At 43.9% G+C, this 125,329-nt stretch overlaps 2 protein-coding genes across 4 annotated transcripts; one reads left to right on the top strand and one right to left on the bottom strand.

Moving 5' to 3' along the window:
* Positions 1-12,434: 12,434 nt before the first annotated feature.
* On the bottom strand, positions 12,435-23,486 carry pih1d1 (PIH1 domain containing 1). Of its 2 annotated transcripts, none has more exons than XM_067974471.1 (12): positions 23,415-23,486; positions 22,654-22,795; positions 21,036-21,194; positions 19,698-19,764; positions 19,073-19,258; positions 18,661-18,722; positions 17,038-17,119; positions 16,282-16,378; positions 15,785-15,835; positions 15,482-15,572; positions 13,800-13,943; positions 12,435-13,335 (listed from the first exon to the last, which is right to left on the bottom strand). In XM_067974471.1, the coding sequence occupies exons 3-12, from the start codon at positions 21,114-21,116 to the stop codon at positions 13,300-13,302; spliced, it is 897 nt and encodes a 298-aa protein (XP_067830572.1). In that variant the 5' UTR covers positions 21,117-21,194; positions 22,654-22,795; positions 23,415-23,486; the 3' UTR covers positions 12,435-13,299. The 2 variants fall into 2 exon arrangements, with proteins under 2 accessions (XP_067830572.1, XP_067830571.1); XM_067974470.1 differs by lacking the exon at positions 23,415-23,486 and adding an exon at positions 23,166-23,224.
* A 7-nt stretch (positions 23,487-23,493) lies between these two features.
* Positions 23,494-65,686, top strand: aldh16a1 (aldehyde dehydrogenase 16 family, member A1). Of its 2 annotated transcripts, XM_067974468.1 has the most exons (17): positions 23,494-23,634; positions 26,107-26,209; positions 28,539-28,665; positions 29,994-30,172; positions 32,186-32,263; positions 43,612-43,796; positions 46,622-46,774; positions 47,871-48,068; positions 48,873-48,971; positions 50,502-50,638; positions 51,070-51,175; positions 51,989-52,149; positions 52,242-52,409; positions 53,530-53,734; positions 57,132-57,317; positions 59,399-59,524; positions 63,937-65,686. In XM_067974468.1, exons 1-17 carry the CDS (start codon positions 23,539-23,541, stop codon positions 64,108-64,110), a joined length of 2,481 nt encoding a protein of 826 aa, XP_067830569.1. In that variant the 5' UTR covers positions 23,494-23,538; the 3' UTR covers positions 64,111-65,686. The 2 variants fall into 2 exon arrangements, with proteins under 2 accessions (XP_067830569.1, XP_067830570.1); XM_067974469.1 differs by lacking the exon at positions 57,132-57,317.
* Positions 65,687-125,329: the final 59,643 nt, after the last annotated feature.

The following is a 125,329-nucleotide window of genomic DNA, read 5'->3' on the forward strand; positions in this document are numbered from 1 at the left end:
GAACAAACTGTCTAACTGTAATTCGTGCATTCATACAATATACCAATTCCAAAAAAGAATTTTCTCCTTCATTAACGACTTTTTTCCTTCTTCCCACCTCCTCCAATTTTCTCCCCTCTTCTCCCAAAGGGAATGACACATGCTGGGGTCCCATTCCACAGGCACTAGCTGAGCCAGCGTCAGAGTATCAGGCCCAAGTGGCTATTCTTCATGCGTGAGTCTGCACCGTCAATGTTGGCAGGCTGCTGGACCACAGAAGACATCACATGTCAAGCTCAATCACTTAGGCCCGCACCTGCACACTATCCAACGGGAGGGGGGCGCAGAGAGCGAGAAGGGGTCACAGGATAGCAAACAGGAACAGAAACGACAGCTGACTTCCCCCCTTCCTCTCCTCCCTACCCCCGGGGCCCTGTGGCCAATGATAGCACCTCTATTGTCCTGGTTGAGATCGGCATGGTGTGGGGATGGAAACTGGAACTTTCTTGGGCTTTATGACTCAGTTCCACGCTAGGCACTGCACTTACACCAACTCAACAGTTGCGGGAGCTTTCTATGCCAACTTTCTTGATGCCGAAGCTAGTCAGGTTCTGAACATTTATGCCATCGTGGTGCATCGCTTTCAGAGTTGCAAACAACAGGTATTGTATGGATCCCGTGCCTTTTAACCAATATTGGGACAATGGTGCTGAACCGTAGACATTGGGCAAATTCTCGTTGAGATTTTCAGTTGCAAATTGTCTTCAAGTCAAAAAACATGGCTAGAAGCTATTACTATGAATGGTGGGATAGCTCTCCTTCCATCAAATCTCTTGGTGTGCAGCATGAAAAACAAAAGAAATTAAGATATTATCAGCATCCTGAGGTAGGATATGGGGAACAAAATATACAACATAAAACCCACCTAATGCAGTGAAATTGTAACATTGTAGACTTGATTAAATGATCCTGAGCAATGTTCTTTCTTATTTTTTCGGGCCATGTGCGGAAAGAATTCGGGTTTGTGCAGCGATATAAAGGCTGTGTGCACCACCGTAAAAAAAATCACAACTTTGAATAGAACATCTATTTAGAAAACATTATTCAGGGTAAATAACAAACAGAACAAATATACAAAATAATGGATAATTGTAACAATTTAATGTTATTTGACTGATAAAATTCATAGAATTTATGAAATGGGTTTCTTAAGTTGCACTAGGATTGAGCAGACCAGTCTTGTTATATTTTATTAAAAATTATCTGATGGGAACGATTCTAATCAGCTTTTTGTTGAATCAGCTTAATGACTCTGATTCAAACAGAAATAAATCATGTGCAATCAGAATTTTTAAATTGAGTCAGAAATACAAAACAGCTGTCAAATCAGTCAGTGTGAATTTGGGGATAGGGAACAGTTTAATTAAAGCTCCCCCCCCCAATTGAATCCTCAGCAGGGATAAAAAAAAATTATTGCATTATAGTTGTACACCTTGCAGGTCTCATTAGTTTTGGCTGCCTCTGTGTAAGGCAGGGAGCAGTTTGGCCATGAAGAACCTGAACTGAGGGAGGCAATGGACAAAGATAAAAAGAGACAATCCTTGGGGCAACTGAGAGCTTTTGATAGCAGTTGTATAAAACAATTTAAATCAGCTTCATTGTTTTGATTACAATGTACCAATGAGATTGGAAAGTATATTTTAGCACAATTGTAGAAGGATCTTTAATAACAGTATTACACGTGATCAGTGTCAGAATAACTTAATTTGTAAATATAAAATATGGAAATTGATAAACGATTATTACACTATGCCACGCAATTTGGGTTCATTTGTTGTTTACTTCAGAAGCTAATGTCGAATAGGATGGTGACAAAAACTGTTAATTGCACTAATCGTAGACTCCCTCCAATGTTATTTGCTACCAATGCCTTAAATATGTTTGTCTTTAGACTAAAATACTGTTCTCCACAATTCGCACTAGAGGTGATAAGCTTTCAGTTAATTGAACGCATCTCCTCACTGAATCCTTGTGTGCTGAGGTTTTCTGATTGGAAACTCAAATCAGTTATATCATGAAGGGATGGAAATGTGTGTATATATATATATATATAAAAACATATTTATACTACTTGTCCAATATATATATATATATCTATAAATGAATATATATAAAATTTTACACTTTTTGTCCAATTAGTATATATTTTCATATATATATATAAACTTTTACACGATTTCTTCAATATATATATATATAAACTTTTACACTGTTTCTTTAATATATTTTATATATATATATACATATACACATTTACACTACTTGTCCAATGAATATATATATATCTATCCATCCGACAGTACACTATATGTGAACACTGGTGTCTGAGCAGCTGTACCACTGACTCGCACAAGACGCCGACATCCGCAGTACAACTCTCCCGTCCAACCTAACTTTAACCCCCGCCTTTGCTGCAAAGTGATTGGTAGCTGACCGTCACCTCTGCAGCGTCTCCGCCAGAGAGCACTGGCTTGGTGCGCGGACAGAATGATGACGTGCGGGGCACACGACAAACTGCTGCGCAGCCAATCACGCACGCAGCTTAGAGGGATGTGGTCCTCAGCAAGGTTTTTTTCTCATTCATGGGATGTGGGCGTCGCCGGCGAGGCCGGCATTTATTGCCCATTCCTAATTGCCCTCGAGAAGGTGGTGGTGAGCCGCCTTCTTGAACCTCTGCAGTCTGTGTGGTGAAGGTTCTCCCACAGTGCTGTTAGGAAGGGAGTTCCAGGATTTTGACCCAGCGACGATGAAGGAACGACGATATATTTCCAAGTCGGGATGGTGTGTGACTTGGAGGGGAACGTGCAGGTGGTGTTGTTCCCATGTGCCTGCTGCCCTTGTCCTTCTAGGTGGTAGAGGTCGTGGGTTTGGGAGGTGCTGTCGAAGAAGACTTATCGAGTTACTGCAGTGCATCCTGTAGATGATATACACTGCAGCCACTGTGCAGTGGTAATGAAACTTTCACTTTAATTGTTTATTCAGCAGCGTACAGATTAATCATAGATACAGCATAGAAAGAGGTCATATGGCCCCTTTTACCTGCACAAGCTCGAGACCCTCAGCTACTAAATTTTTGCCCTAATTTCAAACCAAACGACAGTTTCAAGGCCACCATTAGCCTCCATTACCTCAGCCAAATGGCCATTCTTTCTGTGGAAGTGTAGATAGCGATCATCAGTGAGCTATTTGACAGTATAGGGCATTAAAAGAGTGTACTTGGGAGAAAATTGCCTGCTCCAGCTTCAGACCCGAGGACAGTTCCAAAGAGGATCAGAGAACAAAAATTGATAAAATAGCAATTTTAAAAAGTTTATTTATTTATAACGTGTTTGACTTCCAACACGAGTACCTGCTGAACGTTGTCATTGCCATTCTACGTTCCTGGCGAGAACCGCTACGGTACATGATCTCCGAATTCAGTGACATCCATGGGATCGCCAGCCCCTTGTTCAGTAAATCGGTGAAGATTGCCAAGCAAATGAAACAACTTGCGAAAGGACTTGCATAAGATAAGCGAGCAGGTACAGTCACACCGATGTGAAGGTACAAGGGAAAAAAAAATAGAAAGAACTTGCATTTATATAGCGCTATTCATGACCTCAGGACATCCCAAAGCGTTTCACAGCCAATGAAGTGTAGTCACTGTTGTAATACAGGAAATGTGGCAGCCAATTTGCACCCAGCAAGGTCCCACAACAAGCAATATGATAATGTTCAGTTAATCTGTTTTTTTTTAATGATGTTGGTTGAGGGATAAATATTGACCAGGACACCAGGGAGAACTCCCCATCTCTTCTTTGAAATAGTGCCATGGGATCATTTACGTCCACCGGGGCTTCGGTTTAACGTCTCATTCGAAAGATGGCACCTCTGACAGAGCAGAACTCCCTCAGTACTGCACTGAAGTGTCAGCCTGGATTATGTACACAAGTCTCTGGAGTGGGACTTGAACCCACAACTTTCTGATTCAGACGCGAGAGCGTTACCACTGAGCCACGGCTGCCTAGGGAGGGGGCAGGACAATAGGATTAGTTCTAGATTGATCTAGCAAAGGACTGGTACCAACATGATGGGCTGAGTGACCTCCTTCTATGCTGTGAAATTCTATATTAACTGCCAGCGAGAGCAGCTCAGATCCCAGTAGACTGGAGGGTTTTGTTGTGCCATTTTCTCCCTTCCTGTCTTGAAAGCGCTGACTCTTGTCGGGGTTCCACAGACACCGGACTAGGTAGTGAGCACCGTCAGACTATTCGACTGCAGAGGGCATCGCAGCTCAGCCTGATCCTATCCTGACGCTAGCTCCGAGAATTTCCTCGAGGTTTCAGCAACTTGCATTTATACAGCGCCTTAAATGTAGTAAAAAGTCCCAAGGTGCTTCACAGGAGTGATTATCGAACAAAATTTGACACCGAGCCACTTAAGGGGATATTAGGACAGGTGACCAAAAGCTTTAAGGAGCGTCTTAAAGGAGGGGCGAGATGTTTGGGGAGGGAATTCCAGAGCTTAGAGCCTAGACAGCTGAAGGCACGGCCGCCAATAGTGGAGTGATGTAAGATAAACTAGATAAATCATCAGGCTCAGATGAAATGTATCCCAGGCTGTTAAGAGAAGCAGGGAGGAAACAGTGGAGGCTCTGACCATCATTTTCCAATCCTCTCTGGCTACAGGTGTGGTGCTGGAGGACTGCTAACGTTGTACCGTTGCTTAAAAAGGGAGAAAGGGATAGACCGAGTAATTACAGGCCAGACAGCCGAGCCTTAGTGGTGGGCAAATTATTGGAAAAAATTCTGAGGGACAGTATTAATCATCATTTAGAAAGGCAAGGATTAACCAAGGACAGTCCGTATGGATTTGTTAAGCGAAGGTTGTGTCTGACTTGATTAAATTTTTTGAGGCGGTAACAAGGAGGGTCGATGAGGGTAGCGCATTTGATGTAGTTTACATGGATTTTAGCAAGGCTTTTAACAAGGTCCCATATGGCAGACTGGTCAGAAAAGGGAAAGTGGCAAGTTGGATCCAGAATTGGCTCAGTGGCAGGAAGCAAAGGTTAATGGTTGACGGGTGTTTTTGTGACTGGAAGGCTGTTTCCAATGGGGTTCCACAGGGCTCAGTACTAGGTGCCTTGCTTTTTGTGGTATATATCAATGATTTAGAAGTTTGCTGATGATACAAAAGTTTGGCTGTGTGGTTGATAGTGAGGAAGAAAGCTGTGGACTGCAGGAGGATATCAATGGACTGGTCAGGTGGGCAGAAAAATGGCAAATGGAATTCAATCTGGAGAAGTGTGAGGTAATGCATTTGGGGAGGACAATCAAGGAAAGGGAATGCACAATAGATGGTAGGACAGAGAAGTGTAGATCAACAGAGGGACCTTGGAGTGCATGTCCACAGATCCCTGAAGGTAGCAGGACAGGGAGATAAGGTGGATAAGAAGGCATACGGGGTACTTTCCTTTATTAGCCAAGGCATAGAATATAAGAGCAGGGAGGTTATGCTGGAACTGTATAAAACACTAGTTAGGCCACAGCTACAGTACCACGTACAATTCTGGTCACCACATTACAGGAAAGATGTGATTGCACTAGAGGTGGTACAGAGGAGATTTACGAGGATGTTGCCAGGGCTGGAGAATTTTAGTGATGAGGAAAGAGTGGATAGGCTGAGGTTGTTTTCTTTGGAACAGAGGAGGCTGAGGGGAGAATTAATTAAGGTGTATAAAATTATGAGGGGCCTAGATAGAGTGGATAGGAAGGACCTGTTTCCCTTAGCAGAGAGGTCAATAACCAGGTGGCATAGATTTAAAGTAATTGGTAGAAGGATTGGAGGGGAGTTGAGGAGAATTTTTTTCACTCAGAGTGGTGGGAGTCTGGATCTCACTGCCTGAAAGGATGGTAGAGGCAGAAACCCTCATCACATTTAAAAAGTACTTGGATATGCACTTGAAGTGTCTCAACCTACAATGCTACAGACCAAGTGCTGGACAGTGGGATTAGGCTGGATAGCTCTTTATCAGCTGGCACAGGCACGATGGGCCGAATGGCCTCCTTCTGTGCCATAAATTTCTATGATTCTATGATGAAAATTGGGGATGCGCAAGAGGCCTGAATTGGAGGAGCACGAGATCTCGGAGGGTTGTAAGGCTGGAGGAGGTCACGGAGATAGGGATGGGCGAGGCCACGGAGGGATTTGAACACAAGTATGAGAATTTTTAAAAATCCAGGCGTTGCCGGACAGGAAGCCAATGTAAGTCAGCGAGCACGAGGGTGATTGTTATTATGTATTTACCAGCAAAATGCTTCTTGTTTCTATTTCAGGTCGGACAGCGTGAGAGAGTCATTCAGCAGCTGCTGCAATGGGAACAACCTTTAGCTGCAGAGACGCGATAATGTTTCAACTGTACAGTCTCCTGCACGGTTTCCGTCGTGACACGCACAAAATCGACACCTACCTTAAACTGCTGAAATGCAGATTCTCCCAGCAATCAAACTGCTAAAGAATCACTTCACGTTCAGTGTTAGAATGCCCATTCTTCATTTTTACAGCTCAAAGAGTGTTGCAAGTTCAACAGGCCTTTAGGACCAGTGGAAAATTATAGCAGGCGAGGCCCAGACATTTTCCTCCACAAAAAGAGTTCAAAGGTAACTTCCGACTCTTGATCGAAAAGTTGTGACAGCTTCAAATGCAATTTCCTTTTCTCTCTGTCATTTTGCCCCAGGTTTTCATTCAGGAAGATCTGTGCGTTAGCAACAGGCAAAGTTTTGGTGTTGCATTGGTACTTTGTCATACTAGCCTGACACTTTGACTATTCCATCACTGACTCGAGATCTGGACGTTATTCTGCTTCACAGTTTGCCCTCTTGTTCATCTCTAGCTTCAAACCTCTCCTCTCTCTTTCTTTAATTTAACCCCCCCACCCCCGCTAAAAGATGCAATGATACCATCCTACATACTGCTGTTCCTCCCTGCATCTTCAGAAAGCTGATCTGTGGTCAAAATCCATCAAAACAAATGAAGTCGCCCCTGGATGCTTCCTCCTCAGTGACATCAACGAAACACTCTGGAGGGAAGAGGCTCTACATAGGCCTCCTTTGGGCTTAAAGAGAGTAAAAGAGATGTGGTAAATCAGGGAGTAGTGACCGGTTGATGCCAAAGTTGAGTTTTAATAGCCTGAGGGTTATACTATTAAAATCATCAAATTTTCAGTACAGGAGACCTTTTGGCCGACTGTGCCTATCTACTCTAATCCCATCATCCCTTTTCTCATTTAATCACTCCTGCCCTCCACACTATCAGAGACCTTTCCCTTTTGTTCTTTCCCTGTCCCCGCTTTTCCCTGGCTCACTACCTGCTTAAAAGCTGTTCGTCTCTAACATCTACTGGTGATGAAAGGTCATCGACCTGAAACATTAACTGTTTCTCACTGCAGAGATGCTGTCTGACCTGCTGAGCGTTTCCAGCATTTTCTGTTTTTGAACTCCTTCACTGTGACGTTGCAGCATCCTCTTCTTTCAAGACAGATGAAAAGAACTCATTTAGTACCTCAGCCATGCCATCTGCCTCCACAAGAACATCGCCTTTTTGGTCCCTAATTGACCCCACCCATCCTTTGACTACTCTTTTTCTAGTTATATGTTCATAAAAGATTTTTGGGTTCCCTTTTATGTTGCCCGCTAATTTATTCTCACATATTCTCTTTGCCCCTCTTATTTCCCTTTTCAGTTTTCCCCTGTACTTTTTGTATTCAGCTTGGTTCTCTACTGAATTATGAATCCAACATTTTTCATAAGCCTCCTTTTTCTGTTTCATTTTAATCTCTATATCTTTAGTCATCTAGGGAGCTCTAGCTTTGGATGCCCTTCCTTTCCCCCTCTTGGGAACGTGTCTAGTCTGTAGCCGAACCATCTCCTCTTTGAAGGCCTCCCATTGCTCATTTACTGTTTTACCTGACAATCTTTGATTCCAATCCACCTGGGCCAGATCCCTTTTCAACTCACTGAAATTAGCCCTCCTCCAGTTGAGTATTTTCACATTTGATTTTTCCTTGTCCTTTTCTAACTACACTAAACCTAATGATATTGTGATCATTGTTTCCCAAATGCTCTCCCACTGAAACATGCTCCACTTGCCCCACTTTGTTCCCCAGAACTAGATCCAGCACTGTTTACCCCCTTGTTGGGTTGTAAACATACTGATCAAGAAAGTTCTCCTCGTTCCAGTCCTACTCAGGTCCCCTCCCTCATCTCTTTATCCAGTACATTGATGACTGTATCGGTGCCGTTTCCTGCTCCTGTCCCGAACTAGAAAATTTCATTAACTTTACTTCCAATTTCCACCCTTTCCTCGCCTTCACATGGTCCATCTCCGACTCTTCCCTTCCTCGACTTCTCTATCTCCATTTCTGGGGATAGGCTGTCAACCAATATCTATTATAAGCCCACCGACTCCCACAGCTACCTTGATTATACTTCCTCCCAAGCCGCTTCCTGTAAGGACTCTATTCCCTTCTCCCAGTTTCTCCGTCACATCTGTTCTGATGATGCCAACTTCCACACCAGTGCTTCCGATAGGTCTTCCTTTTTCCTCAACCGAGGATTCCCCTCCACTGTAGTTGACAGGGCCCTCGACCGTGTCCGTCCCATTTCCCGCACTTCTACCCTCACCCCTTTCCCCCCCCTCCCAGAACCATGACAGGGGTCCCCCTTGTCCTCCACCTTTCACTTCACCAGCCTCCATTCAATGCATCCTCCTCCTCCTCTACCTCCAGCACGATGCCACCACCAAACACATCTTCCCCTCCCCTTTCAGTATTCCAAAGGGACTGCTCCCTCCACGACATCCTGGTCCACTCTTCCATCACCCCCAACACCTGCTCTCCTCCCCATGGCACCTTCCCGTGCAAGTGCAGGCGATGCAACACCTGCCCTTTCACCTCCTCCCTTCCCACCGTCCAGGGCCCCAAACACTCCTTCCAGGTGAAACAGCGATTTACTTGAACTTCTTTCAATTTAGTATACTGTATTCGTTGCTCACAATGCAGTCTCCTCTACATTGGAAGACCAAACGTAGATTGGGTGATCAGTTTGTTGAACACCTCCGCTCAGTCCACAAGCATGACCGTGACCTGCCAGTCGCTTGCCATTTTAATTCCCCGTCCCACTCCCCCTCTGACTTCTCTGTCCTCGGCCTCTTACACTGTTCCAATGAAGCTCAATGGAAGCTCGAGGAACAGCACCTCATCTTTCGATTAGGCACTTTACAACCTTCTGGACACAACCTTGATTTCAATGACTTCAGATCATAACCACTGCTCCCATTTTTTCGGACAGCAAGTGCTGGTAATGGTTCTGATGTTGCCATTTACAGCTCTTCTAGACCCATCTTTTGTTTTTTTTTTTAATTGTCCCATTATCACCCTCCTTGCCTTGCATCATCATCCCTTTTGTTATTTAATCACTAGTGCCCTCCACCCTATCAGAGACCTTCCCTCTTGTTCTTTCCTTCTCCCCCTCCCCCCACCCTTTCCCTGGCTCTGTTCTTGCTCAAATACAGTTTAATCTTCAACTTCTTCCAGTTCTGATGAAGGGTCACTGACCTGAAACGTTAACTCTGTTTCTTTCTCCACCAGTATTTTCTGTTTTTATTTCAGATTTCCAGCATCCACAGTATTCTGCTTTTGAAGAAAGTTCTCTTGTACAGATTTCAGGAATACCTCCCACTCTTTGCCCTTTACACTGTTATTTTCCCAGAATATATTAGGATAATTGAAGTCCCCCATTATCACTACTCTAAAGTTCTTGCATCTTTCTGCAATTTTCCTGCAAATTTGCTCCTCCCCACTATTTGGTTACCTATAGTTTATGCCCAGCAGCGTAATAGCACATCTATTGTTCCTTAATTCTAACCAAATAGATTCGGTCTTTGAACCCTCAAGTATATCATCCCTTTCTAGTGCTGTATATTTGATCAATACTGCCACACCCCCTCCTTTTTTCCTTCCCTTTCTTTCCTGAACACATTGTAGCCAGGAATATTAAGTGCCGATTCCTCCCCTTGATTGAACCAGGTCTCCATTACTGCCATTATATCAATCTCCTGCTGCTACTTGTGCCTGCAGCTCACCAACTTTATTTACTACCCTCTATGCATTTACGCACACCTTAATCTGCTTCGCATTCCCCCCCCCCCCGTCTGATCCCTCCTCTTTCTGAACTATTTATTTTAATGCCGTTTGTCTCTCCCGGCACTATGTGCACCTTGTATCTCCTCTCTAATGCTTCATCCTGGTGCCTCTCCCCCTGCCAAATCAATTTAAATCCTCCCCCACAGCATGAGTTAACCTCCCTGCGAAGACATTGGTCCCAGCCCTGTTGAGGTGCAACCGTCCATTTTGAACAGATCCCTTCTGCCCCAGGAATCTGAAGCACTCCCTCCTGCACCATATCTCCAGCCACAGGTTAACCCGCTCCCTGAAGTCATTTTTAATTCAGATGCACCCCGTCTATAATCAAAAATAAAACCTCTCTGTTCATCACACTCTGCCTGAGGTTTTCAAGCTGCCACTGCTTTGCTCTGTGCCAGAGTGAAAGTGGGCCCATCCCAGCATACATCACCTCAGTGACAGCTTTATTGAAACTGCAGGCCAAAATCAATTTCATAGATGGCTTTCACTGTTGCTACGAATGCAGGGATGACGCCGATTCCCTGTCGGTCTCCATCAAAAGAAAATACTTGGAAATCCTACATTCAGGCATATTGGGAACAGTGAGGAAAAAAAAAGAGAAAAAAATAAAAGGCAGGGAAAGAGGACAGGAGGAGAATACATTTGTGTCACTTGGCAGTCAATAACAGCTCAAGTGACAAATGCAATTTCTGCTTTTACCCCTTTCTGCATTTGGTGTGAGGGGGTGTACAGCACGTGACTGAAAAACCTCACACCTCAGAAATGTCCAACGGTGACAGCTGTGTGTTCTTGATCGTGGATAGATGCCTCATTCCAGAAGCAAAGTGGCACCGGCACCCTAGCAACTGTGTGATGCCATAACATGTCCACTGTCAGAGTTTACCCTGGACTTGTACACTTTTACTAACAAGCTGACTGTACTCATCTTTATATTAAATAGTGCTTTTAGTCTTCATTGAACACTGTACCTGTGCTGAAAAACTTGCAAATAAAAAGTTTTAAAGAGCTATATTCTTACTTGGATTACCAAATCCCTTTCTTAACACTCATCTTTCTAACCATTTTCCTGCAGACAATGCTGGTTACACTTTTAAACAGGTACGTATCAAGCTTTGCTCGCCTGCCTTGTAGTCAGAGGTTATGGGTTTAAGGCTCACCACGGACTTCAGCAATAAGTCTAGGCTGACAGTTCAGTGCAATAGTGAGAGCATGCTGCATTGTCGGAAATGCCGTGATTTGGATGAGGTTAACTGATCCACTGCCTGCTTGTGCAGGTGAACGTAAAAGATCCCATGACGCTATTCCAAGAAGAGCAAGGCGTTCTGCTGTCATGGCCAACATTCCTCCCTCAACCACCACCAAATCAAGATTAACCAGTCATTTATTTCATTTGCTGTGTGCAAATTTGCCTAGGTAATAGTACTTCAAAAGTAACTCATTGGCTGTCAAGTTTTACCATGTAAACTATTCCCAACTTTGAAATTCAAGGTGAAAGTTTTTTTTTCTTCTTTTCCCCTCTGAAGGAACTTTTGGCCCATTTTATCCCTCCTTTCAGGTCATGCTGAAACTTTAGTGCGCTGGTTTCCTCTGGTGACAAACCATATCTGCAAATCCCTTCCCATGGCTCAATGGGCAACGTGTTGAAAGGGTAGAATTCAAGACAGCACGCGGGGATTGGAGGCACTGCTTTCTATAAACCTGGCGTATCAGCGGAGGCTGCTGGCTTGGGAATCTCATGAGTAACTCTGCTTTTCTCAGTGGTGCTATTTAGTGTCTGAATCCCTCACTTACAACCATTCCTGACATTTACCTGAGGAAGGAGGAAGCCTCCGAAAGCTTGTAGATTTCAAATAAAATCGTTGGACTATAACTTGGTGTTGTAAAATTGTTTTACAATTGTCAACCCCAGTCCACCACCGGCATCTCCACATCATACAACCAGACATTGGGGAGGTACGAGGTACGCCTAACTGCAAGGAGGTTTGGTTCATTCTCTTTCAGTATTCCATTTGTTCTTCTGTGCTCCAATCCATGAGTATCAGTTCCTCTTCCTCCCCCAACCAACCTCAGGCAAATGATCAAACTTTAGGCCCTTTGCACTGAAGGAATCCAATTGCAAACTGTGGCCAGCTCTTAAAGTACAAAAAGCAAGATGCATCTATTAAAACAGATGCCCATTTAAAAGACAGTGATCCCATGCTTACACACTGCACCATTTAGATAAACAACATTTTTATTTACATCAAACAAGAGTGGTGTAGAAGGAAAGCCTAGTAGAGGGATGGATGGAACCAAGAACTTAGAACTTGCTGCACTCAGACCATGGCAAACTCGCTCACAATTTCACTTCCATCAGAAGGATTTGGTTGCACTGGACTTGATTTCAGAACGGGCCCTGAAATGTTATGTCCAAGCAGTGAAATATTCTTTAATACCTTACTGGTCAATTTCTAAAATAAAAATGTGACTGCTCTAAATTCAAAAAAAAATCAGAAAATGTTGGACACACACACACAGGTCAATCAGCATCTGTAAAGGTAAAGTTTTGGATGTGATCCTTCATCAAAACATAGGGCTCTAATGAAGGGCTCTTCCTGCACCTTTTATTCCTCCATCAAATGCTGGTCAGCCTGTTGTGCGTTTGCAGTAATCAGCCAGCATTCCAATTCCTAATGATTATCTAGTGACTGTTGCTGCAAAGAATACAAGAATGTTTGAGGAGGACAGCAGTGGGCATGGCTGTGATGCCCTCTGCAGTCAAACAGCCTGCCAGCTTTCTCCATTAATGCTTATATGCATGAATAGTGGTAACTTGGGCAAGATACCAGAGGGTTGTCAGCGGCCATGTGGGGGAAAAATAATTAATGGACTTTGACTCTGAAATTAATAAAATAATTTTTAAACATAGTTCCCAAAATTGTGACAGTGAAAAACAAATTCAAAGTGAAAGGCATGTCATCGGAATGGAAAGCGTCACAGTAAATGTGCAGTGTGGACACTGTCCACACTGGCATAGAGTACAAGTCCTTGTTACCCAGTCTTCGTGAGGTCTTCCTACTGGTCCTGGAGGTGTTCCTGGTCTAAGCTGGCTGCACAGGCATCGTTATGGTCAGAACCTGCCAGGAAACGGTAGAGAAATTGAATAAACCCGCATTTTGTTTCAGACAAATATACTCGCTCCCTTCTGAATCCGAGTTTTCTCCTCATATTCTGCCACTTTTTTACAAAACTTTCTTTCACAGTGCCACAGTACACACCAACTAAAGATGCACGGTTCACGCTTGTCTGGTACCATATGACATGTGTGTGTCATTGTCTGCTCTTGTACATGTACAGTACACACTGGATAAAGAGGAACAATTCACTTGTGTGTGTGTGTCTCTGTGCCAGCACCTATACATCACACACCAGGTAAAAGGGAACCATTCCCTCCTATCCAATACTGTATACTTGTTTGTGTCAGTGTCGGCTCCTGTATGCGTCCAGTTTAAAAAAGGCACATTTTGACAACAGTTCTAAAGTTTCTCATGTCTCTCCTGGGATCTTTAACGATCTGCCTGAAAGATCAACTACTCCTTACCCTGGTATTCCTGTTGAACTGAGAGCCACTTTCCTCCTGAACGATGTTATACGGGATGTAAATATCTAGATGATAAAGGTCGGGCCGAGCCCACAACACAATCCGGTCTTCTCCGAGGTCAAGCAGCAACGATCCTGCTGAATCCTGCAGCACATAGAAAGAGGAGAAACTTGAAACGGTGATGCATATACTGGCAGTGTGGGATCAGCAGGGTTCTTTCATTTTCTCTCTTCCTCTCCTAAAGGCACTGACTCTTACTGGGATGAGAACTGGTTACCCTCTGGTATCTAAGTGGGCATTCTTTACGCAGGAGCTAAAACAGTAAGTATTGGTAAGTATCTGACAGCGAAGGGTATCACAGACGAGACAATTCTGTCCTCACCAGACATTCACATTCACCCTCATTAGGAGTCATTGGATGACAAACAGGAGTTGGAAACCTAGATGGGCCCCTTCCTCCCCCATTTTACTGCCTGTGTGGTCAGATTTCACTTTTAATAGTTGTCAAAAAGTATTAACAAGGAGTATATAGAAGTTTAACAATTGGAGTGGAGTTGCCCCCGGTTGCCTATCAGTGAACAACCATTGAAATTTAGGTTTCCTGACCCTGCAAAGACTGAAATTTGACCAAAAATCGCATTAAAGAAGAAAAGCCCCATCAGCATTTAATTGGCTCCTTATGCCAAACTTCTCAAAGTGCTTCACACAAATGATTTTTTTTGATAGAGCAGTGTAGGCAAATGTGCCAGCAACATCCCACAGACAGCAATGAGATGAATCTGTGTTTTTGGTAGTGTTGCTTGAGAGGGGAAAGTTGGCCAGGACACCAGGAGAACTCCTGGGATCTTCAATGTCCACTTGAACCAGTGCAGGCAGATGGAATCTAAAGTTAAAGTTTCATCCAAACCACTGCACCTCTGCCTCAGTACTGTATTGGAATGTCAGCTTAAAAGAACATAGGAACAGGAGTATACCATTCAGCCCCTCGAACCTGTTCCGCCATTCAATTAGATCATGGCTGATCTGTATCTTAACACCAGAACCTTGGTTCCATAACCCTGAAAACTCTTGCTTAACAAAAATCTATCAATCTGAGTTTTGACATTTTCAACTGACCCCCCCAGCCTCAACAGCTTTTTTTTTTTGGGGGGGGGGGGGGGGGGGGGGGGGGGGGGGAGTTCCAGATTTCCATTACCCTTCTACCCTTTGTGTGCGAAGTGCTTCCTGACATCACCCCTGAACGGCCTGGCTCTAATTTTGAGGTTATGCCCCCTTGTTCTGGACTCCCCCACCAGAGGAAATAGTTTCTCTCTATCTACCCTATCAAATCCTTTAATCATCTTAACCACCTCATTTAGATCACCCCTTAATCCATGATACTCAAGGGAATATATCAATTTGAACTTTCTGTCCCAGAGATGTGAATGCTACTAACAAAGACAGGTAAACACACAATAATCAGCTGCAACAAACCAGGGATGAATCAAGTGTTTTTGCTAGCAGACAGAGCACTTCTGTACTGTGCTGAATGGGCATTTCGCAGGCAATCACACGTAGAGCTTGGCAGAAATTGGTTTGAATATTTTATAGCTTTATCCTCAAATCTTAATCGTGGCCCTGCAAGGACAGAAAACTAGCCCCGCCTCCTTCAAAATGCAGCTGTCTGGGAATTTAATACTAACCACTTTCGGTAAGGAAATCTCTGCTACCAGGAAGCTGGGGTGATCGTCTGCAGGTTCAGCCACAATTGTGTATTCCGGCTCCACACAGGTACTGCCAGAATAGAGAAAGAAAAAACGTTAACAATCCTATAACACATGCCTCGTATACAGCCCTAGTGCCCCTTTTGCAAAAATAAACCCATTGCCCAGGTCCCAAGCGTGAATGCAGACTGTGGCTCCGACAATCAGCATCTCGATCGCTCAGCATTCTATCAATTACCATCTATTCTTCTCCCGCTCTGAAGTAAGATGAAGTAATCTTACCTTTCCACTTCTGATATGAGAGGGTTATTGCAGCTTCCTGGTGACGGGGTGCTGTCAAAATAAAATAGGATGGCATGGGTTGAGCGATTACGGCGGAGTTCATGCCACCAGGCTGGTTTTTGACCCTGCGGTTTCCACTAGTTTGAATCTTTTATACAAGAAAAATTTAGAATAGGCAAAGAGCTCAAGCAGCTGTCTACCCACCGTGCAACCAGAAACAACACTCCCATCATAACCCCACTGGTAGCTGTGATTATTCTCCTGTGTGCACTGCAGGGCTATGAGGAAACAGCAGGGGGAGTGGGACTGGGAGTGGGATAGCTCTTTCAAAGAGCCGCCAGAGGCACAATGGGCCGAATGTCCTCCTTCTGTGCTGCATTATTCTGATGCTATCATGCTCTTTATTATACCGTGCCACCAATGTGCAAGGAATCAAATACAACCTGAGGTTGTGAAAGGTGCTATATAAATGTGAGTTCTTTCTTCTATCACTTTACCTGGATTCCAGTTCCTGGATAACAGGTTTTGATTTTGTTCTGATGTTCTGTTCTGCTATGGATCCCAGAAATTTCCTGTTTTTCAGCATTCGCCATTCTGGGAAGGTACAAAAAGAGCTTTTGTTAACAATTTCAGCAACTCAGTGGGAACACTGACCTTTCATCTCTGGAATCTGGGTTCAGATACAGGCAATGAAGGTCTCTCCTGTCTGATGGGCGATCGAGTCGGCACTGCCTTAAACATCTAGGTTCAGGTTCAGCCCATACGTCCTCCTTGTCTTATCTTATCTTTGATTAGCCCATCATCATGTTTAAGAGTCTCCAAACCAAAATAGTGAGATATTCACACAGGTGGAATACACGTTCACCAAATATGGATTGCTGATTCTCTCCCTGTAGTGATGCACCCCACTTACCCAAATCCAGAGACATTAGGTGCAGGTTGGAAAGACCCCAAAGTGGGTTCAAGGGCACTGCTAGAGTTTACAACATAGACCACTGGCAATCTTCCATCTTTCTGGTGGCCGGTAACGATTTCAACAGAAACAAGTCTTTCCGCGCCCCCCTCCCCCCCCAAAATCTGCTCCGCTCTCACAAAAATTGACGTTGAATATAGAAGTGAGCAACTTTCTCTCTCTTTCACCCTCCACCCCACCAAACTGCAACATGTGAAATGTTAATGCTCCAAGGTTAGAAAGGGGTGGGATATTAATTAAAAACGATGGGGTAGGTTTAAAAAAAATACTAGCTACCTACCTCGGGAGAGTTCCAAATTATATTTGTTTTCTAGACCTTCAAAGCCAACAGTCATCAAAAATTCCATGAAGAGTTTGTTGTGCTGTGTTTAAAAAATAAACGAATCGACAATAAAATACAGAGGGAAAGAAAGAAAAAGAAAGGGAAAGACTTCCAATTCTATAGCTCCTTTCACGACTTCAGGACGCCCCAAGCGCTTTACAGCCAATGAAGTACTTTTGAAGTGTAGTCACAGTTGTAATGTAGGAATTACAGCAGCCAATTTGCGCACAGCAAGATCCCACAAACAGCAATGTGATAATGACCAGATAATTTGATTTTGTGATGTTGGTTGAGGGATAAATACTGGCCAGAACATCAGGGAGAACTCCCCTGCTCTTCAAAATAGTGCCATGGGATCTTCTACATCCACGAGAGGACAGACGGGGCCTCGGTTTAATGTCTCTTCTGAAAATAACAGTGATGACACTTCAGAAGTATTTAACTGGCTGTAAAGCACTTTGGGACGTCCTGAGGTAGTGAAAGCCACTGTATAAATATAAGTTCTTTCTTTTACTTTTCACAATACATACGTTATATGATAAAGAACTCCTTAAACCTACCACTTCCCAAAGTATCGCATCGTAAAAAGCAGCAAAGTAAAAGCATGTGAGGATGTAGTGGTGAGGGTTACAGATAGAGTGCATTGCGAAGGTCCTGGGTACCATCTAAAAGAGATGCTGCACTGGTTAAACAGGCCGGTTGGCCATGAAGACCTTTGCCTGAAATCGTTTGAAAACTCACTGACGAACACTATTTTCAAAATTGCTAGCTGATGTCCTGTGGCATTGCTGACAGTAAGTTGGATCATAAGCTGCCTCACAACGACACTGTTTCTCTGCTAAGTTGCATCTGTATTTAAGCAGGCCTGTCTCTTTAAGGCCACAATATCTAATTGCTGCAAGTACACAGAGCCTGAAGTCAATCAGGGTTTAAATACCCTTTGATGAGGGAAGTTTGCATTTGGAAGATGCTTATAAATTTGCAGCTCCAGGTCAGCATGAAATTATTGCCTTATTTCTTTATGTTTTTGTCACTTTGCAGTGTGAATAATGCTCTGAAAACTGTTCTGCAGAAATATTTAGATACATGCACTCACAAATCACTTCATCACCATAAACGTTACTTCACTGTGTCTCAATAAACCCTTTCACAAGTATTTTTATTTATCAGAATGTAGGCAACACAGGGCCACATTTATTGCCCGCCCCTGGTTACCCTGAGATGGTCATGTTGGGACACTTCAGAATGCATTACGTGTCTCCCACACAGTGTGGGACTGGAGTCATGTGTAGGCCAGACTGAGAGACTGTATAGGGGTGGCAGGATCCTTTCTCTGAAGGGCATTAGTGAACCAGTTGGGTTTTCATGACAATCTGGCAGCTTCGTAGCTATGTTTCCTGGTGCCAGTCCAGTCCACAGTGACCAGAGGACCAATAGCCACAACAACAAATTCAAATTCACATATTGTCACGAACTCTGGATTACAGGTTCAGTGGCATAACCACTACACTACCGTACCCATCTACCACATACACTGTGAGCAAGCACGTGAGATCAACATAAACACACATCGAGCCTTACCTGAATTTTGTTATAAAATTTAGAATTGATGACTATGTCATATGCAGTGCATCCATTACCACCTGAAAAAAAAACAATTCCAATTATCCGCAATGCAACTCTGTTCCATAGGCAATGGCTGCCCTCTGGCACCTTGCCCAGGTGTTTACCCTGATGACATGAGCTCAGACAGTGTTTTCCACGGCGGGGGGGGGGGGGGGTTTACATCCCAAGTCCAATCCTGTCCTTCCTTGACATTTACAGCTAACTCAGCACAGACCGAGAATCGACCCTGGGACCTTCGCGATCTATACAGTTCACTGCCACACTGGACGGTGTATTAAATACCCCACCAACCCCCCCACCCCCTAGCCAGCGCAGAGAGGGCACAGTTTAAATAACCTCCTCCCTTCCCCATTACACAAACACGTACTGTTGTCAACTTCTGCATGCGGTTCACCGAGGCTCATGGGAATTCGGTATCCGGAAGGATCTTCCGATTCCAGCAGGGCCACCAAGTCTTCCTCAGAGAGGTCTGGCGGGGGCGGTATCTGATCGGATTTGCAAATGTTGATGAAAACCTTCTCACTGCTGCTCGTTTTTGTCTTAACACAGAAGCCTGTGAAAAGGGTGACATTTTTGCAAGTCGATTAGGTTCACAAGTACAAGGAGCATTCAAAAACAGGAGAGTGCTTTCCCCCCGAATTTCTTCACTCCACTTTTAGCAGCCGTGCCTTCAGCTCTGGAAGTCCCTCCCTAAAGATCTCTGCCTCTAAGTCGCTCCTTAAAACCTACCTCTTTGATCAAGCATTTGGTCACCTGTCCTCACATTTCTTTATGTGGCTTGGTGTCAAATTTTATCTGATACCGTATCCTGTGAAGTGCCTTAGATTAAAAAGAATTTGCAACCCAAACTAGCAACTAGTTCCAAGTTATGGATTGGCCTATTACTTCTGAAAAGGAAAGTACTGTAACATCAAGTAGAAAGTGAAGGGTTAACACTTGTCACTTCTGTGGAAATCTACGCTGGGTGGACTACGGTGGGTATGATCCCATACCTGGCTGTGGTCTGATCTGCTTGGATTCCTGTGTTGTTGGAAGTTGGCTCTGCATCTCCCTTGCAGCCTAAGGAGGAACAGGAAACCAGTGAGAAATGCACGTGGTACACCATATTAACCACAACCTGCAGTGGCTCAAATATACAAACTGTGAGTGGTCTTTAATTAAACAAGGGATACAAGGCATCAATACAAGTGTCGGATAAATATGTCCGTGTTTAAGTCTGCATAAAATGCTATCAACGAAGCTTAACGCATCCTTTCCTCGCCTAGAGCTCCTTTTCCTGTGTGCAAAATCTCCTCTCCCGAAGATGGTCACTCCAGCAGGGGTACAGTTCCACTTGCAGTATCTCGCACAAGTGACCATGCACGTGTGAATCTCGGCAGTGAATACTTGCCCCCTCAGGTGGACATAAAAGATCCAGTGGCACTATTTCCAAGAAAAGCAGAGGAATTTGCTCGGGTGTCCTGACAACATTTGTCCCTCAACCAAACATTACTAAAACACAGATTTATCTACTCATTATCACATTGCAGTTTGTGGGACCTTGCTGTGCGCAAATTTGCTGCCACGTTACCTACAATACAACAGTGACTACACTTCAAAAGTACTTCACTGGCTGTAAAGCGCTTTGGGGCTTCCTGAGGTTGTGAAAGGCGCTATATAAATGTAAATTAGCTCACTGTGTCAACCAGTTGGCAAATAAGATAAAAATGCTATAGACATCTTTAAATGATGATAGCAGCCTCTACACTTTCATGTTTTTTTTAAAAAAGTGATAACTAAATCCAATGTCAGAAAGTAATTTCTCTACTTTAAAAAAAATTAAGAGTTAAAGAGATTCAGCTAAGTGTCGAAGGCACAAGATTTTACATCTGAAATAAAAACAGAAAATGCTGGGAGCACTCAGCAAGTCAGGCAGCATCTGTGGAATCTGGGTGTTTTTAAAAACAATCTAGTTTATAGTGAATCAGCAAGCATAAACCTGATTTAAGGATAACATTACTTGGCAAAGTTCTAGGCTTTTGGTTTTTCTTTATGGTGAGTTATTGTTATAATACTGTGTGGAATAAGTAAAATTCCAGAAATAGAATTTAAAAAAAAAAATCAATAATTGCTTTGGAAGGAGGTATCAAGATTTCAAATAAAATGAAACAGTGGAAATCTGAAACAAAAACAGAAAATACTGGAAAGACACAGCATATTTAACCATTTCCACCCTCTTTCAAATGCCTACTGCAGACTGCAAATTTCCAACATTTTTGGTTGACTCCATTTAATATGTGGCTGAGAGCCAGCACTCCAGGGTGCTGGGTGAAATGGTTCAGTCTGCCTACCTGGAGCAGCAGTTGCTCGTACAGAGCATCCTCCTCGTTCATCTCAGCCGAAAGCAAGCTTCCATCTGTTGTTGTTGCCATGGTCCAACTTGTTGAGTGTGAAAAGCCCGGGTACACCTCTCAATATCGCTAAAGGACTGAGCATGAAGGCAGAGAATGCTGTCGATGTTTTAAAAAAAAACACAATAACAGGACAGTCCGAAAATGCTGTAGTTCTCTAAGCGAATCTGTAAGGAGACACTGGGGCACCAACCAAAAGAATACTAACAAAAGCGTCCCCGTTTTAGAGGTGCCACAAACAATAAACACCCAAATCACACAAAAGGAAAGGCAAACTTATATCAAATTAAATAAGAAAATTATTGTCCCTATCGATCACGCACTCCAGTCCCTGCGGTGCCCACCGGTCACGGAAGGCCTCGAGTCTTTCGGCACGCAATGCATGGTCCTTCTCCAGGGCCACCCGGGTGCGGAGAAAGTCGCAGACGAGATGCAGGCAGCTAGAGCGATCTCCCCCAACGGGCCGCATCCAACCTGGACCTGTGGATGGTCACCTTGGCCAGGCTCAGGAGCAGACCCACAAGGGTCCTCCGATTTGCCCACAGCCCTCCACACCGGGTGGCCAAAGATCAGGATCGTGTGCAGCCACAATTTGAGGAGCAGCCCCTTCAAATAATGGAACAGGGGTTGCAATCTCTCACGCTCTATGTAAAGGTGAAAGATGGAGATAATGCTGTAGTTCACCTTTCTTTTCAAAGTTATGTTTTGCACAACGGAATACAAAACAGTGGGGCGGGGGAGTGCAACTATAACTAGCTGATCTCCTGCTGGTGTTGCTAATGGGTAATCTGTGGTGATGATTAGCTGCTAAGTTGTTACTGTGCTTACTCTGATTTGTTCCTTCAAGGCCTCTGCTCAAGTGCAACCTGCAGGGAAGTGGTCCAAAGAGGCACAATATGAAGTCAATTAGAGGCTAATTGCTATTGCAGAGGCACATGCCTCTTGGTTGGTAGCTGCTTGTAAATCCTCCACTTGGGGAGAAGTCCTTCCCCAAAGGTTAACAGAAGCTACTAGAAAATAACCACCTTTTATTTTACATCTACATAAATATATAATTAAACTTGTTCAGCAGTGATTTGATGCTGTTTTATGAATACTATTACAATTGAGTGGTTTGGACGGTGTACATCTAGAATAATGGGAATGATTTTTGTGCTCTTTTACGGGGAATTGCTCGACCTCCGTTCTTTCTCCCCAGGCAACTGGGACTAGCTTAGTGGTATAAACTGGGCGACATGGACATGTTGGGCCGAAGGGCCTGTTTCCATGTTGTAAACTTCTATGATTCTATAAGACCACAAGGAGGACCACTGGCCCATCTCAGCTTATCTACCAGAAAAACCCCTCAGTCCATCACCACAACTTCCAATTGATTCATAAACAATTCCACGATTTTTGCCTTTACTATTCTACTCAGGACATCCAGTTCATGTGCTGATCAATCTTTGTAGAATGAATTTCCTGACATCAGCTTTAAATGTGCCTTTATTGATTTGAACCCCTTATCCTACTCTCTCCTGTTTTAATATTCCAGATCTACTTTTCCTATATTGTTTACCTCACATACTTCTAGAAGATTACTTCTCAGTCATTCCATTTAAGTCCAAGTTGCTTGTTATTCCAGATAAGTCAGGCCTAACACCAAGGTTCAGCTTCGTGACTCTTATCGATGACTGAGATCAGGAATTCATCAGGGGAATCTGCTGGTACAAACATACATACATCCAACCAATCTTATAGACCACCAACTCATTGCATACTGGTGTTTCTTAATTTTTAGCATGTCATGATAGATTTGTTTTTGAACATTTAAATTAAGCTTTGCCTTTTGAGCTCCCCCTGCCCCTTACAGCACCCAGTGAGCAGGCAGCACCCACTCCTCAGAGCACCCAGTGAGCACCCACTACCCACTCCTCAGAGCACCCAGCGAGCAGGCAGCACCCACTCCTCAGAGCAGGCAGCACCCACTCCTCAGAGCACCCAGCGAGCAGGCAGCACCCACTCCTCAGAGCACCCAGCGAGCAGGCAGCACCCACTCCTCAGAGCACCCAGCGAGCAGGCAGCACCCACCTGCTGCTTCTCTGTCCCGTTGCTATGCGCAACGTCCCAAGCTGCTCCCCGAGAAACGCCGGCCCAAAAGAAACGGGCCGCGGTAAAGCAAATAAAGAGCCAAAAAAAACAGAGGCACAGCGCTTTCTGCCAGCGCCTTTCGCTCTCACTGCGGCCAACGTGTGAAAATGTATCAAAAACAATTCTATAAAAAAATCAACAGTTGCGAAAATGGGATCTTAAATATACGTTATATGGAAAGGAACTCACTCGGCGGACGTTTTGACCTTCATTCGACGGAAGGGTTTCCATTCGGCAGGCAGTCCCATTGACCTTTTTCCGGCGGAAGTGGGTCGGGTGATTGACAGGTGTCCCCCTGGCTGCGGGAGTTGTGATGGCCGACGGTGCTGTGACACAGAAGCTGAGTGTCAGTGACATTTTCAGCAAGATGAGCTATGGACCAGCCCCCGAGTCTCCCAGCACGGCCCAGGTAAGATAAGGGGCCATTTATGGTGTTTACATGGCCGAGGATAGGCTGTGTCTTCCAGAATCTTCCGGGCTAGTGGACTTTGGGCTGGGCCAGAGTCACGTGGGCCCTGTCAACTTGGGGCTGGCTTCAAATAACTTCAAAGCAAAGTAAAGTAACAGGTTACAACCTCTGTTATTTTTATATATAAGGCCATGGAATAGGGACCCCTTTTCCCACTCGTAGCAAACACTGGTGTGGCTCAAATCTGGTGGTAACTGAAATAAAAACAGAAATTACTGGAAAACACTCAGGCAGCATCTATGGAGAGAGAAACAGAGTAAATGTTTCAGGTCGATGACCTTTCATCAGTGGTAGTTGCCGCTCTCCTCATCCCTCAGCCCACCACGCCTACCCACCCAGCTCTTCCCTCTCCCCCTCGCCATGCCTCCCTCACACACTACCATTACTAACAAGCCAGGGGATCAACCCTGGTTCAATGAGGAGTATAGAAGAGCATGCCAGGAGCAGCACCAGGCGTACCTAAAAATGAGGTGCCAACCTGGTGAAGCTCCAACTCAGGACTACATGCATGCTAAACAGCGGAAGCAACATGTTATAAACAGGGCTAAGCGATTCCACAACCAACGGATCAGATCAAAGCTCTGCAGTCCTGCCACATCCAGTCGTGAATGGTGGTGGACAATTAAACAACTAACGGGAGGAGGAGGCTTTGTAAACATCTCCATCCTCAATGATGGCGGAGTCCAGCACGTGAGTGCAAAAGACAAGGCTGAAGAGTTTGCAATCATCTTCAGCCAGAAGTGCCGAGTGGATGATCCATCTCGGCCTCCTCCCGATATCCTCACCATCACAGCAGCCAGTCTTCAGCCAGTTCGATTCACTCCACGTGATATCAAGAAACGGCTGAATGCACTGGATACAGCAAAGGCTATGGGCCCTGACAACATCCCGGCTGTAATGCTGAAGACTTGTGCTCCAGAACTAGCTGCGCCTCTAGCCAAGGTGTTCCAGTACAGCTACAACACTGGCATCTACCCGACAATGTGGAAAATTGCCCAGGTATGTCCTGTCCATAAAAAGCAGGACAAATCCAATCCGACCAATTACCGCCCCATCAGTATACTCTCAATCATCAGCAAAGTGATGGAAGGTGTCGTCGACAGTGCTATCAAGCGGCACTTACTCACCAATAACCTGCTCACCGATGCTCAGTTTGGGTTCCGCCAGGACCACGCACCAAGGAGCCCTAGTAAAATTGAAGTCAATGGGAATCAGGGGGAAAACTCTCCAGTGGCTGGAGTCATAGCTAGCACAAAGGAAGATGGTAGTAGTTGTTGGAGGCCAATCATCTCAGCCCCAGGACACTGCTGCAGGAGTTCCTAAGGGCAGTGTCCTAGGCCCAACCATCTTCAGCTGCTTCATCAATGACCTTCCCTCCATTATAAGGTCAGAAATGGGGATGTTCGCTGATGATTGCACAGTGTTTAGTTCTATTCGCAACTCCTCAGATAATGAAGCAGTCCGTGCCCGCATGCAGCAAGACCTGGACAACATCCAGGCTTGGGCTGATAAGTGGCAAGTAACATTCGCGCCAGACAAGTGCCAGACAATGACCATCTCCAACAAGAGAGAGTCTAACCACCTCCCCTTGGGTGAGGGCAGCTGATGGCCCTAGAACTGTTCTCCAGCACGAGTTGGGGCTCGATTTTACAATGGTGGTGGGTTGGCAGCGGGGAGGTGAAGGTGCGCGTGGCAAACCCGCATGAACAAAACTTATCGTTTCCAACGCGATCGCACGTTGATTGATAGCGATTAACGTCCTCTCCGGGTTTCGCACCTGGCAGCTAGTCTGATTGACAGGCTGGCTGCCATCAGGAGCTGCAACGCGAAGTGGGCGGGTGAGTAAGAGAGAGAGGAAAACGTCATCCGGTGCTGGAACGGAAGACCGGGCTGGGTGGGTGGGGAGAGGGGGGGAGAGGGGAAGATTGGGGTGGGGGGTGGGAGAGGGGGGAAATTGGAGCAGGCTTCAAAGGTAGGTTCATTTAGCGTTTTCCATGGTTTTTTATTTAATTTATTTAGTTTCTTTTTGCCTGATCCGGCCCTTCACGCCCGGATTCACCAGTCATGAATCAGAAACGATGGGCAAGCTGCCCAGGTAAGTTAAAAATCTTTCTAAGTATTTAATCTGTCACAGGTAAAGTGCCTTAAGTACCTCAATGAGGTACATTTGGCTCTTTAACTATAAAGCCGGCGGGACTTCCGTTTTCGGACCACCTGTGCGCACACAGGTGGATCCCTGGGAAACTCGGAAGTCGGCGGGTTGGAGCCGGCTTCCGAACCCAAACGGGATTTCTGCAATTTTCGGAGCCCCAACGCACCCGCAATTGCCTCCTAAAATCACCCCCTCGGTGTCTGAAGCTGAGGAGGGTAGATAATTGCATCTTTTCATTAAATCTAATTTCATTTTGCCAGGCTTGGCTGGATTATCACAAGCGGTTTTTCGGTCACTTCATTGGAGGCAAGTGGGTGAAGCCCGAAAACCGGAAAGTCTACGTGACCAAAAACCCTGCTACTGGTAAGAAGTGCATATCTTTTCAATATAGAAGCTAACACAGCTTCTCACCTGCAGCTCCATATTCTCTGTCACTGAAGTTTATGAAAACATTCAGGATCACATGCTGTCCTCCCTTTAATCAACCAGGTACAGGTCTGCCATGTCTTAGTTCTGCAATGAGATGATGGTACAGTGAGATTCTTTTTTGTACAGGGTGACGGGATATTATGCACAACTATGGGACTCACAGTCAGCTCCTGTACATGCATGGGAATACACTGGGTAAAAGGGAACGATTCATTCCCATCTGGTATTGTATAGCTCAAATATACCTCAGTGCCAGATCCTCTACTTGTATAGTGCACAGTGCGTAAAAGGGAATGATGCACTCCTGTTGGGTACTGTACAGCTAGTTTTTGAGTCTTAGTGTCAGCATCTGGTTGTTCCTTGTGATGTGAGGAATGTAGTAATCTGTTCTACTTTCTGGGAAAGGGAAGAAAATAGCTCATTTCTGAGTCAAAAGATTGTGAGTTCAAGCCCTACTTCAGGACTTGAGCTCACAATCTAGTCTGACCACCTCAGTGTAGTACTGAGGGTGTGCTGCATTGTCAGAGGTGCTGCCTTTTGGACATCATCGATGCTGTACAAATGCAAACTCGTTCATTTGTTCTTGTGCAGCGGGGATGAATCGTTGTGTAATAAAGGACTGTTGGTAATGACCTTCAGTAAGTGGCTTCAGTATCAGTATCACAGAAGTTTAGGGGGCATAACAGATAACTTGGGGAATTTGGTTTAGCTATCTGAGACACGTGAAAATGAGTTTGTGTGCACGAATGTACTACAGAGTCGTCACATGGGTGAAGGCTGCTTTTCACTGTTGTGAACCAGTTGCTTAAATAAGGCAGTGGTGTTCATTAATGTCCTAGAACTCAAACACCATCTACTTGCCTCCTAAAAGATAGTCTCAGTTCCATTTCTGCTGGATATAAACTTAGCTCCCAAAGGTGGAAGGGCAAAATGTAATTCTTCCTCCTCTCCCCTCCCCGAACAATGTTATACTCCGCCTCCACCACCCCTCCCGCTCGCCCGCCATTTTTTTCCCCTCCTCACCTGGAGATGCAGGCTCAAACTCATATGTGAGCTTAGGTGGTGACCATCGTCAGACAGTTTTACCATGGGGTGCATCACAGCCAAGTCTGATGCTGTCCTCACCCACATGCACTTTCAAGCAGGAGTCAGCAGATAACCCCGGGGCACTGAGTTCAACTATAACCTCTGAATTGCAGTGCTGTGTGAAATAACTCTGAGCAACAGCAACTTGCACTTATACAACTCCTTTAACATAGTAAAACGTCCCAAGGCGCTTTACAGGAGCGTAATCAGAATTGACAGCGTGCCAAAGAAGGAGACATTAGGACAGGTGACCAAATGCGTGGTCAAAGAGGTAGGTTTTAAGCAGCCTCTTAAAGAAGGAGAGAGAGGCGGAGAGGTTCAGGGAGGGAATTCCAAAGCTTAGGGCCTAGACGGTTGAAGGAACGGCCACCAACGGTGAGGTGAAGGAAGTGGGGGATGCTCAAGAGGCCAGAGTTGGAGGAATGCAGAGTTCTCGGAGGGATGTAGGGCTGGAGGATTACAGAAATAGGGAGGGGCAAGGTCATGGAGGGATTTGAACCAAAGGATGAGAACTTTAAAATCAAGGTGTTGGTGGACGGGGAGCCCATGCAGGTAAGCGAGTACAGGGGATGATGGATGAATGGGACTGGATGCGAGTTAGGATACGGGCAGCAGAGTTTTGGATGAACTCAAGTTTATTGGTGGTGGAAGATGGGAGGCCAGTCAGGAATGCATTGGAATAATCAAATCTGGAGGGAACAAAAGCATGGATGAAGGTTTCAACAGCAGATGGGCTGAGGTGTGGGAACAGATATTGAATCTGGGACCTTCATGGTCTGTGGGCCTCAGCGCCAGTGATTAAGTATCAATTCCTTTCAAAATCCTTAGAGTAGATAGAGAGAAACTTTTTCTGCTGGTGGGGGAGCCAGCCCATTCAGGAGAGAAATTAGGAAACACTTCTTCACACAAGAGTGGTAGAAATGTGAACTCTTTTACAAAAAGCAGTAGATGCTGGCTCAATTAATAATTTTAAATCTGAGATCGATAGATTTTTGCTAGCCAAAGGGATATGGAGCCAATGCGGGTAAATGGAGTTAAGATACAGATCAGCCATGATCTCATTGAATGATGGAACAGGCTTGAGGGGCTGAATGACCTTTTCCTGTTCTTATGTTCCTTCCCAACTGAGGCGCAGGGGAGTCCTCAGCTTTTATTGAAAATGTTTTATTTCCGCCAGGGGAAACTCTGGCCACCACCATCGAGGGCGAGGAACCGGATGTAGATGTAGCGGTAAGAGCTGCAAAGAGGGCTTTCGAGACTTGGAGCAAGCTGCCATGTCATGTGCGAGCGAGGCACCTGTACAGGTACTGTATGATGCTCTGCGCCTTGTTTCAGTAGATAATTAAATTGCAATGTGGCTTTGAATTTAGTCCAGACTGATGGGCTGCAAAGTCCCCTTTGCTGACAGTAAGGGTCCTATGTGAAATGAGTTTGGGCAGTCTCAAAGTGGGCTTGGGGCCACAGCGCACAATTGGCACTAAATTTTGCAGGAATTGGAAATTGAACCTCTGATGTTCTGGTCGGTACAGCTCAGTCCTACACCAGCAGTGTATGCAATTATTAGTAAAGTGTTTATTCAGCTACTTTTGAAGACGTTAATCAGCATTCTGGGAATCTGTTCTGCTTTCTGGACAAGGAACTTTTCTAACTCCAGCCTTACTTGAGCACTGTCTTAGTCACTCTTTCTTAGCTTAATTAGTGTTTCTTTCTGCAGGATTTTCATGAGCATGCCTTTTACAGTGATTTACTTTTATTGGGTGGGTTGGAAGAGAAGTTGAATTGTTTAAAACATTTCAGTGCTCAGCCACTTTACAAAGTCTCAATCGTACAATTGGTTTTCAATTCTGGATGGATAGTGAGCCTTAATCGAGCTAATCAGTCAAATAACTAGAAATACCTACTGACAGATGAAGATATTGAAGGGTAGATGCTGTAGCCTTGCTAAAATGAGCTGTCGGGGAGCATCCAATTTGGTTGTTGGAGCCAGTGTTCATGCTGAATTACTGACTGAACTTGTGATCCCGTGGCTGGGTACCACCATCGCAGGTGCGGTCAACAGTTACAGTAAGCTTGTACAGTATCGCAAACACATTTGACAGATACTGTACCTGCCATGCTGTGGTTGAGCACAGCGTTCCAGCCACAACACCAACATTCAATCCCAAATACATGCCCCAGCAGTACAAATGCAGGACGTGTATTGAAAATATAATGCCTATAACACTGTTTTCAAATACTTTAGGGGCATAACTTATTTCATCCATTCATTTGCAATATTGGTGCATGGAATGAGGCTGCACTTTCCATAATAATGTTGAAGTAATTGACTTCTACCATTTGAAATTCTTGCTGATAAATGCATAGTTCATAACAGGTACAGCAGCATTTCAATTTTCTGTATGGGCCCTACAGTATTCACACTTTTTAAAAAATAAGTTTGGCTGGCACCAATTCCTGTACTTTCCCATTGTACAGAATTACAAAAGATCCAACGTCTCTCACTGCGTTGGGAATATCAGACTTGCAGACTCTTCATTGCACGGGGCTGTTCAGAATAAATGTTTGGGAAGGATAGAGACGTGCCTGTTGAACTGCATTAGTGAGGTCACGGTGCAGTGTTTTGTTTGTGCAGTATTGCCCGAAACGTTCAGAAGCATCAGAGACTGTTGAGTGTGCTGGAGAGCTTGGACAATGGGAAGCCAATCCGTGAGTCACGAGACTGCGACATCCCATTGGTAGTGCGACACTTCTATCACCATGCAGGCTGGGCACAGCTAATGGATGTCGAAATGAAGGACTGGAAGCCAGTAGGTTAGTATGAGCTCAGCTATGGAGACAGAAACCACTTTGAAAAGAAATCTGTTTCTTTAACAAAACTTTCTGTGGGTAACTCACTCGCCCCTGAGTCAGAAGGTTGTGGGTTCAAGTCCTACACCAGAAACTTGAGCACCTAATCTAAGCTGACACTCCAGTGCAGTACTGAGGGAGCGCTGCACAGTTGGAGGTGCCGTCTTTTGGATGAGACATTAAACTGATGGTCTGCCCTCCTAGATGGACTTAAAAAATTCCACGACACTATTTCGAGGAAGAGCAGGGGAGTTCTCCCTGATGTCCTGGCCAATCACTAAAACAAATTATCTGGTCATTATCGCATTGCTGTTTGTGGGAAATTGGCTGCCACGTTTCCTACATTACAACAGTGACCACAGTTCATAAGTACTTCGTTGGCTGTAAAGCGCTTTCCCGGTTGTGAAAGGTGCGACAGAAATGCAAGTTTTTCTTCTTTCTTTCTTAAATGCACATTCATATCAATTAGATGTTTGATCATCAAGGTGCACTCAACTAGTCAAAAGACCATCTCAGTGAAGAGAGAAGTGTTTTTTTTTATTCGTTCATGGGATGTGGGCGTCGCTGGCAAGGCCAGCATTTATTGCCCATCCGTAATTGCCCTTGAGAAGGTGGTGGTGAGCCGCCTTCTTGAACGGCTGTAGTCCTTGTGGTGAAGGTTCTCCCACAGTGCTGTTAGGAAGGGAGTTCCAGGATTTTGACCCAGCGATGATGAAGGAACGGCGATATATTTCCAAGTCGGGATGGTGTGTGACTTGGAGGGGAACGTGCAGGTGGTGTTGTTCCCATGTGCCTGTTGCCCTTGTCCTTCTAGGTGGTAGAGGTCGCAGGTTTGGGAGGTGCTGTCGAAGAAGCCTTGGCGAGTGCAGGGCTTTATAATACCCAGATGGCTGTGTTCCCAAGGAACCTTTTACAAGTGTTCTAGGATAATTTACGCAAATTGCATGCTGGCACTGGGAGGCAGTTCACCTCTGTTAAGGTAGCTTTTACAAGTTAACATCATTCCTTATTATTCCACTCTACCACCAGGTGGAGACAGCAGACTGAAAGTATATGAATAGAGAGAAACCTGGAAATTTTCACTCAGCGCAGAGTTGAGCTTCAGTGAAACTGTCAGGCAAAATTGGCACAAACTCCCATCCAAAACCCTCTTCTGTTTCTCACCCCACACACAAAATGGGTTAAACCTGTTGTTTTTATTCTTTGCCTACTGCTGTCTGCAGTTAACTGGAGTAGAAAACGAAACTGTGAAAAGCATTGCACATTGGAACACAGATTAAGGACTTGCAAGGGGAAGACAGGGTAATGGTTTCAATCAAATTGTGAGAGCAAAACAGAAACAGAGTTGACATTTGTGATGAGGTTGGATCAGGAGAGGCTGAAGCAGAGTCCCTGAGGCACAGCTTGACTGGCGAGCTACTATCAACAGTGTTTTTATCGGTTTGTTTTGACCAAATTTTCCCCTCCGCCACCAACCTGAAGGCGCTGACTTTTGTTCAGGTGTGGTTCGGGCGCCAGCAGCCCTACACTGTACTTCATCCATTCTTCATGTATGAGCCTAGACAGTCGTTGTCATCAGACTGTTTGATTATGAGGGGAAAGGGGCATCACAGCTGAGCCGGAGTGTGTCTTCCCCCAAATTGTCACTTTCCATGGAGACTCCCAGCATCGGCACCAAACATTCCCAGGTCAGGTACCGCATGGGTTAGATGCAGAGTAAAGCTCCCTCTACACTGTCTCATCTTGTGCTGGATTCTAATCTACTGTGCCAACTGCTGCATAAACTTTGTCATTTTGAATCACTCGCATGTATAATAAAGATCCATAAAACCTGCCCGAAGATGCGAGCTGTATATAAAATTTCACAATTCTGCATAGTACTGTAACCATGAAATGAGGGTTGTTTATTTTTTTATGATATACACTGATTATATTTTTGCCATTAAATAACATACGTTTCCCTTCCTGTCTTTTCAGGCGTTGTCGCGGCAATCGTTCCCTGGAACTTCCCTTTGATGTTGCTGACCTGGAAGATTTGTCCAGCTCTAGCTATGGGTAAGACATTGGCATCAATTCCATGTAAGGAAGACAAAATAAAATCTTCACTCTGCACAGGCCCAACGAGTAACTCTGGCTTACTGTATCGTGGGGTGGCTGAGCACCGTTTCCAGTTTTGGTCATCGACATATAAGAGAGACATTCAAGCCTTGGAGGCAGTGTGGAGAGGAGCTAGAAGATTGATCCCTAATGCCAGAGGGCTGAATTATGAGGAAAGACTTAAGGAACTTGGTATATTTATCCCTGAAAGGCGGTGACCAAGAGGGGACCTCATAGAGGTATTTTAGATCTGGTCATGATTACATTACTGTTTGTGGGACCTTAGGGTGCGCAAATTGGTTGCCGTGTTTCCTACACAACAACATTGACTACACTTCAAAAAGTAATTAATCAGTTGTAAAGCGTTTTGGGACATCCTGAGGTAGTGAAAGGCTCCATATAAACACAAGCTTTTCTTATCTTTAATAAATGGGGTAGAAAAGGTAAATCTGCAGCACTACTTCAAGCTGTGCCAAGGAAAGAGGAACCTCGTATTACTGTCCGTTTGATTCAAGAAAAGCTGCTGATTTAATTCAGACCAGAGCTGTCTTCAGGCATGTGGAGTACAATCTGCAACTGTGCTACCAGATAATGTTGTAAATTCCAGACTGATTGGGTGGTTTCAAGCTTCACGGCCAGCTCTTGTCCTAATAGTTATTTGTAGTTCAAAGGGAGATTGTTACTGAAATCTTTTGTTCCTTGAAGTTCATAAACCTATCAGCAACTTATCTTGATTTTGCTCACCAGTTTATGGTATTTAGAAGAGCAATCAGTGAAGGTGTTTACTTCAGATAATGCTTCTTTAATTGTATGAAAATCTCTCCCTTTTTATAGTGCTAAGGAAGCTGAATTGACCACTAGAAATAGACTCACTCAATGCCAGGGCTGATGTGTTCACAGGGGAGATACAAACCCCTCTCATCTCCTTTGTTAGACAGCAATCCCCAGTTTGTACAAGGCAATGAATGAAGCTCACTGATGCTAAACCATAAAGGAGCCTAAAGCTCGTTGCAGGTTGTATAATATGCACGAGATAGCAAACCACCCTGTATCTCAGAGTAAATCTTGTAGCAATTTCCTTTGAGTTGAGATCATCTACAGCATTTCTGCAGTGCCATCGCTTCATGAGGCTCTCAGGCCACTCTTCAAATTGTTTTAAGCAAACCTTCCATTAATGAAAATACAGACTGCTACAAAGAACAACAACTAGCATTTATATAGTGCCTTTAACATAGTGAAACGTCTCAAAGTGCTTCGCAGGAGCGTTATCAGACAAAATTTGATTCTGAGCTACATGAGATATTAGGACAGGTGACCACAGAGGAAGGTTTTAATTGGCGTCTTAATGGAGAGAGAGAGAGAGAGAGAGCTGGAGAGGTTTAGGGAGGGAATTCCAGAGCTTAGGACCTAGACATTTGTAGGTACGGCCGCCAATGGTGGGCTGATGGAAATTGGGGATGCACAAGAGACCAGAATTGGAGGAAAGCAGAGATCTTGTGGGGTTGTAGAGCTAGAGGAGGTTACAGAGATAGGGAGGGGTGAGGCCATGGAGGGATTTGAACACTAGGATGCGAGTTTTAAATTCAAAGTGTTGCTGGACCGGAAGCCGATGTCGATCAATGAGCACAGGGGTGATGGATGAATGGGATTTGTTGCGAGTTAGGATTTGGGCAGCAGAGATTTGGATGAGCTGAAGTTTACGGAGGATGAAAGATGGGAGGCCGGCCAGGAAAGCATTGAAATAATCGATTGTGGAGGTAACAAAAGCATGGATGATCAGCTGGAGAGATTTAACTCTTAGACTGCCATCTGGTCCAGGCAATTATCAGTGTCCCTGGGCCAGTCATTCATTGCATGTACTATAAAGTTAAAGTAACAAAATATTACAGTACTGAAATCACTTGTGTATCTTTATTAACTTTATTACAGTAACTCATAAATCGCTTATGGCATGGCTTGGTGAGTTGCAAGATGAGCTGTTTTATAACAATAGGGGCGGTATCAACAAAGTGTGATGGGCCAAGTAAGTGGAAGTGCAAGTTATTTGCAACTCTTGGAATAATACACAACTAATGAAGAAATAGGAATTTATAACGGCAATATTGGACACAAAAATGTGACAAAAAGGTAACAACAGGAAGTAAGGTTTAGTTGACGGGAAGTTCTTGCAGATACAAGATTTTTGATGTTTTTTTTAAATATTAACTTGAAACTTCAGAAATAATTGGTGGTGGGGAAACTTTTAGAAACATTAATCCAGGACAAAATTAATAGTCACTTGGACAAGTGTGGATTAATAAAGGAAAGCCAGCAAGGATTTGTTAAAGGCGAATCGTGTTTAACTAACTTGATTGAGTTTTTTGATGAGGTGACAGAGAGGGTTGATGAGGGAGATGTGATTGATGTTGTGTATATGGACTTTCAAAAGGCGTTTGATGAAGTGCTACATAATAGGCTTGTCAGCAAAATTGAAGCCCATGGAATAAAAGGGGTAGAGGCAGCATGGATACAAAATTGGCTAAACGACAGGAAACAGAGAGTAGTGGTGAGCGGTTGTTTCTCGGACTGAAGGGAGGTATATGGTGCTGTTCCCCAGGGGTTAGTACTAGGACCACTACTTTTTTTGATATATGATTTGGACTTGAGTGTACAGGGCACAATTTCCAAATTTGCAGAAGACACAAAACTTGGGAGTGTAATATACAGTGAGGAGGTTAGTGATAGACTTCAAGAGGACATATTCCGGCTGGTGGAATGGGCAGACACGTGGCAGATGAAATTTAATGCAGAGAAGTACGAAGTGATACATTTTGGCAGGAAGAATGGGGAGAGACAATATAAACTAAATGATACAATTCTAAAGTGAGTGCAGGAACAGAGATACCTGGGGGTATATGTGCACCAATCTTTCAAGGTGGCAGGACAGGTTTAGAAAGTAGTTAAAAAAGCATACGGGATCCTGGACTTTATAAATAGAGACAGAGAGTACAAAAGTAAGGAAGTTATGTTGAACCTTTATAAAACACTGGTTTGGCCACAACAGGAGATTGGTGTCCAATTCTGGGCACCGCGCTTTAGGAAGGTTGTGAAGGCCTTAGAGAGGGTGCAGAAAAGATTTACTAGAATGGTTCCAGGGATGAGGGTCTTCAGTTACGTGGATAGACTGGAAAATCTGGGATTGTTCTCCTTAGAGCAGAGAAGGTTGAGAGGAGATTTGATAGAATTGTTCAAAGTCATGAAGGATTTAGATAAAATAAATAAAGAGAAACCATTTCCATTGGCGGAAGGTTTGAGAACCAGAGCATACAGATTTAAGGTGATTATACAATCAAAGAAAATTTATGGCGCAGAAGGAGGCCATTCAGCCCATCGTGTCCGCACCGGCCGAAAATGAGCCATCAGCCTAATCTCACGTTCCAGCCTTGGTCCCTAGCCTTGTAGGTCATGGCATTTCAGGTGCATATCCAGGTACTTTTTAAAATGGTGAGGGTTTCTGCCTCTACCACCGTTTCAGGCAGTGAGTTCCAGACCCCCACCACCCTCTGTGTGAAAATTTTTTTCCTCAGCTCCCCTCTAATCCTTCCACCAATCTCTTTAAATCTGTGCCCCCTGGTTATTGACCTCTCTGCTAAGGGAAATAGGTCCTTCCTATCCACTTTGTCTGGGCCCCTGATAATTTTGTACACCTCAATTAAATCACCCCTTAGCCTCCTCTGTTCCAAAGAAAACAACCCCAGCCTATCCAATCTTTCCTCATAGCTAAAATTCTCCAGTCCTGACAACATCCTCATAAATCTCCTCTGTCCCCTCTCTAGTGCAATTACAACCTTCCTGTAATGTGGTGACCAGAATGTACGCAGCACTCAAGCTGTGGCCTAACTAGTGTTTTATACAGTTCTAGCATAACGTCCCTGCTCTTATATTCTGTGCCTCGGCTAATAAAGGAAAGTATTCCGTATGCCTTCTTAACCACCTTATCTACCTGTCCTGCTACCCTCAGGGATCTGTGGACATTCATTCCAAGGTCCCTCTGTTCGTCTACACCTCTCAGTATCCTCCCATTTATTATGTATTCCCTTGCCTTGTTTGCTCTTCCCAAATGCATTACCTCACACTTCTCCGGATTGAATTCCATTTGCCACTTTTCTGCCCACCTGACCGGTCCATTGATATCTTCCTGCAGTCTACAGCTTTCCTCCTCACTATCAACCACACCGCCAATTTTTGTATCATCTGCAAACTGCTTAATCGTGCCCCCCTACATTTAAGTCTAAATCATTATTATATACCACAAAAAGCAAGGGACCTAGTTTTGAACCCTGCGGAACCCCACTGGAAACAGCCTTCCAGTCACAAAAACATCCGTCGACCATTATCCTTTGCCTCTTGCCACTGAGCCAATTTTGGATCCAACTTACCACTTTCCCATGGATCCTATGAGCTTGTACTTTTTTGACCTTTCTGCCATGTGGGACCTTGTCAAAAGCGTTGCTAAAATCCATGTAGACTACATCAAACGCACTACCCTCATCGGCCCTCCTTGTTACCTCCTCAAAAATTCAATCAAGTTAGTCAGACACGACCCTCAAAAGAACCAAAGGTGATGTGAGGAAAAGCTTTTTTACGCAATGAGTAGTTATGATCTGGAATGCTCTGCATGAAAGGATGATGGAAGCAGATTCAATTGTGGCTTTCAAAAAGGAGTTGGATAAATACATAACAGGAAAAAATTTGCAGGGCTACGGGGAAAGAATGGGGCATTGGAATGAACTGGATTGCTCTTACAAAGAGCCGGCACGGGGTCGATGGGCCGAATGGCCACTTTCTGTGCTGTAACGATTCTATGATTCTATTCTAATTTTAAATATGCTTTTAAATAATTCTGTTTGCCTTGTCTTCTTTCTGCCTTCTCTCCCCCATGTTCTCTGATTTTATTTTAACTTTTATCTTATCTCTCCCTAATATTAACTATTCTCCCCATTTTTAATTAAGGAAAACTGACATTAAATTGCTTTTACTTGCCTGTTCCTCCTTGCTTCCACTGTCTATTTTGGAGGTAATTTTCAAAAAATTTTGATTGGTAAGAAAGGGCTCCAAAGGCACTTTTTTCATTCAATCAGCTCTGGCTCAATGGGTAGCACTGTCTCCTCTGAATCAGTTGATTGCGGGTTCCAGCCCTACTCCAATGACTTGAGCACATAATCTAGGCTGACACTTCAGTGCAGTACTGAGATAGTTAAACCAAAGCCCTTCCTTGACCCCTCAGTGCGTATAAAAGATCCCGTGGCAATATTTGAAGAAAAGCAGGGGTATTCTCTTGGTGTCCTGGCCAACATTTATCCCTCAACGAACAACACTAAAATAAATGATGTGGTCATTATCTTATTGCTGTTTGTTGGACCTTGCTGCATGGAAATTGGATGCTGCGTTTCCTACACTACAACAGTGACTACAATTCAAAAAGTACTTCATTGGCTGTAAAACGTTTTGGGACGTCCTGAGGTAGTGAAAGGCTCTAAATAAATACAAGTCTTTCTTTTGTTTAATAAATGGAGTAGAAAAGGTAAATCTGTGGCACTACTTCAAGCTGAACCAAGATAGTAGGACAAGGAAGCAAATCACTCAGCAGTACCAGAAACAGGAACCTCGTATCACTGTCCATTTAATTCAGAAAAAGCCACTGATTTAATTCAGACCAGAGCTGTCTTCAGGCATGTGGAGTACAATCTGCAACTGTACTACCAGATAATGTTGTAAATTCCATACTGATTGGGTGGTTTCAAGCTTCACGGCCAGCTCTTGTCCTAATAGTTATTTGTAGTTCAAAGGGAGATTGTTACTGAAATCTTTTGTTCCTTGAAGTTCATAAACCTATCAGCAACTTATCTTGATTTTTGCTCACCAGTTTATGGTGTTTAGAAGAGCAATCAGTGAAGGTGTTTGCTTCAGATAATGGTTCTTTAATTGTATGAAAATCTCTTCCTTTTTATAGTGCTAAGGAAGCTGAATTAACCACTAGAAATAGACTCACTCAATGCCAGGGCTGATGTGTTCACAGGGGAGATACCAACCCCTCTCATGTCCTTTGTTGGGCTGCAAATCCCCAGTTTGTACAAGGCTAGAATGAAGCTCACTGATGCTAAACGTTAAAGGAGCCTAAAGCTAGTTGCAGGCTGTATAATAGGCACGAGATAGCAAACCACCCTGTATCTCAGAGTAAATCTTGTAGCAATTTCCTTTGAGTTGAGATCATCTACAGCATTTCTGCAGTGCCATCACTTCATGAGGCTCTCAGGCCACTCTTCAAATTGTTTTAAGCAAACCTTCCATTAATGAAAATACAGACTGCTACAAAGAACAACAACTAGCATTTATATAGTGCCAAAAGTGTAGTTAAACGTCCGAAGGTGCTTCACAGGAGCATTATCAGACAAAATTTGACATCGAGCCACATGAGATATTAGGACGGGTGACCAGTAGCGTCTTAACGGAGAAGAGAGAGGCGAAGAGTTTTAGGGAGGGAATTCCAGAGCTTAGGGCTCGGACAACTGAAGGCACGGCCGCCAATGGTGGGTTGATGGAAATCCAGCATGCACAAGAGACCAGAATTGGAGGCACACAGAAATCTCGGAGGGTTGTAGGGCTAGAAGAGGTTACAGAGATAGGTAAGGTTGAGGCCATGGAGGGATTTGGACACTAGGATGCGAATTTTAAATTCAAAGCGTTGCTGGACTGGGTGCTAATGTAGGTCAGTGAGCACAGGGTGATGGGTGGACGGGACTTGTTGCAAGTTAGGATTCGGGCAGCAGAGCTTTGGATGAGCTGATGTTTACGGAGGATGAAAGATGGAAGGCCGGCCATTAGAATAGTCAAATGTGGAGGTAACAAAAGTATGGATGATCAGCTAGAACGAGTTAACTCTTAGCCGACTGGTCCAGGCAAATATCAGTCTCCCTGGGCCAGTCATTCATTGCATGTACTGTAAAGTTGAAGGAAACAAAATATTACAGTACTGAAACCACTCGGGTATCAGGAGTAACTTTATTACAATAACTCATAAATCGCCTATGGCATGGCTCAGTAAGTTAGAAGATGAGCTGTTTTGTAACAATAGGGGTGGTATCAACAAAGTGTGACGGGCAAAATAAGTGGACCACTTATAGGAAGTATAAGTTATTTGCAAGCCTTGTAATAATACACTACTAATGTAGAAATCAGAATTTATAATAGAAACATTTTTGTAGACGGAAAGTGCTTGCAGATACAAGATTTTTGATGTATGTATAATAACTTGAAACTACAGAAATAATTTAAAGTATGTTTTTAAATAATTCTGCTGGTCTTGTCTTCTTTCTGCCCTCCCTTCTCCAAGTTCTCTGATTTTGTTTTGAGTTTTATTTTATCTCTCCCTAATTTGAACTATTCTATCTGTTTTTAATTATGGAAAACTGACATTAAATTGCTTTGACTTGCCTCTTTCTTCCTTGCTTTCACTGTCCATTTTAGAGGTAATTTTCAAAACATTTTGATTGGTAGGAAAGGGCTCCAAAAGCACTGTTTTCATTCGATTAGCTCTGGTTCAATGGATAGCACTCTCGCCTCTGAGTCAGGTGATTGCGGGTTCAAGCCCTATTCCAATGAATTGAGCACGTAATCTGGGTTGACACATCAGTGCAGTGCTGCCACACTGTCTTTCGGAAGAGACGTTAAATTAAAGCCCTTCCTTGACCCCTCGGTGTGTATAAAAGATCCAATGGCACTGTTTGAAGAAAAGCAGAGGTGTTCTCTTGGTGTCCTGGCCAACATTTAACCCTCAATGAACAACACTAAAATAAATGATGTGGTCATTATCTTATTGCTGTTTGTTGGATCTTGCTGAGTGGAAATTGTTTGCCGTGTTTCCTACACTACAACAGTGACTACAATTCAAAAAGTACTTCATTGGCTGTAAAACGTTTCGGGACGTCCTGAGGTAGTGAAAGGCTCTAAATAAATACAAGTCTTTCTTTTGTTTAATAAATGGAGTAGAAAAGGTAAATCTGTGGCACTACTTCAAGCTGAACCAAGATAGTAGGACAAGGAAGCAAATCTCTCAGCAGTACCAGAAACAGGAACCTCGTATTACTGTCCGTTTGATTTAGAAATAGCTACTGATTTAATTCAGACCAGAGCTGTCTTCAGGCATGTGGAGTACAATCTGCAACTGTGCTACCAGATAATGTTGTAAATTCCATACTGATTGGGTGGTTTCAAGCTTCACGGCCAGCTCTTGTCCTAATAGTTATTTGTAGTTCAAAGGGAGATTGTTACTGAAATCTTTTGTTCCTTGAAGTTCATAAACCTATCAGCAACTTATCTTGATTTTGCTCACCAGTTTATGGTGTTTTAGAAGAGCAATCAGTGAAGGTGTTTACTTCAGATAATGCTTCTTTAATTGTTTGAAAATCTCTCCCTTTTTATAGTGCTAAGGAAGCTGAATTGACCACTAGAAATAGACTCACTCAATGCCAGGGCTGATGTGTTCACAGGGGAGATACAAACCCCTCTCATCTCCTTTGTTAGACTGCAAATCCCCAGTCTGTCCAATGCTAGAATGAAGCTCACTGATGCTAAACGTTAAAGGAGCCTTAAGCTAGTTGCAGGTTATATAATATGCACGAGATAGCAAACCACCCTGTATCTCAGAGTAAATCTTGTAGCAATTTCCTTTGAGTTGAGATCAACTACAGCATTTCTGCAGTGCCATCACTTCATGAGGCTCTCAGGCCACTCTCCAAATTGTTTTAAGCAAACCTTTCACTAATGAAAATACAGACTGCTACAAAGAACAACAACTAGCATTTATATAGTGCCTTTAGTGTAGTAAAACGTCCCAAGGTGCTTCAGACAAAATTTAGGTCACCTCACCTAAGGAAGGTTATACTCGCCTTAGAGGCAGTGCAACCAAGGTTCGCTAGATTGATTCCTGGGATGAGAGGGTTATCCTATGAGGAGAGATTGAGTAAACTCAATCATCTTTCATTCTTCTAAACTCCTATATTCCCTGGAGTTTAGAAGAATGAGAGATGATCTCATTGAAACACGTAAGACTCTGAGAGGGCTTGACAGGGTAGATGCTGAGAGGCTGTTTCCCCTGGCTGGAGAGTCTATAACTAGGGGGCATAGTCTCAGGGTAAGGGGTCATTCATTTAGGACTGAGATGAGGAGGAATTTCTTCACTGAAGGTTGTGAACCTTTGGAATTCTCTACCCCAGAGGGCTGTGGATGCTCAGTCGTTGAGTATATTCTGGAACGAGACCGATAGATTTTTGGACTCTAAGGGAATCGAGGGATATGGGAATCGGGCTGGAAAGTGGAGTTGAGGTCATGATCTTATTGAATGGCGAAGCCCAGGCTCGAGGGGCCGTATGGCCTACTGCTGCTCATATTTCTTATGTTCTTATGACACCGAGCTACATAAGATATTGGGACAGGTGACCAAAGAGGACGGTTTTAAGTAGCGTCTTAACGGTGGAGAGAAAAGTGGAGAGGTTTAGGGAGGGAATTCCAGAGCTTAGGGCCTAGACAGTTGAAGGCATGGCCACCAATGGTGACGATGGGAATCGGTGATGCACAAGAGACCAGATTGGAGGAACACAGAGATCTCGGAGGGTTGTAGGGCTAGAGGAGGTTACAGAGATAGGGAAGGGTGACGTCATGGAGGGATTTGAACGTTAGGAATTTTAAATTGGAAGCGTTGCCGGATCAGGAGCCAATGTAGGTCGGCGAACGGGACTTGTTGTGAGTTAGGATTCGGGCAGCAGAGTTTTGTATGAGCTGAAGTTTATGGAGGATGAAAGATGGGAGGCCGGCCAGGAGAGCTTTGGAATAGTCAAGTGTGGAGGTAACAAAAGCATGGATGATCAGTTGGAGAGCGTTAACTCTTAGACTGCCGGTTGGTCCAGGCAAATATCAGTCTCCCTGGGCCAGTCATTCATTACATGTACTGTAAAGTTGAAGTAAATAAAATATTACAGTACTGAAACCACTCAGGTATAAGGAGTAACTTTATTACTCTAACTCCTAAATCACCTAATGGCATGGCTCGGTGAAATGGAGGATGAGCTGTTTTATAACAATAGGGGTGGTATCAATAAAATGTGATGGGCAAAGTAAGTGAACCACTCATAGGAAGTGTAAGTTATTTGCAATATTGTAATAATACACTACTAATGTAGAAATAGGAATTTGAAGTGGAAAAATTGACACAAAAGTTTGACAAGGTAACAACAGGAAGTAAGGTTTTGTAGATGGGAAGTGTATGCAGAAACAAGACTTTTGTTCTGTGTAAAATATTAACTTGAAACTACAGAAATAATTTAAAATATGTTTTTTCAATAATTCTGCTTGCCTTCTTGTCTTTCTGCCTTCTCTTCCCCATGTTCTCTGATTTAATTTTAACTTTTATTTTACCTCTCCCTAATATTAACTAGTCTACCCGTTTTTAAGGAAAACTTACTTTGAATTGCTTTTACTTGCTTGTTTCCCCCTTGCTTCCACTGTCCATTTTGGAGGTAATTTTCTAAACATTATGATTGGTAGGGAAGGGCTCCAAAGGCACTGTTTTCATTCAATCAGCTCTGGCTCAGTGGGTAGCACTCTCGCCTCTGAGTCGGTTCAAGCCCCACCCCAAAGACTTGAGCACATAATCTAGGCTGTACTTCAATGCAGTACTGAGAGAGCGCTGCACTGTTGGAGGTGCCGTCTTTCGGACGAGACCAAAGCCCTGCCCTGACCCCTCGGTGGGTATAAAAGATCCATTGGCACTATTTGAAGAAAATTAGGGGTGATCCCTTGGTGTCCTGGCCAACATTTATCCCTCAACGAACAAATTGTCCTAAAACAAATTATCTGGTCATTATCTCATTGCTGCATGGAAATTGGCTGCTGTGTTTTCTTACATTACAACAGTGACCACACTTTAAAAGTGCTTCATTGGCTGTAAAGCACTTCGGGACGTCCTGATGTGGTGAAAGGTGCTATACAAATGCATGTTCTTTTTTCTTTCCTTCAATCAAAAGCTACAAAGTCTGAAGACTGACATGGTTGTATCATAAATGTGACCCAGCCCAATCTGTCGGAACAGGAAGAACTGCAACAGATGAATAAATTTGTCAATGGTGCAGTAAAGGTTGAGGGTTGTGATAACTTTGACCCATGAAACGTAGTCTGCAGATGTGTTAGTGAAGTTCACAAAGAAAGTTGGCAATGTTTCTTTAAATGCCCATTTCTCGTCTGAATGGTCTGCTATTCTTATGAACCTCCAGGTAACACGGTGGTGTTGAAGCCAGCCTCGTACACTCGACTCACCGCCCTGCTGTTTGCTGAGATCTGCGCAGAGGCCGGCCTCCCACCCGGAGTGTTCAACGTAGTGACGGGAAATGGAGCATTTGGCAGCAAACTGGCAACACACCAAGATGTGGACAAGGTTGCCTTCACCGGCTCTACCGCGGTACTGCATCAGATGACTTCTCAGAGACATTTGTGTTAAATGTGTTTATATTTTTCCCCATTTTAAGTTCCCGTGCTCTTTAAATCACCCCCATACCTATTGTTGCACTCCCTCTTTTACCCTGGAGGGCAGTCAGTATCGACCTGCTATCTGTGTTACTTTGTGGTTGTCTGATGACATTTACTTCCTGACAGTGCGTCGTGTATCTATCGCCTGACCAAGAATTGCTGATACTCAGGCAAATGGACTTGATGCAATGACAGCTCTGGGAGAATGAGACTGATCCTCTAATTGGAAGCCCAAGCACTCAATTCTTTGAGCTACAGGGGCTTCTGGGATTTTCGGTAGCGTTCTAGTTGATGAGCCTGGTGGGTGAAGGCACGCTGATGTAGCACCAAGTCACACAGACGAGAAGGTCCCAGGTTCGATCTCTGGCTTTACCTGGGGTACCATCACTGGTGATAGAAGTAGCCTTAGCACTCCTTTCGGACAGGGAGTGGGGGGGGGGGTGGGTCCACTCTGCTGATTGACAATAATGGCCTATATCAAAAATGAAATTAATCTTTAAATGTTCTGCTTCCCAGCTCTTTGAAGTGTTTCTTTTTATCTCTGCAGCTATCTCCCTAATGATGGGAGTGAGCCAAGCCCTTTGACCAAGCTGCACCTTCACAAGAAATGCAAGTCCTATATCTTCAGCAGAAAGCCGATTTATTTGCAGTTCCCAGTGTGACGTTTACATAAGTGAAAATAAAATTATCTCGTACAGTGTAAACACTAACTAAAGACTATTCTTCACAAATCTGTATTGTACCTGCCCTGGAAATGCTTGATAAAAAAGATATAGAGGGAGCTTTACTCTTGTATTCAACTCATACTGTACCTGACCTGGGAGTGATTGATGTGAGAATGCAGATTGTGTTTTGCTCTGTATCTAACTTGTGTTGGCCTGGGAATGCTTGATGGGACGGTGCAGAGGAACAGCTGATACCCATTGTCTGAAATAGGAAGCGCTAACATTCCTTGCCTTAAGTAGAAAAAAAAATCAACAGGAAAAAGTAAATGTGACATACAGCTGGGTTTTGGTTATGGGTGTTGTGCTTTTGGCATACTACTATTCCTGTGAATTGATGGCTTTATATTAACCATCTGACCTTATGTTTCAGTGACAGCTGCTTTAACTGTGTAGAACTCTGCTATTGCCATAGCAACTATACGTTGCTTCCAATCGCTGATGCAGACAACAAAATGGGAGGGAAAACTGTAATAAATGGGTGTTTAGCCTGACATAACGTGTCGGGCATAAAATTTCAGCATCTTAACTATTCAGGTTCAGTGACTAAGTGATTTCATGTCAACCATGTGACCCTTTTCTTGTTAGCTCATTGTATCTCAGTGTTGCAGAACACAGAGCCTACAGTTAACCAGGGCCTGAAGTTATGCATCCCCTTTGGGCACTCCAATTGCCCTCAAGCTCCTGGCAAGTACTTACAGAATTCCATTCACTGCCAGTTGTATGGGATCATGTTACCCTCCCTGTCCTCTTACTTCCAACATGATCCCCAGGCAAGAAAAATAATTACATACTAAAAGCTGTACTGCTCATTTCGGGCTGTAGGGAATGTTTTGCAGTTACTCACCAGCTCCCCCTGATGACCAAGTGGGTAAAGGTACTACCCAGCATGGTACTAAGCCATGCAGATTAACCGTAAGAGTTGACCTTTGATCTGTGCTGAATTTTCTGTATTTAGTCGGACAACAATTAGCCTCCATGCCCCTGAGGGGAAAATCAACAAAGGTTCCTGCTCCGGAGTCCTATCCAGTGATTCCTACTGGAAAGTGGACATTGGTTGAGTACAGATTGGCTTGCCTTCCCTGGTTAACTGTCCTGGTGATCTGATTATCTTGTCTCTCGCAGGACAAACAAATATTTGGGGAATGTGGTGGAGGACTGCCAGCACTCACGGGACTTTAGCCCAGCCAAAAATCATCAACGCCTTCAGAAAAGGCTGGGATAAAATTGATGAAGAGAAATTACTCTGAGAGTGAGCCCTCAAAAGGTATAGACTAAAAGCTGGTCAGTGCGAGAGGGGTTGCCACTAGACATGGACACAGCAGAAGATGGATATAGAAGGGCAGAGATGGTTAATCTTGCTGATGTTTGCAAAATTAACCAGTTGCTTTGGCTCTTCCTCCCTGGGGCATTTTTCCAGCTCTATGCTCACACCTTATATGGGACCGTACAACACCAGGTTATAGTCCAACAGCTTTATTTGAAATCACAAGCTTTCGGAGCTTTGCTCCTTCGTCACTCACCTTGTGATTTCAAATAAAGCTGTTGGACTATAACCTGGTGTTGTGCGACTCCTTACATTTGTCCACCCCAGTCCATCACCGGCATCTCCACATCACCTTATATGGGATGTTGGGTTTGTTTCCTTTGGAAACGAGAAGACTTTAAGGAGATCTAATTGGAAGTTTTCAAGATTATGAAGGGAATTGAGAAAGTTAATCCAGACAAACTGTTCCACTATGTGAAGGATTCAAATTCAAGTTAAAAATGAAGAAGTTAGGAGTAGGGAAGTCAAGGGGGATCATTTTGGATTTGGGAAATAAGTTACCAGAAAAGGCTGTGAGACACAGTATAAATGGCTTCAAGAGAGTGCATTTTGAGAGACGTGGTGAGAAGGAGGGTAGGTGGGGTGTTCTCACTAAAGATGAAGGTTTCTGGGCTCAGTGTCCTTTTCCTGATTTAAGAATTCTTGTATAATTAACGTTTTAATAGCTAGACTGGTGATGTAACCCAACACTTCTACTGTGCCACACAGGTCGGACAGCTCCTCCGTCGATCTACAGCTGGCACTGGCAAGAAGCTGTCACTGGAACTAGGTGGGAAGTCTCCTTTCATTGTGTTTGACACAGCTGATCTGGACAGTGTGGTGGAAGGCCTGGTGGATGCAATTTGGTTCAACCAAGGACAGGTGAGGCTGGCAGTGGGAGTTCAGATTGTAGCGGAGCTAATCTCAGAAGTGCAATGACTTGTTTTGTAGGCAAGTGCATCAACTATTTGCAGGGCTACGGGGAAAGAGCAGGGGAATAGCTCTTACAAAGAGCCAGCATAGGCTTGATGGGCCAAATGGCCTCCTTCTGTGCTGTAACGATTCTATGATTCTATGTGCCATCAGTGCCCAGTTCAAACATTTGGTGTTTTTGGGGTGTTTCATTTCATTTGGTAATAATGGACTTCAAAGGGAAGGATTTTCAGCAAGGCTACACCACACTTTGATAATGTTTCCAGGGATCTTAGCCAAGTATTATATTGGTCTCGGTACCTTAGGCTAGGTTGATAGAAAAAACAGCTTCTGACCACCATCCAGTGATCTCTGCTGAAAAGTTCAATTGTGTGGTTATGTTTGATTAGGACAGAATTGGGCTCAGCTTTGATGCCCCCTCCTCAGGGTTGAATAGCCTTCCCACACACACTGCCTTGGTTCACATATAAAGAATGGCCAGTTGGGCAAGGTACGAGATGGTAGCCGTTCCTTTTGAATCAAGTGTCAGCACACAAGATGATGTCTTGGCTGAGAACAGCTAACGCAACACAAACTAGGAATCAAATCAGGAACTTTGTGGTCTGTGTGGCTTTGTACTACACTGGATGGTGGCGTTAGCCTATCAGTGATGGGAGTTACGCTCTATTGTATGAAAGAAAATTTGCATTCTCCATACCTCGTAGACTGGAGTCTGACAGTACAAATTCCCCTTTCTTTGACACAATGATGGCCAGTTTCACAAGGATGGCCGGTGTTCCAAATGGAAGTGTCACACTGGTACAGGAGTGGGTTCCCCTGAGGTTGGAGATAAAGGCACATGGTTGGAGTAGAGTAAAGGGAGCTTTATTCTGCATCTAACAATGCCATACCTGAGCAGGAAATGTCTGGTACTGACACAGTACTCAAAATGGAAAGTGTTCCATCCCTCAGTGTTGGCATCCCTCACCTTGAGCACTAAACGTCACAGCTGGAAAAAAAAAGATATTCTAGGTCTCCCAGGATTGATTGTGTTCCTCTGTTGTAGGTGTGCAGCGCGGGCTCCAGGCTCCTGATGCAGGAGTCCATTGCTAAGGATCTAATTGCCAGGCTGAAGCAGCGGATGCAATGCCTAAGGGTGGGTGACAGCATGGACAAGGGCATTGACATGGGCGCATTGGTGGACGAAACGCAGAAGAAGACAATCACAGAGTATGTAGAGCAGGCCAGAGGTGAAGGAGCAGAGGTAAGAGGTCAAAAGTCATATTCGCCTTAACTGCTGTTCAGTAAGTAAAGCTTCTCTTCATGAAAGCTGGTTTGTGAGCAAATTCCTATATTTGCATGAAGGTGTCGTTTATGCACAAGCCTTGATGCTAACTAGCAACTTAAGGGCGAATATCTATTCAAAATGTATACATTGGGAAATGTTAAAAATGTGGTACTTGCACTGGAACATAGCCCATTGGCTGATGGAGATTTGCTATTTCAGATCTCATTCCGTTCTCCGGCATTCCGGTGACCTCATTTATGGGCAAGGGGTTGTTTATCCCCGAGTACGTCCATTCATTCCGGTGGGGGCTGGCACTTTGAACTGGCCAGTCCAAAACTGGATGGGCAACAACCCTTTATCTCTCATAGAGATTCCCCTTTGAGGACTTCTAGTGACAATTTATGGTTAGTGACAGTTAATCCTAACACTCTTCTTCCTCCCTACATCCACTCTGTGTTGGAATCAAGTCTCATTGCGCCATCACCTGCTTGAACTCATTTTTTCCAAGGACCATAGAACTGGAACCCCTCACCCCCCTCAATCATTCCTTGCTCCTATAAGCTTCAAACTTAAAATCCAAAAAGCTGGAGTCATAGAATGATAACTTCTTGATTTGTCCTGTCCAGCTTGCTGGTCTGAACTGTGGACGTCAGCTTCTGAATTTAAAAATAATTGTGAGTCAGTGACTGGAACTTGACAAGCTGCTTATGTTTTTCACTTTGCTGGGTTCTTGGAGCCTTGAAGTTGAGCGTTTTCACCTCTTTCTCTCTTTTGCTGCAGGTGTATCAGGTGTGTGACGGAATTCCACAGAAAGGTCTCTTCTACCCACCCACCCTCATCACCAACGTGAACACAGTCTCCCGTGTTGTCCGTGAAGAGGTAATTGGAATCCTCCTCAAAGAACGGATTTTGTTTTCACGTACAGCAAATAATTTTATAGTTCTAACCTTGCCCTTTAGTTAGCAGAATTAAAAACGAACACCTGAAAATGCGCTGTATTTGCCATAACGTGGCACCTCCCTTCTCCCAGTGAGCTGGCACATTTACTTCACTGATGGTGATTCATTCGTTCTTTTGAAGATAACTATTGCTTAATTTGTATGGGCAGGTGACATCTGTCATCTGCAAGTTCACAATTGCTTCATCCGCTTATTGCAGGCAGCAGCTGACCAGTGTAATGGGGGATGAATTCCCAGGGATAATTATCCACAAAATTAACCCTCACATCCTGGCCATAAACAGGTTATTAAGTGTGCCTAAAGCAAATTACACTGTATAAACCTGCTTTTCACTTCTGCTGGGACCTGCGGTTTCATGGGTGCCAACCACATACCAGTACCTCCGCAAAGTAGCAAATCCCCGTGTATGGGTCCAGGTAATCAATATTGGCAGGCTGTTTGACCACAGAAGACATCTCAGCCAGTCTTGCCCTTTCCTGACTTGCCCCAGCTGAGATAAGCTAACTTGTCACAAATGAGGAATCTTACTCTGGGATCTTTGTGGTCTGTGGTTGAGTGCCACACAGAGTATAAATATCTTGATAAACCAAGTAAACACTGGGAGTTAATGTTGAATTATGGAGGGTGGGGAGGAGTATGGGTTAACAAGGAGAGGGTGTGAAGAGTCGGCTTATTAGCAGAGAGATGGAAAAGGCATTACAAGTTCGGAATGTAACGGGCTCAAGTAACTTCAAAACACACAGTCTCGCTTGTGCCATTTCTTTGCTTTGAATTGAGAAGTTATTTCTGCTTTTAGCCCTAGACAGGAATAAGCTTTGATTTGGGGCAGCAGTGATTAGGTAGTGTCAGTGTTGGTGGATCTCTGCTGTTGCCGTATTTAATGTACAAAACATTGGTTAGGCCACAGCTTGAGTACTGCGTACGTTCTGGTCACCACATTACAAGAAAGATGTGATTGCACTAGAGAGGGTGCAGAGGAGATTTACGAGGATGTTGCCAGGGCTGGAGAATTTTAGCTATGAGAAAAGATTGGATAGGTTGGGTTAAAGGAGGAGAGATTTAATTGAGGTATATAAAATTATGACGGGACTAGATAGGGGGGACCTATTTTCCTTAACAGAGGGGTCAGTGACCAGGGGGCACAGATTTAAAGTAATTGGTAGAGGGATTAGATGGGAGTTGAGGAGAATTTTTTTCACCCAGAGGATGGTGGGGGTCTGGAACTCACTGCCTGAAAGGGTGGTAGAGGCAGAAACCCTCATCTCATTTAAAAAGTACTTAGATGTGCACTTGAAGTGCTGTAACCTGCAGGGCTACGGACCAAGTGCTGGAAAGTGGGATTGAGCTGGATAGTTCTTTTTCGGATGGCACAGACACGATGGGCCGAATGGCCTCCTTCTGTGCCATAGCTTTCTATGATTCTATGAATGATTGCCTCTTAATTCTTTAGATTTTTGGACCAGTTTTGGTAGCCCTGACATTCCGCACCGCGAAGGAGGCCATTGCTCTCGCAAACAACTCCCCGTATGGACTCGCAGGCAGCGTTTGGACTGAAAACCTGCCGTTGGCACTGGAGGTGGCGATGAGGTGATATAATCTGTGTCTTTGCAGATCGATTGGGGGTGGGGGGGCAGCAGCTTCCCCTGCCTCCTCCCCCTTCCTTTCTCTCTGTCTCTCCCACCTTCCTTTTTGTCTCTCTCCTTTCTTTGTTTCTCTCTTTCCTTTGCCTCCTTCCTTTCTCTCCCCTTCCCTTCCTTTCCTCCTCTTCTCTGCTCTGCTCTTCCTTTCTTTTTCTTCCCCTCCCCCTCTCCTCTAACCCTCTCCCCCTCTCCCATCTCCCATCCCCGCTCTCCCCTCTCCCATTCCCCCCTCCCCCAACCTCCCTCCTCCACCCTTCCCCTTGCTTCTCTCCTCTTCCTTTCCTTCTTTCCCCTCCCCTCTCCACATTCCTTCTTGTGATTTACAGTGGTGCTGCTCAGTGCCGATAGTCCTGATTTATTAATGGGAACTCTCTTTAGTTTGAAGGCTGGTGCAGTCTGGGTGAACGGGCACAACATTTTTGATGCTGCAGCTGGCTTTGGTGGCTACAAAGAAAGCGGCTTCGGACGGGATGGTGGAAAAGAGGTCAGTGCAGGAGCAGCATTGAAAGTGTTGTAGAGGTTAAAAGTCACAGTCCCATACACAATTGAATTGTTCTAAAGGTTATTTTTGTATTTTTATTGACTACATGTAAAGCTAATGTTTAATAGAGGCTCTGTGCATGCAGTCAAATTTTAAATGTTGCGTAGTGTAAATTGAGAATTGGCCTGTGGCTGGTGGTTGTGGGTGTGGGGGGCGTGGTTGGTGGAATGGGGAAAAGAATACCAGAAGGTGAAAAAGTAGCTAGCCAGAGTCAAGAGAAAACAAGAAGGAAGTGAGGAGAAAGAAGTGAAGTGTACCGCCCCTATTCTCTATCGTGCATACTTGGATATCTGTCAGCAGTGTGTTTTACTAGGGTGGGCTAGCTCCATATTGCTCTTGGGGCTGCCTGAAGCCACATCCCCACTGCATTCAATCAAGGAACACCAGAACAGTGACATCGTAAAGCATCACCAAGGAAGAGTCTTGAACTGGTGGGTCTCTGATCAGACAAAAGATTTTTTTTTTAAAAAACGTCAAAAGGTTTGTACGAAGGTACGATTTTGAAAATAGTATGGAGGAATGTTGTGAATGAAAAGGAATCTTTTTAGACTTTCCTTCTTTAATGCACAGAGGCTGGCGTTTGTGCTGGTGTGGGATTGGTACAACTTATAAGGCGAGGCTGTCCTTCAGTCTGGGATCAGCTTTCCAGTTGTCAGGATTCGGTATGTTACCATAGCCTTCGATGAAGCAGAAAAATAGTCTTGACATTCTTCACCTTTGCCCTTCGATCCCCCCGCACCCCACTCTCCTGTTTAGGGCTTGTATGAGTATGTGAGGCCTGCCTGGGAAGAACGACCCCATCCAAGCCCAGGAGAGATCAAGTATAAAACATTTGCAGCCGTACACGGAGCAGATCTTTCAGCAATCCCAGGACAAATGGCACGAGCTGCACTACTCCATACTGATGCCATTCCAAGGTGGGAAAATGTGGAGTTTTTGTCACTAAGTCCTGTACACAAGACTGTCTTCATATTCTCAGTTGACTCTCTGGTGTTTTATTTACCTGCAGTGTTGACCGTACATATAAACTGTACTACGGAGGCGCTCAGAAGAGGCCTTACAGCATGTACTCACGCCCCATTTTTGACCACTGCGGCAGGGCCCTGGCCTATGTCGGTGATTGTAACCGAAAAGATGTTCGAAATGCGGTCGAGGCCGCTCATGCAGCAGCACCAGGGTGAGTATTTGTAAAAGTTCTGCATCAAAATCAACCCACACATTGGCATGAATCTCCGTTTACAGTTTTGCCCATTGGTGGGGTTAAAAAGTGGGAATTGCCCCCCCCCCCCCGATTCTATGGTACTCTTTGGGTAAGGCCACTCTCCAGTATGTGTGGGTACTAGGCAGAGTTACGGGTAGGGTAAGTCCCTAAACCGAGTGCAGGAGGCACTGGGATAAAGGTGTGAGTTCAGAGGCCAGCCTTGCAACTGATGAAAATTCACTGAAGACTTTAACCCCAACGAGGAATGTAAGTTTTTAAAACAAAACCTGGTGTTGGCTTAGAACTTTGTGAACAGTCCACCTAAAACCAGGCCTGACCCATTCAACCCAATGGGGGCAGGAAGAAAGCTTAGCCACCATTAGTCTCCAGGAAGCCCTGTTATAAAAGCAGATGCTGAGGAGACAAGCCTGAGGATTACAGGAGAAAGAAAAGACAGAGCAAGGTAAGGAGTTCCACAGTTTTGAGGTTTGGTGAAGGAATACGTTAGAGTAAGCAACAGTGCGTTGAGACTTGACTTCAACACAGTGAGGGTATACGACGGAGGAATTTGCCAGTTAGGAGGTATATGAGAGGGGGAAAAAAATAGTTTTAACCCTAGTGGCAAAGTTAGAGGAGCCTGAAAGGGAAACAGAAGGAATCAGGAAACCGTATACATACTGTATATGTGAAGACTGAATTTGGATTTGGTGTGGCGGGGGGGTCTTGGTACTCGTCCTTAGACTGTTCAAAGCCCGGAAGGACGGTGGTGGACTTTCTGGTCATTTTCAGGTCAGGATTTGTTTTGGGTGGAACGCTGTGATTCTATTCAGCTTCTCAAACCTGCATTCAGGCAACTTTGGGTGTAATCTATGGTGTTTTACTCAGTTGCAGTAGGAATAGGTGGCCCCCGAAGTCCAGAATAGGCTACCCTGGAGGGAGAGAGGCCCGACTCGTGTTAATTAGGATTAGGCTTTTACGTTGATTCCCCAAAGTTGAAGACTGGCAAAGAGGCAGAGTTGGTGGGTGGGGGGTGGGGGAATAAAATCCCAAAGAAAGGAGAATAGGATAGTGAAAGATCTCTGATTTGTTCCTGCAGCTGGGGAAAAAGAGCTGCCCACAACCGGGCTCAGATTGTCTATTACATGGCCGAGAACTTGGAGGTGCGCCGGGCAGAGATGGCACAGCGGCTGAGCAATCTAACTGGTGTTGATTGCGCGGAGGCCGAAAGAGAAGTGGACTTGTGCATTGAGAGACTTTTCTACTGGGGTGCCTATTGTGACAAGTATGGGGGCACCGTCCAGGTAGGTAAACTGACAGGATGTTGAGGGCTGTGTTGGAAAGGATCAAAACGGTTGCCCCCTCCCTCCCACACTGATGACGTAGTGGGTAAATGTTCAAGCTATACCTGACCTAGAACATCTTGGGCTCCGTCCCTCATTTGTGCTGAGTTAAATGTTCGAAGCAGTCAGAGTGTTGTGATTGCCCTCAATACCCCTGTGCTAACGAGGAGAAAAATCTGGCAGTGTTGCTCCTGTTGAACGCTGTCCAGTGACTCCTGCTGGATGGTACCTGTGTGTGAGGAGAAGAGGGTAGAAAAAGGTGACAGGAGACAGGACTCGCTGAGGTTATATGCCATTTATGAACATATGTTCTGCTAATGAACAGTAAATCAATGGTGTAGCATGGATGAGCTCCAGTGTGCTGTGACACAGAACAGTAGGATGCAGGTTTGCATTAGTCTTTTCTCCACTTGATGGGTTCCTGATCTTCCCTGTTGAGGGCAGGCATTGAATGGAGATCAAGTGTTCCTCCCCCCCCCCCCTTCCCGCAGAGGGCAGGAATCAAGAGTGTCAGCAAGACTTCTCACTCAACTAGTGGCCAGCTCAAGAGCAGCATTGGCGGTGACCTGGGAATGAGTTACCTGCCAGCACTCACCAATGAGCAATGCTGTATAGATTTCATAATTTACTGTATAAATTTCATAAATCAGAAAGAAATAGTTTCAGTTCACAGTGCCTTGTCAAGATCACATTGCCAATTGTATGACAAATACTATGGGGTAGAAATTGGACCTTGCTGTGCCTGTTTTGTTCTCCAAAATTGGGTCGGTCCATTTTTCAGCCATCCCTGGTGGCCGCCTAAAACAAGCATTGGGTCCCTCAAATATGTAAATGAAGGATCCAGCACCTGTTTTAAGTCCCCTCACAGAAATTGGGCAGCGATGAGCAGGGCAGACGACCAGGATTCTTCAGCGGCCGCCAACTAAAAGTAAGTACTTTTATTTTAATGCAGTTTTCCCCAAAGCTTTCCTGTGGAGCCAGGAGAACCAGGAGTCCTTCCCCAACTCCACAGTCGTCGCAAGTGACGCCCCCCCACCCTATTGCCCGCTCCAACCCCCTTCCTGGGACTTACTTTGGGCCACTGCTGGCGAGGCAAGTGGCCTGACATTCGTGCTCTTCAAATGGGCAAGCTTGGAATGTGGAAGTGTGACCGGCACTGGCAGCTCGGGCATAAAAAAGTTAATGAGGCCCAATTTTGGACAGGCCTCATAGCACTCACTTGGGATGCTGCACAGCGCCCAGATTGTCTGCTACTAACGGGCCAGGATGAATTTCTACCCCTAATGTGTTGAACGTAAACCAGGTTGCAGTTGTGATTTGGTACCAGATGCACCCATAAGCCTGGCTGAATTCAGCAAAAGAAAGTTATTATTGAATTTAAGAAGGTCTCCATTGCCTTCATCTTCTCTCTTCCCTTCCCCAGCAAGTGAGTCTCCATCTTTTTAAAGTATCTTCTCCCCTTTGCCATGCTTTATATCATCCACCATGTTAGCTGAAAGGCAGCCAAACCTGTTCACATCTCAACTACTTGCTGGAAATGATGTGTTTTCATAATTGAATGTGCCTTGTGTATATTCAGTACACCCATATTATGTTTGGCAACACATGAAATGCCACAAGAAAATCTTTTGTTTAAAGTGCCAAGTTACCTAACCTTATCTTTATTAGTGCTTCTGTTCTTACTCCATACAGGTCTGGATATGAATTATTTTCTGTTCTGGTAATCATTACTTGGAAAAATATGGATTAATAAATGATAGCCAACACGGATTTGATGAAGACAAATCGTGTTTGACTAATTTGATTGAGTTCTTTGATGAAGTAACGGAGAGGGTTGAAGAGGGTGGTGCAGTTGATAATGTGAATATGGACTTTCAAAAGGCGTTTGATATTGTACCACATAATAGACTTATTAGCAAAATTGGGGCCCATGGGATTAAAGGGGCAGTGGCAGTGTGGATATGAATTTGGCTAAGGGACAGAAAGCAGAGAGTAGTGGTGAATTGTTGTTTTTCGGACTGCAGGGAAGTGTGCAGTGGTGCCCCCCAGGGGTTGTTATTAGGATCACTGCTCTTATAGCGATATATTAATAACCTGGACTTGGGTATACAGGGCATAATTTCAAAGTTTGCAGATGACACGAAACTCGAAAATGTAGTAAACAGTGAGGCGGATAGTAACAGGAGGACATAAATAGACTAATGAAATGGGCAGACACATAGCAAATGCAGTTTAATACAGAGAAGTGTGAAGTGATTAATTTTGGCAGGAAGAATGAGGAGAGGCAACATAAACTAAATGGTATAGTTTTAAAGGGCGTGCAGGAACAGAGAGACCTTGGGGTGTACGTACACAAGTCTTTGAAAGTGGCAGGACAAGTTGAGAAGGCTGTTTTTACAAAAAAAGCATGCAGGATCCTTGGCTTTATAAACAGAGGCATAGAGTACAAAAGCAAAAAAGTTATGCTAAACCTTTATAAACCACTGGTTAGGCCCCAGCTGGAGTATTGTGTCCAATTCAGGGCACCATACTTTAGGAAGGCAATAGAAAGGGTGCAGAGGAGATTTATTAGAATGGTACCAGGGATGAGGGACTTAAGTTAAATGGAGAGACTAGAGCAGCTGGACTTGCTCTCCTTACAGCAGAGAAGGTTAAGGGGAGATTTAATAGAAGTGTTCTAAATCATGAAGGGTTTTGATAGAGTAAATAAGGAGAAACTGTTTCCAGTGGCAGAAGTGTTGGTAACCAGAGGACACAGATTTAAGGTAATTGACGAAAGTACCAGAGGAGAGATGAGGAGAATTTTTTTTACTCAGTAAGTTGTGATCTGGAATGCACTGCTTGAAAGGGTGGTGGAAGCAGATTCAATAATAACTTTCAAAAGGGAATTGAGGGGAAAAATTTGCAAGACTATGGGGAAAGGGCATGGTGGTACAACTAATTAGATAGCTCTTTCAAAGAGCCAGCACAGGCATGATGGACTGAATGGCCTCCTTCCATGCTGTATCATTTTATGATTCTATGATAATAGGGGGTTTATCATTACTTCGCTGTGTAAGGGTTTCTCCTTGTGTCATTATAGAGCTATTGTTTATTCAGAAGATAAAGGCTTCTCTGTGTAAGTATATGAATTTCCTGTTCATTCAGCAGGTTGAGGGTTACCATGTAACTATACAGAGTTCCTTTATTCACTAGGGTTAGTGTTACTGCCTGTTTAATTGTCTGGAGTTACTGTTCATTCTGTAGGGTAAGGGCTGCTCATTGTGAAATTATAGAGTATCTCTTCATTCAGCAGTGTAAGGATTGTGCGGTATTAGCAGTTGAAACACTGACCCATCTGCCCCCCTCTCTCTTGAAGGAAACCCTGCTTTACGGTGCCACGGTAATGGTTCGGGAGCCGATCGGTGTGGTAGCCATTGCGTGCCCAGATGAGAACCCCCTGCTCAGTTTTGTGAGTCTCTTTGCACCAGCCATCGTTCGAGGGAATGTAGTCGTCATTGTCCCCAGTGAGAGGTTTCCTCTGCCAGCCTTGGAACTCTATCAGGTACAGGCGAGAGTTTGAAGATATCTGTGCAGCAATGAGGATATTTTTGATTGTCCTTCCAGAAGGCTCCCTAACTTTCCCCCTTGTTAGTAGGTTGTGCTATAATGATTGTTGCTGGCTGAACAGCAGTACATGAATTTAGAATTTCTGGAAGTCTCAATCCACCTGATGGAATGAGTTATACAAACCAGCAATGGAATAGGTTCCATTCCTTACATGTGCTGAATTAGTTAATCTCAGATGGGCCATTGTGGGCACTACAACCCTTGAATAGGGAGAGTTCCTGCTCCTGACTGCTACCCAGGATCCCGTGTTGAACAGTGCAGGTAGGAATTTCTAGTGAGGACGGATTGACCTCAACTGTGATGCCCTCATGCTCAAATAGCTTACTGTCTAGGTTCACACATGAAGACTGGTTACTTAAGCGAGGTGCCAGCGGTGTCCCGGCACCCATGGAGCGATACGACAAGAGTTAGTGCCTTCAGTAGACGAGAAAAATGATCAGTCCACATGGTTCTTGGGGTTTGGCGACAGATTTAGTCTTTACAGTTAAAAACTTCATGTAAATCTAGCTCTGGCAGGTTTTGGAATCGCTTGCACTATGGCATCAGGGACAGCATACTACAACTGCCTGTTGGTCTGACGGCTCTCTTCTGTAACATTCTCTGTAGCGGTACACTATTCAGTGGTGTAGCACCACTTCCACTCAGGTCACAGGCTCAAGTGGTAGGGCTGCCTGCTGCTCAGCTCTATTCACGACCATTGGACATGAACCCCAGCAGGTTGTCTGCAGCACGGCGACTGTTCCTCCTCAGAGCTGTTGTCAGCAATCGCCTATCTACTGACGTGAATTGACAAGCATCCTAGAGAAGCTCTATCTGACTGAAGGAAGCAAAGTGATGGACAATGCTTTTTTTGCTTTTGCTACAAGTTATTAAGTGCGTGGTTTGGATTCTGCACGTGGCTGGGCTTCACTTCACACACTGTTTGATCTGTGGGGTGCTATGGATCCCAAAACCGTACCCTACAAAATAAGTAGACTTCTTTTCTCTTTTACTCCCTGTGTCGGGAACCATTGGCACCATGGCGGGTGCCTTGCTTCTGAATGTCTGCAGTGACCCACTGAACTAGTTACTAGAATGACCCAAAACTAATTTAATGTGCTCTTTAAGGTGAGGAATGCTAGTGCTGGCGTTTGGAACACTTTTCTATATTTTGAAGCCGGTGTCAGCACCAAGCACTTTCAGTCAGGTATGGTGTGTTAGATACAGAATAAAGCTTCTGCTACCCTGCTCTACAAATTCACCATAATTGTAAACTTTTAAGAGCTGCCTCCACATGCCCGGTTTTATGATCCAGACTTATCCAAATATTTTGTGGTTTTAATGCTGCCCAGCAACAACAGCAACTTGCATTTCTACAGTATCCCTCGTGCAAAAACAAATTCATTACATACTGGGCCGACAGGTTGGCTGCAGTTAATCTGATGAGTCAGAGGTAAAAGGCTGATGTGCTATTGTTCTGTGCTGCCTAGTCCTCAATTGAGAGGTAACTTTAAAAATCCTATCCGTTTCATGCTAGATTCAAACCTACAAATTAACCTATATGTTTTTTGTAATCCTTTTCTAAAATAGCTGTATACCTTTATGGCCATGATGTGGAGATGCCGGTGATGGACTGGGGTTGACAATTGTAAACAATTTTACAACACCAAGTTATAGTCCAGCAATTTTATTTGAAATTCACAAGCTTTCGGAGGCTTCCTCCTTCCTCAGGTCCACCTGAGGAAGGAGGAAGTCTCCGAAAGCTTGTGAATTTCAAATAAAATTGCTGGACTATAACTTGGTGTTGTAAAATTGTTTACAATTACCTTTATGGCATTAGAGAGGTGTAACCATCCTTCCCAATCCAGAACTACTGTGGCGACTTTTTAGTAATTGGAAATAGTCTTAATCATTATAAGAAAATTACCCTGGTTTTAAAATCATCTTGGTAACACGCCTTACTGTGGATTAAAATCAGACTAATTAACATGAGCTTGCCTCATTTCGACTGAAGAACTCCTATCTTTTCTTATGCAGGTCTTTGAAACGTCAGATCTTCCTGCTGGTGTTGTGAATATTCTGACTGGATCTCGTGATCACCTGAGTAAATTCCTGGTTGAACATCAAGATGTCCAAGCCATGTGGTACTTTGGATCCGAAAAGGTGACTGCTACTGTTTCACTGTTTCCCATGGGGGAATGTGTAGCACTCTGCGCTGGGAATGTCTGTTCTACTGGGTCATGGGGTGGGGAGGAAAGGGAACACTGGCAGAGGAGGGGGAAAGCAGATTCAATTGTCAAGAATGGGGACTAGTCCATCTTCACTTGCTCCTGATGCAGTTTTAGTTTTATTGAAAAAAAAGCACCCAAGACAAAGCAAAAAGCTGGAATCTAATCGAAGGTTTCCGCATGGAATAACATTTACCTGGTAGTGAGCTAAAGGCTGGAATCTAATGGGGGGCTTTGGATGATTTCTACGTAAAATAACAGATACCTGGGGCAGGTTTCAGGCTGGAGTCTAATCGAGAGGTGCAGTTTGTATTATAAGCCACTAGCAAAATGTCAATGCTTTTTAGGCATGGCCTACACCATTGAGTTAGATGTGGTGTAGAGTCAGTCCCTGTTGTGTTACATTATGAGTTATACATATCGTTTACTATTTTATATCGGGAGGCTTTAAAATTTTGTGTTGAATAAATTTTAAACAAAATTGAAACTGCAACAGGAACATGCGATGAAGGCAGAGCAGTTCCCCCTCTGTTAACTGTTGAAACTCTGCTGTTCACAATCATGTTAGCCATGGTTTTCAAACTGATGCTTGAGACACAGGTTCTGACACAGGTTCTGAATATACATAGCATGAGCTGCTTTGTGAGGTTGGATGAAGGGACAGTGTGCAGTGTGAATAGTTTCAGTGCAGCAAACCGAAAGGTTCCAGTTCACCTTTATTGTTTGCTGTGGTGTGTTTCTAAATGTTCCTTTTTAAAACTGCTACTACAGGTAGGTAATGGCCTTGTAACTCTTTCAAGGATTATGTGATGGCCACTTCTAGTAGTCATGAGAGGGTTTAACTGTACACAAATGATGTGTGAATTGGGTGGTTTTGGCAGAGGGGTTTGATTTCATGCGTTCTGCAACGGTAACTGATCTTTTAATCCTTACAGGTTGTCTGTGATCTACTTAAGGTTTTTGTCTTTTCACAATTGAAGATGCTTATTTTTAAGGCAAAAGCAAAATACTGTGCTTGCTGGAAATCTGAAATAAAAACAGAAAATGCTGGAGAAGCTCAGCAAGTCAGGCAGCATCTGTGGAGAAAGAAACAGAGTTAACGTTTCAGGTCAACGACCTTTTGTCAGAACTGGAAGATGTTAAAAGAGTTAATGTTTTTGAGCAAGTACAGAGCCAGGGGAAGGGGGGTGGGGGGGGAGGAAAGAACAAAAGGGAAGGACTGTGATAGGGTAGAGGGCACGAGTGATTAAATGACAAAAGGAAGGTGGTAATGGAACAGGTTAAGAAACAAAAGATTGATCAGGAGTAGCTGTAAATGGCAGCTTACAATGAAGCTCAATGTAAGCTCGAGGAACAGCACCTCATCTTTCGTTTAGGCACTTTACAACCTTCTGGACTCAACATTCATTTCAATAACTTCAGGTCATAACCACTGTTCCCATTTTTCCTTCAGCTAGTGCTGGTAATGGTTCTGCTGCTGCCATTTACAGCTATTCCTGATCAATCTTTTGTTTCTTAACCTGTCCCATTACCACCTTCATTGCCTTGCACCATCATCCCTTTTTGTTTTTTAATCACTCGTGCCCTCTACTCTATCACAGACCTTCCCTTTTGTTCTTTCCTCCCCTCCCTCCCCCGTTTTCCCTGGCTCTGTACTCGCTCAAAAACTTTAACTCTTTTAACATCTTCCAGTTCTGATGAAAGGTCTTCGACCTGAAACGGTAACTCTGTTTCATTCTCCACAGATGCTGCCTGACTTCCTGAGCCTCTCCAGCATTTTCTGTTTTTATTGCTTATTTTTAAGGTTTCACTATCAATGGTTTTATCAGGTGTCTTATTTTACAGGTGTCTCTTGTATTGCAATCTGGGCATTTTACAGCTTAGGAAATGGGTTTTTGCAGTTAGTGCTACATGGGGTAGGTACTGGGAACCAGTCGACCTAATATATTGAGGAGCTGGAGTTTGGTGAAGTTGGTTGTCTCAGTTCGGTTCAGTTGAGGTTTGTGTTTGGGTGAGTTGGAAAGAAGCAGGTAAGCCTGTAGATTATACTAGGGCCTTTGGTTATCCATTTTTTTCTTTGACATTTTCTTGGTGTTACCAAAATAAATGCTGACCTCAATTTATTTCAGCCCAGTGGTTGTGTATTGAGATTGATTGATTCGGAATGTTTTCCCACTACAGATAGAGTGCTGACCTGCAGCAACCGTCACTGTTTCCGTACAGGGGAGGTTGTGAGATAGAGTTTATCACTTCCTAAAGCATGTCAAAATCTCTTTTGAACCTTGCTGCTGAGTCCGTAACAGTCTGCAGCCAACGCCCTCTCACTTTCCATATAGGGGAAGATAGTTAGAGGGTAGCACTATATGTCACGACAATGTTTCCGCTTTGGGGAAATCAAAATAGAAGAAATGTATTCACACCCCCTCTTTAGATTCGTAATGTTACTGTTAAATACCACTCCGTCTACTTTGGATCTGAGGAATAGTTAGAGCAGTCGGATCATTGACTGATCTCTACTCACTAACAGTAACTGTTTCCATGGTGGAAAGATTTGTATTGTATATGATTTCAAAGAGGGTGGCTGTTCAAATTGTAACAAGAACCTTATACCTTATATATATATATATATATGAAGAGAGAAGGGAGTCTGTCCATCAGAAACTCTTGAAAATTGTTTAAAAGAATTATCCAATTTATTGTTTGATCACTTTTGTTCCAGCCCTTGTCAGCGATTGAGCTGCGAGGGATCAGAGAGCCTGATTGTGTGGTGAAGCAGGATTAACCTAAAGAACATTTAATTTTATAAAATGTAACTTGCTAGAGATTTGTGTACTGGACTACCCGGTGTGTTCCCTTCTATAACGTGACTAGCCCTGTAGAACATTATTAAGTCATCAATAACTTTAGAATGTGTTAGTAGGAATGAAAGGATACGAGAGGAAGAGATGGAGCAGCTAGATTGGATGACTGTAGATCAAGAAATAGTACTTAAAAAGTTGATGGCACTCAAAGCAGGAAAGACACCAGTCCCTGATGACAAGCATCCTAGAATGCTGAGATAAGTCAGGGAGTAGAGAATTCCAAAGATTCACAACCCTCTGAGTGAAGAAATTCCTCCTCATCTCAGTCCTAAATGCCCGACGCCTTAACCTGAGACTATGCCTCCTAATTCTAGAGCTTAGATCATGTGCTCGAGTCCTGGAAAGGGAGTTGTCTCCAAATTGGGAGTGTTGCCAACTGAACCAAACGGACAGTTAACAATTAATGTAACTTACTCCCCTGCCTAGAAATGTTTATCCATTGCTCACTTTGAGCAGTTAAAGTGTCATCACTTTCCATTTTTAATCCACCACCTGTGACTTGGCAGAGAGAAAACAAGTCCCAATTTCCCTCTCCACTGAAAAGGTTAACCAAAAATGACACACTGCTTTTAAAAACCCAAGCTGAAACATGAGGTGGATGCTTACATTGTAAAGTCCAACTTTTAGCTGTTGCATTCAGTTGAACAATTCACTTCTGAACTTGCTGCTTCTTCAGGTCTTCTGTGGTATTATTTTTATAATTTATTACATAAGGCAACACCTGTTCCTGTGTCCTGTTTGCACATAATTTGTGTAATTCCCCTAATTAAAGTTGGCGCAGGGCCCAAAGTCATTTTCCTGTCACGATGTAGGTCAGTAACTGAGACTTGTAACTGCTAGTATTTAACCTCTGTGTGTGAAGCGACAGAAAGTTGAAAACCAATTCCAATAGCTCCCCGGGAGGCTTTCGTGGGTAAAGGCATCACTGGGCAGACTAGACTCGATTCCTGGAGTGTGCTGAGTTTGTTAATCACAGATGGACAGCCTTTGGGGTGTTATAATTAGCCTCAGTGCCCCGGGCTAAGATAGGACAGACGTTAAACCGAGGTCTCGTCTGTCCTCTTGAGTGGAGATAAAAGATCCCACGACACTATTTGAAGAAGAGCAGGGAGTTCTCCAGGTGTCTTGGGCCATCATTTATCCCTCAACCAACATCACTAAAATAGATTATCTCATTGCTGTTTGTGGCACCTTGCTGTGCACAAAATTGGCTGCCGGGTTTCCTACATTACGACAGTGACTACACTTCAAAAGTACTTCATTAGCTGTAAAGTGTTTCTTGGGTCTTTTTACGGTTCTGAAAAATGCTATATAAATACAAGTTTGTTCGTTCTTTTCTGTTTCGTGTAGGGTGAGTGATCAGTGTCTAATCCACTGCACCAAACAGTCTGCCTTGGTGGCATTCTGCATCATGGGCAATGCCCCATCACTTTGGTTCTTTCACTTCAAAAAAAATAAATTCACATTTTTTTGTCGTGTCCTGTAGGGGTCAAAGTTTGTCGAGTGGTCATCAGCTGAAAATGTGAAGCGGACCTGGGTGAGCTATGGGACCCAGCGTGACTGGTGGAACCCTCGGCAGGGGGCAGGCGAAGAGTTCCTATACCATGCTACGCAGTGCAAGAACATCTGGATCCCTATGGGGGAAATCTTTGCCAATTAGAGCCAGACTGTCTTAAGAACATAAGAAATAAGAGCAGGAGTAGGCCATTCGGCCCCTCGAACCTGCTGCGCCATTCAATCAGATCATGGCTGATCTTCAACCTCAACTTCACTTTCCTGCCCAATCCTCATATCCTTTGATTCCCTTGGAGTCCAAAAATCTATCTATCTATCTTAGCCTTGAATATAATCAATGATTCAGCATCCACTGCCCTCTGGGGTAGAGAATTCCAAAGATTCACAACCCTCTGAGTCTTAATTGGGCGACCTCTTACCCTGTGTCTATGCCCTCTAGTTCTAGACTCTCCAGCCAGGGGAAACAACCTCTCAGCATCTACCCTGTCAAGCCCCCTCAGAATCTTATATGTTTCATTGAGATCACCTCCCATTCTTCTCAACTCCAGAGAGTATAGGCCCATTCCACTCAATCTCTCCTCATTGGACAACCCTCTCATCCCAGGAATTAATCTAGTGAACCTCTGTTGCACCACCTCTAAGGCAAGTATATCCTTTCTTAGATAAGGAGACCAAAACTGTACAAAGGGCTAACAGATTGGAAATCCCCACCTTTCCAGAAGGTAACGTCTTTCAGGAGGGGATCAGTCAATGATTTTCGATATTGGGGGAGGGGGTGCTGTCTAGCTAATTAACATGCCTTTCCCATTGTGATATGAATGGGTTAGGCAACAAACAGCAAGTTTTCCAATCCAATCAGCTACAGATCTGGCCTGTATTTTGATATCTTTTGTGTTCACTGGGAATCTGAAGAGCAGGAAACAGTAATGAGTCCTACCAATAGCTATCAACGATATTAAAGTCAAAATGGCCATAAAATTTGTCCATTTTAGAACTACACAAAATGGGGTTCGAAAATGGGCCACAACACAAATGACAAAAAGCAGGTTTATTTTTTGTAACTTTTTGCAGTTCCCACCATTGAAAATTGCAGTGTGTTGCAGATGTTGTTCCCTTTCATTGAACTGCTCGTTCTATAAAGAGCTGAGCACTAACGCATCTGCTCGTCTTTTTCCTCTTTCTCCCATTCCTCCTCTTTTCCCCCAGGCTGAAGTTAGTTTCCTCACCCATAAAATCACATCCCTACCTATTCACTTGCATAAGAAAAGGTCACACGCAGAATCAGTGTCCCTTTCCATTTCACAATGGTCAGTTAGTTAGTGCTTTTGCTAACTCTAAAGTAGGGAGAGTGAGTGATAATTTCACGCAACAAACTTATTCCACAAGTGTTATCTGTTAATCTCAAGCATTGCTTCTGAGAAAAGCTTCCTGTTAATACATGCACCAATGGTCATTATTGGGTGGAAACGTGCAGTTACTCAACAAAAAAAAATCTTTTGAAGAAATGGAAAATCTCACCAAGATCACTGAACATGAGTGAGTGCTAGGTAAAAATTCCACCAGCCCCCATTGGAGGAGTCACCACATTGTGACCCTGGAATGACCTGGCATCTCCGTCAGGGACCATCATCCATGCTCAGGGCAGATGTTCTCTTTGAGAATCTATAATTGTTTTTATAATGAATTGTATGTTTAACATTTTGATTAAAATTCAGGCAGGAGGGAGTCTTGTGTGAGTGCTTCGAAATTAAGTCCATCATGGTTTTACTGTATTTTTACCTTTTTGAGGCCTAGGTTCAAATCCAGCCCGGATTGATGGGGATCAAACTCTCCTCCCTCTGCTGCCTTTAAGTGTTTAATGTGGTGATTTTGGGGCAATCTGAAATTAATTCTTAGTAGGCAAAATCCTCAGCGCAAATCTGCTCACAAGTTTTTGCACTAAATTTGGCCTTTCTTGGGAAGGTGGGAAGGGTGGCTGAGGTGAGAAATGGAAATGTCATCAGTTGCTTTCAAATTGCAGCTAATGCCTGTCCTTTCCAAGAGTGATATCACTTTTCCCAAATGATTTCTGATGAACAATTGAGTTTAAGTGTTTTTTGTAGTTACCAGGAGATGTGACCAAAGTTCCTATAAAATTAATAACCTTGTTGATAAGATGAGATGCAAAACAAAGGTGATCAAGGTTGTTAAACTTAATGAAATCTTTCTGTATAAATCCTTACGTCTGGTGCATGTTTTGTCTTGACGCACTTCAGGAGTCCGTCTCCTCAGTAGATTTCCGTGCCGCATTTAGGAACATAGGAACAGGAGTAGGCCATTCAACCCCTCGAGCCTGTTCCGCCATTCAGTAAGATCACGTCTGATCTGTATCCTAACTCCATCCACCCGCCTTGGCTCCAGATCCCTTAATACCCTTGGCTAGCAAAAATCCATCGATCTTAGATTTAAAATTATGAATTGAGCTAGCATCTACTGCTTTTTGTGGGAGAGTGTTCCACACTTAGAATAGAATCATAGAAGTTACAACATGGAAACAGGCCCTTCGGCCCAACATGTCCATGTCGCCCAGTTTATACCACTAAGCTAGTCCCAATTGCCTGCACTTGGCCCATATCCCTCGATACCCATCTTCCCCATGTAACTGTCCAAATGCTTTTTAAAAGACAAAATTGTACCCGCCTCTACTACTGCCTCTGGCAGCTCGTTCCAGACACTCACCACCCTTTGAGTGAAAAAATTGCCCCTCTGGATCCTTTTGTATCTCTCCCCTCTCACCTTAAATCTGTGCCCCCTCGTTATAGACTCCCCTACCTTTGGGAAAAGATTTTGACTATCGACCTTATCTATGCCCCTCATTATTTTATAGACTTCTATAAGATCACCCCTTAACCTCCTACTCTCCAGGGAATAAAGTCCCAGTCTGTCTAACCTCTCCCTGTAAGTCAAACCATCAAGTCCCGGTAGCATCCTAGTAAATCTTTTCTGCACTCTTTCTAGTTTAATAATATCCTTTCTATAATAGGGTGACCAGAACTGTACACAGTACTCCAAGTGTGGCCTCACCAATGCCTTGTACAACTTCAACAAGACATCCCAACTCCTGCATTCAATGTTCTGACCAATGAAACCAAGCATGCTGAATGCCTTCTTCACCACCCTATCCACCTGTGACTCCACTTTCAAGGAGCTATGAATCTGTACTCCTAGATCTCTTTGTTCTACAATCCTTTGCATGAAGAAGTGTTTCCTAACTTCTCTCCTGAATGGCCTGGCTCTGATTTCAAGGTTATATCCCCTTGTCCTAAACTCCCCCACCAGCGGAAAAAGTTTCCCTCTATCTACCCTATCAATTCCTTTCAAAATCCTAAAAATCTGGTTAGCTCAGGGAGTTACTTTCTACAGTCCTGTCTGTCCCTGCGATTTTCCAAGACAATTTTTCGAGTTACCCTGTCCACGGCGCTTCCTTGGATATGTGAATATTCACAACTTGTTCCTGGAGCCAGTTATTAGACCATAAGAGATAGGAACAGGAGTAGGCCATTCGGCCCCTCGAGCCTGCTCTGACATTTAGTGAGATCATGGCTGATCTGATTTTTACCTCAACTCCACTTTCCTGCCCTTTCCCCATATCCTTTGACTCCCTTGCTGATCAAAAATTTGTCTAACTCAGTCTTGAATGTATTCAATGACTCAGCCTCCACAGCTTTTTGGGGTAAAGAATTCCAAAGATTCACGACTCTCTGGGAGAAGAAATTCCTCCTCATTTCAGTCTTAAACGGGCAACCCCTTATTCTGAGACTATGCCCCCTCACTTTAGATTCCCCTATGAGGGGTAACATCCTCTCAGCATCTACCCTATCGAGTCCCCTCAGAATCTTGTATGTTTCAATAAGATCTCCTCTCATTCTTCTAAACTCCAATGAGTATAGACCCAACCTGTTCAATCTTTCCTTATAAGACAACCCTTCCATACCCGGAATCAACCTAGTGAACCTTCCCTGAACTGCCTCCAATGCAAGTATGTCCTTCCTTAAATAAGGGCACCAGAACTGTACGCAGTACTCCAGGTGTGGTCTCACCAGCACCCTGTACAGTTGTAGCATGACTTCCCTGCTTTTATACTCCATCCCCCTAGAAATAAAGGCCAATATTCCATTTGCCTTCCGGATTACCTGCTGCACCTATATGTTGACTTTTTGTGTTTCATGTATAAGGACACCCAGATCCCTCTGTACTGCAGCATTTTGTACAATTTCTCCATTCAGATAATATTTTGCTTTTTTATTTTTCCTCCCAAAGTGGATAACTTCACATTTTCCCACATTATATTCCATCTGCCAAATTTTTGCCCATTCGCTTAACCTGTCAATATCCCTTTGCAGACACTTTGTGTCCTCATCGCAACTTGCTTTTCCACCTATCTTTGTATCATCAGCAAATTTGGCCACAAGACACTCTGTTCCTTCATCCAAGTCATTGATGTATATTGTAAATAGTTGAGGCCCCAGCACTGATCCCTGCGGCACCCCACTAGTTACAGATTGCCATTTTGAAAATGGCCTTTTTATCCTGACTCTTTGTTTTCTGTTAGTTAGCCAATCCTCTATCCATGCCAGTATATTATCCCAACACCATGAGCTCTTATCTTGTGCAGTAATCTTTTATGTGGCACCTTTATCGAATGCCGTTTGGAAATCCAAGTATACTGCATCCACTGGTTCCCCTTTATCCCCCTGCCTGTTACTTCCTCAAAGAACTTATTCTGTCTGCCCATTTTATATATTCCATTTTCCAATATTTGGTCTGTAGAATTGCTCGCTTTGGTATCGTATTCACTGTTTTACAGCCAATGCACTAAATCTGGAGCACATTATCAAAGGTTGTACACATCATCTATGATCAATATATAGCTATTTGTATTCAAAATCCCCATGGAAAAGGAGTGATGGACAGGGCTTGGAGCCACTTGTTGAGTAGATACATTAGTGAGCTGTTTATGTTTTATAAAGTGTGGCATCCTCTTTTTCTTTGCTTCAGACTTTTCCTTTGTGCCTTCCCTTCATTGTGATGATTTTTTTTTTTTACTTTTACACTGATTTTCTGTTCAAGGTTATCTGCAGATTTCCTCCCTGATGAGGAGCAGCAGTTTAAGATACAGACTATGGAGCGATGATCATAAATGGCATTTGTCTGCTAAATGCCTGCTTCCACTGCATGTAGATTAATCCATCTTTCGGATGAGATGTTAAACTGAGGCCACCTCTGCTCTCTCAGGCGGTAAAAGATCCCATGGCACTATTCGAAGAAGAGCCGGGGAGTTCTCCCCGGTGTCTTGGCCAATATTTATCCCTCAACCAACATCACTAAAAGCAGATTATCTGGTCATTTATTTCATTGGTGTTTGTGTGACCTTGATGTCCGCTTTTCCCACATTTCAACAGTGACTGCACTTCAAAAGTACTTCATTGGCTGCAAAGCGCTTTGGGACGTCCTGCGGTCATGAAAGGCGCTATATAAATGCAAGTCTTTTTTTTTCTTTAATTAGATTATTATCATGCCAGGGCTGATTAAACTGCCATTGTGAAACGAGTAGTTCCACAATCATGTTCCATGGTTCAGAGGCGAGGCAAATACATCACTTTTGCACGGCCTTGTTTTGGGAGCACAGGGGTGGTTGAATGTGAATCCTGCAGCCATAGGTTTGACTCTTGTCAAATCAGTGTTAATGTTTATTTAATTGACAATTGGAATGTGTCCAGATATGTGGTGTGGCTTTCAGTGTGCACTCATCTCAGATAAAGTGTCATTGTTATCTTTATACTCTGGCATTCTCAAATAGAGTATATACTGGTGCATAGGAGTGTGGCATTAATAGTACTTCTCTCTCGAGGAGAATTTATCAGCACCGATCCAGTTTTAGGTATTATTTCATCCAGAAAGTCTGATCGGGTCAACTGATAATATTCGTGGGCTTGCGGTTGCCATTTTACTTAATTCCAGGTTCTCACAACCATCCTCAGATGAGTTACGTTGGACCGTTCATCTTCAAGTAATCGTAACCCACTGCTCACCCTCTAACTTATCAGCACCTTGGAGGTGCCGGTCTTGTACTATGAGAAAGAACTGAAGACAGTGAGGTCTGTGGAATTCTCTTGTGCTTCCAACTTCTACGCAACTGTCATCAAAATCTGCATCGCCACCCTTGGGAGAGCCAGGCCAGTGCCCAGAACAGCCAACTATAAAATTCCATTGAGAGTCACTAAGGAAGGTGTTACAAATTGCTCCCACCTTCCAGATCTCCCCGTCCAGGGCCTACAAGGATCAGGATGATCCAGCCAGGAGAAGATGAAAGTACATCTACTACATCATACATGTATCAAAGGTAAATACTTTCAGAATCAATCTCAGGACAAACTTTAGTGCAAATGATCTGTAATTGTTCAAAAACCAGTATGCCTCCTGGACTATTAATGCAAAATTGAGGTAGTCTGACAGTAGATTGTGCTTCTGTCAGATTGCCTCAGTTGGTGACACACATCTTTTGTGTCAGTCGATTGTGGGTTCAAGATCTACTACAGGACTTGAGCACATAATCTAGGCTGTCACTCCAGAGCTACATTGTGGGAGGTGCCTGACACAGTTTGGGCTTTCTCCTAACATTTTTATTTTGCGTTCACAGCACAAATGCGGTTTCCAGCAGAAGCCTGAGTTTTCCGTGAATCAACACAAGTACTATTTATACATGCAGTGTCTGAAGTAGCGCGCCAAGGTTGAACAATTACTCTTTTATTGAGATCTTGCCATTGAAGATCACATGGGATGCCCACCAAATTCTCCTTTGTTTGCTGAAATATAATAAATACCATGGTCACCAATAATGACCAACACCTGTTCCTCTACTTCATTTAAAATCTTTCCCTATTCTTACTTCCAAAATGTATTACTTAATGTTGAACTGCATTTTCTACCTAGCTATTGGCCTATATAATCTGCAGGCTTTCATAATCCTCTCCATAGTCTACCATAGCCTCCAATTTGATATTAGCAAATGTTGTTCCCTCAATAAATAAGTAAGAGTGGCCCCAACAAAGACCTCTGTGGAACACGACTCTCCTCATCTCTCCAGTCCGAGAAATTTTTTACCCCTACCTTTGCTTCTGCCATCTTTCTGTCCGGATGTAAGGAATCTTACAACACCAGGTTATAGTCCAACAGTTTTATTTGAAAATCACAAGCTTTCGGAGGCTTTCTCCTTCGTCACCCGATGAAGGAGAAAGCCTCCGAAAGCTTGTGATTTTCAAATAAAACTGTTGGACTATAACCTGGTGTTGTAAGATTCCTTACATTTGTCCACCCCAGTCCATCACCGGCATCTCCACATCATTTTTCTGTCCATGAAGCCACGTTCCCCTAATTCAATGTGCCATTATCTTTGACATAAGTCTCTTATGTGGCATATTATCAAGTGCTTTTTGAAAATCCTTATAAGCCACATCCAATGCATTTCTATTATCCTCACTTATTTCTTCAGGGAATTCTGCCAGGTTAGTGAAATATGACCTGCTTTCTAGAAATCTGCCAACCAGTTCTGATTAACTTCTATTTTTCCAAATGGTTCATGATTTAATCCCTGGCACAATTTTCATTCCCAAAGAATTTTAGAAACTGATAGTCAGAACTTCCATTATTTGTTCCCTATTTTCCCTCAGGTCCCTTTGATGTAAGCCATCAGGTTCCATTAATTTGTCTACCTTAAACTTATGTAACATCTTTGGCACCATCTCTCTTTGAATAATAGCTTCCACTAACTTCTACACCCATCTCTGGTGGTTCTATAATCCCAATATCCACCTCCTCTGTGAGCACAAAGGCAAACTACTTATTTAGTATCTCCACCATTCTCTTACTCTCCACTATGAGCTTGCCTTCTTTGTCTCTTAGCTGCCTTACTATCCTTGACTATCCTCTTACTAAGATGCTCACAGAAAGCCATTTTTTGGCTAACTTTCTCACCTACTCCCTCTTGGCATTTGGAGTTTCGCTTTTTATATCTTTCCTATATATTCTTTATGGCTTTTTATTTTCTACCCTGTAAGTGCTAATTGCTTTTATTGATTTCGAATTTGATCTAATCCGGTTTTCCATGGAACTCCAGCCTTCAATACATTCCCTTTTTTCTTTATTTGAATATACTTGCTTCTACTTTTTCCATCTGCTTTATAAATACTTCCCATTGCTGATCTGCAGTTCTGTTTGCCATTTTTTCCTTTCATTTAATTTGGGTAATGTCTCCTTTTAACGTGTTATAATTAGATTTTTTTTCAATTCAAGTACTCTTGCCCTTGACTTAATTTTTCCTTTTCTCTTCTTACACTGAAGCTGATTATATCAAATGCTTCTTTCTCGTTAGGCTATCTACTTGCTCTAAGTCATTACCCAGAACTAGGTCAAGTGGTGCTTCCTTCCTTGTTGAAGTAGAACTGTATTGATTGAGAAAACACACTGCAAATGATCCTCCCCTTTCTCACCGCAAATATTTTCTCTATCACAGTCTATTTTGGATAATTAAAATCTCCTGCGTTTATGACTACATTGTTAATACACGCCTCTCTAATTTATATACAAATGTCATCTACAATTTACTTTCCACTGTTAGGTGATAACCGACATCACTAAAAACTGATGATCTGGTCATGTATCTCATTGCTTTTTGTGGGACCTTGCTGTGTGAAAATTGGTTATTGTGCTTTTCTGCATTACAGCAGTGACTACACTTCAAAAGTACTTCATTGGCTGTAAAGCACTTTGGGACATCCTGAGGTTGTGAAAGGTGCTATATAAATGCAATTCCTTTCCTTTATGTAATATACTCCCAGTATTGTGACCAATTCCTCAGCCCAATCCAAAGCAATTCTTTTTGGACCATTTCTCCATTGAAGTCCTTAGGCTCTAGTGCAATGATAGTGCCTGTAATTAATAATGATACCTCTCCATCATTTCTTCCTCCTTCATAACTACTGAAAATTTTATAACCTGGAAGTTTAATTGCCAATCTTGACCAGGCTGCTACACATTTCAGTTATGCTTATAATGACATGATTTTCTATTTTAATCAATGACTCTAGTTCCCCAATTTTTTTTCCCTGTCCATACCTCTTAGTTTGCATTCCTTTAGTTTGGCAATGTTTCCTTTTGTTGCCTTCCCATATACTTTTTTTTACTAATTTGTCCTGTTTAACCTCTTTCAACATTTCCTTATTACCTACAAATCTCAAGCTTACTATCCCTTCCAAGCCACCTACTCTGCTCTCGCTTTTCCCCTCCCTGCCGTATTCATTTAAACCCTCTCCCCATTCTCAAGCCAATGACGTAGACATGGACAAAATCCCAGGTTGTGCTTCCCAGAAAGATTGAATTGGGCCCTTACTGAATGATGCTTTTGGAATGGTTCCAAAAAACTGAAAAAATTTGCTATCTCAAAAATGAAATGTGGTCCAGCAGGCATATAAAGAGGTGAGCAACTCTGAGTCAGAAGGTTGTGGGTTCAAGTCCCACTCCAGAGACTTGAGCACATAATCTAGGCAGACACTCCAGTGCAGTAATGAGGGAGCACTGCACTGTTGGAGGTGCCGTTTTTCGGATGAGACGTTAAACCGAGGCCCCATCTATCCTCTCTGGTAGATGTAAAAGATCCTATGATACTATTCGAATGAGAGCAGGGGAGCTTTCCCCAGTGTCTTGGCCAATATTAATCCCTCAACCAGTACCTTAAAAAAAACATTATCTGGTCGTTATCACATTGCTGTTTGTGGGAGCTTGCTGTGCGCAAATTGTCTGCTGCGTTTCCTGCATTTCCAAAAGTGACTATGCTTCAAAAGCACTTCATTGGCTGGAAAGCACTTTGGGACGTCCTGAGGTCATGAAAGGCGCTATATAAATGCAAGTTCTTTCTCATTTAAAGGAGTCCTAATCATGACTTGTAGCAACATTCTCCCTTGTGAGTGTTTATTCCTTTCCCCTGCCAGGCATGATGTCCAGTTAACCATGAGATGAAAATTATAAACCATTTAAAATCTGTTATACCGGCATTTGTAAATTGGGAAAGTGCTGAGAGTTTTACAGCCTTGGGGAATGATGCTGTGTGTTGACCAACTCACTGCTCTTTGTGTATCAATTATGGGCAGTTTGAAATTTGCAAGAGATCACTTGGTTTTTCCTCATTCAACTTTTTCATTAACTTCTAAAAAATGTTTTAACTTTTGACGGTGAGTAATGTGCTGACTCCCGAATATGAAGGTGATTGTGTAATTCTCATCGATGTTTGTGAAAATCAGTACTTAAAGGGCGGCTCTGCGGAGTCGTACTTCCTGACAGTCAAGTGGTTCGGGCCAAACGCCACCAACAAAAGCAGGGGAAGGACTCCCTGCACAGATTGTGTGCTGTACTCAGTTATGTGAATGTAACTGGTTCTGGAATGAAGGAGCACTTCTTTTCAGAGAAATTAATGAATGAACTAAATCGAAAGGCAGCAAGAAAATCTCTGGGGGAGCGTGGTGACCCATGTGCAAGCCTTTTGTTTGCCTGCTAACATGACAACAGCGTGCAGCTGGAGGTAAGTGCATGAGGACCACAGGTGTTTCACTTGACAGTTTACGGGAAATGGTGGCAATTAGATGCTCTTGGGGTACAGGCCAGATTCCCGCAGTCCAAATAAATGCTCTGGTCTCTCTGGTTCATCCAGCGGTGGCTGAGGGATTTGAAGACCGAGATCTTTCGATGCCTGCATTGCTCTCCTCCTCCCACCATCTTTCTCACCGGCTGCCTGTAAAAACAGTCCTACTTGGCAGCTGTAGTTGCGGCCTACTCTTTTTTGATGATCTTTCTGCTCAATATCCTCTCCCAGCAGTTGCATACTTTGTGACAAGGCCTTGAACTTATTTTAGAAATGTGTCAGAACTCACTTTGACATATGTTTTGTGTTATCATCATCTTGTAGTTAATCCGTCTGCCCCCTCAGATGGACGTAAGAGATCCCACAGTACTATTTCAAAGTAGTGCAGGGGTGTTCTCCCCTGTACCCTGGCCAATATTTATCCCTCAAACCAACATCACTAAAAACAGATTATCTGGTCATTGTCTCACTGCTGTTTGCGGGGGCTTGTTGTGCTCAAATTGGCTGCCCCGTTTCCTACATTACAACAGTGACTACACTTCAAAAGTAATTCATTAGCTGTAAAACACTTCGAAATGTGAAGGGCGCTTAATAAATGCAAGTCTTTCTTTCTTAGGTGATTTCAGCAGTTTGGGTGTTATAATTGGCTTTTGCGCTTTGGGCTAGGAAACGGGGAGGAATCGCAGCCAGGGCTCCTAATTCTGATTGCTAACCTGCTGGAAAGTCCGCTTATGTAGGGGTAGCAGGTGAGTAGAGGATCAGGCTGGGCTGAGACAGCCTTCATGTTGAATCGCATGTCAACATTCACTGTCTAGGATCACTCATGAAGACTTGCCACTTCAGCAAGGTAGCAAAGGACAACTGGACCCCATGGAACAACATGCCAGGGTCCCTGAACACCTTCAGGACGAGAGAAGAAAAAGGGGAGAGAACTGGAAGAAAAATGAAGTGAGTACTGACAGTACTGGGAGCTGAAATATTTTAATGCTTCCCAAGTAAAGTAATGGCATTCACCAGATATGGATCAAAGACATTATGTTTTGAAATTCAATTTGGCAGTTTGACAAAGGAAAAGTTAATGTCCAGCTCTTGTGAGGAGCTGATGATAAACCAACTTGCAAGTTACTAAATAACTTCAGTGTGTTTTAAATCCTACTCTCCTGCTGTGTTTGATCCTTTGTGTTCTGTTGTTACTTTTCCCCGCCAGACTGATCAGCTCCTCGTCCGCATCATAGGTGGGCCTTTTTATTTCTTTATAAGAAGTTTTATTCCTCTAGTAAAAATTCAAGTAAAAAAATGAATCAGCATTGTTTTAGTTTTAATCCTGTCTCGCTGTTTAGAATTTTAAGCCCTGGAGTTAACCCAGCCCACCCTGCAGGGGTTTAACGGTTCGGGCGGGGTGTTAAAATGGCGGCCGGGCAGAAGCCACTATTTTCCCGCAGCGCTCTCACCCCCGCCATTTTAACTCCCAGCTTTGCCGGAGCGCGGAGGCAGGTCGGGCCCTCGTTAATATTGAAATGTCGGTGTCCGACGACGTCATTCGGAACACAACCCAATTTTAGCTTGGAGATGTGTGAATCACAGCGAAACCTGCCACCAAGCAGCATAGTGCCAGTCGAGGCCCAGGTAGGTCTTAAATGTTTGAAGTTCAAGGTCATGCACTTTATGATCACGCAGTCCCTGCAGTTTTCAGGGAAAAATAGGCGAAAGAATGAAATTTGATCCCCAACCACAAGGTCAAAACTCTGGAATATCCCACAGAATAAAAATGGAATTGGACTTATTGAGTTACCAGTAAAAGTGGTGCCCCAATGCTTTTTAAACTTATTCTTGGGATGTGGGCATCACTGGCAAGACTGGCATTTATTGCCCATCCCTACTTGCCCTTGAGAAGGTGGTGGTGAGCCGCCTTCTTGAACCGCTGCAGTCCATGTGGTGAAGGTGCTCCCACAGTACTGTTAGGTAGAGTTCCAGGACTTTGATCCAGTGATGATGAAGGGACGGCCGATCTATGTCTAAGTCAGGATGGTGTGTGACTTGGAGGGGAATTTGGAGGTGATGGTCTTCCCAATTACAAATGGGCAGAATTATAGAACGTGATCTCGTGTAATAAAAATGAGTATTTGTCTGAATCAAACCAGAGGCCTTGTAAATGGTCACTTGGCCTTAGCAGCAATAGACTGAAACGGAAGCTTTGCTGTTAGCAGTTTGCAGGATGTTGCTGTGGCATTCAAGCAGCGTATTAGATTTTAATGCTTCCTGTTCTAAGAAATTCTGTTTTCAGAATTCGCAAGTTTGGTCTTGTCACCAGCAGCCACTTAATTACGTCTTGCCTTCAAAACTCCCCACCATGTCAAAACTAGGGCTTACAAGTAAAGAGTAAAATTTTATGCTTTGTAACAGGAGTCAAAATCTTCAATTACTTATGGAGAAGGTGGGCATCATTCTTAAATATGAGTTATGTGACTGGTTTTGTGCTTTGACCTATCTGCTGTGCAGACATCACCCAACCCAAATTAGCTAATTTGCTGTACAATGTGAAAAGCTGTTCCTTGGATTTAAGTCCACAATTATTTTTTATTCCATTCATTCCAGGGTTTTGAAACAGGTGGCTATAAAGATAGTGGATGAATTGGTTGTCAACTTCCAAAATTCTATAGATTCTGGAACGGTTCCTGCAGATTCCCTAACCCAAATGTAACCCTATTATTTAAGAAAAGAGGGAGAGAGAAAACAGGGAACTACAGACCTGTTAGCCTGACATCAGTAGTAGGGAAAATGCTAGAATCTATTATAAAGGATGCGATCACATGACACTTAGAAAATAATAATAGGATTTGGCAGAGACAACATGGATTTAAGAAAGGGAAATCATGCTTGACAAACCTATTGGAGTTCTTTGAGGATGTAACTAGTGGAATGGATAAGGGGGAACCAGTGGATGTGGTGCATTTGGATTTTCAGAAGGCTTTCGATAAGGTCCCACACAGGAGGTTGGTGAACAAACTTAGATCACATGGAATTGGGGGAAATATACCGGCATGGATTGAGAATTGGTTAACAGACAGAAAACAGAGAGTAGGAATAAACGGGTCTTTTTCAGGTTGGCAGACTGTGACTAGTGGGGTATCGCAGGGATCGGTGCTTGGGCCCCAGCTATTCACAATCTATATCAATGATTTGGATGAGGGGACCAAATGTAATATTTCCAAGTTTGCTGATCACACAAAACTAGGTGGGAATGTGAGTTGTGAGGAGGATGCAAAGAGGACGTTATATAAATGCAAGTTCTTTCTTATTGGACAGACGGTGTACTGCTTAAGGTGAGGGATGTCAGTACTGAGAAAAGGAATGGCTTTCCCCTCCTCCTTCCCCCTCTCCACCTGACGCTACCATCGAATCTCAGCATTAAGTACATCAGGTACAACATTGGTTAGATGTAATATAAAGCCAACTCTATACTGTCCAATCAAGCACTCACATGGCAGAAGCAGCACACAAGTAGATGAAAAGTAAAGCCCCCTCCATGTTGCCCCATCAAACACTACCAATTCAGATTAACACAGATAGGATGCAGTACAGCCAAGGGGGAGGGGAGAATGAGGAAGAAAAATATTTCAATGCCTTTGCTCTTGACTGAATTTGAACCCAAGAGGTGAATGGCCAGTGTTCTAACTCACTGTTCCCATAAAAGAGCAACATTTTATATGTGCAAGATGTGCACAAGTCTGGAACGAAGTTGTAAGTTTGCCATAACCAAACAACCATGGAAGAGAGGGAATGGGGAATAACACGCCTTAGCCAAGAGATTCTCAACTTGGATTTTGGTCAATTCTAGCTAAAAATAGCCAGTCTGCAAATCTGTGTGCCACATCCTGTTTGAACATTCATTCAGCAACTCAATCTTTAAAAAAAACTGAACAAATACCAAGTTATATGTGTTTTACACACAATGATTAAACATATAAAATGTTCTGTTATGCACTTACAGTGAATCACTTAGTGTTTTGAGTATTATATAAATGCGTAGTTGCCAAATATCATTATTTCACATTGGAGTTTTGGATTTAATACTTATTACTTTATCAGGAATTGTAACAGTGTGAGTGAATGGGAAGTGTTTTGTCCCAGAGGAGTTATATACAATGGGAGTGAATGGGAAGAGGTTTGATCCAGAGAAATTATACGCAATGGGAGTGAATGGGAAGGAGTTTGGTCCAAAGGAGTTATCAACGATGGGAGTGAATAGGAAAGGGTTTAGTCCAGAGGAATTATATACAATGGCAGTGAATGGGAAGGGGTTTGGCTCATTGTAATTCTTAAACAATGGGAGAGATTGGGAAGGGATTTTGACCCTTAGGATTCTTATACGTTAGGAGGGATTGGGAAGGGATTTTGACCTTTGGAAGTCTTATATATTGGGAGAAATTGGGAAATATTTAGTGTAATCTTTACATAAGAATATTATGGAAACAGTGAAATATTTGCTGAAGATTGTTCAGTAGATCCTTCAGAATTCTGCCTCTTCTATGTGCAGAAGATCTTCATAGAATGTATAAAATTTTTTTTGTTGTGTAGTTTCGTACTGGGGCCATGAGACCATAAGAGATAGGAGCAGGAGTAGGCCATTCGGCCCCGCGAGCCTGCTCCACCATTTAATGAGATCATGGCTGATCTGATTTTTACCTCAACTCCACTTTCCTGCCCTTTCCCCATATCCTTTGACTCCCTTGCTGATCAAAAATTTGTCAAACTCAGCCTCGAATGTATTCAATGACTCAGTCTCCATAAGAGATTTTTGGGGTAAAGAATTCCAAAGATTCACGACCCTCTGGGAGAAGAAATTCCTCCTCATTTCCGTCTTATTCTGAGACTATGCCCCCTAGTTTTAGATTCCCCCATGAGGGGTAACGTCCTTTCAGCATCTACCCTATCGAGTCCCCTCAGAATCTTGTATGTTTCAATAAGACCTCTTCTCATTCTTCTAAATTCCAATGAGTATAGACCCAACCTGTTCAATTTTTCCTCACAAGACAACCCTTACATACCCGGAATCAACCTAGTGAACCTTCTGTGAACTGCCTCCAATGCAAGTATGTCCTTCCTTAAATAAGGGCACCAGAACTGTACGCAGTACTCCAGGTGTGGTCTCACCAGCACCCTGTGCAGTTGTAGCATGACTTCCCTGCTTTTATACTCCATCCCCCTAGAAATAAAGGCCAATATTCCGTTTGCCTTCCGGATTACCTGCTGCACCTGTATGTTGACTTTTTGGGTTTCATGTACGAGGACACCCAGATCCCTCTGTACTGCAGCATTTTGTAGTATTTCTCCATTCAAATAATATTTTGCTTTTTTATTTTTCCTCCCAAAGTGGATGACTTCACATTTTCCCACATTATATTCCATCTGCCAAATTTTTGCCCATTCGCTTAACCTGTCAATATTTTTTTTTATTCGTTCATCGGATGTGGGCGGCGCTGGCGAGGCTGGCATTTATTGCCCATCCCTAATTGCCCTTGAGAAGGTGGTGGTGAGCCGCCTTCTTGAACCGCTGCAGTCCGTGTGGTGACGGTTCTCCCACAGTGCTGTTAGGAAGGGAGTTCCAGGATTTTAACCCAGCGACGATGAAGGAACGGTGATATATTTCCAAGTCGGGATGGTGTGTGACTTGGAGGGGAACGTGCAGGTGGTGTTGTTCCCATGTGCCTGCTGCTCTTGTCCTTCTAGGTGGTAGAGGTCGTGGGTTTGGGAGGTGCTGTCGAAGAAGCCTTGGCGAGTTGCTGCAGTGCATCCTGTGGATGGTACACACTGCAGCCACAGTGCGCCGGTGGTGAAGGGAGTGAATGTTAAGGGTGGTTGATGGGGTGCCAATCAAGCGGGCTGCTTTATCTTGGATGGTGTCGAGCTTCTTGAGTGTTGTTGCAGCTGCACTCATCCAAGCAAGTGGAGAATATTCCATCACACTCCTGACTTGTGCCTTGTAGATGGTGGAAAGGCTTTGGGGAGTCAGGAAGTGAGTCACTCAAATATCCCTTTGCAGACACTTTGTGTCCTCATCGCAACTTGCTTTTCCACCTATCTTTGTATCATCAGCAAATTTGGCCACAAGACACTCTGTTCCTTCATCCAAATCATTGATATATATTGTAAATAGTGAGGCCCCAACACTGATCCCTGCGGCACCCCACTAGTTACAGATTGCCATTTTGAAAATGGCCTTTTTATCCTGACTCTTTGTTTTCTGTTAGTTAGCCAATCCTCTATCCATGCCGGTATATTACCCCCAACACCATGAGCTCTTGTGCAGTAACATTTTATGTGGCACCTTATCAAATGCCTTTTGGAAATCCAAATATACTGCATCCGTTGATTCCCTTTTATCCACCCTGCCTGCTACTTCCTCAAAGAACTCTAATAAATTTGTCAGACATGATTTCCCCTTCATAAAACCATGTTGACTCTCCTTGGTTGTATTATGAGTCTCCAAATGTCCTGCTACTACTTCCTTAATAATGGATTCGAGCATTTTCCCAACGACAGATGTTCGGCTAACTGGTCTATAGTTACCTGCTTTCTGTCTCATTCCCTTCTTGAATAGGGGTGTTATGTTTGCGGTTTTCTTTTAAGACTCTCGGATGCAAGCCATCAGGTCCAGGGGCCTTGTCAGCCTTTAGACCCATTAGTTTACCTAGTACTTTTTCTCTAGTGATAGTGATTGTTTTTAGTTCCTCCCTCCCCTTTGCCCCTTGATTTTCTACTATTATTGATATGTTATTAGTGTGAAGACAGATACAAAATACCTGTTCAATTCCTCTGCCATTTCCTTGTTTTCCATTATTATTTCCCCAGTCTCATCCTCTAAGGGACCAATGTTTACTTTAGCTACCCTCTTCCTTTTTATATACTTGTAGAAGCTTCGATTGTCAGTTTTTATATTTCTTGCTAGTTTACTCTCATAAGTTATTTTCTCCCTCTTTATTATTCTTTTAGTCATCCTTTGCTGGTTTTTAAAGTTTTCCCAATCTTCGGGCTTACCAGTAATCTTTGCCGTGTTGTATGCTTTTTCTTTTAACCTGATACCATCCTTGACTTCCTTAGTTAGCCATGGTTGGTTCACCCTTTTTGTGGAGTCTTTCCTCCTCACAGGGATATATTTTTGTTGCGAGTCATAAAATATCTTTTTAAATGTTTGCCACTGCTTATCCACCATCATACCATATAATCTGTTTACCCAGTCCACTTTAGCCAATTCCGCCCTCATACCTTTATAATTGCCCTTATTTAAGTTTAATACAGTTGTTTCGGACCCAAGATCCTCGCTCTCAAACTGGATGTGAAATTCTATCATGTTATGATCACTGCCTCCCAAGGGATCCTTTACATTGAGATCATTAATTAATCCCGTTTCGTTACCCGTTACCAGATCCAAAATGGCCTGTTCCCTGGTTGGTTCCCTGACGTATTGGTCTAAGAAACCATCCCTAATACACTCTATGAGCTCCTCCTCAGGTGTATTTTTGCCAATTTGATTTGTCCAATCTATGTGAAAGTTAAAATTGCCCATGATTATTGCATTACCTTTTTTACAAGCCCCCCTTATTTCCTAATTTATATTTTGCCCTACAGTGTAGCTACTTTTAGGGAGCCTGTATACCACTCCCACCAGTGAATTCTTTCCCTTGCTATTTCTTACCTCCACCCAAATTGATTCGACATCTTGATCTTCTGAGCCAAGATCATTTCTCACTATTATACCAATTTCATCCTTTATTAACAGAGCTACCCCACCACCTTTATCTTTTTTCCTATCCTTCCGAACTGTTAAATAACTCTGAATAAAGGAACAGATCAAAGCTCTGCAGTCCTGCCATATCCAGTCGTGAATGGTGGTGGACAATTAAACAACTAACAGGAGGAGGAGGCTCTGTAAACATCCCCATCCTCAATGATGGCGGGGTCCAGCACGTGAGTGCAAAAGACAAGGCTGAAACGTTTGCAACCACCTTCATCCAGAAGTGCCGAGTGGATGATCCATCTCGGCTTCCTCCCGATATCCCCACCATCACAGAAGCCAGTCTTCAGCCAAGTCGATTCACTCCACGTGATATCAAGAAACGGCTGACTGCACTGGATACAACAAAGGCTATGGGCCGCGACAACCTCCCAGCTGTAGTACTGAAGAATAGTGCTCCAGAACTAGCCGCGCCTCTAGCCAGACTATTCCAGTACAGCTACAACACTGGCATCTACCCGACAATGTGGAAAATTGCCCAGGTATGTCCTGTCCACAAAAAGTAGGACAAATCCAATCTGGCCAATTACTGCCCCATCAGTCTACTCTCAATCATCAGCAAAGTGATGTTGCCAATAGTGCTATCAAGCGGCACTTATTCACCAATAACCTGCTCACCGATGCTCAGTTTGGGTTCTGCCAGGACCACTCAGCTCCAGATCTCATTACAGCCTTGGTCGAAACATGGACAAAAGAGCTGAATTCCAGAGGTAAGGTGAGAGTGACTGCCCTTGACATCAAGGCAGCATTTGACCGAGTGTGGCACCCAGGAGCCCTAGTAAAATTGAAGTCAATGGGAATCAGGGGGAAAACTCTCCAGTGGCTGGAGTCATAGCTAGCACAAAGGAAGATGGTAGTAGTTGTTGGAGGCCTATCATCTCAGCCCCAGGACATTGCTGCAGGAGTTCCTCAAGGCAGTGTCCTAGGCCCAACCATCTTCAGCTGCTTCATCAATGACCTTCCCTCCATCATAAGGTCAGAAATGGGGATGTTCGCTGGTGATTGTACAGTGTTCAGTTCCATTTGCAACCCCTCAGATACTGAAGCAGTCCGTGCCCGCATGCAGCAAGACCTGGACAACATCCAGACTTGTACTGATAAGTGCCAAGTAACATTCGCGCCAGACAAGTGCCAGGCAATGACCATCTCCAACAAGAGAGAGTCTAACCACCTCCCCTTGACATTCAACGGCATTACCATCACCGAATCCCCCACCATCAACATCCTGGGGGTCACCATTGACCAGAAACTTAACTGGTCCAGCCATATAAATACTGTGGCTACAAGAGCAGGTCAGAGGCTGGGTATTCTGCGGCGAGTGACTCACCTCATGACTCCCTAAAGCCTTTCCACCATCCACAAGGCACAAGTCAGGAGTGTGATGGAATACTCTCCACTTGCCTGGATGAGTGCAGCTCCAACAACACTCAAGAAGCTCAACACCATCCAGGACAAAGCAGTCCGCTTGTTTGGCACCCCATCCACCGCCCTAAACATTCACTCCCTTCACCACCAGCGCACCGTGGCTGCAGTGTGTACCATCCACTGTGGCAACTCACCAAGGCTTCTTCGAAAGCACCTCCCAAACCCGCGACCTCTACCACATAGAAGGACATGGGCACATAGGAATAACACCACTTGCACGTTCCCCTCCAAGTCACACACCATCCCAACTTGGAAATATATCGCCGTTCCTTCATCGTCGCTGGGTCAAAATCTGGAACTCCCTTCCTAACAGCACCGTGGGAGAACCTTCACCACACGGACTGCAGCGGTTCAAGAAGGTGCCTCACCACCACCTTCTCAAGGGCAATTAGGGATGGGCAATAAATGCTGGCCTTGCCAGCGACGCCAACATCCCATGAACGAATAAAAAAAATATTTAGCTCCCAACCTTGGTCACCTTGCAACCACGTCTCTGTGATGGCCACGAGATCATACCCATTTGTTTCGATTTGTGCCGTCTATTCATCCAGCTTATTACGAATGCTGCGCGCATTCAGATAAGAACCTTAAATTTTGTCTTTTTACCATTCTTTCCTAACCAGGTCCCATTTTCTAGTGCACTTTTATGTTTGTACGCTCTGTCCCATCCTGATGCACTCTGTTTATCATTACCCCCATCACTTTCCTGTACTACTTCCTCGTCTTTTCTCTTTATCAATCTAAACTTCGCCCCACCTGAGCCCTCCCCCCCCTCTATTTAGTTTAAAGCCTTCTCTACCGCCCTTGTTATTCGGTTTGCCAGAACATTGATCCCAGTATGGTTCAGGTGAAGCCCGTCCCAACGGAACAGCTCCCTCTTTCCCCAGTACTGGTGCCAGTGCCCCATGAATCCCACTTCTCCCATGCCAGTCTTTGAGCCATGCATTCATCTCTCTGATCTGATTTACCCTGTGCCAATTTGCTCGTGCCGTCAGGTAATCATCCGGAGATTACCACCTTTGTGGATCTGCTTTTTAATTTAGTCCCTAGCTGCTCAAACTCCCTCAGCAGAGCCTCTTTCTTAGTCCTACCTATGACATTGGTACCTACGTGGACCACGACAACTGGATCCTCCCCCTCCCACTCCAAGTTTTTCTCCAGCCCTGAGGAGATGTCCTTAACCCTGGCACCGGGTAGGCAACACAACCTTCGGGACTGTCGCTCTTGGCTGCAGAGAACAGTGTCTATCCCTCTAACTACACTGTCGCCTACTACAACCACATTCCCTTTTACTCCCACCACTTGAATGGCCCCCTGAACCACGGTGCCGTGGCCAGTTTGCTCATCCTCCCTGCAATCCCTGCACTCGTCCACAAGAGCTGCAAGAACCTCGTATCTATTGGATAAGTGCAAAGGCCGAGGCTCCTGCAATGCGACCTCCTGGATCCCCGTACCTGCCTCACTCGCAGTCACACCCTCCTGTCCCTGACCACGTGCCAGTTCTACAATATTTAATCTAAGGGGCGTGACTGCCTCCTGGATCAAAGTGTCCAGGTAACTTTCTCCCTCCCTGATGCATCGCAATGCCTGCAGCTCGGACTCCAGCACCTCAACTCAGAGCCGAAGTTCCTCGAGCTGCAGACACTTACCGCAGATCTAGTCGCCCTGGACAAAACTGTCCAGTAGCTCCCACATATTGCAGTTGTAACACATCTCCTGCCCTTTCATAACTATTTTATTTATTTAATTGATTACTACCATGCCAATCAAATTATTTTTTTAGGTTGAACCAAGTACTGGCCTTGTTTAATTTATTAAATTAAGTTTAGGTTTTTAAAAAAAAAATTAGTTTCATGCTGTAAGTTACTTAATACACAGTCCTAAGAAAGAAGAAAACAGAAGAGTTCCTCACCACCAACCACCTACCTGCCTTACCTGTGACGTCACACTGCAGTTTTGTTTTGTTGTTGCTGTGACCTGCTCTCAGTACGCTCCTCTCCGCTGACTAATCAAATGCAACTCACCCCTCACTCACCAAATTCCCAGTTATAGACTCTGTCGAAACCAGACTCCTTGTATGACACCTGCTTAAACTGAATTCATTTTTGGACTCAACTCATCAGATAAAACACAAAGCTCCCTCAGTCTTCCCTTGCCCTACCTGCAATCTACAGACTTTTAAGACCTAAGCTTGGTATCGTCTACCACTACTATTTAATTTCTCTCATCTCTCTCTTACTCTTCAACTTTAGTGGTAATCTGCACAAGGCTCTCATCCTGAGAGGAGATTCAGAAGGGAGAGTAACAAAGCTGGAAGTGGAAGGCAGAAAAGTAGTAAGTGAGATTGGAAGGCAGCGGAAACAAAGGCCAGCAGCAAATTAGGTGAAAATAGGAAAAAAATGTTAAAAAGGCAAAATTAAAGGCACTTTATCTGAATGCACGCAGCATTCGCAACAAGGTAGATGAATTGACGGCACAAATAGAAGTAAATGGGTATGATCTAATTGCCATTACGAAGACATGGCTGCAGGGTGACCAAGGCTGGGAACTGAATATTCAGGGACATTTGACATTTAGGAAGGACCGGCAAAAAGGAAAAGGAGGTGGGGTAGTGCTGTTAATAAAGGATGAGATCAGTACAATAGTGAGAAAGGATCTTGGCTCAGAAGATCAAGATGTAGAATCAGTTTGGGTGGAGCGAAGATACAGCAAGGGACAAAAAACATAGGTGGGAGTTGTTTATTGGCCACCAAACAGTAGTGGTAATGTAGGGCACAGTATAAAGCAGGAAATTAGATGTGCATGCAACAAGGGTAATCATGGGGGACTTTAATCTACATAGAGATTGGGCAAACCAAATTAGCACTAATACTGTGGAGGACATTTCTGGAATGTATACGAGATGGTTTTCTAGATCAGTATGTTGAGGAACCAACTAGGGAACAGGCTATTTTAGATCTAGTATTGTGCAATGAGAAAGGGTTAATTAATAATCTTGTTGTAAAGGAGCCCTTAGGGAAGAGTGACCATAATATGATAGAATTCTTCATTAAGTTTGAAAATGATGTAGTTCAATCTGAAACTAGGGTCTTAAATCTAAACAAAGGAAACTACAAAGGTATGAGGCACAAGTTGGCTGTGGTTGATTGGGGAACTACATTAAAAGCTATGATGGTAGACCGGCAATGGCTAGCATTCAAAGAATTAAATACATAATTTGCAACAAATATATATTCCTTTAAGGCACAAAAACCCAACAGGAAAAGTGGTGCAATCGTGGCTAACGAGAGAAATTAAAGATAGTATTAAATCATAAGCAGAGACATATAAAGTTGCCAGAAAAAGCAGTAAGCCTGAGGATTGGGAGCATTTTAGAATTCAGCAAAGGAGGACCAAAACATTGATAAAGAAAGAGAAAATAGAATATGAGAGTAAACTAGCGAGAAACAAAAATGGACTGCAAAAGCTTCTATAGGTATCTAAAAAGGAAAAGACTGGCGAAGGCAAATGTGGGTCCCTTACAGACAGAGACGGGAGAATTCATAATGGGGAATAAGGAAATGGCAGAGAAATTAAACAAATACTTTGTGTCTTCACAGAAGAAGACACAAAAAATCTCCAAGAAATACTAGAGAACCAAGGGTCTGGCGAGAATGAGGAACTGATAGAAATTAGTATTAATAAAAAAAATTGTACTTGAGAAATTAATGGGACTGAATGTTGATAAATCCCAAGGACCTGATGATCTACATCTCAGGGTTTTGAAAGAGATGGTGGATGCATTGGTTGTCATCTTCCAAAATTATATAGATTCTGGAATGATTCCTGCAGATTGGAGGGGAGCAAATGTAACCCCACTATTTAAGAAAGGAGGGAGAGAGAAAACAGGGAACTACAGACCTGTTAGCCTGACATCAGTAGGAGGAAAAATGTTAGAATCTATTATATAGGATGTGATAACAGGACACTTAGAAAATAATAATAGGATTTGGCAGAGTCAATGTGGATTTATGAAAGGGAAATCACGTTTGACAAACTTATTGGAGTTCTTTGAGGATGTAACTAGTAGAATAGATAAAGGGGAACCAGTGGATGTGGTGTATTTGGATTTTCAGAAGACTTTCAATAAGGTCCCACACAGGAGTTTGGTGAACAAAGTTAGATCACATGGAATTGGGAGTAATATACTGGCATGGATTGAGAATTGGTTAACAGACAGAAAACAGAGAGTAGGAATAAACGGGTCTTTTTCAGGTTGGCAGACTGTGACTAGTGGGGAACCGCAGGGATCGGTGATTGGGCCCCAGCTATTCACAATCTATATCAATGATTTGGATGAGGGCACCAAATGTAATATTTCCAAGTTTGCTGATGACACAAAACTAGGTGGGAATGTGAGTTGTGAGGAGGATGCAAAGAGGCTTCAAGGGAATATAGCCTGGCTCAGTCAGTGGGCAAGAACATGGCAGATGGAATATAATGTGGAAAATGTGAATTTATCCACTTTGGTAGGAAAAACAGAAATGCAGAGTATTTTTTAAATGTTGAGAGATTGGGAAATGTTTGATGTCCAAAAGGACCTGGGTGTCCTTGTACATGAGTCTCTGAAAGCTAACATGCAGGTGCAGCAAGCAATTAGGAAGGCAAATGGTATGTTGGCCTTTATTACAAGAGGATTTGAGTACAGGAGTAAAGATGTCTTACTGCAATTATATAGGGTCTTGGTGAGTCCGCACCTGGAGTATTGTGCCCAATTTTGGTCTCCTTACCTAAGAAAGGATATACTTGCCATAGAGGGAGTGCAATGAAGGTTCACCAGACTGATTCCTGGGATGACGGGATTGTCGAATGAGGACAGATTGAGTAGACTAGGCCTCTATTCTCTAGAGTTCAGAAGAATGAGAGGTGATCTCATTGAAACATACAAAATTCTTACAGGGCTCGACAGGGTAGATGCAAGGAGGATGTTTCCCCTGGCTGGGGAGTCTGGAACCAGGGGTCACAGTCTCAGAATAAGGAGTATGCCATTTAGGACTGAGATGAGGAGAAATTTCTACACTCAGAGGGTGGTGAATCTTTGGAATTCTCTACCCCAGAGGGCTGTGGAGGCTCAGTCATTGAGTACATTCAAAACAGAGATTGATAGATTTCTAGATATTAAAGGCATCAAGGAAAATGGGATAGTGCAGGAAAATGGCGTTGAGGTAGAAGATCAGCCATGATCTTGTTGAATGGCGAAGCAGGCTCAAGGGGCCGGATGGCCTACTTCTGCTCCTATTTCTTATGTTCTTATCCTTAGTTGTTCACTAGGTTTTTCAAATATTTAAGAGTGAGTAAACTTGATTGTAGAGTAGGTTAGTACACTCAAGGACCTGGGTTTGAATCCAGCCCAAACTGATGAATTGAATATTCCTCTCTTTCTTTGACAGTTGTAGAGGTCTCACATGAAATGCTATGAATAAAGCATTCATGCATTGGAGGGATAAGAATTGATGGACCAAAAAAAATACCTTTTGTCAACTGACTTTTTTAATGTTCTTATGAATGAGTTTGGGAAAATCTCAACCAGGTTCCGAGTAGCTTACAAATCTGCAACACAAAATGCCGCAGAATGTGTGACTAATTGGAAGTAAATTGATAGCCTCACCCAAAGCAGCCCCATCTATTCTGAGGTTGGCGCTAAGGCACATTATTGGGACAGAGTAGAGGTAGTTGTGCCCTGCATTAAGCCTATGCTGCATCTGGCCTCGGAGCACTTGATAGGGAATTATATAGTGAGCTTTACATCCAACTTGTGCTTGAAGTAGGTTGTTAGAGATTACATTCCCCAGTACTGATCGATCTCATTTTGATGAACATATATAAAACAAACTTCCTTTAAGAAAGGTTGATAGCCTAAAAACTATTAGTAGTAGCGGATGTTTGCTTGACATTCCTCTGTCTGTTATTTTAAGGATGGAATAAAATTAAACAGGTTACAATAATGGACAGAGTAATGCTATATTGAATGCATTAACTGTTCACCTGCAAATATCACCAACAATCATTTTTTAGGCTAATACGTTCACAGATGCACAGTCGACATTTTGCTAAACTGAACCCTGTGAAAGCAGGATACTTCCTGATGATGTTGCGGTTCATGAGCAGAGCATCTGAGGCGATCACGTCAGTATCTCAACCAGCCTGTATCTCCATAATCACATACTTTATACACCTTTTATCCAAAGTGCTGACTAAGTTTTGCTCAACTATTGAGGAACGTAAACTTGTTTATTAGATGTGGTTTGTGATCTTCATTTTTAGACTGTAGAAAGATGGTTTAGAAATATACCACAGCAAGCAATCTTGCTTTACTTCAATTGAACTGATACCACAAGCTGCTAGCTGACAAAAAGGAAGCCAATCCTTTTTTACCCTTTCAAACTTGTTCCTTGCGACTTGACATCGAACTCCTGTTGTAGTTAGCATGGAAATGTCTGATAGAGCTTTACTCTGCATCTGACCTTTGTTGTATCTTACCTAGATGTGCTTGATAGGGCAGTGTAGAGGGTGTTTTGCTTGGAGTCTAACTTGGGGTTATTTGATATCGCCACTGGTTGTTCTTTCCCCAGGACTATGATCGTTCAATGGCTTGGGTTTTTATCTTTAACTTGGCCAGTTTTCAATGATTATAAAAGACAACAGGGGGGTAATTTTAACTCGCTGGGCAGGAAATCCACCGGATCGAGTGGAACGCCAGTTTACACCCCACCCAATATTACTGGTATCAGCTGTGGCTCACTGGTAACACTCTCGCCTGTGAGCCAGAAGGTTGAGGGTTCAAGTCCCACTCTCGAGACTTGAGCACAAAATCTAGGCTGTCACTCCAGTGCAGTATTGAAGGAGTGCTGCACTGTCGGAGATGCCACCTTTCAGATGAGATGTTAAACCAAGGCCCTGACTGCCCTCTCAGGTGGACGTAAAATATTCCATGGCACTATTTCAAAGGAGAGCAGGGGAGTGGTACCCTGACCAATATTTATCCCTCAACCAACATCACTAAAACAGTTTACCTGGTCATTTATCTTATTACTGTTTGTGGGACCTTGCTGTTCCCAAATTGGCTGCCGTTTTTCCTACATAACAACAGTGACTACACTTCAAAAGTACTTCATTCGCTGTGAAGCACTTTGGGAGGTACTTAAATCGGAAAGGCGCTGTATAAATGCAAGTCTTCCTTTCTTTATCGGGCAGAGTGTAAAACCAGCAATGCACTCAATCCCATCAGTTTCCCGACGGGCGGGTTAGGTTAATGTCTTTTGACACAAACAGGAAATCATGCATTAGCTTGAAACGCTGAAAAATTTAATATTAACAAAAATAAATCACAACTTCACCAGATGCCTTTTCAATGACCCTGCAGCTGTGTATATGTATGTGTGGGTGTATGTAAAGGTATGTCAGTGCATATTTAAAAAAAAAATAATAATCCTGTTTGCGCTGGTCACGGAGGGTATGTGGAGACTTGAATTCAAAGTGTGTGTAATGGAAACAGGATTTGAAGCATTGAACCAAGATCCTAACTGCGTTCAGCAAGGTGGTGAATTGTGGCACACGACCTTGATTTTTATACCGAGGAACGCCAATTGACGTGATTGCATCATTGACCTGGCAATTGCAACAACTAAAATTGAAAATAAGAACCTGAAGACATGAGAGTTTGCTCTGCAGCAGGTGTCGAAGCTGAGGTTGCACAAGATTTACTTCCTAATGGACAGTACAGCCGTAACATGTGGTGCGGCCCGTTCTAGTGCATAACCTTGCTCAAAAATGTGGGGATAAAACACCCCAGCGATACCCCTACACTCCATGCAGTACCAGTGTCAACCAATTCAAAGTTAGATTCAAGGCAAATTGCCCTCTACACTGCCCTATCAAGCACTCCCAGGTCAGCTACAGTACAGGTTAGAAGCAGAGTAAAGGTCCCGCCGCACTGCCCTATCAAGCATTCTCAGGTTTGGTACAGCACGGGTTAGATGCAGTGAAGTGCTTCCTTTTATCTGGTGTGTACTGCACGCATACGGGTGATGACTTGTGTGAAATAAACAGTGCTAGATGAGAGTGAATAATTCCCTGCTGTTGAGGACATACTGCATAAGGATGAAATTTAGTTTTAGACTATTAGGACTGGTGCCAGCTTCCTTTCATCACCCTGTAGTACTTGTGAGTACGAGATAATGTGCTGAAAAAAAGACTTTACACTCACCACAGATTACTCTTAATTTTTGTGTTAAAAACTTTCAGAGATAAACAGGAAATCCTGCTCTCGCTGTCATGAAGATCAAAGTAACTCGACTCTATAACCACCGTTGGATCACAATAGTTCCATTTGCACAAATCTAATCATCTCGATTTTCTCTTGCTCCCCCAGTTTTCTGCCCTTCTCTTCACTGATGTCCTTTGGGAAAGGAAGCCTGCTATCCTTACCCGGTCTGGCCTACATGTGACTCCAGTCCCAAACCAACGTGGTTGACTCTTAACTGCACTCGGAAGAGGGCCTAGCAAGCTGCTCAGTTGCATCAGGACAACTTGGGATGGACAATAAAGGCTGACCTTGCCAGTGACGCCCACACCCCGAGAACATATTTTTAAAAAGCATTGACTCATTTTGGGGTACAGTCCCCAGCATTAGAGCACTCCTCTGATAACTGATCCCAGACTACATCCCAAGAAGCATGAAACTGGAATTACAGGGGGAAAGGGGGAGTTAAGACCATTTGGTTTGTTGGTCACAAAATTTTTTTTCTATTTAAAAATATTTATTTCAAAAAATTATCTTTAAAAAGTAAACCCAAGGCCTTTTTAAGGTTCAACCATACACAAGTGTTGAGAACAGTTTCGATGGTGTGATGAACCGCTGCTTAAAATGCAAGTATTAGTACTTTTATTACACGGTTAGTGTTGGACAAACTCAACCTTTTGTCACAGAGGTGCCTTTGGCCTAGAAAAAGGAGAGAAAGTGAGTGGTCTTTGTCTTTAGATGGTTGGGTTTTTTGCATGGGCCACCTTGAGCTTTGAACCAGACTCGTGAAGCCTAGTTTTTAAACTTGAAGTCCTTGTCCACTAGTGGATCTGATGATGTGGAATCATTAGTTAAGGATTTCAGTGCCAGTGAGGAACTCGAGCCAAGGTCCCACCAAAAACCGAGTGACACTGTGATACGAAACATACAAACAAAGATGGACAGGAAAAGACCGTCTGATCCATCCAGCCTGTCCCACATAATTGTGATACCTCGTGTCTCACAATACACACTCTCCACTCCACCCGAAACCATGTGATCTCTTGGGAGAGACAAGAAACTAGATTAAAAACCCACGTATTGCATCAAAATTCCAGAATTCTGCTTCTTTTCCCTATTGATGAGCCGAGGGAGGCCACATTACAGCACCAGAGGTAAGGGAGTTGGGAAGCCATGACGTGTTTAGGGAATTTGAGTTAGGTGGTAGTAAAGAGGCAGTTATGGCGGAGTTTTTTTAATATTCGTTCATGGGATGTGGGCGTCGCTGGCAAGGCCAGCATTAATTGCCCATCCCGAATTGCCCTTGAGAAGGTGGTGGTGAGCCGCCTTCTTGAACTGCTGCAGTCCGTGTGGTGAAGGTTCTCCCATAGTGCTGTTAGGCAGGGAGTTCCAGGATTTTGACCCAGCGACGATGAAGGAACGGCGATATATTTCCACGTCGGGATGGTGTGTGACTTGGAGGGGAACGTGCAGGTGGTGTTGTTCCCATGTGCCTGCTGCCCTTGTCCTTCTAGGTGGTAGAAGTCACTGGTTTGGGAGGTGCTGTCGAAGAAGCCTTGGCGAGTTGCTGCAGTGCATCCTGTGGATGGTGCACACTGCAGCCACAGTGCGCCGGTGGTGAAGGGAGTGAATGTTTAGGGTAGTGGATGGGGTGCCAATCAAGCAGGCTGCTTTATCCTGGATGTTGTCAAGCTTCTTCAGTGTTGTTGGAGCTGCACTCGTCCAGGCAAGTGGAGAGTATTCCATCACACTCCTGACTTGTGCCTTGTAGATGGTGGAAAGGCTTTGGGGAGTCATGAGGTGAGTCACTCGCCACAGAATACCCAGCCTCTGACCTGCTCTTGTAGCCACAGTATTTATATGGCTGGTCCAGTTAAGTTTCTGATCAATGGTGACCCCCAGGCTGTTGATGGTGGGTGATTCGGCGATGGAAATGCCGTTGAATGTCAAGGGGAGGTGGTTAGACTCTCTCTTGTTGGAGATGGTCATTGCCTGGCACTTGTCTGGCGCGAATGTTACTTGCCACTTATCAGCCCAAGCCTGGACGTTGTCCAGGTCTTTCTGCATGCGGGCATGGAAAGCTTCATTATCAGAGGGGTTGCAAATGGAACTGAACACTGTGCAATCATCAGCGAACATCCCCGTTTCTGACCTTATGATGGAGGGAAGGTCATTGATGAAGCAGCTGAAGATGGTTGGGCCTAGGAACTCCTGCAGCAATGTCCTGGGGCTGAGATGATTGGCCTTCAACAACCACTACCATCGTCCATTGTGCTAGGTATGACTCTAACCACTGGAGAATTTTCCCCCTGATTCCCATTGACTTCAATTTTACTAGGGCTCCTTGGTGCCACACTTGGTCAAATGTTGCCTTGATGTCAAGGGCAGTCACTCTCACCTCCCTCTGGAATTCAGCTCTTTTGTCCATGTTTGGACCAAGGCTGTAATAAGTTCTGGAGCCGAGTGGTCCTGGCGGAACCCAAACTGAGCATCGGTGAGCAGGTTATTGGTGAGTAAGTGCCACTTGATAGCACTGTCGACGATACCTTCCATCACTTTGCTGATGATTGAGAGTAGACTGATGGGTCGGTAATTGGCCGGATTGGATTTGTCCTACTTTTTGTGGACAGGACATACCTTGGCAATTTTCCACATTGTCCAGCACGTGAGTGCAAAAGACAAGGCTGAAGCGTTTGCAACCATCTTCAGCCAGACGTGCCGAGTGGATGATCCATCTCGGCCTCCTCCCGATATCCCCACCATCACAGAAGCCAGTCTTCAGCCAATTCGATTCACTCCACGTGATATCAAGAAACGGCTGAGTGCACTGGATACAGCAAAGGCTATGGGCCCCGACAACATCCCGGCTGTAATGCTGAAGAATAGTGCTCCAGAACTAGCCGCGCCTCTAGCCAAACTGTTCCAGTACAGCTACAACACTGGCATCTACCCAATCAATTGGGAGCGACCTGCAGCATTTTATTATGAGCAGAATTTCTAAATCCTTTTGGTTATGGAGGGTAGGGTTGGAAAGGGGACTTGTCTGGTGCTACATTCAGTACTGCTGAAGAAGTTTGGATTCATGTGCTAATCTCTTGAATCTGGCAACACTTTGGAAAACAGAACTATGGGCCCAAATTAATGGCACTTCTGGCATTGTCTAGCAGGGCACTGGGGGATTGGCATTCAAATGGAGACCCACAGCTTCAGTGCTCTTCCCTAGGCTTTGCTGTCACTCCATTGAAGGGATTTTGGAGGCCAAAGACCAATGATTCCCACAAGTAAAAGGAGGGAATCCAACTCCAAGAGTTTAATTTTAAGTGCGCTCCTCCAATTCTGGCCTCTTGCCCATCCCCAATTTTCATTGCTCCAGCATTGGTGGCCTCGGCCCTAAGCTCTGTAATTCCCTCCCTAAACCTCGCCACCTCTCTCTCCTCCTTTCCGACGCTCCTTAAAACCTACCTCTTTGAGTAAGCTTTTGGTCACCTGTCCTTATGTGGCTCAGTGTCAAATTTTGATTGATAACGCTCCTGTGAGGCACCTTGGGACATTTTGCTACATTAAAGGTGCTATTTAAACACAGGTTGTTGTTGTTGGGGACCCAATAGCAAGAAACATAGTGACCGTGCCCATCATCTGTTCCCTTTCACCTTACGAATCTTTATCCACTTGTTTATGAGCAGCTCACCGTAACCATCAAACCGCAGCTTGAATACTGCATCCAGTTCTGATTACCAAGAAATAAGAGTGATGTTCAAGCACTGGAGACAGTGTGAAGAAGAGCTGTGAGGCTGATTTTCAGTGTTGGGTGTCTGAATTATGAGGAAAAACTAGAAAAACTTGGACTTTTCAGAGACAGCTGAGAGAAACTAGCCCATGTTCAATTATCTCCCTGAGGAAGGGAATCAATGATCCCAGTCAGTAAGAAAGAAATAACTTGCATATATTTAGCACCTTTCACAACCTCAGGATGTCCCAAAGCGCTTTACAGCCAGTGAAGTACTTTTGAAGTGTGGTCACTGTTGTAATGTAGGAAACACGGCTGGCAATTTATGCACAGCAAGATCCCTCAAACAATAATGAGATAGTGATCAGATCATTTTTTTTTATTGATGTTGATTGAGAGATAAATATTGGCCTGGACACAGGCGAGAACTTCCCTGCTCTTCTTCAAAATAGTACCATGGGATCTTTTAAATCCCACCTAAGATTGCAGACGGGACCTCGATTTAATGTCTCATCCGAAAGACGGCATCTCTGAATGGAGCGTCAGCCTAGGTTATGTGCTCAAGTCTCTGGAGTGGGACTTGAACCTACGATGTTCTGACTCAGAGGTCAGAGTGCTACCCACTGAACCATGGCTGACACAGTATACAGATATATTCCAGAAGGGGATAGCCCCTGTTTTCTTTCCAAGAGAGGGGGAATCTGAGAGATCCCAGTTGGTATATTACAATGTGTCACAGCAGTGTCACTGGAAATGTATACTCTTAAGAGTTGCCGCAATAGATCCCAAAATAATTACAGTCAGAAAGTGCTGATAACAGGAGGACTGCAGAGAGTCACTGGCAATGGTACCAAAAAGCACCTTACTGGCACCAACCGAATTTGCCAAACCATCAACATTAGTCTACTTCCCTGAGGTTTGTGGGTTGTAAGACATGTAAAAGAAGAGGATGGAAATTAGGAGGGTAAAGATGGAGGGAAAAGCCTTAGGAAGCATCTAATCGTATTACTATTGGTAGAGCCTCCCAACTCGGACTTATTTTCCAGACTCCAGGAGGAATTCTATTCTTGACCTGGTGGAATTATTGACACAGTCATTCCGAGGCTTCCACTTGTGCGGACCTGCCCTAGTGGGGGAGAATCCGGATCATTTTCCACCAGCGCTTAAAGGAACAGGAACAGGAGTAGGCCATTCAGCCCCTTGAGCCTGTACCGCCATTCAATTAGATCATGGCTAATCTGTATCTTAACTCCATCTACCCGCCTTGGTTCCGTAACCCTTAATACCCTTACCTAACAAAAATCTATCAATCTCAGTTTTGACATTTTCAATTGACCCCCAGCCTCCCTTGGGAGAGAGAGTTCCAGATTTCCACTACCCTTTGCGTGAAGAATTGCTTCCTGACATCACCCCTGAACGGCCTAGCTCTAATTTTAAGGTTATATCCCCTTGTTCTGGACTCCCCCCACCAGAGGAAATAGTTTCTCTGTATCTACCCTAACTTCTTTAATCATCTTAATCACCTCAATTAGATCACTCCTTAATCTTCTATACACAACTATACACGACTTAGCAACCTGTCCTCACAATTTATAATCAATGAACAATGGGAAATTGTTTGCACAACCTAAGCCAGATTCTTATCTGTTTGCCACATAAAAAATTAATGCAAAAAATCCCCCAAACAAGGCAAAGCTCTTTTCTTCCTGAAAAGGAATCTAAGAGGTTTGATAACCAAATGATCTTTATCAGAATCAAATAAACGAGGTAAGTCCCGGGCCATCTGCTCTGGTTAGAGAAAGACTAAATTGGATAATACTATCTAAAGAATGTAGCTTTTACAACAACATGGCAAGAAGGCCCCAATATAGACTTGGCAGACTGAGTGCTAGGTGCATGTTGACGTCGTCCGAGATCAGTGGACTACTTTTTCTGCCAAAAGGATGTATTATTCCAAGATTCAAACGATCCAGATGAAAGGAGTAGGGATACAGCCCTGACTGCATCTGCCTCTTCTAACCCAGCAGTGACTTGAGATAGACATTCCCAGGGCGGAAACACATCCAGTGTTTGTTGGATTTATGGGATCTCCTTTCATCAATTGTAGAGGTGAAGGAGATTGTCAGGGAAGGCTACACCTTGACTTTATACAGGTAGTGCCTTGCAATATCGGCTTTCTGAATGGTTGGAGAGTGCTTAGGACAGAGAGTCTTTGGTCCTGGAAGTAATGAAACAACTTCTGTACTTTGGCAGGGCAAGTACTTCTTTTGGGGCAGGAAAGCTCAGAGTTCTAGTCTTGATGCTTTGTTGTACTCAAAAACTGAGTGGATTCCACTCCATACTGGCCTTGAATTTTGCCACATGATTAGACCATGCATAGAAACATAGAAAATCTCAAGGCCGGAAAAGACCATCAAGCCGTACTGTCCTCATAGTTGTAACCAATATGGTGCTTCTCTTCAAGATACTTGTCTAATTTTGCCTTGAAGAGATCTATGTTCCTTGCCCCTACAAACATCTATTGGTAAATGAGTTCAAAACTTTTCCACCTTCTCATAGGAATATAGGAACTGGAGTAGGCCATTCAGTCCCTCGAGCCTGTTCTGTCATTCAGTTACATCATGGCTGATCTGTCTCTTAACTCCATCTACCCGCCTTGGTTCCATAACCCTTAATACTCTTGCCTGACAAAAATCTATCAATCTCAGTTTTGAAATTTTCAATTGACCTACAGCCTCAACAGCTTTTCAATTAAGTAATCCCTTCTTACATCCATTCTGAATCTGCCCCTTTTCAGTTTATACTTGTATCCTTTTGTTCTGCTTTCCTGTACCAAATCAAATATCCTTGACTAATCCTCTATGTCCCTGAGCCTTATTAATTTGAATACTGTTACCCATATCCTCCCTCAGTCATGAGAATGATTCCAGTTCTGAACCTATCCTCGTGTGTTTTATTCTTTAATCCCTGTATGATTTGAGTAGCTTTTCTCTGCACCTTTCCCAGCTCAGCTACACCGTTCCTGTGCTGCACACAATACTCCATGTAGGGTCTGAGCAACTCTCCATACAGGGCGGAATAACCTCCCTCGATTTTCACTGTATTATTTTTTTATATATAGCCTAACATTCCAGTCGCTTTCTTGACTGCAGCCAGACATTGATTTGATGTCTTGAGGGATTTATCCTATGACTCTCACATGCCTTTCCTTATTCATTTTCATCAGTTTGTTTCCCATTACTCCTATAATCCCTCTGCTAATTTCATATCCCAAAGCATTTTACACCTAGCTGCATTAAACTGCATCTGCCCATCTCTTCAGGAGAACATGGGGACGAAAACCCATGGGTCATGATCCCGGCAGTTACACAGGGGTCTTCTGGTGCAATTGATAGGAATGTTTGTTGCCCATATAGGCTTTCTATATGTGTTAGCTGTGGCTCAGTGGTAGCACTCTCACTTCTGAGCCGTAAAGTCATGGGTTCAAGTCCTACTCCAGCAACTTGAGCTCATGATCCGGGCTAATGTTCCCAGTGCAGTGCTTAGAGAGTAAGTACAGAGGTGCTGTCTTTTGGATGAGATATTAAACGGAGGCCCTGTCTGCCCTTTCAGGCAGATGTAAAAGATCCCATGGTACTCTGCGAAGAAGAGCAGGGAAGTTCTCTCCAGTATTTATCTTTTAACCAACATTGCGAAAACAGATTATCTGGTCATTATCACATTGCTGTTTGTGGGACCTTGCTGTGCACAAATTGGCTGCTGCATTTCCTACATGATAATAGTGACTACACTTCAAAAGTGACTTAATTGACTGTAAAGCACTTTGGGACGTTTTGAGATTGTGAAAGGCGCTTCATAAATGAGAATTCTTTTCTTTTATTTATCTAGCACAAAAATATTGGTCAAAATGCAGGGAGCTATTGTCTTGAAATTACCGTTTGCATCTGAATGCTTAACGTGTTGATATGACATTGCTCTGTCCGATATTTTTACAGAGGCATTTCAAATAAACAGATTTAATACCTCGAATGAAAGATGGAAGAATCTCACACGAACATGTTAAGTGTTCATCTACTAATATTGACAACCATAGTCTCTTTGCCTTGCATATTTAGTTCTAAAACAAAAGTGTAAGTAGGTTATAGGGGGGCCTTTGAAATTTTCCTTCCCTTCTTGGGACCCAGGGTCCTGCACCTGTGATGGTCAGACAGAAATTTGAAGGGGGCGAGGAAAAAATAGAAATGTAAAAAAAATTCCAAACTAATCATAGTCGGAGACTAAAGTGTCTTTGTGGACTGCGGTAGGTAATGAGGACATGAGACAGTAATTCCCCTTCACAGAACTGAAAACTCTTTGATCACCTCTGCACTAAAGCTTCTGCAAAGCAGGAGGGCTGGCTGTAATGGCAAAAGTAGGGCAATTAATTTGCAGGGGTGTTTTGCATTTCCTATTTGTTGATATTTCTGAGTGACCCAGTAGTGTGTGTGTTTGTATGTGCATGCGTTTGTGTGTGCGTTTGTTTGTGCGTGTGTTTGCGTGCGGCATGTGTTTGCGTGTTTGTGCGCAGTTTGTGTGTGTTTGTGTGTGGTGTTTATGTGTGTGTGGCGTGTGTGTGTGCACGGGGTTTGTGTGTGTGTGCATGCAGTGTGTGTGCCCGTCTGTGTGTGGCGTGTTTATGTTTGTGTGTGGTCTGTGGCATGTTTATGTTTGTGCGGTGTGTGTGTGTGTTTGTGCGATGTGTGTGTGTGCGGTGTGTGTGTGTTTGTGTTTGTGTGGCGTGTGTTTGTGTATGACGTGTGTTTGATGGAACATCCACCAAAAAAAGGTGTAAAAATTACCAGGGGGCAGGGGACATTCTCCCAGAAACTCCCCGTAAATAAATCCCCAATTTTCAGTACTTACTCTCCCTTCAAAATCGCCATTGCAAAAGCCATTATGTAGTGCACTATTGTTTTTCTTCACACTACAAGAGATGGAATATTAAAGCTACTTCCGTGATCCCACGCTCCTAGCAAGGAAGCCGCACTCAAAGGGATCGTGGGTTGGAGGTAAGACTACAAGATTCGCCAACGGATGCAACAGATAGCGTTAAGGTAAGAATCTGTTTTCAGGTTTTTTAAAATATATCTGCACCCTTCCTGTAGGGGTTGCCAAATCTGGTTGGATGTATTACTGGAGAGTTTATCACATGACCTCCCAGCCTCCAACTGCCCCACTCCCACATTACTGTCATTGGTCACCCGATGTGTCATTCCTCACAGGCACCTCCTTCCCATGCTAATCAGAAAGCAAACGGACTCTTCATTGCCCGAATGGATGATTCTTGACTGTCAGTCTTTTTTCCCATCTTCAACATTTTTATAACTAGAAGCAGAGGGGAGATGAGGAGATTTTTTTTTTACACAGCGAGTTATTATCATAAGAACATAAGAAATAGGAGCAGGAGTAGGCCATATGGCCCCACGAGCCTGCTCCTCCATTCAATAAGATCATGGCTGATCTTCCACCTCAACTCCACTTTCCCGCCCGATCCCCATATCACTTGATTCCCCTAGAGTCCAAAAATCTATCTACCTCAGCTTTGAATATACTCAACGACTGAGCATCCACAGCCCTCTAAGGTAGAGAGTTCCAAAGATTCACAACCTCCGAGAGAAGAAATTCCTCCTCATCTCAGTCTTAAATGTCTGACCCCTTATCCTGAGTCTATGCAGTCTAGTTCTAGACTCTCTAGCCACAGGAAACAATCTCTCAGCATTTACCCTGTCAAAGCCCCTCAGAATCTTTTATGTTTCAGTGAGATCACCTCTCATTCTTCTTAACTTCAGAGAGTATAGGCCCATTCTACTCAATCTCTCTTCATAGGACAATCCGCTCATCCCAGGAATCAATCTAGTAAACTTTTGTTGCACCACCTCTAAGGCAAGTGTATCCTTCCTTAGATAAGGAGACCAAAACTGTATACAGTACTCCAGGTGTGATCTCACAAAGCCCTGTACAATTGCAGCAAGACTTCCTTACTCTTGTACTCCAACCCTCTTGCAATAAAGGTCAACATGCCATTTGCCTTCCTAATTGCTTGCTGTACCTGCATGTTAACTTTCTGTGTTTCGTGTACAAGGACACTCAAATCCCTCTGCACACCAATATTTAATAATTTCTCACCATTTAAAAATATTCTGTTTCTCTATTCTTCTTACCAAAATGAATAACCTCACATTTCCCCACATTATACTCCATCTGCCACCTTCTTGCCCACTCGCTTAATCTGTCTATATCCCTTTGCTGACTCTTTGTGTCCTTCTCACAGCTTACTTTCCCACCTAGCTTTGTATCGTCAGCAAACTTGGATACATTACACTCGGTCCCTTCATCTAAATTATTATTATAAATTGCAAATAGCTGAGGCCCAAGCTCTGATCTTTGCGGCACCCCACTAGTTACAGCCTGCCAACCTGAAAATGACCCGTTTATTCCTACTCTCTGTTAACCAATCCTCTGTCCATGCTAATATATTACCCCAACCCCATGAGCCCTTATCTTGTGTAGCAGCCTTTTGGGTGGCACCTTATCGAATGCCTTTTGAAAATCCAAATATCCTACATCCACTGGTTCCCCTTTATCTACCCTGTTAGTTACATCCTCAAAACACTCTTAATAGATTTGTGAAACACGATCTCCCTTTCAGAAAACCAAGTTGACTCTGAATAATCATATTATGATTTTCTAAATGCCCCGTTACCATGACCTTAATAATAGATTCCAGCATTTTCCTGACTACTGATGTTTTCTCTCTCCCTCCTTTCTGGAGTAGCGGGGTTACATTTGCTACATTCCAATCCACTGGGACCATTCTAGAATCTGGGGAATTTTGGAAGACCCCAACCAATGCATCCACTATCTCTGCAGCCACCTCTTTTAGAACCTTAGGATGTAGGCCATCAGGTCCAGGAGATTTGTCGACTTTTTGTCCCTTTTAATTTCTCTAGTACCTTTTCTTTACTAATATTAATTACTTTAAATTCCTCACTCTCATTGGACCCTAGGTTCCCCACTATTTCTGGTATGTTTTTTATGTTTTCTTCTGTGAAGACAGATACAAAATATTTGCTTATTTCCTTATTCCCCATTATAATTTCTCCTGTCTCAGCCTCTAAGGGACCTTTCGCTACTCTCTTCCTTTTTGCATACTGGTAGAAGCTCTTACAATCTGTTTTTATATTTCTTGCAGTGGTTCACGAAGGCGGCTCACCACCACTTTCTGAAAGGCAATTAGGGTTGGGCAATAAATGCTGGCCTTGCAAGACGCCCGCATCCCATGAACGAATTTAAAAAAAAATTCTCCCTTTATCAATTTTTTGGTCTTCCTTTGCTGGTTTCTAAAACCCTCCCAGTCCTCAGGCTTACTACTCTTCTTGGCAACATTATAAGCCTCTTCTTTTAATCTAATACTATCCTTAACTTCTTTAGTTAGCCACAGAAGGATCACTTTTCCCATGGAGTTTTTATTCCTCAATGGAATGTATATTTATTGAGAATTATGAAATATTTCTTCATGATCTGGAATGCACTGCCTGAAAGGATGATGGAAGCAGATTCTATAGTAACTTTCAAAAGGGAATTGAGTAAATACATGAAGGGGAAAAATTTGCAAGACTATGGAGAAAGGGTAAGGGTATGGGACTAATTGGATAGCTCTTTCAAAGAGCGGGCATAGGCACAGTGGGCCGATTGGCCTCCTTGTGTGCTGTATGATTCTATGATAATAAACGAAAGTATTCAAAGAAAATGAAAAAAACACAATTTTGTTCAGTGGCCCGATGATTTCTCTCCCAGAATTGCTCGCAGCAGTGTCCTATAGATTAACCTTCAATTCCTGGAGTCTCCAAGATAAACTTGGAGGGTTGGCAAATTTGCTTTCCTGTCATTTTCAATTAACAAGAATTCTCAAGCTACATTGAAGTATCTGTTTTCATTAGAGGGTGTTGTGGTTTAAATAAAACTGATAGTTTCTCCAGTGGCAAATATCAACATTAATAACTCCTCTTTCTCCTGGCTTGTAGTCTGGTATTTTGTAAAGGATCTGGTAACCTATTAGCCTTCTCATCCTGTCTGCGACTCTGCTCTGGTTCCTGTGATTTGAATACCCTGGGGATGATTATAAACAAAACCTGTAAATTAGGCAACTACTGAGAAAAACTTTATTAAATGTTCACCATCAAGTTGGGACACTTATTTTGGTATATGTGATGTCTAATATATCTTAATCTGTTCATTTTTTTTACTAAGTTTGTGATTTGCCAAATTTGCACTACAAGTTACAGTTGCTCCTTTTCTCTGACCCATGACAACATTGTAGTCTCTTTTCTCTGAACATTACAACATTGTAATGCCTTTTCTCTGACCCATTACAACATTTGTAGCCTCTTTTTCTTACCGGCTCCCTGCTGGAGATGCCATATTACTGAATCACCCCAAATGTGTGTTTTTCATGGGTCTTATTAAACTTGTTTAATTAAGAATAGCAACCGGGACTAAGTCCATATACAGTAGACATGATCACTATCAAAGTGGCATCATTGCATAGTTATCTCATTGCATTTTTGTCTCATTACAAATCAGGACGTGACTAACAATGTACCTTTAATTGATGCTGGAATTTTCCACACGCCCACTAACCTAGCGGTGAGATTCTGCTCAAATTAGGCCAAGGTGTAAAATAAAGCCTGCTGCAAAGTGACATCAATCTCTGAGAAAATGAAAGGGAGAGTCTGCCCAGGTCACTGCCTCAGACCTCCTCAAAGCCCTGGGAGCAGGGTGTCATGGGTCCTAGAAATTACGGCACGGAAGCAGGTCATTCAGCTCATCGTGCTTTGTGCTTCAACTGGAACTATCCACTGTAATCCCAACTCCCTTACTCATGTCTGCACTCTTGCCCCTGCCCCATTCTTTTGGCGTGTGTAGGAGAAAATTATATGGGAAAGAGAGACCAGCTGACCAACTTTTATGAGAGAGAAATAGCCAGAATGAGTGTCATTGTTTTAACTCAAATCTTTTGCTGTGAAGTTGGGGCCGGTCGAGCTTTGAGTGAAAGGGACTTGGCAGCCTCTTCACAGTGCAGTTTTCAGTCATTAAAATACAACAGAATTTCTTTTTCAAAACTCGGCAGGCCAAATCTAGTCAGATATGCGAAGTCTTCCCAGATTTTCCCACATCGGTGACCCATTTTGCAGAGATGGACGTGAATGAGTTGAGAATGCATGTGAGTGAGCGTAGAACTGAGGTGAATAGGTTTGGAATGGATGTGAGTGAGTTTCGAATGAGAATGACTGGGTTTGGAATGGGTGTGAGTGAGATTAGAATAAATGTAAATGACGTAAAATCATAGAATCATAGAACGTTATGGCACAGAAGGAGGCCATTCGGCCCATCGTGTCCCTGCCAGCCGAAAATGAGCTATCCAACTTAATCCCACTTTCCAGCGCTTGGTCCGTAGCCCTGGAGGTTACAGCACTTCAAGTGCACATCCAAGTACTTTTTAAATCAGTTGAGGGTTTCTGCCTCTACCACCCTTCCAGGCAGTGAGTTCCAGACCCCCACTGCCCTCTGGGTGAAAAAGTTTCTCCTCAGCTCCAATCTAATCCGTCTACCAATTACTTTAAATCTGTGCCCCCTGGTCACTGACCCCTCTGCTAAGGAAACTAGTTCCTCCCTATCCACTGTATCTAGTCCCGTCATAATTTTATATACCTCAATTAAATCTTCCCTCAGCTTCCTTTGTTCCAAAGAAAACAACCCCAGCCTATCCAATCTTTTCTCATAGCTAAAATTCTCCAGCCCTGGCAGCATCCTCGTAAATCTTCTCTGTTCCCTCTCTAGTGCAATCACATTTTTCCTGTGCTGCGATGACTAGAACTGTACGCAGTACTCAAGCTGTGGCCTAACCAATATTTTATTCAGTACTAGCATCACCTCCTTGCTCTTATATTCTATGCCTCGGCTAATAAAGGAAAGTATCCCGTGTGCCTTTTTAACCACCATATCTACCTGTCCTGCTACCTTCAGCGATCTCTGGATATGCACTCCAAGATCCCTCTGTTCTTCTACACCTCTCAGTGTCCTCCCATTTATTGTGTACTCCTTGCCTTGTTTGCCCTCCTCAAATGCATTACCTCACACTTCTGGATTGAATTCCATTTGCCACTTTTCTGCCCACCTGACCAGTCCATTGATATCTTCCTGCAGTCTACAGTTTTCCTCCTCACTATCAACCACACGGCCAATTTTTGTATCATTTGCAAACTTCTTGATTAAGCCACCCACATTCAAGTCCAAATTATGAATATATACCACAAAAAGCATGGACTTTAGTATTGAACCTTATGGGACCCCACTGGAAACAGCCTTCCAGTCTCAAAAACACCCGTCAATCATTACCCTTTGCTTCCTGCCACTAAGCCAATTTTGGATCCAACTAGCCACTTTCCCTTGGATCCCATGAGCTTTTTACTTTTTTGACCAGTCTGCCATGTGGGTCCTTGTCAAAAGCCTTGCTAAATTCCATGCACACCATCAAACGTGTTACCCTCACTGATCCTCCTTGTTACCCGCTCAAATAATTCAATCAAGTTAGTCAGACACGACCTTCCCGTAACAAATCCATGCTGACTGTCCTTGATTAACCCATGCCTTTCTAAATGACAATTTATGCTATTCCTCAGAATCGATTCCAATAATTTGCCCACCACCGAGGTTAGACTGACTGGCCTATAATTACTCGGTCTATCTCTTTCTCCCTTTTTAAAAAACGATACAACGTTAGCAGTCCTCCGATCCTCTGGCTCCAAGCCTTTAGCCAGGGAGGATTGGAAAATGATGGTCAGAGCCTCCGCTATTACCTCCCTTGCTTCTCTTAGCAGCCTGGGATACATTTCATCCGGGCCTGGTTATTTGTCTACTTTCAAAGATGCTAAACCCCTTAATACTCCCTCTCTCACTATGTTTATCCCATCCAATATTTCACACCCCTCGTCCTTAACTACAATCTCTGCATCGTCCTCCTTTTGTGAAGACAGATGCAAAGTATTCATTAAGAACCATACCCACATCTTCCACCTCCACAGGTTACCTTTTTGGTCTCTAATAGGACCTACTCTTTCCTTAGTTATCCTTTTGCTCTTTATGTATTTATAAAACATTTTTGGATTTTCCTTAATTTTACTTGCCAGTATTTTTTCATGCCCTCTCTTTGCTTTCCGAATTTCCTTTTTAATTTCACCCCTCCACTTTCTACACTCCTCTAGGCTTTCTGCAGTATTGAGCTCTTGGTGTCTGACATAAGCTTCCCTTTTTTGCCTTATCTTACCCTGCATGCTTCTTGTCACCCGGGGGCTCTAGATTTGGCAGTCCCACCCTTTTTCATTGTGGGAACATGTTTACTCTGAATCCCTTGAATCTCCCCCTTTAATGACTCCCACTGCTCTGACACTGATTTACCTTCATGTAGCTGTTTCCAATCCATTTTTGCTAAATTGCTTCTCAGCTTAGTAAAATTGACCTTTTCCCAGTTTAGAACTTTACTCATAGAAACATAGAAAATAGGAGCAAGAGTAGGCCATTCGGCTCTTTGGGCCTGCTCCACCATTCAAAATGATCATGGCAGATCGTCTAACTCAGTGCCCTGTTCCCGCTTTTTCCCCATATCCCTTGATCCCTTTAGCATTAAGAAATATATCTATCTCCTTCTTGAATACATCTAATGACTTGGCTTCCACTGCCTTCTGTGGTAGAGAATTCCACAGGTTCACCACCCTCTGAGTGAAGAAATTTCTCCTCATCTCGGTTCTAAATGGCATACCCCGTATCCTGAGACTGTGACCCCTGGTTCTGGACTCCCCAGCCATCGGGAACATCCTCCCTGTGTCTAGTCCTGTTAGAATTTTATATGTTTCGATGAGATCACCTCTCATTCTTCTAAACTCTAGTGAATATAGGCCAAGTCGACCCAATCTCTCCTCATACGTCAGTCCTGCCATCCCAGGAATCAGTCTGGTAAACCTTTGTTGCACTCCCTCCATGGCAAGGACATCCTTCCTCAGACAAGGAGACCAAAACTGCACACAATACTCCAGATGTGGTCTCACCAAGGCCCTGTATAACTGCAATAAGACATCCCTGCTCCTGTACTCAAATCCTCTTGCAATGAAGGCCAACATACCATTCGCCTTCCTAACTGCTTGCTGCACCTGAATGCTCGCTTTCAGTGACTGATGTACAAGGACACCCAGGTCTCGTTGCACCTCCCCTTTTCCCAATCTATCACCATTCAGATAATCTGCCTTTCTGTTTTTACAACCAAAGTGGATAACCTCACATTTATCCACGTTATACTGCATCTGCCATGTTCTTGCCCACTCACCCAACTTGTCTAAATCACATTGGAGCCTCTTTGCATCCTCCTCACAACTCATATTCCACCCCAGCTTTGTGTCGTCTGCAAACGTGGAAATGTTACATTTAGTTCCCTCATCCAAATCATTGATATATATTGTGAATAGCTGGGACCCAAGCACTGATCCCTGTGGTACCCCACTAGTCACTGTCTGCCACCCGGAAAAAGACCCATTTATTCCTACTCTCTGTTTCCTGTCTGTCAACCAATTCTCAATTCATGCCAATATATTCCCCCCAGTCCCATGTGCTTTAATTTTGCACATTAACCTCTTGTGTGGGACCTTATCAAAAGCCTTCTGAAAATCCAAATACACCACATCCACTGGTTCTCCACTACCTATTCTACTTATTACATCCTCAAAAAACTCCAGTAGATTTGTTAAGCTTGATTTCCCTTTCATAAACCCATGCTGACTTTGTCCAATCCCGTTAATGCATTCCAAGTGTTCTGTTATCACATCTTTTATAATAGACTCTAGCATTTTCCCCACTACTGATGTTAGGCTAACTGGTCTGTAATTCCCTGTTTTTTCTCTTCCTCCTTTTTTAAATAGTGGGGTTACATTTGCCACCCTCCAATCTGTAGGAACTGTTCCAGAGTCTATAGAATTTTGGAAGATGATCACCTATACATCCACTATTTCCAGGGCCACTTCCTTTAGTACTCTGGGATGTAGATTATCAGGCCCTGGGGATTTGTCATTAATTTCCCTAGCACTTTTTTTTACTAATACTGGTTTCCTTCAGTTCCTCCCTCTCACTAGACCCTTGGTTCCCGAACATTTCTGGCAGGTTATTTGTGTCCTCCTTTGTGAAGACAGAACCAAAGTATGTGTTTAATTGTTCTGCCATTTCTTTGTTCCCCATTATAATTTCCCCCATTTCTGACTGTAAGGGACCTACATTTGTCTTCACTAATCTTTTTCTCTTGACACATTTATAGAAGCTTTTACAGTCATTTTTTATGTTCCCTACTAGTTTACTCTCAGACTCTATTTTTTCCCTCTTAATCAATCTCTTTGTCCTCCTTTGCTGAATTCTGAACTGCTCCCAATCCTCAGGCTTGTCGCTTTTTCTGGCAATTTTGTATGTCTCCTCTTTGGATCTAATACTATCCCTAATTTCTTTTGTAAGCCACGGTTGAGCCACCTTTCCTGTTGTATTTTTGCGCCAGACAGGAATGAATAATTGTTGTAATTCCTGCACACGTTGTTTAAATATTAGCCATTGCCTATTCACATCATCCCTTTTAGTGAAGTTCCCCAATCTATCATAGCCAACTCACACCTCATACTTTCGTAATTTTCTTCATTTAGATTCAGGACCCTAGTTTCGGATTCAACTACTTCACTCTCCATCTTAATGAGGAATTCTATCATGTTATGGTCGCTCTTCCCTAAGGGACCCCGCACAACAAGACTGTTAATTAATCCTTTCTCATTGCACAATACCCAGTCTTGGATCGCCTGTTCTTTAGTTGGTTCCTCAACGTATTGGTCTAGAAAACCATCACGTACACCCTCCAGGAATTCCTCCCCCACAGTATTATTGCTAATTTGGTTTGACCAATCTATTTGTAGATTAAAGTCACCCATGATTATAGTTGTACCCTTCTTGCATGCGTCTCTAATTTCCTGTTTAATGCCCTCCCCTACATCTCCACTACTGTTTGGGGGCCGATAGACAACTCCCACCAACGTTTTCTGCCCCTTGGTGTTTCTTAGCTCCACCCATACAGATTCCACATTGTGATTTTCCGAGCCAATATCCTTCCTCACTATTGCACTGATTTCCTCCTTTACTAACAACGCTACCCCACCTCCTTTCCCTTCTTGCCTTTCCTTCCTAAATATTGAATACCCTTGGATGTTCAGTTCCCATTCTTGATCACCCTGCGGCCATGTCTCCGTTATCGCAACTATATCATATCCGTTAATATCTATCTGCGCTGTTAATTCATCTAGCTTATTGCGAATGCTCCGCGCATTAAGACACAATGCCTTTAGACTTGTCTTTTTAAGATTGCTAGTCATCTTAGTTTTATTTTGCGCTATGGCCCTATTTGTTTTTCGCCCTTGTTTTCTCTGCCTTCCACTATTGCTTCTTCCCTTTCTGTCTTTTGTTTCTATCCTTGTTTCTCCCTCCTCTGTCTCCTTGCTCAGGTTCCCATCCCCCTGCCATTCTAGTTTAAACCTTCCCCAACAGCACTAGCAAACACCCCCGCGAGGACGTCGGTCCCAGTCCTGCTCGGGTGTAACCCATCCCGCTTGTACAGGTCCCACCTTCCCCAGAACCGGTCCCAATGTCCCAGGAATCTAAATCCCTCCTCCTACACCATCCCTGCAGCCACGCATTCATCTGGTCTATTCTCCTGTTCCTATACTCACTAGCCATGATGTGGAGATGCCGGTGATGGACTGGGGTTGACAAATGTAAAGAATCTTACAACACCAGGTTATAGTCCAACAATTTTGGACTAACAAAATTGTTGGACTATAACCTGGTGTTGTAAGATTCTTTACATTTATACTCACTAGCACATGGCACTGGTAGTAATCCTGAGATCACTACCTTTTGAGGTCCTGCTTTTTAATTTATCTCCTAACTCCTTAAATTCACCTTGCAGGACCTCATCACTTTTTTTACCTATGTCGTTGGTACCGATATGGACCATGACTACTGGCTGTTCACCCTCCCCCTCCAGAATGCCCTGCAGCCACTCCGTGACATCCTTGACCCTAGCACCGGGGAGGCAACATACCATCCTGGAGTCACGTTTGCGGCCGCAGAAACGACTATCTGTTCCCCTTACAATTGGACCCCTTATCAATATAGCCCTGCCACTCTTATTGCTCCCCTCCTCTGCAGCAGAGCCACCTGAGGTGCCACGAACTTGGCTCTTGCTGCTTTCCCCTGATAAGCCATCTCCCTCAACAGTATCCAAATATCTGTTTGAGAGTGAGATGGCCCCAGGGGACTCCTGCTCTACCCGCCTAGTCCTTTTAGTCTGCCTGGCGGTCACCCATTTCCTTTCTGCCTGCGTAATCTTTACCTGCGGTGTGACCACCTCACTGAACGTACTATCCACGATAATCTCAGCATCGCGGATGCTCCACAGTGAATCCACCAGCAACTCCAGTCCGAAATGCGGTTAGCCAATAGCTGCAGCTGGACACACTTCCTGCACACATAGTCGCCAGGGACACCGGTAGTGTCCATGACTTCCCACGTAGTGCAGGAGGAACATATCACGGGTGTGAGCTCTGCTGCCATGACTTGCCTTAGAATTACATTGCGTTCGCCTCTCAGACTCTCTTCCCGCTCTCAGGACTTTCCTTTTACACTGCGCTCACCTCTCGGAACTCTCCTTTTACACTGCGCTCACCTCTCGGAACTCTCCTTTTACACTGCGCTCACCTCTCGGAACTCTCCTTTTACACTGCGCTCACCTCTCGGAACTCTCCTTTAACACTGCGCTCACCTTTCGGACTCTCCTTTTACACTGCGCTCAACTCTCGGACTCTCCTCCCGCTCTTGGACTCTCCTTTTACACTGCGCTCACCTCTCGCTCTCGGTCTCTCCTCCCGCCCTCGGACTCTCCTTTTCCACTGTGCTCACCTCTCGGATTCTCCTTTTACACTGCGCTCATCTCTCGGACCGTCCTCCTGTTCTATCTCTGTCCTGTTCCGTAACAATGCTAAATCTAGCTGAATTATTATCACTACCACCAAAATGCTCTCCCACTGATACTCTTTCCACCTGTCCAGCTCCATTCCCTAAAACTAAATCCAGAACTGCGTCCCCTCTTGTTGGGCTTGCTATGTGCTGGCTATGAAAGTTCTCCTGAATGCGCCCCCTATGCCTTTTGCGCTGATTGCATCCCAGTTAATATTAGGGTAGTTGAAATCTTCTACTATATCCCCTAAAATGCGGTAAGTGGAAGGTCCTGTGAGCTAACCCCTCCCCGGTGATTTATGTAGAAGTGATGGACTGAAAGTGCTTCTACCCAAAGGAGCTGAGAGATGCGATTCAGTAACTTGAACAATAATTGAAGGGAAGCAGATCCTCAGTAGCCAACAGCTCTTGTCACAACACTGCCAGCAAGTTCAGCCAAAGTGAGGCTATCTCTTGTCAGTTGGCATCCTGTTTAGTTACAGACAGAAGACCATTACAGCTCGAACCTGTACAAAATACCTGGCAAGTTGGTTCATGTTATGTAACTTTGTTTAAACAGTGTGTGGTGTGGTGGGTCTTCCAAGAAAAGTCAACTGGGAGGAGCTCTGACAAAGGAGTCCTCAATGAAGGATTAATTTACTGATGTATCCAGGGCAGTGAGTAAACAGACTGATATTGATCCAGCTCCTTCACACTGCTGGGTAACATTACTTGTCCTACCATGTCCTAGATGGTGGGATTGCCTTTTTTTTAGTCGGAAAAAATACATACACGCATTGTTTTTTTATTCATTCATGGGATGTGGGCGTCGCTGGCGAGGCCGGCATTTATTGCCCATCCCTAATTGCCCTTGAGAAGGTGGTGGTGAGCCATCTTCTTGAACTGCTGCAGTCCATGTGGTGAAGGTTCTCCCACAGTGCTGTTAGGAAGGGAGTTCCAGGATTATGACCCAGCGACGATAAAGGAACGGCGAAATATTTCCAAGTCGGGATGGTGTGTGACTTGGAGGGGAACGTGCAGGTGGTGTTGTTCCCATGTACCTGCTGCTCTTGTCCTTCTAGGTGGTAGAGATCGTGGGTTTGGGAGGTGCTGTTGAAGAAGCCTTGGTGAGTTGCTGCAGTGCATCCTGTGGGTGGTACACGCTGCAGCCACAGTGCGCTGGTGGTGAAGGGAGTGAATGTTTAGGGTGGTGGATGGGGTGCCAATCAAGCGGGCTGCTTTGTCCTGGATGGTGTGGAGCTTCTTGAGTGTTGTTGGAGCTGCACTCATCCAGGCAAGTAGAGAGTATTCCATCACACTCCTGACTTGTGCCTTGTTGATGGTGGAAAGGCTTTGGGGAGTCAGGAGGTGAGTCACTCGCCGCAGAATACCCAGCCTCTGACCTGCTCTTGTAGCCACAGTATTTATATGGCTGGTCCAGTTAAGTTTCTGATCAATGGTGACCCCCAGGATGTTGATGGTGGGGGATTCGGCGATGGTAGTGCCGTTGAATGTCAAGGGGAGGTGGTTAGACTCTCTCTTGTTGGAGATGGTCATTGCCTGGCACTTGTCTGGCGCGAATGTTACTTGGCACTTATCAGCCCAAGCCTGGATGTAGTCCAGATCTTGCTGCATGCGGGCTCGGACTGCTTCATTATTTGAGGGGTTGCAAATGGAGCTGAACACTGTGCAATCATCAGCGAACATCCCCGTTTCTGACCTTATGATGGAGGGAAGGTCATTGATGAAGCAGCTGAAGATGGTTGGGCCTAGCACACTACCCTGAGGAACTCCTGCAACAATGTCCTGGGGCTGAGATGATTGGCCTCCAACAACCACTACCATCTTCTTTTGTGCTAGGTATGACTCCAGCCACTGGAGAGTTTCCCCCCTGATTCCCATTGACTTCAATTTTACTAGGGCTCCTTGGTGCCACACTCGGTCAAATGCTGCCTTGATGTCAAGGGCAGTCACACTCACCTCCCCTCTGGAATTCAGCTCTTTTGTCCATGTTTGGACCAAGGCTGCAATGAGGTCTGGAGCCGAGTGGTCCTGGCGGAACCCAAACTGAGCATTGGTGAGCAGGTTATTGGTGAGTAAGTGCCGCTTGATAGCACTGTCGACGACACTTCCATCACTTTGCTGATGATTGAGAGTAGACTGATGGGGTGGTAATTGGCTGGATTGAATTTGTCCTGCTTTTTGTGGATAGGATATACCTGGGCAATTTTCCACATTGTCGGGTAGATGCCAGTGTTGTAGCTGTACTGGAACAGCTTGGCTAGAGGCGCAGCTAGTTCTGGAGCACAAGTCTTCAGCACTACAGCCGGGATGTTGTTGGGGCCCATAGCCTTTGCTGTATCCAGTGCACTCAGCCGTTTCTTGATATCACGTGGAGTGAATCTACTTGGCTGAAGACTGGCTTCTGTGATGGTGGGGATATCGGGAGGAGGCCGAGATGGATCATCCACTCGGCACTTCTGGCTGAAGATGGTTGCAAACGCTTCAGCCTTGTCTTTTGCACTCACGTGCTGGACTCCGCCATCATTGAGGATGGGGATATTTGCAGAGCCTCCTCCTCCCGTTAGTTGTTTAATTATCCACCACCATTCATGACTGGATGTGGCAGGACTGCAGAGCTTTGATCTGATCCGTTGGTTGTGGAATCGCTTAGCTCTGTCTAAAGCATGCTGCTTCCGCAGTTTAGCATGCATGTAGTTCTGAGTTGGAGCTTCACCAGATTGGCACCTCATTTTTAGGTACGCCTGGTGCTGCTCCTGGCATGCTCTTCTATACTCCTCATTGAACCAGGGTTGATCCCCTGGCTTGTTGGTAATGGTAGAGTGAGGAATATGCCGGGCCATGAGGTTACAGATTGTGCTGGAATACAATTCTCCTGCTGCTGATGACCCATAGTGCCTCATGGATGCCCAGTTTTGAGCTGCTAGATCTGTTCTGAATCTATCCCATTTAGCGCGGTAGTAGTGCCACACAACACGTTGGATGGTGTCCTCAGTGCGAAGATGGGACTTCGTCTCTACGAGGACTGTGCGGTGGTCACTCCTGCCAGTACTGTCATGGACAGATGCATTTGCGACAGGTAGATTGGTGAGGACGAGGTCAAGTAAGTTTTTCCCTCGTTATGGTTCGCTCACCACTTGCCGCAGGCCCAGTCTGGCAGCTATGTCATAGAGTCATAGATTTATACAGCACGGATAGAGGCCCTTCGGCCCATCGTGTCCGCGCCGGCCATCAAGCCCTGTCTAATCTAATCCCATATTCCAGCATTTGGTCCGATAGAGTCCTTCAGGCCTCGGCCAGCTTGGTCAGTAGTGGTGCTACCGAGCCACTCTTGGTGATGGACTTTGAAGTCCCCCACCCAGAGTACATTCTGTGCCCTTGCTACCCTCAGTGCTTCCTCGCAAGTGGTGTTCGACACGGAGGAGGACTGATTCATCAGCTGAGGGAAGGCGGTCGGTGGTAATCAGCAGGAGGTTTCCTTGCCCATGTTTTATGAAGTCCTCGGACTGGAAATTCGATTTGATTTTTGGGTGAGAAACGGGTGCTGAAAGACTTGCATTTATATAGCGCCTTTCACGACCTCAGGACATCCCAAAGCGCGTTACTGACAATGAAGTACATTTGAAGTGTAGTCACTGTTGTAATGCAGGACCAATATGGCGTGCACGTGCTCAGATCGCACCGGAAGGACGTCGCATGCACACCATACTGGTTGGGGAGCCTGTAGTTGTCCAGAATGTTCGCCTGAAACAGGGTTAGGCCAATTACCTGAGCAAATTGGGGGCCTGATGCCTGCTTCAGGCCCTTTTGCCGAATTGGGTCACGACATGGGCCGTGCCTCGTGCCCGCCGCGATCAGTTTTCTTGGGCGCACATTGGCCAACCTGGATGTTCCTTAAAGGGACTGCTGGAGGCCGCCACTGAGAAAGGTAAGTACAGAATTTTATCCTTCGAGCCAAGGGGCAGCAGGTGCCTGTGCATGGCCTCCCCTCCTGATTGCCGCCCCTCCACCCTCCCCTCCGCCACCCCACCTCCTGGACTAACCCACTGCCCTCATTCGGTGTCCCAGACAGCTGATCTTGCCCCCGTGACTGGCGCCCAGAGTTTGCCGGTGATAAGGAAATGAGGCCAGCGGACCAATTTCCCGTGGTCCGGCCGCCAGCCTCTTTAGGCAGGGGCAGTGGCCGTTGCACCTGCTCCAATTTCTGGGCCATAGTATACAATTGGCCTCAGAATTTACGTAGAATAGATTGGGCATTTGGTACTGAGGTGCACATGCAGGAACTGTTTTCTTGAGGGGGAGGGGTGTCAAGATAATTTGACGATTGCCACTGAGGCTCAACACTGGGTGAGGAAGATATCTAGGGTCCTACCAATAGGAAATTCAGGAGAAACTTCTTTACCCAAAGAGAAGTACGAATGTGGACTGTGCTACCACATGGAGTAATTGAGGCAAGTAGTATGGGTGCATTAAGTGGAAGCTAGATAAGCACATGAGGGAGAAATGAATAGAAGGATATCCTGATAGGTTTAGATGAAGTAAGGAGGGAGGAGGTTCATGTGGAGCATAAACGCAGGCACAGACCAGTTGGGCCGAATGGACTGTTTCTGTGCTATAGTTTTTGATATAACTGAAGTGATGGTCTTACAAGGCTGGCTCACCACTTGGGTTGGGCCATTGTCCTTTGTGGGGCTTTAAGGAAAGGGGTCCTGTTAGTTTTTAGTCCCATTCCAAGGTGGCACACTCTTCCCTTCTTAGGGGGGCAACCCTGCTTTTAAAATAAGACCCTTTAAGGAGTCTCTGTGCCAGGAAGTTTGCTATCTCTGCTTAACGTCAGAAATTAGGAAATACTGTCCATGGCATCAGCTAAGGAACACTTCACCTTTTTCTTCCAAATGATTAAACACCTTCATTAAATCAATGGACAGACGAATGTCGGATGAACACATTAAATGTTTTATACTAATTTCACTAGCAGTAATTACTGGGCTCATGTTTGCAAGTTTCCAAAGATTCATTATCATGCTGGCTTTCGCAAAGTGCACAATGGTTTTTTTGTTCTTTATGTTTAAGCACTGTGTTGGTTACTTCATTCACCCTTGAGAACAGGGACATTCCCTGGAAAGCCCACAGCACTAAACCAGCTGGATTAACCTTAAATTAGCCTTTTGTAACTAGATCTCAGCCCAAACCTAATCTGATACTTCCCTCCTATTCTGTTTCTAGTGTCTCTCACACCGTTCACCTGAGGAAGGAGGTAGCCTCCGAAAGCTTGTGAATTTAAAATAAAATTGCTGGACTATAACTTGGTGTTGTAAAATTGTTTACAAACATCTCTCACACCTGTTCTGTTTCTAGTGTCTCTCTCACACCTACTTATTCTGTTTCTAGTGTCTCTCTCACACCTATTCTGTTTCTAGTGTCTCTCTCACACCTATTCTGTTTCTAGTGTCTCTCTCACACCTACTTATTCTGTTTCTAGTGTCTCTCTCACACCTATTCTGTTTCTAGTGTCTCTCTCACACCTATTCTGTTTCTAGTGTCTCTCTCACACCTGTTCTGTTTCTAGTGTCTCTCTCACACCTATTCTGTTTCTAGTGTCTCTCTCACACCTATTCTGTTTCTAGTGTCTCTCTCACACCTATTCTGTTTCTAGTGTCTCTCTCACACCTACTTATTCTGTTTCTAGTGTCTCTCTCACACCTATTTATTCTGTTTCTAGTGTCTCTCTCACACCTATTCTGTTTCTAGTGTCTCTCTCACACCTATTCTGTTTCTAGTGTCTCTCTCACACCTATTCTGTTTCTAGTGTCTCTCTCACACCTATTCTGTTTCTAGTGTCTCTCTCACACCTACTTATTCTGTTTCTAGTGTCTCTCTCACACCTTCTATTTATTCTGTTTCTAGTGTCTCTCTCACACTTATTCTGTTTCTAGTGTCTCTCTCACACCTATTCTGTTTCTAGTGTCTCTCTCACACCTTCTATTTATTCTGTTTCTAGTGTCTCTCTTACACCTTCCACTTATTCTGTTTGTAGTGTGTCTTTCATACCTTCTGGAGTGCCAGCTTAGATTTTTGTGCTCAAGCCTCTGGAGTGAGACATAAACCCACAACCTTCTGAGTCAGAGCAGAGAGTGCTACCCACTGAGCCAGTGCCGATTCTGCGGTGGGGAGGTATGATAGGGAGCGAGAGAAAGAACCACCATCTTGATCGTTGACCCAAGACCACAGGAAAAAGCATCTGGTCAGAAATTAATGGAACTGCTGTCAGATTTCAGAAACCGATATCTGATGACTTTTTGTGAGCTGGCATCGGGTGCGAAGGAAAAAATGAGATATATGGAAATTCTTGTTTATTTTGCAAATGTTTGTCATCCCGCCTACACAGAGTTGAAAGCATATCTAGCTTGTACATGTACCAAAGGGGAAAATATATTGCACGTTAAAGCATAAGGGCATCTTATCAGGTTTCAGGGAGGTAGATCTGGAAAATAACCACAAGCTGGTTTACATATCAGTACAGTTACTATACATTTTCTAACTCAGCATTTATAGGTATATTTGACATAAAGACCCTGAAACTTTATTTTATGTATAGGGAGTTGTAGCTGCTTCACCATTAGTTTGGCTACAGTGGTATTGTTACCTCCAGACTAGACTATTCCAATGCTTTTCTGGCCGGCCTCCCATCTTCCATCCTTCATAAACTTGAACTCATCCAAATCACTGGTGCCCGTATCCTAACTCACACCAAGTCCTGTTCACCCATCACTCCTGCACTCGCTGACCTACACTGGCTGCGTCCCCAACGCCTCAAATTTAAAATTCTCATCCTCACCTTCAACTCCCTCCGTGGCCTCACCTCTCCCCTATCTCTGTAACCTCCTCCAACCTTACAACTCTCTGAGAACTCTGTGTTCCTGCAACTCTGGCCTGTTGTGCATCCCCCACTTCCCTCACCCCACTATTGGCAGCCGTGCCTTCAGCTGTCTAGGCCCTAAGCTCTGGAACTCCCTCCCTAAAACTCTCTGCCTCTCTACTTCTCTCTCCTCCTTTAAGACACTCCTTAAAACCTACATCTTTGATCAAGCTTTTGGTCACCTTTCCTAATGTCTCCTTCTTTGTCTCGGTGTCAATTTTTTTGTCTGATTACACTCCTGTGAAGCGCCTTGGTGTTGTTGGTGAAGGGGAGGGGGGAGATTAAGAGTGATCAAGGGGGGAAGATTAAGATCTGCTGCACTTGCAATTTAAAGAGCGAGATTAAGTTGCAAGTGCAGCAGATATGAAACTAAAACAGAAAATGCTGGCAAATCACAGTAGAGACGATGAGGAGAATCTTAAGGTGATTGGATGGGTTGGATAGAGTCAACGAGAAAGTGGACTGTGTTTGGTCTGTGGAAAGGGTAAACTTGATGGGCCACAAGCTCAGCTTCCTCCTCACGTTCAATCCATCACAAAGATCACTTTGCTTTCACCTCTGTAACATCACTGACCTTTGCCCGTATCTCTTCACCTATGCCGCTGAAACCTTGATCTAGATCTTCATCACTTGACAATTGGACTCCTCCAATGCTTGCCAGCCTCCTTGCTTCCACCATCTATAAAGGCAAAGTCCTCCAGAATTCTGCAATCCCGTCTCCTCGCCCATATAAGACCTGTATTACCCTAGTACCCCGTCCTCACCAAGCTCCACTGACTGCTTGTGGTCCAGATATTCAACTTCAAATTCCTCCAGATCCTTGACCCTTCCCCACCACCTATGGTGCCCATCAGAGGTCAACTAACCTGCTGGCATTCGCTATCTAGGTTCACATGTGACAATGCCCCCAGTTGGGCAAGGTGCTGGGATTCGTGAAGCCGTACCCCAGCAGGTGTCAATGCCTTTGGGGGGGGGGCGCGGCAAATTAGGGGCTTAAAAAACAACATAGGAAAAAAAAACCACTTTTTTTAGATGGAGTTGGTGCAACATCAAACTTTAGTTTCTAGATGCACTCGATTGAGCAACAACAGATCCTCTGGCCGAGGACCAAACTCAAAAAAAGAAGTAAGCAAGGAATTTCTTTGAACCTTGGACAAAAAAAAGGGAAAAGCTTCCTCAAAGCTAGTTGTACCAGGTTGAGTGAGGATTTTCCCACTGATTAAGTTTTTAATTATTTTCTGAACGTAGACTTTCAATTCAGTGCCCTGGCACAATCAAATCCCAGGGAGTTTCTGAGGTTCTTTCAAAATCTGTTTTTTCCTTCTCTGCATTTCTACATATTGCATCGTCTGTAGTTTGTGTTTTTGTTATTTGACGGTCTCCCGTGGCGATGCACGCATGGAATCAAGCCGCAATTGTTGTCTTCAGGTGAAATGGAGCAAATCCCTGTAATTTTGGGCGAGTCAAATACGATGGAGGCTGTCATCACGGGATAGCGAGGTTGTCAGGGAGACAAAGCAAGAAGAAGTCAAATAAAAGAGATTAATTTTGACTTAAATGGTTAACTTCTAAAATTGGTTGTGATCTGTCTTCGTGCCTGTTGTCAATAGTGTCAGCCATGGCTCAGTCAGTAGCACTCTCGCCTCTCAGTCAGCTGGTTGTGGGTTCAAGTTCCTACTCCAGAGACTTGAGCACATAATCTAGGCTGACACTCCAGTGCAGTACTGAGGGAGTGCTATACTGTCAGAGGTGCCATCTTTCAGCAGAGATGTTAAACAGGAAGCTGTGGAAGCTACATCATTAGATAAATTTAAAACAGAAATAGACAGTTTCCTAGAAGTAAAGGGAATTAGGGGTTATGGGGAGCGGGCAGGAAATTGGACATGAAGCTGAGTTCGGATCGGTCAATGCCCTGTGGGTGGCGGAGAGGGCCCAGGGGCTATGTGGCCGGGTCCTGCTCCGACTTCTTGTGTTCTTTAGATTTGTGGTTGGGATCAGATCAGCCATGATCTTATTGAATGGCGGAGCAGGCTCGAGGGGCCGATTGGCCTACTCCTGCTCCAATTTCTTATGTTCTTATGTTCTAAACCGAGGCCCTGTCTGCCCTCTCAGGTGGACATAAAGTATCCCAAGGAATTATTTCGAAGAAGATCAGGGGAGTTCTCCCTGGTGTTCTGGCCAATATTAATCCCTCAGCCAACATCACTAAAATAGATTTATCTGGTCATTATCACATTGCTGTTTGTGGGACCTTGCTGTGTGCAAATTTGCTGCCATGTTACCTACATTACAACAGTGAGTACACTTCAATAATACAGTACTTGGCTGTAAAGCGCTTTGGGACATCCCGAAGTCGTGAAAGACGCTACATAAATGCAAGTTCTTTCTTTACTGGCTAAAACCTGTAAGGAGAGGCATGAGGGGCTGACAAAGGTGAAGGAAAGGGAACTGGACAGTTTTAGCTTAAATTTATAGAGTTACAAAAGAAACAAACAGGTGGTTAAAAGACTAAAAAGAACGAAATTCATCAAATTGAAATTATTCTGTTAAAAAATAAGATGATGAGAAAGGATAAAACTTGGAAGCAAAATTTGCATGCTGAGTAATCACGATAGCGGCTCCAACCTCTCAGTTATTTTAGAGGGGTTGTGAAGCTGCTAACTGACTGGGCGCAGAGCCACCCAGTGGCCACATTGTGTAACTACAGCGTGACAGGTTTACATAGAGAAAACACATTATAAATATGAACAGAGAGATTATTGCTGTGATTATCTCTCTGCCGAGGTGTGATAAAGGGCAGTTAGAAAGGTTATCTGTAATCATCAGGCATTGTTCTCTGACTATATATGCTGTGCCTTTATACAACTCTTCACTCACCTGACGAAGGAGCAAAGCTCCGAAAGCTTGTGATTTCAAATAAAGCTGTTGGACTATAACCTGGTGTTGTGCGACTCCTCACATTTATCCACCCCAGTCCATCACCCGCATCTCCACATCATGTAAATTTCAGGCTATGGGTTTGAAAGATTGTTTGATTCTGTAACAAAGTGTGACTTTTAGAGTGTGACAGATGTATTCTAGGAGCAAGACTTTAATTTATATTCAAGAGATCCCCTGTAGTGGTGTTTGTGGTAAGTTGCACGATGCATTATTTTCTAAAGGCAGCAATATTACACCATGTAATGCATAATGCCTTATTCTGCTAAGGTGGGTTTGCATTTCTTTAAGAGGACAGGTCATATAGAGATTGTTTCATCAGGGAACCTTGAAGATTAGAATGTACTTGTCAATTTCAGGCTGAAAAACTTTTAAAAATTCAATTTCAGTTCACTTTCATGAAGAAACATTACCCACCACACGCAGTGCGTAAGTTCCATCAGAGTCCCTTGGGGGTTAGCAAGAAGTTGCGTCGAATGTATTCGCATCTTTTTTTAACCTTGGCAAAGTGGGAGTGAAACTGGAGGGGGGGGGGGGTGGTTAACTGGGAATGGGACTAACTGGATTGCTCTTACAAAGAGCCAGCATGGGCTTGTTGGGCCGAATGGCCTCCTGTGTTATAACCATGATTCTAAACAAAGAAACTTGAAAATACTGTTACAGCAAGAGGAAAGACATTGAGAAAAACAAATACGTTTTCTTTATACTTTTATCTCGGTGTAATCACTTTTCTCTCTGTGTCTCTCCATGAGATGGTATCTCCGTCCAAATTAAGAACATTCAATCTTAGTTCTGTCTGCAGTCTTATTTTAAGCCTGTGGCTGGTTGGCTGAGGGACAAAATATTTTGAGTGACTTAATTGGTTCAGTTTCCGTTTTATTTTTATTAGCAGATTTTCTGCAGTTCTCTTCAGTGATCACAGCTGCAGTTCATCATAATAGTGTAAATGAAATGTAATATATATTGTCATTTATATGATGTATACCAATGCAAAAATAACTAGAAAGAACGAAAGAACTTGCATTTAAATGGCGCCTTTTGTGACTTCAGGATGGTAAAAGGGCTTCACAGCCAATGAATTACTTTTGAAGTGTAGTCACTGTCCTTATAATTGAACCTGTCAAGCCCGGGTATCATTCTGGTAAATCAGTGCTGTGCCCCTTCCAAACACCAATATATCTTTCCTGAGGTTCTGAGCCCAAAACTGAACGTAATTACATAGCAACTTATCATCCCTCTTAGAAATGTCTCAATGCACTTCTTCTTCATTGAATTATTCAAAGTGCCATAATTGTTATGTAGACAAATGTAAATAAAAAGACTTGCATTTGTATAGCGCCTTTCACGACCTCAGGATGTCCCAAAGTGCTTTACAGCCAATTAAGTACTTTTGAAGTGTAGTCACTGTTGTAATGTAGGAAACGCGGTAACCAATTTGCAATTAACTCAGCAAGATCCCACAAACAGCAGTGAGATAAATGACCATATAATCTGCTTTAGTGATACTTGTTGAGGGATAAATATTGGCCAGAACTCTCCTGCTCTTCTTCAAATAGTGCCTTGAGATCTTTTATGTCCACCTGAGAGGGCAGACGGGGCCATATATTACTACAGTACTGGCCGAGTGATGCTGGCTACCAAAGTTCCTCGGTCACTGTTTAAACCTTCAACGTAGCACTCCGTCCATAACACTCCACCTACCCTTATCTCTCCTCTCCTGAAGTCACTGACTTCCCCCTGAGCTGCAGGTCCACGGGTACCTCACCCAAGCACTTGTTCGTCATTTGTGAAGCTGGATGGTGATTGCCGGGGCAGTTGCGTCATGGGGTGCATCACAGCCGAGGCCGACCTTATCCACACACACACTCCAATAAAGGTCACTAGGTAATGATTAAGAGCAGGAAGGCACCTAGATTCCTTTTAATGCCTCATCCCCCTTGATGTGGAGATGCCGGTGATGGACTGGGGTTGACAATTGTAAACAATTTTACAACACCAAGTTATAGTCCAGCAATTTTATTTGAAATTCACAAGCTTTCGGAGGCTTCCTCCTTCCTCACATTCACCTGAGGAAGGAGGAAGCCTCCGAAAGCTTGTGAATTTCAAATAAAATTGCTGGACTATAACTTGGTGTTGTAAAATTGTTTACAATCATCCCCCTTGCACAGGGATGATGGAATCAGTTGTCCTACCGAAGCACTACCTTAGTTGAACTCTCTCAGCACAAAGGACGGAATTTCCTGTTACATATGGCTCAATTCCACACCATGTAGTAGGTCTTGCTCTTTGAAATATCAGAAAATAAACATATACTCTCCTAAATAAACTGTAGATTAAACAATGCATTAGAAAGAATAACACGCACCCACCATTGAACTTTAAAGTGGTAATTTGATCTGGGATAATCTTGTGTGACTTAGTGCCAGTTGTTTATTATCCGGTTTTTATTTTCTTTGGGTGTTAACAATACTGTCACTGGCCAGGACTACGTGACTGATTGGAATAAAGAAAAAAATCTATTTCTCTGTGAATAGACCAGACTGTTCGTAGTCTTGGCGTCATATTTGACCCTGAGTTGAGCTTCCGACCCCATAGTCCTCTCCATGACCAAGACTGCCTACTTCCACCTCTGTAACATCGCCCGTCTCCGCCCTTACCTCAGCTCATCTGCTGCTGAAAGCCTCATCCATGCCGTTGTTACCTCTTGACTATTTCAATGCTCTCCTGACTGGCCTCCCACCTTGCACCCTCTGTAAACTTGAGCTCATCGAAAACTCTGCTGCCCATATCCTAACTCGCACCAAGTCCCGTTCTCCCATCACCCCTGTGCTCGCTGACCTACATTGGCTCCCAGTTGGGCAATGCCTCGATTTTAAAATTCTCATCCTCTCCATGGCCTCGCTCCTCCCTATCTCTGTAACCTCCTCCAGCCCTACAACTCTCCGAGATCTCTACGCTCCTCCAATTCTAGCCTCTTGCGCATCCCCAATTTTCATCGCCCCACTGTTGACGGCAGTGCCTTCTGCTGCCTAGGCCCTAAGCTTTGGAATTCCCTTTCTAAATCTCTCCACCTCTCTCCTCCTTTATGACACTCCTTAAAACCTACCTCTTTGCCCAAACTTTTGGCCACCTGTCCTAATATCTCCTTATGTGCCTCGGTGTCAAATTTTGTTTGATAACGTTCCTGTAAAGCGCGTTGGGACGTTTCACTACATTAAAGGTGCTATATAAATACATGTTGTTGTTGTCAGTACTTAATGACTAGCACTGGGGGACACCCTGCATTCTTTAATGAGCTTCGATGGACACCCCTGCATTACTGCTTTGCCGCCTACTGACACACTGGGGTATAAATCCGTCTCGGGCGGGAGCTCAAAACGGGCGCTAGTGAATCGGCAGCCCGCTGCACACTCTGCCCGATTTTCTTCTCGGTTGACTTCAATAAAACTGCATGTTCCAGGCAATGGGGGCTCACAGCTT

This window comes from Heptranchias perlo, chromosome 40 (genome assembly GCF_035084215.1).
Source record: "Heptranchias perlo isolate sHepPer1 chromosome 40, sHepPer1.hap1, whole genome shotgun sequence".
NCBI classification, from domain to species: domain Eukaryota; kingdom Metazoa; phylum Chordata; class Chondrichthyes; order Hexanchiformes; family Hexanchidae; genus Heptranchias; species Heptranchias perlo.

Excerpts from the sequence above, each read along its gene's own strand:
- pih1d1 (XM_067974471.1), bottom strand. The coding sequence starts at position 21,116 with ATGGCAACAACAACAGATGGAAGCTTGCTTTCGGCTGAGATGAACGAG. Across the intron at positions 18,723-19,072 it reads GCATGCAGAAGTTGACAACA|GTGGTAATGGATGCACTGCA; the intron begins GTACGTGTTTGT and ends TTTTTTTTTCAG. Across the intron at positions 17,120-18,660 it reads AATTTTATAACAAAATTCAG|CACAACAAACTCTTCATGGA; the intron begins GTAAGGCTCGAT and ends TTTTAAACACAG.
- aldh16a1 (XM_067974468.1), top strand. The coding sequence starts at position 23,539 with ATGGCCGACGGTGCTGTGACACAGAAGCTGAGTGTCAGTGACATTTTC. Across the intron at positions 32,264-43,611 it reads TTGTCCAGCTCTAGCTATGG|GTAACACGGTGGTGTTGAAG; the intron begins GTAAGACATTGG and ends ATGAACCTCCAG. Across the intron at positions 59,525-63,936 it reads GGTACTTTGGATCCGAAAAG|GGGTCAAAGTTTGTCGAGTG; the intron begins GTGACTGCTACT and ends CGTGTCCTGTAG.